We start from the raw sequence: 144,179 nt of genomic DNA, 5'->3' as shown, positions 1-144,179 counted from the left end.
TATATTGTATATTATGTATATATTGTAGCATAATATATTTGCTTGTAGTATATTATATTGTATCTTATGTATATATATTCTCTTATATATTTGCTTGTAGTATATTATATTGTATCTTATGTATATATATTCTCTTATATATTTTCTTGTAGTATATATATTGTATCTTATGTATATATTGTAGCTTATAAATATATTTTCTTGTAGTATATATATTGTATATTATGTATATATTGTAGCATAATATATTTTCTTGTAGTATATTATATTGTATCTTATGTATATATATTCTCTTATATATTTTCTTGTAGTATATATATTGTATATTATGTATATATTGTAGCATAATATATTTTCTTGTAGTATATTATATTGTATCTTATGTATATATATTCTCTTATATATTTTCTTGTAGTATATATATTGTATCTTATGTATATATTGTATCTTATAAATATATTTTCTTGTAGTATATATATTGTATATTATGTATATATTGTAGCATATAAATAATTCTAAGTATAGACAAAGAAATATTGCGAAAAGAAGCTCATGGGTAGAAGCAATAAATTTTATTACCAAAAAATGACATATCTTTCTTAGTCATCCTTCCCCCAATGGAATGAGCACAACAAGGTACTAATACCACCATTAGAAGGAAAAAAACTAAGGAAGATGTGCCAAAATACAAGTTACATATTATTCTATGTATTATCTCTAACAAATCTCATAAATCCTTCAAGGTTCGGAGGAGGTTGCGTTGGTGGTGGTGGAAAAGAAGCTTGTTCATCACCACTTCCGGGCGAAGCCGAATCCTCCGTAAGTTCCGCTATCATTTCTTCATAAGCTTCATCTATCGCCGGTTGTGCTTCTGCAATTCCAAAGTTTCTTCTTTCCGAGCGGATCCAATCTCTAAACAATACTGATTTTTCCAAGCTATCCCTCATAGACGCTCTATGATCACCTATTTGCAGTCTTGCTTGACTGAAAGCGCTCTCTGATGCAACAGTTGAAGCTTGAATTGATAAAATATCCCGAGCCATCCTTGCAAGAACAGGAAAATGTTTTTCCCTTGCCTTCCACCATTCCAAAAGATCAAAAGAGCCGTCTGGATTCTCCTTTTCAAGTCCCTGAGACAAATAAACTTGAAGCTCATTTAGATGTGAAGTTTCATCATAATTTTCACCTTGAGACCCCCTGAACTCCGTCCAAGATTTAAGAGCTTTTAAGCCCGCAACTCTTTTAGAGGATTGTGAGCTAGACGAAGTAGGGGTTGGAATAGTTGGCCTAGCATGCTCTAAGGCAAGTTGATAAGCATTATAAACTGTTTGAGCGTTAATCTTAATTGAAGCTTTTGCATCTGCAAGTGTCGCAATTTCCTCATTTGAAAGATCTAAAGCCTTATAAATATTTGAATACCAAAAATGAGGACCTCCCAATTTCATTGTAGGATTTAGCATTGCAGCAAGACCATAAATAGGAGGGATAGGAAAAAAATATTTTTTAAACTTTTGTTTCATTTCATTTATAGCAAGTTCATAAATATCCCCACCCTCACTAAATTCAACAAACAAATCAGATAGTGCTGCAATATAAACTAAACAGTTTGAAATAGTAGGATAATATTGCCCAGAAAATGCATTTGTTGCAATTTGAAAATGTTCTAAAAAATCTAAAAGAATTTTAACATTAGTCCAATCTTGAGTGGTAAGCATTTCATCATCATCTTCACCACCTACCCGAGAATTAAACGTTGCATTAATTGGGTTTCTATATTCATATGCTACTACTAAACTTTCGTACATACAATTCCATCTAGTCGGGCAAGGTTTAGGAACCTTTCTTTCTCTAAGGCCATATTCATCACATTTTTTAAAATACTCTCTAAGTCTACTTCTACGGTTTGAATAAAAAAGCCAATTAAGAGCCATTCTAACCTTTTCAATTTCTATGTTTAATATTCGCATACCATCACCGACAATTAAATGATAAATATGACAAATACATCTAACATGGAAAATATTAGTAAATGCAGGATTTAGTGTTGTTGTAAGCATGCCTATAGCACTGGTGTTACTAGAAGCATTATCCATGGAAAATATTAGTAAATGCAGGATTCATGTTCTACTTAGTAAAATGTTATAATTAATAATTAAGACAAACGGCGAAAAGAGTATTTTAGAGTTTAGACAAATACAAGAGCGTACAGAAAAATAACTTATTTTTTTATTTTATGCGGGACAAGTGAAATAAGAGCACAAATATTATCAATATATGGATTAAATTTACTAAAATGACAATAACGCCCCCATCATCTTCAAAACAAATTTATTTAATACAACACACCAACCATCCAACCACAAATAACCTCTGGATTACTAATTTATGCATGCATTACTTAATTAATCTCTACATTACTAATTTTGCATAATGCAATCTCTGCATAACTAATCCTCGCTTGTCTTGCATTTGAACCAAACGGCCCTTAACTTCACATTAGTTTATTTATTTACACTAATAAATGGATATTGGGGGAATTAGACGTCGAAACAAGCATGGAGAGTATTGAAAGCATATGTTTGAGTTGCAGTAAGAAATCCAAAGAAAAAGTTGGATATCAAATAGCAAACAGTTAACACTAGAAACAGCCCAAAGCTGCTGAGCCAGTGAAAGTGTCGACTCTATTTGTTGCGCTTCTTAGCCCGCTTGCCCTGGCCCTTCTTAGGTGGTCCCTTCCCACGACGTTTCAGCATTTCAAGCTTTCTCAATCGCTCTTGCTCTTGACGTGCCATCACAAGAGGATCATCTTTCATGATATCATGTGGGTACCATTGTGACACCTTCTCACCAATGAGCTTCTTGCGTAATACCTTGCGAGATGATCTTTGCCCGGTTGGGTTAAGCACATGACCAAATATCCTGGCCGGCCCTTGCCTCAGCTACCCCTTCAAGGGCTGTAGCAGCTAGCACATTCTTCAGTCTGCCAAAGTTCATTTCAGCAGCTCAATACTCGGATTCACTGCACAAAGAAACAGCAGACTCAACAATGGTTCAGTGAGAATTTTAATGCAATCGCAAATACATCAGACTCCGTGTTCTTAAAAGCACAGCAAAGAGACAAGGTCCCTAAGGTTTGAAGGGAAAATCGAGAAATGAAGCACATGAAAATTAAGGAATCAACACCTGGAAAGGTCATTCAAATGGCCTCTTGTCGGTGAAATCTTGCTACAACACACTGTCACCTCAGAATAACAGTGGAGCTTGGCCACGGAAGAACATATGGCATAAAAATGCACCTCTGAAAACCTCTTGGTTAGTGGGGCAAGGGAAGCCTGCCTCACCCAAAACAACCTTCATCTAAGAGGCTTTTGTTTAGCCAAAAATCTGAGTCTTTGGTCAAAGCTAAAAAGAAATTTGGGTTACTGATAATTATGAGACAAAAATAAAATACTTTTGAGAACGATGGTAAAAAAGCAAATAGATGTGTATTTCAATAAATTCTCAATAGTATTCCGTGTCCTTACAAATGATGATACTTCTTCCTTTTATAGATAATTCTAGGTAAAGGAATGAAGCCTCAGCTTTAATGATATAATCATGAGTAATAAATGACATTAAATAAGCCGTTATGCAATCATTCCTATTAAATACCAATTTTGTAACGTATCAAGTATTTAATAATGAATTTGGACTCCTTTCTGTCATCAGATCTTTGCCTTCAATGCCTTCTAATCCGTTGGCTGTAAATAATTTAAAGTGGTACGAGACTCGTATCTATACGTCGTCTCGTGCCTATTTAAATTCTTCTTCCTGTCTCCATCCGTGCCTCTTTAGTCAATTGCTGCGCTTTGACCATTTAACTAATCCACGTGTCATGCCACATCATCTTTAATATAAACTCAGTTTTTTCCCAATACAGATAGTCCCCCACTTTCCATTTTTTTATCAATTAAATAATTGGGAAGTGGATCTTCATGTAAAAGGAATTTTTGCCACAATTAATGCTCATGACAGTATTAACGTCTCAGCAGTCTTTTCCATTTAATGTTCTGCCCATGTGTCATTTTCTAATTGATTCCGCTATTCATACCCTTTTTCGAGACTTCTTCATTCTCACTATTTACGAAGTGATAGCTGCCTTTATTATAGGCTTTTTATCATTACACTTCTAAAGTTGACGGTTCCCATTTTACACATAACTTTATCTTCCTTTGTCTTCTTCACAAATCTTCAGCACATACTTCCTTCTTAACAGTGTCTTCTTCAAACCCTAACCGTAAAAAAGTTCCAATTCTAGATCAATTCCCCAACGCCCCTGTTAGACACAGAAGAGGCGGAGAAGGTAGGCTTCGAACAGGGTTAGAATCTAAGCGAGGCGGCTCCTCTGGTTCTTCTTCAAGGAGTTCTATCCCAAAAGCCCCTTCTTTTAAAAGTAGGGAAATTCTTGATTCTTCTCAAGAACCCTCAGTTGATGAAATTCAAAAACAAATTAAAAATTTAGAAAGAGCCGATACTTACCCAACAATAGTAACCGAGCTTACAATCCCCACCATAAGAATAGATTGTAACTGGAAGGATAGTCTCCGAATGTCAATTCCTTCCCCAAATCAAAGAATTTCATCTTTTAGAAGTGGGTATTCTTCTGTTTACACTTACACCTTCACTTTAGGTTTTAATAGGGCTGCTCGGTGGGCCGGGCCTGAACCAGACCGAACCGGGCCCGCGGTCCTAACGGGCCTGGTGGGCCGGTCCTGGGTGGGCCGGTCTTGGTGGGCCTCCTGAGCCCGTCACGGGCTGGTCTTCAAGGTTGAGCCCACGAGCCCGGGACCGTTTAGCCCGGGACCGGCAGGCGGGCCTGGCGGGCCCAACGGCTATTTTTTTTTTTTTTTAAAAAAAAAAAAATCTCCAACGGCCATATTTAAAATCTAGCCGTTTGGGCTGAAAATATGACCGTTTTTAAGTTTAAAAAATGGTCATTTGGCCCCCAAACTTTATTTTAACCCCAAACTTTATATAATTACACTTTTCCCCATTTCTCAACTATAAATACCCCCTCATTCTTTCATTTTTATTCACCAATTCATCAATATCTCTCAATATCTCTCAATCTCTCTCAATCTCTCTACTACAATTACTTAATTTATTGTTGAAATTTCGTGAAAAATTGTGAAGTTGTTGAATTGAAATTTTCAAGTGTTCAACGATTTTCAATTTTCAAGAAGTTGTTCGGCAATCCGGTAAACTCGTTTCAACTCTTACGTTTTTAGAATATATTTTTGTGTGGTTTAGTTTGCATAATTATAATTAATATGGCATTTACTTTGAAAAAAATGTTTGGTAAAGGAAAAGATAAAACCGGTGAGGGTGGGGATATTTATGAACTTGCTATAAATGAAATGAAACAAAAGTTTAAAAAATATTTTTTTCCTATCCCTCCTATTTATGGTCTTGCTGCAATGCTAAATCCTACAATGAAATTGGGAGGTCCTCATTTTTGGTATTCAAATATTTATAAGGCTTTAGATCTTTCAAATAAGGAAATTGCGGGCTTAAAAGCTCTTAAATCTTGGACGGAGTTCAGGGGGTCTCAAGGTGAAAATTATGATGAAACTTCACATCTAAATGAGCTTCAAGTTTATTTGTCTCAGGGACTTGAAAAGGAGAATCCAGACGGCTCTTTTGATCTTTTGGAATGGTGGAAGGCAAGGGAAAAACATTTTCCTGTTCTTGCAAGGATGGCTCGGGATATTTTATCAATTCAAGCTTCAACTGTTGCATCAGAGAGCGCTTTCAGTCAAGCAAGACTGCAAATAGGTGATCATAGAGCGTCTATGAGGGATAGCTTGGAAAAATCAGTATTGTTTAGAGATTGGATCCGCTCGGAAAGAAGAAACTTTGGAATTGCAGAAGCACAACCGGCGATAGATGAAGCTTATGAAGAAATGATAGCGGAATTTGCGGAGGATTCGGCTTCGCCCGGAAGTGGTGATGAACAAGCTTCTTTTCCACCACCACCAACGCAACCTCCTCCGAACCTTGAAGGATTTATGAGATTTGTTAGAGATAATACATAGAATAATATGTAACTTGTATTTTGGCACATCTTCCTTAGTTTTTTTCCTTCTAATGGTGGTATTAGTACCTTGTTGTGCTCATTCCATTGGGGGAAGGATGACTAAGAAAGATATGCCATTTTTTGGTAATAAAATTTATTGCTTCTACCCATGAGCTTCTTTTCGCAATATTTCTTTGTCTATACTTAGAATTATTTATAAGCTACAATATATACATAATATACAATATATATACTACAAGAAAATATATAAGAGAATATATATATACATAAGATACAATATAATATACTACAAGAAAATATATTATGCGAAAATATATACATAATATACAATATATATACTACAAGACAATATATTATGCGAATATATATACATAATATACAATATATATACTAAAAGAAAATATATTATGCGAATATATATACATAAGATACAATATATATACTACAAGAAAATATATAAGAGAATATATATACATAAGATACAATATATATACTACAAGAAATATATAAGAGAATATATATACATAAGATACAATATAATATACTACAAGAAAATATATTATGCTACAATATATACATAATATACAATATATATACTACAAGAAAATATATTATGCGAATATATATACATAAGATACAATATATATACTATAAGAAAATATATAAGAGAATATATATACATAAGATACAATATAATATACTAAAAGAAAATATATTATGAGAATATATATACATAAGATACAATATAATATACTACAAGAAAATATATTATGCTACAATATATACATAATATACAATATATATACTACAAGAAAATATATTATGCGAACATATATACATAAGATACAATATATATACTACAAGAAAATATATTATGCAAATATATATACATAAGATACAATACATATACTAAAAGAAAATATATAAGAGAATATATATACATAAGATACAATATAATATACTACAAGAAAATATATTATGCATGACAATTTAGTGTTTTACTATTGTTTTGTTATTTTCTTTTTCGTCAAGCACTTTAATAATTAGATATACATATATACTACATATATATTTTTAATATAGCCATGATACTACAAGAAATTGTCTTAAAAAAAAACAAAAAACAAAAGCCCGCTAGGCTCGCGAAGCCCACGAGCCCGGCACGTTAAGCACAGGACCATGTGGGCTTAGGCCCGTCACGGGCCGGTTCCACCCATTGAGCCCACGAAGACCGGGACCGCCAGGCCCGGGACCACGAAGCCCGGGATCGCGAGGCCCGGCCCGTTAGGCCCACTAAGGCCCGGGACAAAAAACAGCATTAGGTTTTAATCCTCCGATTGACCCAGTTATTCTCGATTTTTGTCATTTCTTTTCAATTTGTTTGGCCCAAATCGGTCCATCGGTGTGGAGAAAAGTGGCTTGTTTGAGATATTTATCCTCCAAGGCCAATGTCAATTTCACCTTTTCTCACCTCATTCATCTATATCATCCTAACTTAATACGCCATGGGGTTTTTACCTTAACTGCAAGGAGCAAAAAAGTTTTGGTAAATCCTGAGGATGACAAAGATCGTGGATGGTATATCCGTTACGTTGTTGTCCGTACGGTGGACTTGATTGGCGAAACAAATATTCCCTTCCCTGAGAAGTGGAATTTTGAACGTAGGTTTCCTTTTATTTACCGTACCTACTTTTGAGAATTTCAAAAGAAAGTTGTTTTTGACCTCGTCCCTTCTTGGTTTTTTGTAGCAACCATGGGAGATGTGGAACTTATTCCCAACTTTCGCGGTTGGGTAGACTCACTTTTGAAGATTGCTTCTAGGGAGCAGAGAACTTGGAAATCAATTTCTTCCTTACATGGCTGGAAGGTCAAAACACATGGTATCCCCCTTTTTATATGAAATTTTTTTTACATGTTAAGCACTTTTTCCTCAACTTTAATCATGTATATCCATCCTTTAATCAGGATTTGGCATTAGAGGAATGACGGCTGAAGTAGCTATGGCCATTCGCATGTCTGCGAATGCTGCTCTTAATTTGGATAAGGCTCGAGCCTTGCTGCCTAAAAGGAAAGCTACAAAGGAAAGTTCTGAAGAAGAAGAGGAGGGTACCTCCCTAATTACCAGGCCAAGGGTCAGGAGAATTATAATCATTGATGATGAAATTGAAAACACTCCTGCTCGTACCTCTACCACCGAGCCTGTTTTGATTCAATCTGACGAGGACGCCGAACCAAGAGATAATAATGAGTCAATTCAGCATCTTTTTGATAGTGGTTTCGGGAGTGGCGAGCTCGGCCCTGTTTTTGATGAAGCTCCTCTTTCCTCATTTGTTCATATTTCCTCCATTCCTCTACCAACCGTAAGTATTTCTTTACCAGTTTTGACGACTTCCATTCTTTTGCCAGTTTCTACCGCTCCTATATCCGTTCCCTTGGCTGTTTCTACCGCACCTGCTTCCGCTCCTGTGTTGGTTTCTACATCTTTTCCTTCCATTCCTTCCACTGCTCCTCTTCCCTCTGTTCATCATACAGAGACAGGTTCTAGCAGTGGAAGTATGACTATGAGAAGTGTTACTTTGGAGGTTCCTGCCAATCATAGCCTCTTGAGGAAGACCGGCAGAGCCGATGTTTGGCTCGAACCTCTAATTGGAGATATCGAGAAGAAGAAGATGGAGAGTCATAGCTGCTTAACTCTGATGAATGACGTAGTTCATTCTACTTTGAAGGTATTTTTACCAACAAGTTTTTTTAATTATCTTCAATCTCTCATTTCCATGACTTATCTCTGTAGGCTAACCTTATTGGCACGGAATTAATGGGAAGAATTTCCCTACTGGAAAGAAAAGCTCGTGAGTCTGAAAAGACTGTCCACGAGGCCGAAGAAATAGCTAGGGGAGCCCAGCTTGAAGCAACCAATTGGAAGGAGCAGTTCGAGAATGCTCAAGGGACCATAGAGGAGTTGCAAGAAGATAAAAATCTCCTGGAGCAGCAAAACCGTGGTTTAACTTCTGAACTGGCAACTGTCAAAGCCTCTTCAAGCCAATTGAAAAGAGACAAAGAGCTTTTGGAATGCTCTTTGTCAGAACAATTATCCAGGGCTAGTGAAGAAGTTAGGGAGCTGAAGGAACTTTTGTCTAGGAAGGAAGAATATGCAGGAGAGTTAGTGCAAAGTTTGACTCAAGCTCAGGCTGACTTACAGACTTCTTCTGACAAGATTCATGCCTTGAAGAGTTCTCATTCTTCTCTTGAAGCTTCCCTTGATTCCCATTTAGCTAAATATCAAATCTTAAAAAACGATCTTGCTATGTGGGAAAAGGAATATGGACTTCTAGAGGAAAATTTTAACATAGAAGTGAGTTGGGCTTTCCTGAAATCTCGTCGTGATGCTTTGACGGAAGCTGCTCAAGAAGGTTTTGACTTGCAGTCTGAACTGGCCAAAGTTGTAGATACCATCGAGAAAAGCCAACAGTCTACTGATACTCCTTCTCCTGCACTTGAAGTTCCTGGAATAGAAGAACTTTTAAATAAAGAAGTGAATACTGCAGCAATTGGGATTACAATTCCTGCTTCAGCTGAAAATGTTGCAATTCCAGCTTCAGAGGGTGAAACTTCTATGACTCAGTCTGTGGAAGTTGAAGCTTCCGTGACTCTTGTTTCCCTCATTGATCCTAACATTTCAAGCTCTGCTGAAACCGTTCCTGTTGCTGCTTCTTCAGAAGTTGCCACCGTGCTTGTGGCTGAAAGTGAAATTAATATTGCAACTTCTGATGTGCTAACCCCTTCAATTGGATGATGGTTTTATCCCTTAGTTTTTAAGGGATTTTTTGGTGAAAGTCCCCAGTTATCATAATGGGGCACTTGTATAAACTTTTATTGACTAAGTTTCTACTTAGTCTTTTTAATTATATTAAGAAGTTTTGTTAGTACTTCAATGTGTTCTATTCTTGCCTTTTCCTTACTTATTTAGGACTTATAGAATAGTTTAGCATTTTTATCCTTTGAAAATGCTTTATGATTCTTCTCATGACTTATTAACATGAGGTTTATAAAAGAGGGCCCTTTTATTTTATCGACATTTATTGAAGAAGACGTCTCAACTTCATAATGGTGTTATAATACGATGAAAGAAATAGGAATACACACGTTTTGTATGAAACAACTTTGGCAAGTTTTTTTATAAACTTTTATCAAGTGTTTGACTGTTACATGTATTACAATACATCTAAACTTTCTCGTAACTGTTTTTCTTGTAACAGATTTGTGAATAACATAAAATAAACAAGGTTTTTCTTCATAACCTGTTTCAGTACATAGTCATGACCCTATCTTTACATATTAAGAAGGGTTTTGAGAGGTGACTTTGTTTATGAGTTTGAGAGATGACTCTGTTGTTCTCATGAATGCTGAAGACTTCATAATTTTTTCTCAACACTTGACTTCTATCGTTCGATATTCGTATCTGCGTATCTGCATTTCTACACGTATCTGTGTACAATATTGTAGTCCCCCAAGTGTTTGAGCGGTGAAGTATGAAGCCTCGAGCACTTGTTTATTTCTTTTATTTTGGCCCTTTTTCCTGAAACAGAAAGATATGCGGGACCCGAAGGTGCGATTATAGATGAAGACCGCCTAACTCGTGTGTATTTCCATCAGATTAATTGTAACCCTGGGCTAGAAATTTAAGAATACTCCATTTTGCCTTGCAGGTTGTGACTCATCATTTGGCACGAGTTAGGATATTTTGCCTAGCATCTAAAATCGTTAGTAAAATACTAATAAACCAAGAGAGAAATTTTAACACGATGATACCTGACCGTAGGTACTTTCTCAAAAGTAGTATCTTTTTAAGTGGACAGCATTCCAATGTGAGGGTAAAACTTTACCATCCATTGTTTCCAACTGGTATGCTCCTTTTCCCGCAATGCCACGGGCTTTGTATGGCCCTTCCCATGTTGGACTTAGCTTTCCTGAGTTAGCAGCTTTTGCAGATTGGAACACCTTTTTAAGCACGAAGTCCCCAATTTTGAAAAATCTGAGGCGTGCTTTCCTATTGTAATATCGTTCTATTACTTGCTTTTGCGCTGCCATCCTTATCAAAGCAACTTCTCTTCTTCCTTCAAGTAAATCTAGGCTAACCCGCATCTCTTCATTATTAGATTCCTCCGTTGCCTAATCGTCTCGTGTGCTTGGCTCACCTATTTCAACTGGAATTAAGGCTTCCGTACCATAAACCATTGAAAATGGTGTTTCTCCAGTGCCTGTTTTGGTCGTTGTATGATAAGCCCATAGTACTCCAGGTAACACCTCAGGCCAATTACCTTTTGAATCTTGTAACCTCTTTTTCAAGTTATTGATAATAACTTTGTTAGTTGATTCTGCTTGTCCACTCCCCATTGGATGATATGGCGTAGACGTTATTCTTTTGATTTGCCAACTTCGAAGAAATTCTGTAACTTGAGCTCCAATGAATTGTGGTCCATTGTCACACATGATCTCCTTTGGTACTCCAAAGCGGCATATTATATTTCGCCATATGAAGTCTTTAACTTCTTTTTCTCGTACCTGTTTAAATGCCCCTGCTTCTACCCATTTAGTGAAATAATCTGTAAGTACAAGTAGAAATTTTACCTGACCTTCTGCTTGTGGAAGTGGACCTACGATATCCATTCCCCATTTCATAAAGGGCCATGGGGCTAAAACAGGATGTAGTAACTCAGCTGGTCTGTGCATATTATTGCCGTACCTTTGACATTTATCACATTTGGACACGAAACTGGTTGCCTCTTCTTCCATCTTAGGCCAATAATATCCTGTGAGAATTAACGTTCTTACCAGTGACCGTCCTCCTGCGTGATTCCCACAATGTCCTTCATGTACTTCTCTCATGACATATTCGGTTTGAGAAGGTCCGAGACACCTTGCTAGTGGTCCGCCGAACATCTTTCGATAAAGATTTCCTTGATATAAACAATATCGTGCAGCTTTTTTGTGAAGCGCGTAAGCCTTTCCTTTGTCATTAGGCACGGTTCCGTGCTGTAAAAAGGCAACAATTTCATTTCTCCAATCCCATGTTAGATGATTAAAATTTACCTTGTTTTTATCAGATTCAAGAACGGAATGAAATAGATGTATGACTGAAGCATCTGTATTGTTTGCCACGTCTGCTGCGGATACAAGGTTTGCTAAAGCATCTGCCTCTACATTCTCATCTCTTGGGATCTGCACTACTTTCCAAGTTTGGAATTGCTTTATTAACTCCCGTACCTTTGCGAGGTATTCTTGCATTCGTGACTCTATGGATGTATAAGTCCCCAGTATCTGATTAACCACGAGTTGAGAATCACTCTTGATTATAATCTGTGTTATGCCGAGTTCTCGTGCCAATTCTAAACCTGCAATTACAGCCTCATACTCTACTTCATTGTTAGTTATAGAATGACATTTTATAGCATGTCTAATAGTCTCACCCGCAAGTGGTACGAGGACTATTCCTAGGCCTGCACCTTTTACATTAGATGAACCGTCAGTGTATAAAACCCAAGTCCCCGGGTTCGCACCATTAAAAACTAGTAATTCTTTTTCTGCTTCTAAATGCATCCCCTGGCTAAAATCAGCCACGAAATCAGCTAGTACTTGAGACTTTATAGCAGTCCTGGGTTGATAAATAACTTCATACTCACTTAGTTCTATAGCTCATTTTGCTAATCTTCTTGAAAGTTCGTGTTTATGCAAAATATTTCGAAGTGGAAAAGCAGTAACTACAATAATGGGATGACATTGAAAATAAGGTCTTAACTTTCTAGATGTCATGATCAAAGCTAATGCTAATTTTTCTAGTTGTGGGTATCGTGTCTCAGCTTCCAATAAGGACTTAGTTACATAATAAATAGGAGATTGTTTACCTTGGTCCTCGCGGACTAAAACAGCACTTACTGCGACTTCAGATACGGCCAGATAAATGAGAAGTTTTTCCCCCACCTTTGGTTTTGCCAACAACGGTGGTTTTGACAAATAAGATTTCAAATTTCTAAGGGCTTATTGACAATCTTCATTCCATTCAAAATGATCTTGCTTTTTAAGTGCAGAGAAAAACTTAAAACACCTTTCTGAGGATTTGGAAATAAATCTCCCCAAAGCTGCAATTCTTCCCGTTAATCTTTGTACTTCTTTTTTATTAGTAAGGATATTCGGGATTTCTTCTATTGCTTTGATCTGAGAAGGATTCACTTCAATACCACGATTAGAAACAAGAAAACCCAAAAACTTACCTGATGCAACTCCAAATGCACATTTTTCAAGGTTGAGTTTCAAATTAAATTTTCGCAAAATTTCAAAAGTAACAGATAGATGAGAAATATGATCATGAGATTGCTGGGTTTTGACGAGCATATCGTCTATATATACCTCCATTGTTTTCCCTAAATGTTCTTGGAACATTTTGGTGACCAACCTTTGATAGGTTGCCCCAGCATTTTTGAGGCCAAAAGTCATTACTTTATAACAGTAAGTCCCCCTGTCTGTGATGAAAGAAGTTTTTTCTTCATCACCAGGATCCATTTTAATTTGATTATATCCTGAGTATGCATCTAAAAAACTTAAAAGTTCATGACATGCGGTTGCATCAATTAGTTGGTCTATATGCGGTAAGGGAAAGGAATCTTTTGGACAGACTTTATTTAAATCGGTATAATCTACACAAACACGCCACTTACCATTTTTCTTGGGTACAACCACCGTGTTAGCTAACCAAGTAGGATATTTTACCTCACGGATTGATCCGATTTTTAATAATTTTTGGACTTCATCCTGAATCACCTGGTTTTTGAAAGCACCTTGTTTCCGTTTCTTTTGCTTTATTGGTGTGAAAGAAGGGTCCTCATTGAGTTTGTGAGTCATCACATTTGGTGGTATCCCTGTCATATCAGTGTGGGACCAAGCAAAGCAGTCTAAGTTAGCTTTTAAAAATTCGATTATCATACCTCGCATGTTCGTGCTTAAATTGGCCCCGACATAAACCTTCCGTTCAGGCCATTGATCAAATAACATCACTGCCTCAAGCTCTTCAATTGTCATTTTGATGTTTTCATTTTCTTCAGGTTCTTGAATTGTGTCAGGTCTTGAATCCAAATCTGTCTTTTCCTATTCAGTTGAAGTTTGATCTTTTTTACCTTCAACTGTTTCCTGTAATTGCTACTTTTCTTTATTTTCGGCGCTCGTACTTGTTACAGCGTTGACACTTTTAGCCATCTGCCGATCCCCACGAATTTGGCAAATTCCCCATGGTGATGGGAATTTAATAACCTGATGTAGAGTTGATGGGACAACATCCATATCGTGTATCCATGGTCTCCCCATGATCATATTGTAGGCCATTTCCATATCAACTACCTAAAATTTAGTTTCCTTCACAACACCCATAGCAAAAGTTGTTAGAAATACCTCACCTTTTGTTACTACACTTGAATTGTCGAAGCCTGACAAGGTGTGCGCCTTGGGTATCATTCTGTCTTCAGCTTGCATTTCTCGTAGTACCCTTAGTAATATAATATTTACAGAACTCCCTGGATCAATCAAAACTCGTTTTACATTAGTATCATGTACAAGTAAAGATATTACCAGTGCGTCATTATGTGGAGTTGTCACTCCTTCGGTATCTGCGTCATCGAACGAAATACTTTCATTTTCAAGGACCTGCCGCACCCGTTTCCCGTGTGTAATCATTACCTTATAAACCTTGTTGGAGGCTGTGTAAGTTACGCCGTGAATATCTTCTCCCCCGCTTATGACATTCACTGTCCTCTTGGGTGAAGGAGGTTGTGGTGGCTCTTGTCTGTTTTTCATATAAGCTTGTTTTCCTTTCTCACTAAATAACTCAGTGAGGTATCCTTGCTTCAATAAATGATCCACTTCACTCTGCAGGAATCTACATTCTGAAGTTTTGTGCCCGTGATCGTTGTGAAATTCGCACCAATGATCCGGATTGCATCTACTTGGATTTGACCGCATCTCTTTTAGCCACCGTACCTTGTCTCCCATGCTTCTTAAAACAGCTACGAGCTCGGAGGTAGAGACATTAAAATTATATCCACCGAATCATGCCTTTAAACGTCTGTCATTATCTCATGATTCTTGTCTGTTCCGATCATTCCTGAACTTTGAAGAAGAGCTAGAATCCCGGTTCCTTGATTTTTGATCATATTGCTGGCTATCTTGTTTCGACCGTGGGTCCTTTCCTGCGGGTCCCATATATGGATTGTACCTGTTTTTACCTGATCTTTTTTCAGTTTCTGACCTTCGGGTACCGCCCCTTTCTTCATGATGAAGCTTAGGTACGGTATCTTCTTCGATTCGCAGCTTCGTGCTATACCTGTTGTAAACATCATTCCATGTGGTTGCAGGAAATTCTCGAAGACTTTCTTTGAGTCATCTCGTGGCTTCAGAACTTTTGTCATTTAAATTACTTGCAAAAGCTATAGCAGCCCAATTGTCAGGCACACGGGGTAGAGTCATTTTTTCACGCTGGAATCTATCAACGAAGTTTCTAAGCAACTCCGAATCCCCTTGTTTGATTTTGAAAATATCTTCCATCTTTTCTCAACCTTTTGTGCTCCCGAATATGCTTTAATAAAAGAATCTGCAAGCTCAGCAAAAGAATTAATAGAATTTTCAGATAAAAAAGAATACCAGGTTAATGCACCCTTGGTGAGTATTTCTCCAAATTTCTTGACCAATACTGATTCAATTTCTTGTTTGGTCAAGTCGTTGCCTTTTACGCCGGTTGTAAATGCAGTCACGTGGTCACATGGGTCTGTAGTACCATCATATTTCGGGATGTCAGGCATTTTGAACTTTTTCGGAATTGGAAGGGGAGCAGCACTAGGCTTCCATGGTTGTTGTGAGTATTTGTCCATGTCTACCCCATTTATTACAGGCGGAACTCCAGGGATTTGTTCAATACGCTCATTTTGTTCCTTAAGCTGTTTCTGCAAGGTTAGTACTAAATTTTGCAAATACGAATTATTTAAATTACCTGGTCCCCCTTCTTGTGGTTCACTGGGGGTTGCTCCGTTTCCAGAATTATCAAGACCAGAACGGGGGTTCTCCAATGTATTATTATTAGGAGTTGGTGTAGGTGGCGCAGCAGGCAATCGACTAACAAGTGCCTAAAGAGCTTTGCCGACCTGTGCATCAATTAGCTTTTGCAAAGCTTCAGTTGTAACTCCTTCAAAATGTTCAGATTGCTCTTGTTGATCAGCACGGGATTCAGTAACAGGAGTGCCTTCACGAGATTGACGTGGTGAATTTAGAGGAGAGGGAACCACGTTATCTTGATTTTGATGTATTTGATTCTCATGGTTTCCCAATGTGTTATTACTATTGTTGTCGGCGTTGTTGTTTGACATGGTGACGACAATAGATAAGATATAGCTTAAAAGGAAAGATTATCAGATTCCCGGTAACGGAACCAATTTGTTTAACCAAAAATCTGAGTCTTTGGTCAAAGCTAAAAAGAAATTCGGGTTACTGATAATCAGGAGACAAAAATAAAATACTTTTGAGAACGATGGTAAAAAAGCAAATAGATGTGTATTTCAATAAATTCTCAATAGTATTCTGTGTCCTTACAAATGATGATACTTCTTCCTTTTATAGATAATTCTAGGTAAAGGAATGAAGCCTCAGCTTTAATGATATAATCATGAGTAATAAATGACATTAAATAAGCCATTATGCAATCATTCCTATTAAATACCAATTTTGTAACGTGTCAAGTATTTAATAATGAATTTGGACTCCTTTCTATCATCAGATCTTTGCCTTCAATGCCTTCTAATCCGTTGGCTGTAAATAATTTAAAGTGGTACGAGACTCGTATCTATACGTCGTCTCGTGCCTATTTAAATTCTTCTTCCCATGGTTGTCTTCATCCGTGCCTCTTTAGTCAATTGCTGCACTTTGACCATTTAACTAATCCACGTGTCATGCCACATCATCTTTAATATAAACTCAGTTTTTTCCCAATATAGCTTTTAGATTTGTAGCAGATATCCTCTCAGTGAAAATCATTATTAAAAGATATGCAAATCACATATTTCTTCATTGCAAGATCACATATACAACAACAACAACAACAACCCAGTGTAATCTCACAAGTGGGGTCTAGGGAGGGTAATATGTACGCAGACCTTACCTCTACCCCGAGGGGCAGAGAGGCTGTTTCCAGGAGACCCTCGGCTCGAAGAGGCAACAAGAGACACTATATTAGTACTATCAATATACTCATAATAAAACAACATAAAATACCATAAAATCCATAATATAACATAAATACCATAAAAACAAAGTAACAGCAATATAAGAGATATAGGAAATACGAGAAAGATGTAAGGTATTAATACACAGAAGATAAAGCCCATCATCAGTAGTTGATCAATAGCATTCTAAGACTAATTCCTAACTGGCTAGTCTCACTCTAGTGCGCTATAAAAAAGACATCACAATTTTCCCTAACCTACAACCTTAATGCTCGATCTCCACAATTCCCTGTTTAGGGCCATGTCCTCAGTAACCCTAAGTCGCGCCATATCCTGCCTGATCACCTCTCCCCAATACTTCTTAGGTCTCCCTCTACCTCTCTTCGTACCCACCACCGCCAGTCGTTCATACCTTCTCACCGGTGCATCAGTGTTTCTCCTCTGAATGTGCCCGAACCATCTGAGTCTTGCTTCCCGCATCTTGTCCTCCATGGGGGCCACCCCCACCTTCTCTCGAATATCTTCATTTCTAATCTTATCCTTCCTTGTATGCCCGCACATCCACCTCAACATCCTCATCTCTGCAACTTTCATCCTCTGGATGTGTGAGATCTTCACCGGTCAACACTCAGTCCCATACAACATAGCAGGCCTAACCACTGCCCTATAAAATTTACCTTTCAGTAACAGTGGCACTTTCTTGTCACACAGGACTCCCATCGCTAACCTCCATTTCATCCACCCCACCCCTATACGGTGTGTGACATCCTCGTCGATCTCCCCGGACCCCTGAATAAACGACCCCAGGTACTTGAAACTACCCCTCTTAGGGATGACTTGAGAATCAAGCCTCACTTCCACTCCCGCTTCCGTCGGCTCTGCCCCAAATTTGCACTCAAGGTATTCCATCTTCGTCCTGCTCAACCTGAAACCTTTGGACTCAAGGGTATGTCTCCAAACCTCTAACCTCTCGCTGACGCCGCGTCGTGTCTCGTCGATTAGGACTATGTCATCAGCAAATAGCATGCACCATGGCACCTCCCCCTGAATATGATGCGTTATAGCATCCATCACCAGGGCAAATAGGAAAGGGCTGAATGCAGACCCTTGGTGCAACCCCGTAATAACCGGAAAATAATCTGAATCGCCTCCTGCTGTCCTAACCCGAGTCTTAGCTCCATCATACATGTCCTTAATCGCCCTAATGTAGGCAACCGGGACCCCTTTAGCCTCTAAGCATCTCCATAAGACCTCCCTAGGAACCCTGTCGTACGCTTTCTCTAGATCGATAAACACCATGTGGAGATCCTTCTTCTTATCCCTGTATTGTTCCACCATCCTCCTAATAAGGTGGATAGCTTCTGTGGTAGATCGCCCCGGCATGAACCCGAACTGGTTGTCTGAAATAGACACCGTCCTTCGCACTCTCATTTCTACCACTCTCTCCCAGACTTTCATGGTATGACTTAGTAATTTAATACCCCTATAGTTGTTACAGATCTGGATATCGCCTTTGTTCTTATACAACGGGACCATTGTACTCCACCTCCACTCTTCGAGCATCCTATTAGTCTTGGATATAACATTAAGCAACTTAGTAAGCCATTCCAAGCCTGCTCTACCCACACACCTCCAAAGCTCAACCGGAATTTCATCTGGTCCGGTAGCTCTGCCCCTTCTCATCTTACGCATTGCCTCCATGACCTCATCGACCTCAATGTCCCGACAATCACTTAGTACATGGGGGCTTTCGGCGTTCCTCAATTCATCTAGTACAATATCCTGATCCCCTTCCTCACTTAGAAGTTTATGAAAGTAGGTCTGTCATCTCCTCTTTATCTGGTCATCCCCAAACAAAACTTTGTCGTCCTCGTCTTTTATGCACCTCACTTGGTCCAAATCCCGAGCCGTCCTCTCTCTCACCTTAGCGAGTCGGAGTAACTTCTTCTCCCCGCCTTTGTTCCCTAGTTCCTCATACAAACGAGCAAAAGATGCCGTCTTTCATTCTGTAAAATTTATTTTTTTCTTTACTTGGCATCTTCTGGACAATGCCAAACTCCATCACAGAGCTCTTCATGCTGGAACATGGAGAGACTCAACAAAAAAGTGTTGCACAATTTGGAATACAGCTCCCCATGTTATTCGGTGGACTGTTTGGACAGAAAGGAATAGCAGAATCTTTGAAGGCCACAAGAGAAAAATTCTTAACCTTAAGTCTAGAGCTTTTCCATAACTAATTCTTCGGATCAAACTGTCTTTTGTACAGGACGCCGATGCCTTGTTAGATATAATCTAGGATCTGCACAACTCGGAACTATGTTTTATTGCACTATATTAATGTTGTTTACTCTCTAATAAAATTTCTTATTACTTGAAAAAAAAAGTTCATTACTTTAACAAGTTTCACGAGAACTTCTACCTCATCCTTAAAACCCCTGATCACCAAAGGTGTGTTTTCTCTCCCTCTTTTTCTATGGTACAGCTTTATAAAACGCTTAGCATCCATTGAAATGGATCAACAATAATAATTTCCACGAGGCCTTCTAGCTTCTTTTTCAAACTCAAGAAGGGTGATGATATCCTCAACCGTAACAGGTATGAACACCGCTGTCACCTTTGCCCGAGAATTTCCCCTACCTATTGCGCCTTCACTACTGCATGTTTAAATGAATCCATTTACTCTACGTTCGCCCAGTGAAGAAAAGAGTTTAACGAACCAATTAGCTAGTACAGTTTTCCAGCTAACAATGATATTACAACATGATCATACTATTACCTTAGGCAGAGTTTGAGAATAACTTAAAATGACAGCAATTGCAGTGAAATGTTGGCATTCTCGATGAGATGGTCCATAATTAAGTATGCCACATGAAGCGCAATTGAAACTGAGTGTGGCCTAGTAATATGAAGGCGCAACTTTTTCTTGGTTCGATAAAATTCTAGGATAGAGATGGAGCCATCAACGTAATATTATAGCACATGAGATGTCATAATCATGGGCGGACTTTGTCCTTGCCAAAAACAATCATGGGTGGGCTTTGTTTCGGACAATATTTATACTATGATATGTGTTAAAAATAAAAAAGATGTGTATGTATAAACCGTACTTGGTCTGAACAGCCTAAATTTGAGAGTTGCTCGGGTTACAACAACAACAACATACCCAGTGTAATTCCACCTAGTGAAGTCTGGGGAGGGTATTGTGTACGGAGACCTTACCCCTACCCGTCTTACGTTATATAGGCTACAGAGACGCAATAGGTGGCCGAAACATAGAATTAAAAAACTGTCCTATGGCTAATTGTCTTTGGTTCTGCTTCAAATGACCTACGAAATGCCATGTTTTGGATGGTTCTACTGGTTGGGTTCCTTTGAAGCAATCAAAATAATGGCACATTAATTTAATTCCAGGGAATATATCACAACAGGAAATACTTCTGGCTAGCACTTTCTAATAAAGATTAATCTTATTGTGGATCAAGCAATTCGGTAAACCATACAAAATCTATCACGTGTCCAGATTAATAAAAATAAAAAAGACAGCAACTTGAACACAATAACGACTTAAAAAAAACTGAATTTAACGAGAAAGTTTACAAATCACCAAGCTTATCCAAAATTGAACCACCCCCAAAAAACAATTTTGATTTCACAATAAAGTAAAAAGATCCATTTAACACTTCCCATAGACTAAAGAAAAAACCAATATAATAGTAGGATTCGAAATTTCCCAAAATCATTGGTTAACACTTGACAGTTTAGTTTAGGATAAGGGTTTGAGTTTAGAGACGAAGCAATCCGGAGCTGCAGTAGTGGCAAAGGGGCGGTAGGGGAGAAAGTGTAAAAATTACACGGGGCATCCTATTTGGTCGTCCCCATTTAACCTATACCTATTTTTGTAAAAACTTTTAACTTGTACTCACTTTTTAAATAACTTCAGCTCCCTTTCTTCTCATCCTTCTCCTCCTTCATTTTCTTCTTCTTCATCTTCTTTAAGGGCTCTCATTCTTATTCAATTTCAGAACAATATAAAATCCTACGATTTTGGCATCATTGAAATTTCCAAGTTTGTTGTTATTCCTCAATTGACTGGTTAGATGATGGTTGGTGAATGATGATAAAATTGCATTTGCTCTTTCTGTGTGATTAAATGTGTCGTTTAAAAAACTAATAGTACTACCTAAATAGCTGTTTCTTTAGAAAAAAAGAATGATGACCAATGAAGAAGTAGTTAGGTTTCCCTTATATTGATCCTAATTCATTCTATGCCGTGTGTTGCGAATAGCTAACGAGCATCTTCTTACTGCCCAGATCGCTCAGAAATGCTTAACAGCAATGGACAAAATGTTGTTGCTATATTGAACACTCTATAGCTGAAGTTTTCCTGTTACAAAGACAAAAACTTCAACTCTAGAGCTGAAGTTTTTGTGTTGTAACTGGAAACTTCAGCTCTAGTATGTAATATTAATAGGTGGTAAAAAAACTTCAGCTCTAGTATGTAATATTAATAGGTGGTAAAAAAACTTCAGCTCTAGAGCTGAAAGTTTCCCAGTTACAACACAAAAACTTCAGCTCTAGTATGTAATATTAATAGGTGGTAAAAAAACTTCAGCTCTAGAGCTGAAGTTTCCCAGTTACAACACAATTGCCTTTGCAACTTCAGCCCCGTATGCTGAAGTTATGCGAAAAAGCGGGTACGCTTGCAATTTTTTTTGCAAAGCGGACACAAGTTAAAATGTGACACACAAAACGGGTAGATGCAAATGCCCGGATTCTTAGAATCTTAATTACTACTAAATTGCCCCTTTTCTGAAATGTTGCCTCCTATGGCCTATGGGCTATAAGTTCGGCCCAAAACATACAACTACTAATCCAATAAAAATCGAAATCCCATCAAAACCAATTGAATGAATTGACCCAAATAGTCGTCCACCCAATCACTTAAATTTAAAATAGCCTGTGAAGGTATAATATATGCATAATTTATGTATTATATATATATAATTATATATAATTAATATATAAACTATATATATAACTAGTAAAGACAAAGAAAAAATATAGCGGGTTATTTGTGTAAAATCTCAAACCAATTAATTAAGGAGAAATTGACGTTGTATGACCCTCCAGATACTTTAATAGCCCACACTTTTTATCTTTGACCCGAAATAACCTTTAGGCCCAATTTATTAGCAATTTATAGCCACTGTTCCTAATGCACTTCTCTTCCCAAGACCACATTTATTCTCACATTCTTCTCTTTCTTTTATTCTATCTAATACACATATTTTTTTCCCAAGACCACTTTCTTTTTCTTTCATTTTATTAAATTAAACATAGGCATTTTTCTCATTCCATATTCTTTTTTGATCCATCTTCTACACTCAGCCACTCCACCATTGCTTCGCCAATCTTTATCTTCCTCATCGATGTTGGCTCCACCACCAAGGGTGATGATCAACAACTTCATCGACATACATAAGGAATTTTTTTTTTAGATTTTTATTTTTCCTGAATAAATATTTGCTTCTTCTTCTTATTTTTGTGTATGTGATTATTTGATCTTCGTCATTTTCTTCTTTTTTCGGGTCCAAGTGGTGTTTTATAAGTAAAGAACTTTTGAAGTGGGTATTGGTGGTGGGTTAAGATTTTAATGGCGGTTAGAAGTTACAAGTATAATTTCATATAAAAAATTTATATGTACAATTGTATATGCATTGTTATATGTATATAAATTACATTATGTATAACAATGTGCTTATAAAAACTATACATAGACTATTAGATAGTGTATAAAAATTGTATATACACTTATATATAGTATAAAATTTATATATAAAGTGTATCCTGCATTTTACAATATATCCCTAATGTATCATTAGTGTATCCTGAGCGTTTTTCATATCCGGTGTATAGACTGTTTTACAATGTATGAAAAAGGTATATTTTGCTCCACGATGTATAAAAAGTGTATATACTCCACATTTTTATACACAATTTATACACAAATGATACATATTGTGAAAATTTAGTTTTGTATAAAAATTATATATGAACCGTTAAATGTGTATAGAAGTGAATATTTACTGTTATAAAGTATATAAATATTTTATATACAGTATTTCCTGAGTTTGGCAATGTATTCTAGTGTATTTCATACGTATTGTGTCTCTTGAGTGTATACATTGTTTAGACAATCTATAAAAGTTATTTATACACTGGCCTGGCTTTATTTTTATTTTCCTCACCTGTAATCAAACTTTGAAAACCAAATTCTCAACCCCAAGCTTCCGATGCTCGAAGAATACAATTTAATTTATAGTCGAAATTATAATCTTTATTGTAATATAGAGAATGATGAATATATATGTTTAAAAAGAAAAAAGAATGTTAGAAAGTGTGTTGGATAAAGAAACAAATGAATGACTTTGGAGATTTGAGTATTGGAAGTGGGTGATGATGAAAACTTAAGGTAACAGAGAATGAAAAAGAGTTGCAATCTGAACCATTTATTTATTTTGCTTAAATTTGGTTTTTTACCAAAATTTGGATCAGCATTTGTGGTTTTAAGCCCTTTGAGTGATTCTAAAAAAGGGATTTCATGTGTTCAAACTACTCGTTGAGTTTTACTTTTTACATGTTAGCCGAGGTAAGTATATTTTCGACTATAGAGTGTTATATTAAATATTGATATTTACCTGTAAAACGGTACAGTTGAATTTATATGTAATTTATAGACAAGTGAATCGATTTTATCCCAAATAATTAAAAAAAAAATTAAACAAGAATATAAGACTCAGCGTTGAAATCGAGATAAGACAATAGCAATCTTGATTCTGGGAGCGAAGCTTTCGGAGTTAGTAGTAATAGTGTTAATAAGCAAAAAGATAAAATATTATTGAGCTCTTGAGCAAAGTATAGTATCAGCTTGTCAGAAAATTTCTCTTCGACAATTATGAGGACTATTGAGCAATTATGAAGGCCATTGAGCAATTATGAGGGCCATTTAGCATAGTATAGCAATTCTCTCTAAAAATTTCTTTCTGACAATTATGAGGGTCATTGAGCATAGTATCAGCTTGAGCAAAGTATAGTATCAGTGAATGCCATATTCTTTGTAACGGACTGTGTACTTAATGCTATAATATATTCTCCATTAAATGCTACCGGGTGGCAAACATTTATTTCGCCTTCATGAATACCACTCTCTTCGGGAACAAACAAGTTCGTTGCCTTCGGATCCGGTCAACTTTTGTCTTCGGCTCCACGTGTTGCTTTTTCATGCGAGCATTTAATATGAAAATATTTTATCCTATACAGATAGTCCCCCCTGATTTCTGGTGGCATAACCTTGTGTCACCGAGAAGTTGGTAAAGATACCTTTCTTGGTGAAAACTTCTCTGACCCCCTATACAGCATGGATGATGACAACGACCGCGGGTGGATGGAGAAGATGAAGGCTTGGACCAATGGGTCTAAAAAATTTTGGACGTCATTATGCCCGAGACCCGCACGTGGAAAGAGCTGGCCCTTAAATATGGATGGAAGGCCAAAAATCATGGTAGGTTGAACTCATCTTGTTTTTACCTTTCATAAAGAAAAGTTGGCTAAGCTTTCTCTCTCGTTGAATTCTAGTCTACCACAGGGGTCTGTTACCATCCCCGAGGAGGACGTTTTGGCTAATTCGACTGATGCGACGAGGTTGCTGCAAGAGGCTTTTACACGAATAGGTATCACCAGAACTACTTCTGGTGTAAGTGCTTCTTCTCGGAGTCCCCGGCTGGAGAACAAGGAATCAAAGAGGCGTCGTTCCTTTGCGGACGCGGGTAAAATTAAAAAAGCGAAGAGTGTCGTGCCTAAGCCAATCGTGGACCTTGCGATGACAAGAGTCGCGCTCGAGCCGGTCGTAGACATCATGGTGATTAACGATGATGGAGAAAATGCTCAACTTGTTGAGTTAGTTACTCTAACCGAGGACGACGTCCTGGTGCTCTAGGGAGTTTGATATAGTGAACGATGCTAACTCTCGCTTCTGAGTCCCAGTTGTCATTACCGGTACTGTGAGGCTGGGTACCAGCTCTTTTTCGCCTTTGGTTGGTGAGCAATCAACAACCAGCACTGCTTTTGTTGCAACTGCTTCGCAACCTACAATGCCAACAGCTTTACTATCTTCTTCGCCAACACTGCCTTCGCCACCAACAACTACTACATCATCTCCACCAGCCGCTGTCGTCCGAAAGGAAGATGTCCCTCTTCCCTAGTCCCTAGTTTATGGGAATTTCAAGCATAACTATTCTTCCCCCTCTGATGATCCTCAAAGGAGGGGCAGTGTTACCCTCTCAGTTACCGGCCCTGCAATCCAAAACCCCAAATTTGGGATCTTTTGCATCAAGGGATGGGCCTAGAGCAGGGGCCTCGTCTTGGGAGACTAAGTGGGAATCGAGGGTGGAGGGTATGTCAGTTTCCTCGGGCCCCATTCCTGCCTTACGTTTAGCGTTAGTTTTGGGCTGGGGCCGAGTGGAAGTAGTTGCACGGGAGTGGGAGTGGGGTTTTGTTTATTGATTGGGTCGTTGGGCCTGCTGTATGATTTTGGACTGGGTTTGCTTGCCTTGAAATTGTACTGTACAGTTTTTATTTGTAGAAACTTACCTGAGTTTGCGTAGAACATGTTTACCTGGATCCGTTGTGCTTGTGGTGTATGGTGTTGGTTGTTTGACGCTCCAATGTTCCTCTCTTTCACCTTTTGTTGGTTTGGTTTTTCTTCCTTGGGAAGGTAATTGTTTTCCATTCATTCTCTTCCCCTTGTTTCATAATTTTTTTTTTGAAGTCTCCGGTGCCTCTTGTGGTGTGGGTGATTGTGTTTTTCTGTAATTGCAATTTCTTGATATGTGCCCAATTCTTCCGCAGGTCGTACATAAGGTGACCTCAATTCAAGGACAAGATTATTTGGAGATTATAAGCATTATGCTATTTCAAACAAGTGATGAGTAAATTCGTGAAGGATTAAGGGAACACGAATTAAAGAAAATGAGTTTCGTTGAAGGTTATCGATTTGGGATAAAATACGGTCCAAGTTATAATACCCGATATTTATGGACTAGTGCCATACAAGGTACCATATGACCGTGATAGTGTGATGTATAAAATATATTAAAAATGAGTAGGATTTTAAGTAATTTGAGGCAATTCTTAATTATGCGGATAATTGATTAATTACCGGATAACGGGATATTACCTAATTAACTAATAAGTTGGATAAACATTAAAATTGTCCACCCCCACCCCTACCCCCACCCCACGTGGCAGCAAGACACTTATTAAGCCAATGACTCTTAGTCTATCTATTCTTTTGTCACACCCCAACCTTGGGAGGTGTGGCTGGCACCCGATGCCCGAAGGCCCGAGCGAACCAACCATGAGATATGATCTGAAATATAATAACCTGCAGGCAGAAGAGCCCAACACGACACACACACACACACACACACACACACACACACACACACACATATATATATATATATATATATATATATATATATATATATATATATATATATATATATATATATATAACAACAGTATAACAGCTATTCCAGAAGGCTGATAGGGCGATACGAAAAATATATATATACAATGACCGCTAGTCTGCAAGCCTCTAAGAGTGTAAGACAATCTCGACAGGGCGAGACAAAGCCCCCGACATGCCCAAAACCACACATATACATCTGTAATAGTACCTATGGACTCAAAGTCAGCAACTCCGAAGAAGTGGAGTGCGAAACCCAACGCTGATCCTGGGGGTCCTACTGAGGAGGCACGCCGCTCTGTCTATCCGAACCTGTGGGCATGAACACAGCGCATAAAAATGCGTCAGTACGAAATATGTACTGAATATGTAGGGCGACAAGTGTAACATGAAAAATGTAATTAACAAGAGAAGAGACAGAGACAATTTGAATTCTGAAACTAGCCTCGGTAGGAAACTAAAACTCAACATGGATATAAATGTATGCTCGTGAAACCGTCGTTCACTATCGCTACTTATAATATATCACATTATATAATAATAAATCCCTCTGTGGGGCTATAATATCCATAAGATACCCGGCCATAATAAAGGCTCGGTAGAATCGTACCCGCCCACGTGAAGCTCGGTAATCCCAACTGATCAGTGGTTACACAATATGTGTCATACCCGGTCGTCTATAGTGCGGCTCGGTAATGAAAGTAAATACATACATATACTAAATCATGAATTATATAGGTGCAATGCGAAACCAACCTTAAAAGACGTATTCTAAGAAGAGTCGAAGTGGCCTATCATCATTATTCCCCGACTATCATTGTTGTGGCTAAAAATATTTAATTTTCAACTACGAGCCAACAAGTACTAAGAACATGAGAGTTATTTATTATGAGTACCTTTGAAGTAAATGTTACTTATTCATGATTTATATGAACGTCGAAAGGAGAACGAGTAAAAAGGCTCTAGTTCTTTTTTAAACAAGGAACAAGGAAAACCGAGAATTCATATATATTCTCTGAAGTAAGCAATCTATGAGAAAGGATCAGGTCTAAGCATCTTTATAAGTTGAAGGTGAAATAACTCGAATCCGACGAAACAATTCGATAAACATTTATTCGAATTCTAGTCATGACGAAAAGTATAGCGAAAGCCCTACATACCTTGTCGATGGAGTTATATACTGTTTCCAAGACCTCAAAAGCCTTAGGAATGATTTCCTACATAATACAAACCATTCAAAATCAAATTCAAGCTCATAGCTTATATAATTCTTCATTTAGACATTTACGCGAACAACTTGTGACCATGAATTTGTAGACTCTTTTGTAGATTAATTTTCACCCAACACACCACCAAATTTTACTTTACTACATCTCCTCATCGACAGAATTCCATCCATGTCTTCACAGATCCAAACAACACAATAAAACCATATAGAACAACCCCAAAAATCAAGCCATATTAAGAGAGGTTTCTTAACAAAATCAAGAACATTTCTATAGAGGTTTCAACTATTTCTTAGGAATTCTTATGGTAGAAGTTTACAAAGATCAAAGAGGAAGTTAAATCATACCTTATGTGACCAGAATTACTCAAAATTCAAAATTTCTTCAAGGCGGAGTCTTGCTATGAAAAGTGAAACACCGAAGAATTCACGATTCCGAAGCTACCATGGTGTTCTCCATCTTGAGGATGACTAAATTGTTGTTATGATTGGCTAGATGGATGGGAGGAGTTTGAGAGGAAATCCCTAGGTGTTAGGTTCTGTTTTGGAGAGGAAAAAAACGCAGGGGTTCTGTTTTAAAAAATTGACTTAAATAAAGAAATTTTAACAAACCCGACTAGGCACACTGTTCCCGTAATAGTGTGCACTCTTGTACGAAAATGTTAATATCTCTCTACTCTGAAGTCGTATTAATGAACGGTTTGTTGCGTTGGAAACTAGACTCATAGACCTTCGATTTGGTAGGTAGAACAAACCATAACTCCCAGTATATTGAGAGAAAAGCTCATCAATATTTTATCCAAATTCCAGTAAAATTTAAACCCGTAACTTGCGCGCGATCTTTGTCGAATTTTTAATCACAACTCAAATGACTTCCAATCTTAACGTATAACTATCACATCGTTTATATATCTCATAAAAATTATCTTCCTATCGAATTAGCCCATTTACAGCATGATAACGCGGAATACACAAAGTGTAACATTCTCCCCTCCTTAAGAACATTCGTCCTCGAATGTTAACGGTTAACCTAACTTCTGAATTTTTTAAAAAAAAATTTCGCCAGAGTTTCCCCTATAAATAGGAATATCCAAAATCTGTCATCAACCCAAACATACATATCTAAGGCCACACAGGGCTACACATCAATAATAACATCAACTTGGCCTCACACGACCATTTACTTATACAATAATGATAATAAGAAGGTTAACCATAACTTAATTACCTCAACTGTCACTGGTTGATATATGTGCAACACCTGCCATATTTTTCTCAAGCATATCACCTAAAGACTCAAATAGATGAGGGTATTTGGACTTCATGTCCTCCTCGGCCTCCCATGTCATTTCCTCTACATTATTGCTCCTCCAAAGTACTTTTATTTAGGCTACCTCTTTAGTCCGTAGCTTACGGATTTGACGGTCAAGAATGGCAACAGGTATTTCTTCATATGACAAGTTCTCGGAAACTTCAATATCCTCAATAGGGCTGATGCAAGAAGGATCACCTAAGAATTTCCGAAGCATGGAAATGTGAAATACCGGATGGATTGCTTCTAATTCTGGTGGCAGGTCAAGTTTGTAGGCTACTCGCCCAATTCTTTGAACAATCTGATATGGCCCAACATATCTAGGGCTGAGTTTTCCTTTCTTACCAAATCTCATTACACCCTTCATAGGCGACACTTTCAAGAATACCCAGTCTCCCACAACAAATTCCAAGTCTCGACGTCGGTTATCTGAATATGATTTCTGTCGACTTTAAGTTGTACGCAACCTTTCCTGGATCAACTTTACCTTTTCTACAGCTTGATGTACCAATTCAGGTCCTAGCAACTTTGTCTCGCCAACATCAAATCAGCCAATAGGAAATCTGCATTTCCTCCCATATAGTGCCTCATAAGGTGTCATCTGAATACTAGCGTGATAACTATTATTGTAGGCAAACTCAATAAGTGGTAAATGATCTTCCCAACTTCCCTTGAAGTCTAAGACACAAGCTCGCAACATATCTTCGAGTGTCTGAATAGTGCGTTCGGCTTGTCCGTCGGTCTGCAGATGAAATGGTGTACTAAGGTTAACAAGAGTACCCAAACCTTCTTGAAAAGACCTCCAGAAATTAGCTGTAAATTGGGCACCTCTGTCAGATATAATAGAAAACGGAACTCCATGTAGCCGAACTATTTCCTTGATATACAGGCTCGCATAGTCTTCAGCTGAATAGGTGGTCCTAACTGGGAGAAAGTGAGCTGATTTCGTCAGCCTATCCACAATGACCCAAATAGAATTGAACTTACGGTGAGAATTGGGCAATCCTGTAATGAAATCCATATTAATCGATTCCCATTTCGAAGCTGGAATCTCAATATTTTGAAGTAGCCCTCCAGGGTTCTGGTGTTCAGATTTAACCTGCTGGCAGTTGGGACAATGAGCCACAAATGTGGCTATATCTTTCTTCATGTCGTTCCACCAGTATAGCTGACAAAGATCATGATACATTTTGGTTGAACCAGGATGAACTGAGTACCGAGACTGGTACATTTCTGTCATAATTTGCTTACGAAGCTCCCCAACATTAGGTACACATCATCGGCCTTTATATTTTAGAATTCCATTATCAGATTGCTCGAACAACTGCTTCTTCTGAAAAGGGATGCTTTCTTTAATCTTGACTAGCTCTGGATCCTCAAATTGATGCATTTCTACCTCAGCTACCAGTGATGACCCCGCAATATTTTGGACTACTACACCCTGGTCACCTGTATCATGTAGTCACACACTCAGGTTAGCCAATCGATATATCTCCTTAGTCATTTATAATTTCCCAGCTTCTACATGCTTCAAACTGCCCATGGATTTGCGACTCAATGCATCATCTACCACATTCGCTTTGCCCGGATGGTACAAAATATCCACATCATAGTCCTTCAGCAATTCAAGCCATCTCATTTGTCTCAAGTTCAAGTCTTTCTGCTTAAATATATATTGTAAACTTTTGTGATCTGTATAGATATCCACATGAACACCATAAAGATAATGACGCCATATTTTTAAGGCAAATATAATGGCTGCTAACTCAATATCATGAGTCGGATAATTGTGTTCGTGCTTCCGCAACTGCCTCGAAGCATATGCAATAACTTTTCCATGTTGCATTAGAACACATCCCAATCCAACCCTGGATGCATCACAATATACCACATAACCTTCAGATCCTTCAGGAAGTGCTAGAATAGGTGCTGATGTTAAGCGTTTCTTCAACTCATTAAAGCTCATTTCACATGCATCAGACCATTGGAACTTAACGACTTTGTGTGTCAATTTTGTCATGGGAGCAGCAATAGAAGAGAAGTTCTCAACAAATCTCCGATAATAACCAGTTAAGCCCAAGAAACTACGAACTTCTGTAGGAGTTGTGGGTCTAGGCCAGTTTTGTACTGCTTCAATTTTCTGACCATCTACCTTAATACCTTCATCGGAAATAATATGCCCAAGAAAAGCCACTGAATTCAACCAAAATTCACATTTGGAGATTTTAGCATATAATTTCTGATTTTTCAAAGTCTGCAACACCACACGCAAATGATCCTCATGTTCTGCTTCTGATCGAGAATATACCAGAATATCATCAATGAAAACAATTACAAATATATCTATAAATGTCTTGAAAACCCGATTCATTAAATCCATAAAAGTTGTTGGCGCATTAGTAAGACCAAAAGACATCACAAGAAATTCATAATGGCCATATCTAGTCCGGAAAGCCGTTTTCGGAATATCTCTCTCCTTAACTCGCAATTGGTGATAGCCGGATCGAAGGTCAATCTTTGAGAAATATTTGGCACCTTGCAACTGATCAAACAAATCATCAATTCTGGGTAAAGGGTACTTGTTCTTGATAGTCACTTTGTTGAGCTGGCGATAGTCAATACACATTCTTGCAATACAAAACTATACCATAATCAGATATGGAGTTTTATACATTAATGTGATTTCTTGAAAAATCTCTACAACTTCCTACAAAAAATTACTACAACATGACTTCTTGCAACAAAACAATTCCAACGAGAATTGTTAAAATTTTAGCAACATAAAATTTTTGCGATTCTAAGGGAATTTGGTGCAATCTTTCTCAAGAATATCATACGGATTTTTCCCTACTCCGATCTTGCCGATTATATGTTGTCGCAATTAACGTGTATTAGAGGAATTGTCAAGAGAACCAGCTCAGGTATATTAAGGTTATCCCTTCTTTCTTTTTGGCATGATCCATACGATACAAACGAAATAAGCAAATGCACAACTTCCATAAATGACTCTAATCATAGAAGTATTAGAGGTGTCTATGTTATTGAATTCCCATATGTCATATTATTCTATCATCTGTTCATGGGTCTCAGATGATATTATTCTATCATCTGTTCATGGGTCTCAGAAATACGTAAGTTGGTAAACTTCATGATATTAATCAAAGGCAAAATGTCTGATGGCGCTCCAAAAGATTTTATTGATGTACTTATCATGCATTGCATTCATTTACATGGACCCATGACCAGATGGAGTTATATACGCGTATATATGTATATTATACATATATGGGATATGGGAAAAGGTTATGGCGTTATATATGCATCACCTGATCAGCTGGTATACGTTGATGATTGTACCCACAGTAGCTGAGATGATATGATGGGATGCCCTTAGAGGCTTGATGATGTTATGAACACATGTACCTATGCACGACATGACATTTATACGTATATACACGGCATTTTACATATTAATGATTCACAGAGTTATTCAAACTTACATGTCGAGTCTTTTACTTCATGTTTCTCTCATGTCTATTATTTACTTATTTTCATTCCTTACATACTCGGTACATTATTTTGTCACGACCCGGATTTTCCACCGTCAGGATCGTGATGGTGCCTACTCTTGAAAGCTAGGCAAGCCGACAAATATAGTTTTATCACATTTATTATTAACCAGAACAAAAATAAATAATAGCTAAAGCCAAATAGAGATAAAGTGCGGGAGTGTAACAATTTAACAATTCCAAAACATGACTACCCCAATGATCTGGTGTTATCCACGAACATCTAAGAATTTCTACAAATACTGGTTTAAAGGAAAATACATATGTTTTTTTGGAATTAAATAAAACATGAACTAAAAATAGAGGGAGGGGGACTCTAGGGTCTGCGAACGCTGGCAGATCTACTTTGGGTCTCCTGTGGACTGAAGGCAGCAACCTCAAACTCTGATCAGTATGGTCCAGTACGGGATCTGCACAGAAAGTTCAAAGTGCAGTATCAGTACAACCGACCTCATATACTGGTAAGTGTCGAGCCTAACCTTGGCGAAGTAGTGACGAGGCTAGGACACGAAAAACAAGATAAACATGTGCAGTTAAACAATATACAACGGAATAACAATTATTAAAAACCGAGCAGAAATGAACGTGAAGAGGCACCATGCTATGGGGGTTCCAACACAAAGAATCACAGCAGTAAAGGAATCTAAACATCTAGAACACTTGAACCGATAACAACAAATAAACACATCAACAGAAAATGCACGGCATCACCCTTCGTGCTTTTACTCTCTGTCACAACCCATTTTCTGAACAAGCCGGGACCAGCATTCGATCACTAAACATGGTCGAGTGAACCATCTCTGCTTATCAAATCTATTATAACTCCAAACTTTATATGCAACAAGGCAATACTCTAACCAAATACTTTTGATTAATTTAAATATTTAAATAAATCAACTCCAAAACTTTATTCGTAGTAACTACTGAATTACTGCTAAGTTATTATCAAAAACATTTGAATCTTAACCCAACGACTATGTCTATGAAGCCTCTACTGATAAACTGACGCACTGCTCAGGACATGAGATTTCCTGGCCAGTTCTCTAAGTAAGCAAAGAAATAACTAAATAAAGATAACTCTAAGGAATACTCCACGAACAAAAGCGGAGCTCATCAATAACACTGGAAGAGAAGGAAGTCCTAACCAGTAGCCTGCTCGCCTGCAAAATCGGTTCCTACGTTGTACCGCAGACCAACGTAGGTTCCCAAAAGAGAAGGTCAGTACCATCCATTGTACTCAGTGAGTCTCAACAATAGAGGGCGAAACTTTAATCACATATACATTACGAGCAAAGGTTCTAAATGCAAGTAAAACATAAAGCTTATAAAAATAATTCTAAAATAGTTGCATACTAGCAGTTTATGAATATCCTAAAAGAAATTCTTTTCTTTTTCTTTCTTATAAAAAAATACTTCACTTTATACTTTGGGAGTTCCAACTATCCTGGCCTGTTTCTGTCTTAGTCACCGTGTGATCGGTACGGGTTCGATCCCAACCTGATCGAATAGGCCCAATCCACGAGGTGTCACTCGGTTTCATGGTTCTCAGCGCTCATGTATCATACCTTAGCTAAGCTAAGTAAATTCTCAGCACGAGACCCTCGGCTCGCGTGTGATACGCTCAAATTATACTTTAATTAAAAAGTGTAAGGCAGTCGGCGTCAAATATAATAACCCAGTAAGGTTGGGGTCGAATCCCACAAGGAATAGGTGTGAAAAGGTTACTCGAGTAGTGTGCTACTTGACTTAGGTCATAATTCTATTCCGTTAATTGTAACAAGAGTATGATATGATTGTGATTTGAAGAGATAACTAATTGTAACGTTGAGAATGTAAATAATTTGATTAAGGAAACCAAGGTTGTGTCCCCTTCAATGAAATGTAATGCTATCGGTGTTAATATGATATATTTCTAATGGAAGGTTCTTTAGATATGCAAATGATTTCTAAATGACTACCCAATATTTTTCAATAGTTGGGTAGTATTTCCTCTTTATGATTTTTCCAAATATAAAAAAGTTGAAATTAAGATCAATCAATTTATGCCAAATAAAACCCATTTATTCCTAAGTGATTCTATTAAACAAGGTTTAAAGCCTTGAGTCTTTGATATTTACTTCTACCAAACTCTAACTCACATTTCCAAGTAAAGAAAGAGTTTAATGGCTCTTGTTAATGTTTGCAACTACCAACAATAAATGAAGAATGAGAAATAAATATATATCAACCAACCATTATATATATATATTCAATGTTAAATACTCATCAACATAACACCCATTTAGGGTCTACAACCTTAGTATTTAAAGCTAGCTATTCATGCTAAATACAAAAAGATGAGAATATTAAATGTCATAAAGCTTACAAAGTGCAAGATTCTTCACTCCTAAAGCTTCCAAAAGAGAGAAATATTCAAATGTTGAAATGTAGCTCAAAAACCAGACAAGATGACCCCACAAAACTCCAATAAATCTATTTATAGTAGGCTAAAATTCGGGACCAATTTCGGACAAAAATACCCTTCCAGGTCAATTATGCGACCGCATTTCTGTCGCATAACAGACATGCGGTCCGCATTCTCGTCACAGCCATCACATCTTCGAAACCCTAGTTCCCAGGTATTCATCGCATTTAGGTTATGCGGTTCGCATTGTTGATTTGCGATCGCATTTGTACAACCGCATTTTCCGCCTTCAGCAACTTCTACAGGGAGTTAGCGATCCATTATACGGCCCGCAAACCTATTATGCGGTCGCATAATGGACCGCATTTCTTCCGCTTGAATTTGGACAACAGACTGTTGGGCTTTGCGATTCCTTTGAGCACTATGTGGTCCGCATGTTGGATTTGCGGTCCGCATTTTCACATTTGCAATCGATTTTGCTCTTTTCTTGTCCTTTTGCGGCTTTTTGATTTTATTTCCATGTTCTTGGGTCCTTAAACCTCATACACTGCAAAAATATTAAAATTACATAAGTATAAAAGATAATTGCATTTAAAACAAGCTAAAATCTAAGCAATTTGTATAAAATTATGCCGAAATTCTCCGGCATATCAACACCCCCAACTTAAACTCTTGCTTGTCCTCAAGCAACTAAAATGACACTATCCTATTTTAGACTCTATCTAAACAATATGAAACAATAGTGACCGTGGACGGTGTTAGTTGTCAGTATTACAAGCATGCACTTTCGCTCATTTACCCTTCCTGAACCATCGTTGTTATTTACAAAGAAACTAATCAACTTGTGAAACTTTGAGCCTCAACCAATTTGACAGAATGTCACTCTCAGCTGAGTGCACTTGCATTCGACTTCAAGAACTCAACTTCTGTCCAACCTCACAATTCATGTGCCCTCGCTAGAAAGAAAGTCCCAAACTCACAATATTTACAATGACAACAAAAGAGACGGATTCACAAAGACACTCACTCTCAAAAAGAGTTTCAAGTGTTACAACATGCCATACTATAGGCTTGCCCTTATTTTAATTCATCGTTTTATTCTAAGAACATTCGGTTGGAGATCCCATAAGGACTTTTTAAGCTTGTAATGTAGGTTTAGGGAAGGGTCGGATAAACATGTGGGTACAAGTGACTTCACCCTCCTTGACCACTACTCACATTTTTCTTTCTTATTGCTCTTTGCTTCTTTTCAAACCACCTAGCCCTCATTAGCCCCTAATTTCCCACATTGAACCACCTTAAATACCTCTTTAATTTTCTTCAAGGCTCCATATTTATATATACATACATCTTTTTTTCTTTTCTTTTTCTTCTTTTCTCTTGCATATTTTTTTTATTTTTATTTTTCTTTTTGGAACTTGAATAGTTTCATATCTTGAGGTATACTTTCCTACGCTCACTGTACAACCTTGCCAATATCCGGCTTGACACCACACCCCCAACTTAGGCTTTTAGCCTCATTCTCAATATTCAAGGAGGGACAGGTTCAAAAAAGGGAATTATTTTACAAAAATGGGAAAGGTTTGTAATGAGGTAGCCAAAAAAAAGTTAAAAGCTCAAGTAGGGTAAATAGTGATAATATATGTACAATGGGTAGCTTGAAAGGCTAACTGATTTTCCAAAATCACAAAGACTGCCTAAGGTCATTTCTCCAACCAAATTTAATTATCATTAGCATCGAAAGACCAACCGGTCAAGTTCTAGATGGCAGAAGTAAACACAAGAATTATTTATACAAAGACTCACACACATGACACACGAGCTGTTTGAATCAACATAGTTTTAGCCCTCGAGTCAACACTTGGCAACTCGAAGCTTTCATCATACTTATATGTATAACTCTAGGTAAACATAGAGTCAAAGAGCGATCTTCAAGTTCACACAGTTGATTTCCTTTTTTTTTCTTTATATTAAGGGGAGGGTATAGGCTATTTACAGGCACACATGCTTGAAACTAGACAATTACACCAAACCGATCAAAATATTTCATTCTACTACCCTGGTTCTACTATTACACCCTTGGAAAAGAACCCGACAAAGAAAAACCAAGGGGGATTCATTGCTAATTACTAAAGATGAACATACAACTATCTACTTGTTTTTTTTATATATACAAAGATAACCTATATACAAAAACCACACAACACAAGTATATACAGAAGTTTGCTTATATAACACAAAAACATGTACAACAGTTTAATTCACACAAAAAAGTTTGTACAAGGCTATCCCACCCCCATCTGAAAAGCATGCATTGTCCCCAATGCATAAGAATGTAAGACAGAGTTTAGGGTCTCCCTGTGGTGCACTAAGTGCTATGGGAGTTGGAAGCCGGCTGAAGGATGGTGGGATCACCCTCTGATGCTGAAGTTGGGACCGATAGAATCTCAGCCTGAGGAGTGACCTCCGCTGATAGAGGAGGGATCTCCAACTGGCCTGACACTGGAGTTGGGGCTTGTGAGCTGCTAGCCTCGCCTGCTGATAGCTGAGTGGTTGATGGATTGGCTTGGATGACCATGTCTGCTAACAAATATTCTATCACCTTCTGAACAGCTGCTTGTTCCTCCTCTGTAACTGTAGGGGCAACAATCTGCATACCTTTCTCCTGAGGACCCTCATCCTCCTCGGAATAGGACTCCTCATCAGTCTCTCCCTTGTTTGCCTCCTCACCTTCGGATTCTGCAGAGTGTCTGGAATCTTCCTCATAAGGGATGTCAATATGTGCAGGGGAAGCTGGAGGCTGGGAAGCCCCAACAATCTGAGGTACAGGAGCTGTCATCAAGGTGGAGAAATCAAAATCTAATCCAGTCACGGACGTGACCGCTCCCTGCTCTCCTTCCGTGTGCATGAAGGAGGATAGATCGAACTCTAGAGTTTGCATTTTATGGAGCTCAGTCTTCAGTGTGGCAACCTCATCACGGAGCTTTGGCAAGTCTCCAACCTCACCCCGCTCCATCTTTTCAATCTGTACCTCAAGCTGCTTCAAGCGATCCACATAAGATGTTTGTTGCTGTTGGAGGGCCGTCACTGAGGACTAGACAGGGGTCAATGCTTGCCTGATGAGTGTGGGGAGGTTCTTCAGAAGCTAGTCTCACTTAGCATTTGCATGTTGAGCTAAGAGACTGAGCCTCGAAACGGCTGGCAGTGGGGCAGAAGGTTGTGCAATAGTGGCCTAAGAGATGGGCTGTGGAGTGGAAGTGGAGGCCACTGTGGCCTGAGAGGTGGGCTGTGGAGTGGAAGTGGAGGCCATGCCTCATGTAAATGTTCTCCCGGTACTTGCTTGAAAAAGAAAATTTTATCCCGGAGCTCAGATTTCTTAATTTGCGGGAACCATTTAGCTAAGAATGCTCGGACAAGTTCAGGCCAAGAATGAATGAAATTTGGTGGCATATTTTGAATCCATTTCCTTGTGTCCCCAACTAGTGAGTACTTGAACACCCTCAACCTTAGGGAATCATCTGAGACGTTGTTGTACTTATGCATCACACACACACCCAAGAAGTTTCTAAGATGTTGTGTCGGATCATCATCAGTGGAATTCCTGAAAAACCCCTCCGCTTTGAGCATTAGGATTAAACTATGTTCCACTTTGAAAGTTGCAGCACCAACAACCGGAGGTACAATAGCATTTGTATCCTCGATGTACTTATCTATGTCCGCAAAAGGATTTTCTTCCATTTTTTCCTCATATTCGGCCATGTCTTCCTATCAACACCAATCAAAACAAGCAAAGTGTGATGGCATAGAATAAGACGTAAAGTAAATCACACACTAATTAGTAATTTCAAATCGTATTCTACGACAACGGCGCTAAAATTTGATATGCTTAAATTACACTTTAATTAAATAGTGTAAAGCGATCGGCGTCAAATATAATAACCCAACAAGGTTGGGGTCGAATCCCACAGGGAATAGGTGTGAAAATGTTACTCGAGTAGTGTGCTACTTGACTTAGGTCGTAATTCTATTCCATTAATTATAACAAGAGTATGATATGATTGTGATTTGAAGAAACAACTAATTGTAACGTTGAGAATGTAAATAATTTGATTAAGGAAACCAAGGTTGTGTCCCCTTCAATGAAATGTAATGCTATCGGTGTTAATATGATATATTTCTAATGGAAGGTTCTTTAGATATGCAAATGATTTCTAAATGACTACCCAATATTTTTCAATAGTTGGGTAGTATTTCCTCTTTATGATTTTTCCAAATATAAAAAAGTTGAAATTAAGATCAATCAATTTATGCCAAATAAAACCCATTTATTCCTAAGTGATTCTATTAAACAAGGTTTAAAGCCTTGAGTCTTTGATATTTACTTCTACCAAACTCTAACTCACATTTCCAAGTAAAGAAAGAGTTTAATGGCTCTTGTTAATGTTTGCAACCACCAACAATAAATGAAGAATGAGAAATAAATATATATCAACCAACCATTATATATATATATTCAATGTTAAATACCCATCAACATAACACCCATTTAGGGTCTACAACCTTAGTATTTAAAACTAGCTATTCATGCTAAATACAAAAAGATGAGAATATTAAGTGCCATAAAGCTTACAAAGTGCAAGATTCTTCACTCCTAAAGCTTCCAAAAGAGAGGAATATTCAAAGGTTGAAATGTAGCTCAAAAACCAGACAAGATGCCCCCACAAAACTCCAATAAATCTATTTATAGTAGGCTAAAATTTGGGACCAATTTCGGACAAAAATACCCTTCCAGGTCAATTATGCAACCGCATTTCTGTCTCATAATAGACATGTGGTCCGCATTCTCGTCACAGCCATCGCATCTTCGAAACCCTAGTTCCCAGGTATTCGTCACATTTAGGTTATGCGGTCCGTATTGTTGATTTGTGATCGCATTTGTCACCGTATTTTCCGCCTTCAACAACTTTTACAAGTAGTTTGCGATCCATTATGCGGCCCGCAAACCTATTATATGGTTGCATAATGGACCGCATTTCTTCTACTTGAATTTGGCCAACAAACTGTTGGGCTTTGCGATTCCTTTGAGCATTATGCGGTCCGCATGTTGGATTTGCGGTCCGCTTTTTCACATCTGCAATCGCATTTTGCTCTTTTATTGTCCTTTTGTGGCTTTTTTATTTCATTTTCATGTTCTTGGGTCCTTAAACCTCATACACTGCAAAAACATTAAAATTACATAAGTATAAAAGATAACTGCATTTAAAACAAGCTAAAAAAGATCTAAGCAATTTGTATTAAATGTGCCTAAATTCTCCGGCACATCAGCGTGCTCCCTACTTTGGCACAAGTAGTTTCAGGAAGTCAACGTCTTGGTTAGGACCCTCGGCCTGAACGGTGACCCCTTCTCAGAATAAAGGATACTCCCAAAAATCTTTTCCTTCTAAAACTTCTTCTTGTGACTTTTCAAGTCTAAATCTTTTCTGGAACATTCAATACATACTCTTACTAGTATCCTTAAATGTAAAGCTTTTTAATTGATGCACGATTGTCTATACAATTTGTATATTATGTTTATGCATATAATACCAACAAATACATGTAATGTTGTTCTTATATTATTAAGCAATGGCATTACTTGTTATATTTTGTGTTTTCCACTAGTTAAAGATAATAGAAAAGAGTGGCGATGACAGTATAGTAGTGCACTATTTGCAACTGTTTCAATTAAATGGAATTTCAGCACATGTTGTAATCTGTTATAGTATTAGTTTTAATCTCATTTGATAAGTGGACTTTCATCATCAATTCTTTGTCTTCTACTCAACTATATTATTGAGAAATACTTCTGTGATGATCTCCATTTCAAGTACATCGAATAATGGCTGATTTAGGTCATAGGTATCCAAGTTTGACATCCTAAATACTAATTTTCTAATAAACGGACCACTGCTTATTCCAAATAGTGGTATAAACTTATCTGGTTTAAAGCTCGGACTTAGATAAAATAAACATCTAAAAGTATTTCTAAAGATTCTTGCTTTTATATACATTTTCAACATGAAAATAGCATATAAAAATAATACAAAAATCTGAAAATTTATGCACATATATCATAATAAATCATCTAAACTTTTGCTAGAACAATTTTAAGTTAATAGCTACTCACTCGCTCCAATTAAGTAAATAAAAGCTCTTTTAAGCAATTCATCAAACACCTTGTATGCGTGCTTTTGTGAGTTAAACCACTTTAGAAAAGGGTTATATCAACTCACCTCAAAACTTCTCGAGCCAATACGTAGGCCCCAGTCCAATTGATACATAGGCCCCAGTCCAATTGAAACCAGTCAAACAATCGATTCTACAACAACCAGTGCATTTTAATCAATTTTAAAGTTTCACACCTAAACACGGAATTTACTGTTGATATAGAGGAAGAAGGGAATTGACTATCCAATTCTTATACTGTAGGATAGTTGAGAATATGAAATTTTACATACCTGTGTTCAAGAACTAGTTATTTGTAAGGAAACCTAGAATTTTCGTGTTGTCTACGTGAAGTAGTTCGCTGGATTTGCTGCCTCTGTTTGGTTCTGTTCGCAAGAAGGAATAGAAGATTTTCTCTAATATTTTTTTTGTACCAAGCACTTCAATCCTTTTGGGTTCCAACAGCCCTATTTCTTGTTTTATTGATTTTATTTTATTTTTATTTTTTTGGTTTGTTTTGTTTTGTTTTCTCTTAACTAATAATTAATGATACCCACCTTTAATAATTAAAAATATTAAAATTATTAATATTCCCCTAATTGTATATTCAATTATTTATAAATAAAAAAGTAACGCAAAAATCAATCACGGGGGTTTAAATTTATATAAGTATATTTTTAAGATAAAAAAAATTTAAATTATATATTTTAGCGTATCTTGAAACTTTTATAAATTTGAGGAGTGTTACACTCTCAATCCTCACCATCCAATCAGTAATAGAAACGTGCACGACATCACCCTTCGTGCTTTATCACTCTTCCTCACCATATGAATTATGTAAATGTGCACGGCATTGCCCTTCGTGCTTTATCACTCTTCCTCACCATATGCATAAATAGAAATGTGCACGGAATCACCCTTCGTGCTTTACACTCTTCCTCACCCAAACAACAGAAACAATAACAATTCAACAAGGGAATCATCAATAAAGAACATCGTTTCAACATTTACTTCACAATGAGAATCTCAACTTGAGTCAATACTCAACAATTATCCAAAATCAGGAGAACACGATAAGACTTGATTAATATGAAGAATAACTAGTTTAAGCATGGACAGTACGTATAAGGAAACACAATAGTCACAAGTGTAAGATTCATTAGCATGCTATGACCCGACAACCACGTATAAATACTCGCCACCTCACCTATACATCGTACTCAACAACTAAACAAGTATCAAATAAGGCAACAATACCTAATCTCTCAAGTCAGGGTTAGAACCAACACTTACCTAAATTCTACGGCCACAATCAAACCTCAATTACCGCTTTACCTCTCGATTCTACCTCCAATCCGCTTGTATCTAATAATAATTAAATTAATAACATCAATAAATTCTAAAGAACTCAATTCCAATGCTTAATTAGAGGTTTTCCAATATTTTTCCCAAAAAGTCAAAAATCGACCCCGGGCCCGCTTGGTCAAAACTCGAAATTCAGACCAAAACATGATTATCCATTCACCCATGAGCCCGGATATGCAATTGGTTTTGGAATCCGACCTCAATTTGAGGTCTAAATCCCCAAATTTCGAAATTCCCAAATTTCACCCAAAACACCCAATTTCCCATGAAAATCCCTAGATTTTATGATGAAATCTTGTAAAAAGATGAAGTAGATTGAAAGAAATGAGTTAGAAATTGTTTACCTAAGATTTGGGAAGAACTACTCTTTAGAAAATCGCCTCTTGAAGTTTAGGGTTTGAAACTTTGAGAAATGAGTTGAAAATCCCGTCCAAAACTCGTTTTGAACAGTTGCAATTATTGCATTTGCGATCAGGAGTTCGCAATTGCGAACCCCCCAAATGCGAACATTTCATCACAAATACGAAGAATGTCCAGGACCTACTATTATTGCAAATGCGAACTTCGCAAATGCGAAGGTCCCCTGCCAGCCTCTTTATCGCAAAAATCCAAACTTCGAAAATTTGCAGACCTGCAATGAACCAGAAAATTTCCTTAAGTCTCAAAACACTCTGTGGCCTATCCAAAACTCACCCGAGCCCTCGGGGCTCCAAACCAAACATGCACACAAGTCTGAAAACATCATACGAACTTGCTCGTACAATCAAATCGTCAAAATAACATCTTATACAACGAATTTAGCATCAAAATCAATGAAAATCTCAAGAACACTTAAAGTTTCTATTTTGACAACAGATGGTCCGAATCACGTCATATAAACTTTGTTCCTCATCAAATTTCACAGACATGACTTAAATACCATATTAAATCTGTACCCGGCTCCGAAACCAAAATACGGGCCCATATTTTATGTCTTCAGATATTATCTTTTGAAATATTAAGTCACCTCACTAATAAGTGTGAGAGAAAGTAATTAGTAAAATGATTGTGCTGATATATAAAGCAGAGAAATTCAAAAATATCCAGATTTACAAAAGGCCATTCAAAAATAGCTACAATTTCAAAAGTCATTGAAATTTAGTCACTTTTCATGTAAAGATAAATCTGAACGAAGACACTGTTCAAAATCCGAAAAATACTCCAGCATAATATGCTGGAATTCCGGTATATTATACTGGAGTTTGGAGTTCCAATATACTTTGCTAGAACTATAAGGGAACTCCAGTATATTATACTGGAGCCAGCAAAGTATACTGGTCCAACATAATATGTTGAAAGTTCATGCACAGGTGCATTGAACTCCAGTATATTATGCTGGACCGATCTCTGTTACAGTAAAATAGTGGCAATTTTTCAATGACTTGGAAAACACTAGCTATTTTGAATGACCAGTACAAAAACTGGCTAGCCCGTGCTATTTTAACTAAGGCTGCGTACAATAAACCCTTGTGGTCCGGCCCTTCCCAGGACCCTGTCCATAACGAAAGTTTAGTGCACCGGGCTGCCTTTAGGGCGTTATATGCTAGTGATTACATGCTTTCATATGAAATCATGTGCTAACAAGAATTAAAATATACAAGATCAACCCCATACCACTAGTTATTTATGTTTATTAAGCCAATAATTACCAGATGAAGATTGTTGTGAAATTTAAACAGCCATTTACAACACATTTTCCAGCTTAACTAGAAACTAAAGAAAAAGAAAAAGAAATTATATTATTGACTTAATGGTTTTAAATGTAACTAGTAGCTTTATCAAGAGGTAGCAAAGAGAGTGAGTAAATGGGCAAGTCTCTTCATGAGGAGAATAAATAACGAAATCCATAAAAATTAGGATCTTGAGCACAAGAAAAATCCATCTTTATTAATCAAACAATACAAAAGTAAATAAAATAAAACAAAACTATAATATTAAAACTAAAGAGTTGGAACGAGTTTACCGAATTGACGAACAACTTGTTGAAAATTAATTATCGTTGAAGACTTGAATACTTCAATTCACCAACTTCATAATTTTTCACACAAGTTGTAACAATAAAGTAACCAATTTTAGAAGAAAATTAGAGAGATATTGAGAGATATTGATGATTTTGTGAAGAAAAATAAAAGAATGAGGGGGTATTTATAGTTGAAAATAGGGAAAAATGTAATTATAAAAAGTTTGGGGTTAAAACAAAGTTGGGGGGAGGAGGGGATTAAATGGCTATTTTATAAATAGCCAACGGCTATTTTATAAATAGCCAACGGCTATTTTGGCAGAAATAACAACTAGATTTTAAATGGGTAACGGTCAGATTTTTTTGTGGCAATTTTTTTTTTTTGAAAATGTAGTCGTTGGGCCCGGTTAAGACCGGTTGAACCGGCCCACGTAGGACCCGATTTCGGGCCCAAACGGTCCCGATCCTAACGATCTTCGTATATGAACCGGCCCACTTGGGCCTCCAGCCCCTAGTCCCGGGCTTAAACGGGTAGGCCCATTTAGGCCCATTACCAATATGGGCTCGCGGGCCTGGGCCGGGCCCGGGCCTAACCGGCCTACTTGCCACCCTTACTTTAGGGTCTGCGAATGCCGACAGATCTACCTAGGGTCTTATGTAGACTGAAGGCAGCAACCTCGAACTCTTATCAGTATGGTCCAATATCGGGATCTGCATAGAAAGTGCAGAGTGCAGTATCAATACAACAGACCTCATATATTGGTAAGTGCCGATCCTAACCTCAACGAAGTAGTGACGAGGCTAGGACACGACAAACAAGATAAACATGAACAGTTAAACAATATACTAGCGGAATAACAAGTATTAAAAACTGAGCAGAAATGAACGGGAAGGGGCAACATGCTATGGGAGTTCCAACACAAAGAATCACAGCAGTAAAGAAATCTAAATAGCTAGAACACTTGAACCGATAACAACAAACAAACACGGCAACAGAAAATGCACGGCATCACCCTTCGTGCTTTATCACTCTTCCTCACCATATGTATAAATAGAAATGTGCACGGCATCACCCTTCGTGTTTTACACTCTTCTTCACCCAAACAGCAGAAACAATAACAATTCAACAAGGGAATCATCAATAAACAACCTCGTTTCAACATTTACTTCACAATGAAAATCTCAACTTTAGTCAGTACTCAACAATTATCCAAAACTAGGAGAACACAATAAGACTTGATTAATATGAAGAATAACTAGTTTAAGCATAGACAGTACGTATAAGGAAACACAATAGTCACAAGTGTAAGATTCATTAGCATGCTATGACCCGACAACCACGTATAAATACTCGTCACCTCACCTATACATCGTACTCAACAACTAAACAAGTATCAAATAAGGCAACAATACCTAATCTCTCAAGTCAGGGTTAGAACCAACACTTACCTAAATTCTACGGCCACAATCAAACCTCAATTACCGCTTTACCTCTCGATTCCACCTCCAATCCGCTTGTATCTAATCATAATTAACTTAATAACATCAATAAATGCTAAAGACCTCAATTCCAATGCTTAATTATAGGTTTTCCAACATTTTTCCAAAAAGTCAAAACCGACCCCGATCCCGCTTGGTCAAAACTCGAAGTTCGGACCAAAACCCGATTACCCATATACTCCCGAGTCCGAATATGCAATTGGTTTTGGAATCCGACCTCAATTTGAGGTCTAAATCCCCAAATTCAATCAAAAACACCCAATTTTCGATGAACATCCCTAGATTTTGTGATGAAATCTTGTAAAAAGATGAAGTAGATTGAAAGAAATGAGTTAGAAATTGTTTACCTATGATTTGGAGAAGAACTACTCTTTAGAAAATTGCCTCTTGAAGTTTAGGGTTTGAAACTTTGAGAAATGAGTTGAAAATCCCATCCAAAACTCGTTTTGAACAGTCGCAATTATCACATTTGCGATCAGGGGTTCGCAAATGCGAACATTTCATCGCAAATGCGAATAATGTCAAGGACCTGCTATTATCGCAAATGCGAACATTTGTTCGTATTTGCGACTTGTTCTTATCGCAAATGCGATGTTGAACTATGCAAATGCGAAGGTCCCCTGCCTAGTCTCTTTATCGCAAATGCGATGCTCGGATTTGCGGTCCAGACTTCGCAAATGTGAAGTGTGCAGACCTGTAATGAACCAGAAAATTTCCTTAAGTCTCAAAACACTCTGTGGCCTATCCAAAACTCACCCGAGCCCTCGGGGCTCCAAACCAAACATGCACACAAGTCTAAAAACATCATACGGTCTTGCTCGTGCGATCAAATCGCCAAAATAACATCTTAAACAACGAATTTAGCATCAAAATTAATGAAAATCTCAAGAACACTTAGAGTTTCTATTTTCACAAACGGGAGTCCGAATCATGTCATATAAACTCTTTTACTCACCAAATTTCACAGACATAACTTAAATACCATATTAAACCTGTATCGGGCTCCTGAACCACAATACGGGCCCACATTTTATGTCTTCGGATATTATCTTTTGAAATTTTAAGTCACCTAACTAATAAGTGCGAGGGAAAGTAATTAGTAAAATGATTGTGCTGATATATAAAGGGGAGAAATTCAAAAATAGCCAGATTTACAAGAGATCATTCAAAAATATCTGCAGTTTCAAAAGTCATCGAAATTTAGCCACTTTTTATGTAAAGATAAATCTGAACGAAAACACTGTTCAAAATCCGGAAAATACTCCAGCATAATATACAGGAACTCCAGTATATTATACTGGAGTTTGGAGTTCCAGTATACTTTGCTAGAACTATACTGGAACTCCAGTATATTATACTGGAGCCAACAAAGTATATTAGTCCAACATAATATGTTGGAAGTTCATGCACATGTGCACTGAACTCCAGTATATTATATTGAACCGATCTCTGTTGCAGCAAAATAGTGACTATTTTTCAATGACTTGGCAAACGTTAATTATTTTTGAATGACCAGTCCAAAAATTGACTAGCCCCTGCTATTTTAACTATATAAAGTCCAAGTGTATTGCATCACTAGCTCCTTTTTTTTCATCACTATCTTTAATTAAAAATGTCTAGTCCAAAGGTATTGCATCACTAGCTTTAGTTTGTTATTTTGCTACATCTTATCGTTATGATGTTTTTACGTGGACCCGAATGCTTTTTTCTGGGTTTTCATCCGAAAATCAGTACATGTATTAAGACCTCGACTAATCTAGCTTCGCGCCACATAAGGCCAATTAAAGGGGAAAGCGTCTCCTAAATGGTTTTTTTTCTAAATTACAATTCAAACCCGAAACTTCTAGTTATGGACGAATTTAAAAAATAAGTATTACTATAAAACTGAGAGGGCAAGATTCAAGATCCCAAATTTTTCTTTTTCCTTTTTAGTAAAAAGTAAGCTAGAAAACTTTATTGAGAAACAATTGGTTTGTTTTCTCATAAAATTTAACTCTAAGAACATAGGAGTTCCAATTTTTCATTCCTTTCTCCTGTAAAAGATTCTTGATTGTTAATGCTTAGTGCAATCAGCACCTCCTTTTTCAACATTTCTTTTTTCCAGTTTGGCCATGTAGGAAAATAAAAAATCTATTGACTATATTAAAGCCAAATCTATAAGATCATTAAAAAAAATAAAAAAAGATACAGAATCGGAATTGATCAACTGTGTGTTAAAGAAAGAAGGGCCAAATGAGAAAGATGGCAAAGTAAATGGAGGAAGTCACAGTCAAGCTTTGCTACCATTAAAACTTCTAAGCATTACCTCTACTGCCTTTTGCTTTTAACTGGAGTATCCATGAGCCACATGCTTCACTTTAATATGTTGCTACTAGTGGGAAGCCCGGTGCACTAAGCTTCCGCTATGTCCGGGGTCCAGGGAAGGGCCGGACCACAAGGGTCTATTGTATGCAGCCTGACCCTGCATTTCTGCGGGAGGCTGTTTCCACGGCTCGAACCTCCGACCTTCTGGTCTATGTTGCTACTAATATTTGAGTTATTTAAGACTATCATAAAGACAGGTTTGCGAACTTTCACCTCTGTATTGACTTGTAAAGAACCACTGTCACGTATTTGGACAGAAACCGGTTAGTTGAACCAAGTGCTACCACAGAAGGAGTACTACTTCCTTTCTGCATGTAGAGATGGTTAAGCACCACGTGCTGAGGCCTTGAAAGCGGCGGTGGAATTTCCATGTGAGATGAAGGGACATTAAGCAAAGTCATCTGTAGATGGGGTGGCACCACAGGCGGCTCCTTTGCGTAGTCCTCAGCTCCAAGGTGCAAGTTATTGTAGCTGGAATCTGGGGATTGAGGAGGTTCAAAACCAGAAATGCTTTCAATGTCTTCTGGAACGTAATCCTGCACTTGCATCAGCAAAGACAACGTTTGTCAAGTTATAGCACGCCAAAGCAAAAGAGTAACTAATTGCACTAAATTAAGCGCTTTAACACATTTCTCCTCTGAGAGAGAGAGAGAGAGAGAGAAAAGCATATGATGTAATCATCTCGATTGTATTGATTATGCTGCGATGTAATTTTGGTGATCCCCCAGACGGGCAAAGCCACTGGCCTGTTCCATTAAGCTTAAGAGAGAAAAGAAAAGATATTACATAACAGCTGTGCTTTTGATGAGCCAACAATCTGCAAGTCCACTTAAGATTTCTGCTACTATCTTATGGTATATATATTCTTTTCTTCTTCTCTTTTGTATTTTTATTTCAAGGTAGGTGATTATGCATTAAGTAGGATAGTGGAGCCTTGGAAGAGTTTGTCCAACCAAGCTTTCAGGACAGGGGCAGAGCTAGCCTTCAACTTACGGGTTCGGCATAACCCAGTAGCTTTGGCCCAGACCCTGTATTTGTGTTAAGAAATACACTTAGTATGTACAAATGATTTATCCAGAACCTACTAAGCTGTATTTTCTAGAATCTAGACCGCATATACTCAAAATTTTGGCTTTGCCTCTGTTCTGGAGAGCGTGGAGGAAGATGTAACAAACTATACCAGATTACTACATGCTTTTTTTTTTAATTTTAGAAAATATCAGATTACTACATAGTTAGCTAGTTATGCCCATCAAACAAGTCTAACTTTCATCAGTGTGTGGTCTTCACCCCATCGGCATACCCAATGGTGAAGGGATCAGAAACTGATGAACTCAGTTTAGAACTATCAATACATCAAATGATGAGAATAGCCAGTAAAGGCAGCTACGCAAGTTGAGTAAGACTTCTATGATTCATTCGAGCAAGCTTTGGCTAATACTAATTAGAGAACAACTCGTGTCATCAAACAAAGTCGGGCCAATCATGCTTGTACGTTTTCTTTTTTCTTTTTGATATGGTAAACCCCAAACCCCGCCCCTCAAAACCCCTCCTACCCAGGAGTGAAAAATGGAACTCACTTTTGCTCCCTTGTACTCAAAACCAACCTAAGGTTGGGTGAACCACACGACAAAGGCGGGATAGCCTAGTGAAAAGAGCCCTCCACCTCCAACCATGAGGCTGCCACTGTCCCCTGAAGAGGGAAGTTCGCAGCGCTGGTGTTTACCATATAAAAAAAGGTTGGAGCGGATCAAGCTTGTCTTGCTACATATTTTGCCGTATTACTCCACAAGCGGTTTTCACCTAAGTGCTAGAATGCGCTTTTATTCACATCAATATCCACTAGAAATAAAAGTAAGTTATGGACATCAAAATGAAAAAGAAAATCACAGAATAGTGGAAGTAACAAAATCTAAAGAACTCAAAAACAGCCAAAATAATCTTCATTGCAAAGTGGGATATCGGGGTTACATAGGATAAGTAAAGCATTTACAAGCCCATAATTAACAGCAGCACAATAACATGTGAAAAGCTGATCTTTATCTGCTAAACCTATAAAAATAATAAACAAATTAATTAAACATATCAGGCTTATAGCTGAAAAGATGCATGATTTGGTGGACGACAATGATCAAATAATAGAAAAATATCTATAAGGCCATTTGCTTGCAGGCAACCAGTATGATGAACCGTGAACCAATACTGAATAGAGAAGAAACAGAGAAGAAAAGAAGGATCTAGTGTGGGAAATCATCAGTAACACCTAAAATTCCCTGAAAATAACCCCCACGGTCAGGCTGAGTAAGGCACTAAAGAAGCGACAAATTTCACCAAAGGAAAGTTCATCTCTTCACTCTGAATCTGAAAAACATGGATATCATTTTTAGATTTTTTTGTTTTAAGATTGAACATGGATATCAACACTTTAGCTTTTCCCATCCAAAAGACTACCCCGACACAGACAAAAAAAGAAGGTATTCTAGTATTATGCAAAAGGATTCTTAAACAGGTTCTCTGCAAAATTGAGAAAAAATCCAAAATCATTTTTAAAAAAATGAAATTAGAAATTATAGAAGGATATCGAGGATATCAAAAAAATAAAAAAGGCCTATTAAATCATTAAAATTTATCTTTTCACATTCCCTCTTCAGCTTTTTTATTTTTTTCCAGCCATGGAGGCAAGGCGAGGGGGTTTCTCTTTTAGAAATTTCTCAGATCAATTTTGACCGAGTAAATGAATTAACAACCCCCTTTAAGCAACATGATGATGCATACAAAATAGCATCCGCATAGATTAAATATGTCCAGAGATGTTGCACATGTTCCCATCAGGATTATAAATTAGGGATACTTTTATTTAACCGAAATTGTAGTAAATACAGTGGGTGGGTGTAATTCAAAAAAACCATAATGAACTCTACTTGTCTATGATTTTCTTTGAGAGAAAAAAAGACATATACAGACATTTGCTTTGTGATCTCTCACCGTACTTTCTATTGCACAGACATGAACAAACTGAGTTGAGCTTCTTTTTTCTTTTGACAAGGTAAAGTATTCTACTGATGATTAGTACCAAGAATGTCCTTTAACAAACTAAGTTGAGCTTAAATGGAGAAACATGGTGAGTGAGGATTCGCATAGCCAACTCCAACTTGTTTAGGACTGAGGCAAATTTATTGTTTGTTGTAGTAGACATGAACAAACTAGAAAATTGTGAAAAATTGTGTCACAGCTAAGGTTCTTTTTTTTTTTTTTTTTTTGTGTGTGTGTGTGGTTGATGCTAAGATATAGTGAGATTCAGCATAGATTTGACCTAGACTATAGAGACACATGAAATCTTTTTCCATATCATTTCTGAACACCAAATCTTTTTGACAGCCCAAAACCACTGGCATAAGTGCAACTCATGAGAAGCTTTGGATCTATGAAGAAGAGCCATACGCAATTTCAGAAACCTCTTAATTCGAATTATCTACACCTGTATATAAGGATGAGCCATAAAGACAACTCCTTCAGAAGTGTCAGTCTCAGTGTCATAATGTGAGTTCTCATCAAGTTTGAAGTCAAATTCACATTTGAGATGCGAGTTCAATAAGCAGACACTACTTACTACAAGTAGGCTCAGCTCACGAATGCATCACAAATCACTATTTTATGAGAAACTGCCAATCACATAAAAATGAGTATTCCTCCGTGTCATTACACACAACACAGTTCGACTTGGTGCAGTTAATTTGACTAATATTTTTTTTAAGAAATTCCCCAGGGCTATGGTGCACAGTTCGAAACTCAGTGGATAATGAGCCCTCCCCTCTACCCTTCTCAATCCCAGTTGGATCAAATTATTGCTTTGCAGCAAGGTTCTGACATGCACCTAACTCACACATCACGTGTTGTGGTCTTACCGCTAGACCAAAGCCTAGGGGACTACTAACAAAATTTCCAATAACAAAATTCAGGAACATCTTCAAATCAATCCAAAGGGAGCATGGATGTGACATATATTTAATCAGTTCCTATTGGATCTTTAGTTTCCAAATATGAAAATGCACGGGAAAAAAATATTATTGATTAATATTCTATGTTACAATGAGCCCTATTTATATGTATACATAACACATAACCTACTCCTACTATATAAGGGACGAGGACTAATTACATATATTCACATAACTATTCTACCATTCCCCCTCAAGCTGATGCATATAAATCATATGTACCGAGCTTGTTACATATGTAGTTAATACGAGGACCAGTGAGGAATCTGGTGAAAATATCTGCAAGCTGATCATTCGACTTCACAAATTTTGTAGCAATATCTCCCGAGAGTATCTTTTTCTCTAACAAAGTGACAGTCAATCTCATGTGTTTAGTTCTCTCATGGAACACTAGATTTGACGCAATGTGAAAAGCAGCTTGATTATCACACACAAGTCTCATCTGACTAATCTCGCCAAATTTCAACTCCTTGAGCAACTGTTTGATCCAAATTAGCTCACATGTCGCCATAGCCATTGCTCGATATTCTGCTTCTGCACTAGACCGGGCAACCACATTCTGTTTCTTGCTCTTCCAAGATACCAAATTTCCTCCTACTAAGACACAATATCCAGAAATAGAACGTCTATCAGAAGGTGATCCTGCCCAATCAGCATCTGAGTATCCAACGATCTGCTCATGGCCTCAATCCTCAAACAATAAACTTTTGCCTGTAGCTGATTTTATATACCGAAAAATGCGGACAACTGCATCCCAATGACTGACTCATAACACTCATAGGAAAGGAAATGTCAGGTCTAGTCACTTTGAGGTAATTTAATTTACCAACCAACCGCTTATATCTTGCAGGATCGCTAAGAGGCTCCCCCTGCTCTGGCAGAAGTTTAGAATTCGGATCCATCAGAGTGTTAACAGGTCTACAACCTATCATTCATGTCTCCTCAAGAATATCTAAGGCATACTTCCATTGTGAGATCACAATACCTGAGCTAGACTGAACGACCTTAATATACAGAAAATACTTTAATCTGCCCAGATCCTTAGTCAAGTGCTGAAAGAGATATTGCTTCAACTTACTAATACCATCCTGATAATTGCCGGTAATAACAATATCGTAAACATAAGCGACCAGATAAATACAGAGATTTGAAGCAGAATACCGATAAAACACAGAGTGATCAGCTTCACTACGAGTCATGCCAAACTTCTGAATAACTATGCTGAACTTACCAAACCAGGCTCGAGGAGCTTGCTTTAGACCATAGAGAGACCGGCGCAACCGACATACAAGACCACTAGTCTCCTTCTGAGCAACAAAACCAGGTGGTTGCTCCATATAAACCTCATCCTCAAGGTTACCGTGAAGAAAAGCATTCTTAATGTCCAACTGATAGAGAAGCCAATGGCAAACAACAGCCATGAATAGAAAAAGGCGGACTGATGCTATTTTAGCCATGGGAGAGAAAGTATCACTGTAATCGAGTCCAAATATCTGGGTATACCCTTTGGCAACAAGACGAGCCTTAAGTCGATCCACCTAGTCATCTGGACCAACTTTGACTGTATACACCCAACGACAACCAACAGTCGATTTACCCGAAGGAAGAGGAACAGGCTCCCAAGTACCACTTGTATGTAAAGCAGACATCTCGTCAATCATAGCTTGTCGCCACCCGGGATGAGACAGTGCTTCACCTGTAGACTTAGGGATGGAAACAGAGGACAAAGATGATACAAATGCACAATGGGATGATGACAGACAATGGTAACTTAAACCAATATAATGGGGATTAGGATTAAGTGTGGAACGTATACCTTTTCGTAGTGCAATCGGTTGACTAAGAGGAGACAAGTCCGCAGTATTAGCAGGGTCAGATGCAGGACGTGAATCAGCTGGGCCTGATGCTGGGCGCGGACGACGATGATAAGTCAGGAGTGGTGGAGCTGCAGAAGGTTGAACTGGACTAGGTGGTGGCACTGGAGCTATAGTCGGTGGCACTGGACTAGGTGGTGGCATTGGAGCTATAGGTGGTGGAGCTGCAACGGGAGCTGTAGGTGGTGGAGCTGTAACTGGAGCTATGGAGGAAGATGAATGGGAGATAGTGACTGAATCTCCAAAATACGGAACTGGTAGCACCTCAAAAATATCTAAGTGACTACCTGGACCTGTGAAGTATGATTGGGTTTCAAAGAAGGTAACATCAGCAGACATAAGATACCACTGGAGGTCAGGACAATAGCATCGATATCCCTTTTGCGTTCTCGAGTAACCTAGAAATACGCATTTAAGAGCACGAGGAGCTAATTTATCTTTTCCTGGAGTAAGGTTATGAACAAAACACGTGTTGTCAAAGACACGGGGTGGAAAAGAGAACAAAGGTAAGTAGGGAAAGAGGACAGAGAATGGAACTTGATTCTGGATAGCTGAAGATGGCATACGATTAATACGATAGCAAGATGTAAGAACTGCATCCCTCCAAAAAAGCAACGGAACATGAAATTGTATGAGTAGGGTACGAGCAGTTTCAATAAGATATCTATTCTTTCGTTCAGCTACCCCATTTTGTTGGGACGTGTGCGGACAACATGTTTGATGAATAATTCCATGAGAGCTCATAAACTGCTGAAATGGGGAAGACAAATACTCTAGGGTATTATCACTACGAAATGTGCGAATAGAAACCTCAAATTGATTTTGAATTTCAGCGTGGAAGGTCTGGAAAATAGAAAACAACTCAGATCGATTTTTCATCAAAAATATCCAAGCGCACCTGGAATAATCATCAATGAAATTGACAAAGTAGCGGAATCCCAAGGTAGAACTGACCCGACTAGGACCCCAAACATCTGAATGGACTAAAGTAAAAGGTGACTGCTCGATTATCAAGACGCCGAGGGAAATGGGAGCGAGTATGCTTACCGAGCTGACATGACTCACACTCTAGAGTGGACAAATGAGACAAGTCAGGTACCATTTTCTGAAGTTTTGACGAACTGGGATGTCCCAACCGTTTATGTAATACATCTGGTGAATCAGTAACAAGACAAGTTGTTGAAGGAAGACAAGATGTGAGTCCATGTGATTTTGCAAGGATAAGGTAATAAAGTCCATCTGATTCATGTCTGGTACCAATGATACACCCCGTACTGCGTTCCTGTATAAAAACAAGGTCATCACGAAATAAAACAGCACATTTAAGTGATTTGGCTAAGCGACTAACGGCTATGAGATTAAAAGGACTACCGGGAACATAAAGAACTGAATCTAAAGGTAAGGAAGGAAGTTGACTTGCTTGGCCTATTGCAGTTGCCATGGTTTGAGACCCATTGGCCACTGTGACTGTTGAAAGAGATTGGAAATATGAAATACTAGTAAAAAGAAATTTGTTACCTGAAATATGATGAGATGCACCTGAATCAATGACCCAAGAGTCGGAAGAAGAAGATGATTGAGAGACACAAGTCACGCTATTACCTGTTTGAGCTACAGAAGGTATCTGCTTACGTGCTTTATACTGAAGGAACTCGATATAATCTGATAAAGACACCAATATGAACATTCAAAGTATAGGATCCAACAGTATTTGACCCAAAAACATCAGAACTGAGTGACATTATAATGAACTTAAGAGAGATCAAAGCCAAATATCTGATGAAGATTACCAATAGTGATGAGATACCCTCAAATCAAGTAATTAGAAATTGGAACCAAACTATTATAATGATCGGACACTGTTGTACTTCTCAGATCTTCGTCGGAAGCAAATTGAAGTCAACGAAACGGTGGAAATTAAATGACTGAGGACAGAATCAACAGGCGACCTTTGTATGTGAACAAGGTGGCGGGAAAGTGAGAAGAACAGTGATAGACCACTGCTCTCGCCGGAAAAACCATTGCTCTTGCCGGAAAACATTTTTCCGGTAACTGAGAAACCACAAAATCTCGAAGGGTCAAGTCGGAAAAGGCAGGCGACCAGCCCAGAAGAAAAATCAGATTTGAAAAATGCCAGAAAACGACCTCACGCGCCGGCGCGTGAGGTGACACTCTCGCCGGAACACTAACTGTCGAAGGCGCGTGACGGCGCGTGTGACGTTATCTGCCGGAGATCTTCACTGGGGTTTGGTCGCCGGTGATAGGAGAACCTTGTGGTGGTGTTAGAATTTGCACAAACCCCACTGAAACTCTAGATTGACGTAAGCAGCTGCTTAAGTCTCCGGAAAATTGCACGGTGATGACTGATTTCTTCCCAGATGTCGTTGGAATGACGCACAACGATAATTATCTCACCAATGCTCTGATACCATGTGAGAATGCATGGGAGAAAAATATTATTGATTAATATTCTATGTTACAATGAGCCCTATTTATATGTATACATAACACATAACCTACTCCTATTACATAAAGGACTAGGACTAATTACATATATTCACATAACTATTCTAACATAAGAAACAGTACAACACAAAACTAGACTTAGAAATCAATGAAATCCTGAAGATGTAGTAACAGCGATGACAACAAGATGACAAATATACCTTCACGTCTAAAAGGTTGTAAGCGTTCCCTGCTTCGTCCTGAATACATGGCAAGTCAGGGGAACACCGCCACTGTCCATCAACTATAAACCTATATTGGTAAACCCCTGAAGGAAGCACCTTCAAAATGGTGAAATCTTTCCCTGATTTTTGCAGAGGCATCCTGGAACAAGAGTTTGAAATTTTAACGTTAACTTGCAACCTCGAAGTCTATGTAGAGATAACGGATGAGAAAATTGTGCTTTGAGGTAGAACGTGGATGAGAAAATTAAACTTCTAACCTTGACTTCCAATTATCCCATGAACCCTCCACAGCAACTTCTTTGCAGTCATGTGTCCAAGATATCAGGGTTGGAACTCCTTGCTCGTCGGTTTCTTCATACTCAGAAGCGGTTTGCAGCCATGAAATGCTTGGGCCGTGCCCCTCATCGGGTCTCTGTAGAGGAACCACTGGCATCTGGGGCAAACATTTGAAAACAAAAAATGTCTATCATATAAATTATCTTTTTTGGAGGAAGGTTACGAGTAGATCATACAATTTATCTCTTATAATAAGATAAATCAGACTAAGAACATGATGAACCTTAATTATACACTAGTAATCTTGTAGAAATCAATAAAACATGAGAGATATAGATTCCACGCTAGCTGATAACAGAAATCAACATTAGTCAATATACAACACTTTATAGTGATAACCTTTATTGTTTTCAACATCTATTGTATTGAAATAGCTCCAGTCTAAGTCTACTTGATTCCTCAAACTTCAAGCAATTAGATGTACAAAGACTAACACAACAACTGACTATGCCGCAATTCTAAACTAGTTTCAGCCAATTAAACAGAAAAAGAAAAAAAGATTACTTTACACCTACATAAGCAACAACAACTACTATGCCTCAATCCTAATAGAAAAAAGATTTCTCTACACCTACATGCAATTAGATAGAAAAATAATAAAACTTTACACCTAAACAAGAAAAAAACAGCTACGCCGCGACCCAAAATAGTTTTAACCAATTAAACAGAAATATATTTGAAATTTACACCTACATAAGCAACAACTAATATGCCTCAAATCCTAATTAGTTGAAGTGGGCTACATGAATCCACAATAAGCATTCCACTTCATATAAACTCTTTCATTCCAATACTAAAAACATGAGAATACTAAGATAAAAAGAAAACTAAAAAGACTACCCCTCCGCACCCGAGAGTGTGGCTAGTAGTCAATAAAATGCATGAAGAATCATGAGGTCTCATGGTCAAATCCCATCAGAGGCAAAAATATATGGGATGATTTATTCTCATCTACCTAAGCCTCATGGGCAGAGTTACTCGATACATTGCTAATGAAAGGTTGTAGGTACCCGGTGAAATAGTCGAGGTACGTGCAAGCCATCCGGGACACCACTGTTATAAAAAATGACTATCCCTCCACCCCACATTTCCAAGAAAGGGAAACAAATGACTAGCCCTCTACCTAAGAGTGTGGCCTAGTGTTCAATAAAGTTCAAGGAGAATCATGAGATCTCAGGCTCAAATCCCATCGAAGGCAAGAAAGTGCGAGATTATTTCTTCTAATCTGCCTAAGCCTAGTGGGTAGAGTTACCCATTACATTGCTAACGGAAGATTGTAGGTACCCGGTGAAATAACCGAGGTGCACTCATGCAGTAGCAGAGCCAGGTTTGTCAAAAATTTTAAAAAGTAAATACACCAAGAAGTCAAGGGATTCATCAAATAGTATATATACATAAAAGAAATTACTGCCTTCAGGTTGTCCCGAATACCAACATTATCAGGAAAAAAAATGACTACCCCTCCACCAAAGGTAATAAAAATTAACAAACTGACCTCAGGTCGAAACATCAAAGGTGAAGCAGAAGCCCTAGGACTGGACGGTGGAGATTGGCCCATGAACTCTCCATCAACCTGCTGAACGGCCATGATTTCTTGGGCCCCACCAGAATCAACCCCATCAACCTCCTCAACCCCAGATGGGATAATATTGCCTCCACCTTCTTCTAAATCTTCTCTTCCATTAACATTCCCCATTTATTCTAGTATTTTTAACCACAGAAACAGAAAGAAATAACCCACTTTGAATCTACAACAAAAGAGATTCTTTATACCATTATATTTGATTTATTCAAAGAATATTGTACTGTGTGAATTAATTATATATGGAGGATCTAAAGACAAAGGGTGCTTAGATTAGATGAAATTGTAGGATTTGATTGGCTTTTGTTTTTGTGTATGATTATGGAATTAGATTAGATTAAGTGCAGATGAGTGAAGTGAGGAACACAAAAGAAAGCCTGAAAAAGGAAAGGCTGAGGTTAAAGATGATATTTAGGTGTACCAGTTGGAACTAATTACTTATGGTTCAATGGATTGAGTGAAATAATCATTGTGTTAATTTATCTTTTGAGTCGTATATAATTAATTAATCTTGATATAATTTAATACATCAAACAATAATATTACGTGTTTGTTTGAAAAAGGAAAAACGGCCAAATATATCACTCTTTTTTAGGATATTGTCTACATTTAACATTCGTTATAAGATAAATTTGGTCTAATAATATAACGGAGGTTAAATATATATAATATTCGAAAATAAAGGGGTAAATTTGAATCTTTTTCCTTGAAAAAAGTTCAAAATTTTCAAAGATTTTTTATTAGAAAAATATATTTTTATGATACTTTAAAAAAAAATAAGAATATTTTTATGCTCACACAAATTTTCAATAAGATTCCAATTATCCAAACTTGTTTGTGGCTAATTTTGTATCAAGCCTCGTTTTCTCCAATATAACTAATTAAAGGTGAATATTTTATACGTGTAGATGCGGATCTACAATATAAACTATGAGTTCTGCTTAACTCGGATTGGTATGTGTTATATTTTATTAAATATATAAAATATTCAATTTTGAATTTAATAATTAGCACCTGAGGTCATTATCCTAAAATTTCGAACTCATAAGATTAGTTCCTAAATTCGTCTTCATATGTGTGGACTGTGGTGTTTTAACACTAAGGTATTGTTTGGTAGAATGTATTAGGAAAAATAATATATGCAATAACTTTAGTACTATTAACCCTTATTTGGTAGTATTTTTCAACTTATATATAACTTATACATGCATAATTATACACCATGTTCAATATTATTCTTATACATAGCAAAATGTGAATTAACTTTACCATGATTTTTAAAACATGAATAAATATATATAAAGATAGAACTCACCTTTCAAAACCATTTTCAAATGCATTCAAAGAATGTAGAAAGTATTTTTGTAAATGAATAATTTATATTAAAATAAGCAATGCATGTTATTTTTAATGCATCAAATCAAACAGTTGATAAAGATAATTCTAGCATAACAAATCTCAGTATTACGAATATACCTTATTTAATACTATTCTTAAAATGATCACAATATTAATTATATAAAATAGAATCTTAAAAAGGGCAGATTTATTATAATGTATTTTGTCTCCATTAAAATATTAGGTTAAAAGAAGAGTTACAAAAATATCAAATAAAGGACGTAAGTGTAATATCCAAAATTACAAGAGAGGTCAGTGTGATGGAGCGAAACGCGAGAAGAGTTTTATGAAATTATCCGTAAATTCTATTAAATACGTGGAATACAAAATTTCGAACTTATGCTCTGTTGCACGTGTCTATTTGGAAAAGTCGTTTTCCTAGCAGAAACACAATGAGCAAAAGTGTCCACCATTGCCCACATAACTTATTATGGTATTCGTTTCAAAATCAATTTAGTGCCTACTCATACTCTGAGCTTAATCACTTGTACATTCTATATGATTCAATTATTTTTATATCCAATCTATTTATGTATGGATTAGATAATATAAAAAAAAAATGGTCTCCAATGTGCACATAGAAATGTGGTTTCTATTTGCAATTTATTTTCAACTCTAATACAATGTTCCCATTCTAAAATATGTCATTTTAGGTAGAAGCACTAAATAATACAACGTATAGGTCTATACAAATGTTTTTTTCCCCGATAATGTTGATGTCTCGGTCAACTTAAAATCACTTCGATTATTTCACTGAGTATTTGTTACTTCTCCTCAATACAAGTATCGAGTAACCTGGACCAACAAAGCTTAGGCAATAGGCTATACACAAATGCTTAGTGGTTCAATCTCTAATTTTGCATCTTAAATATATTTTTAGTTTGATTAGATTTTATTCTACTTCATTTCTTTTCCTTTTTGTATCTCCAGAACTTTATAGTGGTTTGAACGAAATACACCAAGTTTAGATATCTCTGTGTGACACTTCAATAGGTAGAAGAGAGTTCCAAAGACCAAGCAAAAAAGGCAGCCTGATGCACAAAGTATCTTGCGTTTATATAGGGTCTGGGGAAGGCCGCACCCCAGGAGGTGTGATGTAGGCAGCCTACCTGATGCAAGCATCAGTGCATGATTCCATGGCTCGAACCCCGCGGAGACAACTTTACCGTCGTTCCAAGGCTCCCCCAAACACCAATCAAACAAACATAAATACACAAATAATTCTTGTACACTTAATGCTTGTCTTCACATTAAATAAAAAATAAAAAATAAAAATGGCAGCTAGGTGCACTAAGCTCCCGCTATGCGCGGGGTCCGAGGAAAGGATAGAACCACAAGGATCTATTGTACGCAGACTTACCCTGCATTTCTGTAAGAGGTTGTTTCCACGACTCGAACCCGTCACATCCTGTCACATTGCAGCAACTTTACCAATTACGCCAAGGCTCTTCTTGCATTCAAAAATATAAATCTGAAAGCCAATACTTCCATCACAGAACACTTTGGATCGCATTGCTCTCATGTCATTACATCATAATATAAAATAATTGAACCTTTATAAACTTCATTGAAGTCACGGTGAATCAAACATCCTATCCATATTTCTTCCTTTTCCCCCTCTGGGAGAGGGAAGAACCAATTTTTTAGCTTCCTCTAACAGGGGTCGTCGCGACTATTTGTTCTAACATTGCCATTCATGTACAAATAGGTATTCTTCTGAGAAAAACTGGTCACTGTAGGAACTGAGGAGAATCCAGTATACCTGCCCTCCATCTTTGCCGAGCATATGTCAGAAATGTACCTTAGAAGCTCATGTCCATGGACAAACGGCTGAGCTGCATATTGTTCAAATGGCATCCACTGCAAGTAGAAAAACATCAAAAAGGATAGAGAAAAACATGAGCGTGGAGCTGGGAACTGCTAATTTAATGCAGTTTTACTTTGCCATCTACAAGTTTGCACGTAATTTTCTATAAGTTAGATGGATCCAAGTTAATTTTCTCACTGCATGTCAATTAAAGCTCATGTCAACTGTTTCTACTTGATTACTTTGTCCGAAATCAAACCAACAAGAGTCCAGCTAAAAACACTTCAAAAAAGAATGCAAGATTTGCCCAGATGAGGAAAAAGATGTTTGTTAAAGGGAAAACAGAAAATGGTAGTGTCTCAACTATAGGGGTAAGATTTGCGTACACACTACCCTCCCCAGACCCCACATGTGGGAATATAGAAATATACTGGGTCAGTTGTTATATTAGGACGTCCTAGTTCTGATACCTGGGCTGCCTCTATTTCTGCATCCTGCTTGTGGATATCAAAGGAGAGAGGTTGTAGCATGCAAACAAAGAATAGATCCGACTTGTCAAAGAATGACTTGTGGCTTTGCCTGCAATTTAATAAATCATCTTTCAAACACAAATTAAGCATCTTAGTATGAAATGCAGAAACTGCAACAGACCGAACATGTAAGGGACAACAAAAGGTTTCATATCATGTAAAAAGAAGATGACTGAAGCATTTACTAACGTCGTGATCTACTCAATGACTATGTTGTTGGCATTCCACAATCAGAAGGGAACAAGAGCATAACCACCGCGATTTTACATACATAGTATCAAGAATGTAACACACACTTAAGACATAAGAGTAACTTAAACAAATTTAAGCAAAAGACAACCTGAATGCCAGTATTTCTATAAACTTTGCATTAACCTGCATCAATATACCAAGTGAGGGTTGTTACTAAATCCTGAAATAAGCTAGCATATGGAATAGCTAGTTTTTATTTAAAAACAAGAAATTTCATCAGTATACTTGCTCACCCCTGTCTCTTCTTTTACTTCCCTGACAGCTGCATCACATATATCTTCACCCTGCGGATAAAAAGTCAACACAACTGCAGATATTCTTGCAGCGGATAGTTTTGCTTCTTTTTTTTTAACCCTCCATTTAAATTAATTTGAGTTTCTTATATGGCATCGATTTTAACATTCAAACATACCTCATCAACAACTCCTGTAGGAAACTTCCACACACCGGTTCCACGAAATCGTCCACTCTTTTCTTGGACAACTAGCACCTAGCATTTGAAAGAAATTATTACTGCAAGTACTCAAATAATTTACTAAGTACAGAAATAAATGTAAGCCGAACACTATCAGATTGATGTACATGGAGAAAGAAGAAACCTTTTCCGATTTTTGAAAAAGAAAAAAAAAAGAAGCTATAGTGTGCAACAGCGAGGAGATGGGTAAGGTGGTCCATAACAAAGAAAATTGACAGATAACATCCAACCAAGTAATGGTGTCAAGGTATAAAAACATGAGGTGCCATACACACAACAAGATATCTTCTTGCAACCCACACTGAATTCGCCCTCTGGCCAAGGTCAAAAAATCATTAATCAGTATGTAAAGGGAATTATTTCAGTGATGTTATATATTCGATTTCACTAGATAACTACTGTTAGTTTGATTTATAGTCCATGAACATAACCTTGAGCTATACAAGTTTTAACTCATTCATTCACGTCTAGGAAGAAAAGACAAGTTTTCTGACTGAATTTATTGGCAGAGAACACCGATAGGCACTAGGGAGCAGCTAGGATAAGGATTCTGCAACACTGACCCATTCTTCTCACTTACATCCCTTTGCAAATTATGCAAAAAACTCGTAAAACTAATTCAACCTCCATATAGAGCTTATTATGTTATCTTTACTTATTTATTTATTAATTAATATTTATCTCGGATAAGCAATTTTCCTTGATACCAAAAGGTAAGGAGTACCCCTATAGAAGGATATACAAAGCAGATAAAGCCTGTATAAAAGACAGGGGCGCAAGTTCCATTCCCTATTGCAGCATAGTTTCTATTTTTTGGCTTCTTCTTTAGATTTTGTCACCCCTTTGTATAGATTCTGGCTCCGCCACTTATAAAAGAGACTCTCCAGAAAAAGTTTACCCAATTACTATCCTAGTAAAGATATACCGTGAACTCCACAGAATTTCTTTTTATAAAAATGGATATGGAATATAGATTTTTTCATTTCTCCAGAAGCTCCGATTCATTTTCCTTCAATCTATCCATATTACTGCATGAGGTGCAAATGCAGGTTTTTCCCTTTTAATCTCAATTCTCTTATTTTGCAGCAGGAAAGCAGATGCTTCACTGTTTTGGAAATCACCAGAAAGGCTTCAAGATTTGGTGCTAGAGGCACAGTGGATAAGTTTCACTGGCAGGCTTGCGCAAAATCATTATTTACATGCTGCCTTCTATACAGAAGAACTCGCTTCTTTTGGGGTTGTAAACAGACTCGGAAGGAGAGTCCCTTCTGCTTCTCTTGAGAAATAATCTCTACAAGAAATTGACTTGAACTTGCCTCGAGGATAACCCATCTCTCAGTCTCGTAAGTCCCTGGTTCTATCAGTTAAACTCCCCAAACACAGAATGTGCTCTTTTTCTGGCAACCTCGACTACAGAACATCAGTTTGCGGAACTGGAGTAAGGTTGCTGAAATCTCACCTTACCACCTTACGAGGACCCTCATTACACATCCTCATACCCAGAGTAGCATCTTCCCATCTTCCCACATGTACCTAATTTCCCTTCAAAATCGCCCACCTGCGAGTCTGTGATCATGTACCTAATTTTCCCCTTTATAAAGTAATTTTGGCCAATTAATTCTATAACATCCATGATACTCACGTTGGACACAAATCTCGACCAATCATGAACATATTGCAGACTTGCCAAATAACAATGAAACCGTCTTCTTTTTCAAAAGAAGCCATCTAACTTACTTTGATCTGAATCTGGACTATGATTTCTGTAGATCAGACCTTATTGTTACTTGTTTTTTTGTTCTCTAACAACAACCAAAAAAAAAAAAAAAAAAAATCCAGTGAGATTCCCACAAATGGGGTAAGGGGAGGGTAGTGTGTAGGCAGACCTTACTCCTACCCTGGGGCAGAGAAGTTGTTTCCGATAGACCCTCAGGTAAAGACAAAATGAAAAGAATCAGTGGCAATAAGTGGTAACAACAACAACAAGGTATTAAGAAAACTAAAGCAAAAGAAAATCTTCAGTCGACTGTCATTTGTGCTCTTTTTTTTATGAATAGTAACATTGTCTATGTATCCAATTAATGAAATAAACACATACAATCATGTACTTTTGAGGTGCATAATGAACAAAAATGGCTCATCAATCTAATCCCCACTAAAGTTGGAAGACCCTCCATGTTGAAGCAGCTTGTAGTTGTTCTTTCCTTAATGTATTATAATGATTGGTCTCTTTTCTAGCTTTTCCAACAAAACTGAGTTTATATACATGACCATTAGGCAGAATGAGTAACACCAAAATATACCTCATTCCTTTCATTGATGACAAAAGCACCAATACCCACTCTATGTGTCGCATTTGCCGGAATAGTGTTAGCAGTTCCAGGGAGCCAATTCACAAGCATCAAGTATTTTGGTTCTGCGTGGTGGTAATAAAATCCTTCCTGCAAAGAAATAGGATAATTGTATCAGAAATTGAGATGGGGCGAATATAATTTAATCATCAAGAAGAACGACAAACTTACCTTAACAGCAGGTTCAACAAGCGTTACAAGCTCAATAGGTAACTTGATCCAAACACCTCTTTTACCCTGCAAGCATGTCCACCTATTATCAAGGATGGAATTTGAATCAAAATTTAATGCATAGAAATTCAGAAGTCCAATCTAAAGGTAATCATCACCCTGCAAACTTACAACTGTTCTTTTTTTTCCAATAGTATCCATATAAGCATTTCAACACAATAAGTGTTTTCAAAAGACAGGTAAATTTAATAGACTCACACTTCCCCAGAGTTTAGCTATGGAGCCCTGAATTTGGTCATGTCAAGTGACAGTGTGACACAACATTTATTCAATCACCACTTCCTACTTCTAGCACATGAATGAGCTGGTGTTCAGCAGATTGTATACTAGACGTTACGCAACATTTTCCAAAGGATGAAGTCGCAACATGCACAATAGACAAGATAACAAAATCAACATTGAAATCAGCTCAGCGTGACATTCAATTAATAGCCACATGGTAACACACACAGTCTTCTTCTTTTCCTTCTACTTCTTACTCCATACGAACAGGACGTATTGCTAACAACCCAGCACGTAATGTACCCCCTGGGTACCTCTTAAACCTCTAAATTTGTGATAACTAAGGTGTGCCGGAGCAACTAAAAAAACAAATAAACGTGTATGAAAGGAAGTTTTTTTTTTTCTTTTTTGGCAGTCTCAGAGGACAAACTTAGCAGGATAAAAAGGAAAAAATAAATCATCTACAGTATTATATGTTATGATAAAAGAACCTTTTTCCAACTTTATTGTTACTTTAGGGTGAGGAGACACCATTCAAAACCCTGGACCTTACAATGAAGTAGGACAGACAACAAAAGAATTTTTCTTTTTTCAAAAGAGTGGTATTTGGACCATCTTGCGCACCTTAACTATTCCACAGGATAACTGCAACCTCCCACCGACACAGGCTCCGAATAACTCTGCCCACCAAGATTTACGGAAGAAATAGTATTTTTTGCCTCAGGATTTGAACCGAAAAAAAGAATCTTTTCTCAACTTATTCACGACTAAAGGGAATCCTACAACATTAACTTTATGATCAAGAACTTGAGTGAAATTTGAAAATAGAATCTGAATAGTAACACCAAAAACAAATATCCTTGCTCAGGTTCAAATCCCAGAGGAGTCAAAAGATTTCTTCCTACCCAAGCCTCGAAGTGCGTATGAGGTGGCCCGAACACCACCGATCATAAAAATAAATAACCAAAAACAAAATATACATATTAGAAATACCTGTTGTCTCCAATGAGAAAGTGAGGCTCTAAGCAAAGAACCAAAGACAGAAGGGTCCAAGGGCTCATTAGTCATTTCCACTGTCACCCCACCATGGTCATCCTCTTTTGCATCTAATATTCTGTCCACTTGTTCCATTTCCTTCTCCCTTGCCATTGCTGGAGTTACAGAGCAACTCACAGAGGACCTTGTGTGTAGGTAAATACTACACCTAATCTTGGTCAATTTGCCTAAAAATAAATTGGTTAGGCTCGTTCAAAACTTAAAAAAACACAAAAGGGTCAATTAAAGAAATAAAAATAGAACCTAATCTTGGACAATTTGCCTAAAATATTCACAATAAATGGTTACACTTGCAAAAAGCTAACAATTTTTGTCTGATACCCACTGTACTCAACAGTTTGCGCACATCCTTGCTAATTTCACCTCCCACCCGCACAAATACCGAATAATAATTTAAAAAAAAACTGATAAAATAGAGCCTAATCTTGGACAATTTGGCTAAAATATTCACAATAATTGGTTACACTTATATAAAGCTGACAATTTTTATTTTTGATGACCGGTGTCGAGGACAGACCTCGACTAATTTTACTGCACGCCTGTTACCTCCTACCACGTCAAGTACCAGGTAGTAATTTAGAAAAAATGATAAAATAGAGCCTAATCTTGGACAATTTAGCTAAAATAATGACAATAATTGGTTGAATTTACACAAGATAAAAAATTTCAGAAATGGTATATTCATCAATATAGAAAAATAGAACAAGGGTAACCTTGATTTTTGCAGAAACTGATGACTTTTGTCGGATAATTAGAGAAGAAGTGACGTTTTGAGCTAAAAAATGAAGTTCTTGAGGAGGTGACATAGGAAAGAAAAGGGGTGCGACACAAAAATTTGATTATCATTTAAACAGATTATATGGGGAAATATATTTAAAAGAATAATTGAAGAATGAGGATTTGCAATTCCGGAAAATTAGTAACGTGGAGACAGAAGGAGAGAGCCTGTGATTGTCTTTGAACTTGATTGAAGGAAGGAGTCAAAAAAAGGAATTTATAAAAATAATCGTGGAATAGTAGTGTACCAAACTCTTAAGTCTTCACACGTCAAGTGTTCAAATGAACCACACTTTTTTTCTATTTATAAATTATTATCTGCCGTATTTTTTAAAAATAAATTGTTTCAAATTATTTATTGTTTAAGAAATTCAAGATAAAAATAATTATTTTTCCCTATTTTACCCTTAATAGTAGTAATTGTCTTTGAAGACTACTCCTCAATTATGCAGTAAATATTTAATGAAGAGATTTCATCCTAAGATGTAAATAAGGGTAAAATAGTCAAAAACTCCTCTTAATTAATATTTTCTTAAGCAGGTAAAAGAAAAAGAAAATTTACGGAGTCAGTAATTAACTTCGTAATTTCACCCATTTTCCTAGCTATTGGTATTTGGAAGGCTATTTTTTATTTAATTACATTATGTTATAAATATATTATATTATGGATGTTCATTTAGTACTCCATTGTAAATAAGCTTCATGAAGAAGTTTATCCATATGGGACACCGCCGTAAATATGTTTATCTATTTAGTACTCTATTGGAAATAAGCTTCCTGAAGAAGCTTATCACTTCGGTACCTGGTTATGGATAAATATTAACACAGGTAGAAGATTATTCATACCGGGTATAATAAGCTTTTCTTTTCGATACTCTATTATGGATAAATATTATCCCCGGTAGAAGATTATACATACCGGGTACAATGAGCTTATCCTTTCTGTACTCCGTTATGGATAATCATTACCCCTAGTAGAAGATTATCTATACTGGGTACAATGAGCTTATCCATTCAGTACTCCGTTATGAATAAACATTGCTCTCAGTAGAAGATTATTCATATCTGGTATAATAGCAGCTTGCAGTAGCAGCTTACACAGCAGCTTCCTTTCTTCTATAAATAGAATAGATTTCAGCTCATTATGAACATCAGTTTGAATTCAAATAATATATCAGTTTCTCTCTATACTTGTCTTTACTTTACAGTCTTTATTTTATAATACGTTATCAGCCCGAGACTTTGCCATCTCGAGCAAATATTTTGAAAGTATCTGAGGTAAGAACTTTCTTTTCCTAAATAATGTCAAATCTTTCTAAACTTGAATTTGTAGCCCTGGATATATCGGGCAAAAGCTACATGTCTTGGGTGCTTGATGCTGAAATTCATCTTGATGCGATGGGTCTGGCAAACACCATCAAAGATAAAAATCAGGCATCAAACCAAGACCGTGCCAAAGCAATGATATTCCTACGCCATCACCTTGATGAGGGCCTGAAAATGGAATATCTTACTGTTAAAGATCCAGTCATACTGTGGAATAATTTGAAAGATAGATATGACCACCTGAAGATGGTCGTTCTTCCATAGGCACGATATGATTGGACTTATCTAAGGCTACAAGATTTTAAATCTATCAGTGAGTATAATTCTGCTATGTTCAGAATTATTTCTTAATTGAAATTATATGGTGATAATATTACTGATCATGATATGTTGGAGAAAACTTTCACCATTTTTTATGCCTAATATGCTCCTGCAGCAGCAATATCGAGAGATAGGATTTAAAAAGTATTCTGAACTTATCTCACATTTTCTTATAGCCGAGCAACATAATGGGCTATTAATGAAAAACCATGAAAGCCTACCTACTGGTTCTTGTCCATTCCCTGAAATGAATGAGACGAACTTCCACTAAGCTAAACGTGGAAGAGGTCGTGCCCCAGTCTCGGTCATGGCCGTGGTCGGGGAAGAAACCCCAATCATGATAATAATAATGCACCAAAGAAGCCTCCTCACCACCAGCAGTGGAAAAGAAAGGAACAAAAGCATAAAGCGGTACAAGCACCAAATGCAGAAAATGCATGTTATAGATGTGGAGGAAAAGGGCACTCACGTACCTGTCGTACGCCAAATCACCTGGTTGAGCTTTATCAAGTCTCCCTGAAGAAGACAGAGAAAAATGCTGAAGCAAATTTTGTTTCTGAAGATAATTTAGACTTCATACATTTGGATGTAGCTAATTACTTTGCACTCCCAGAAGGAGAAACAAGCCATGTAATCGGTAGTGAATCTGTAGAAATGTAAATATTTTAATTTTTGTTGTTTGTAATAGATAGTATGGTTATGTAATTGTTGTACATAAATAAAAGTTATGCTTTGATAATGATGTTTACTATAATATATTTTATTTATGTCATTTTGAAGAATATGGATAATCCTCAAATTATGTTTGGATCAAAGACAAATCATGAAGATATTTGTGTTATTGATAGTGGAACAACTCATGTCATATTCAAGGATCAGAAATACTTTTCTTATTTGCATAAGGAAAAAGCAAATGTTTCAACAATTTCTGGTAATATAAATTTGATTGAAGACTCCGGAAGAGCCATTATATTTCTGTCTAAAGGAACAAAACTTATTATAGACAATGCATTGTTCTCCTCCAAGTCTCGAAGAAACTTGTTGAGTTTTATAGATATCCGCCGAAATAAGTATCATGTTGAGACAATAGATGAAATGAACAGGGAATATCTTTGTATTACAAAGAATGTTTCTGGCCGTAGAAAAGTTATCAACTTTATCTTCTGCTTATACTATTCAAAAATTAGTACAGTTGAAGCACACTCTATCATAAACCAGAAGTTTACGAATTCAAATACTTTTGTGTTTTGGCATGGCCGTTTGGGCCATCCTGGATCAACAATGATAAGACAAATTACTGAAAATTCGAGTGGACATCCATTGAAGAACCTGAAGATTCTTACAAATGATGAATTTTCTTGTGATGCTTGTTATCAAGGCAAAATGATCATTAGACTATCACCAATGAAGGTTGGCATTGAATCCCCTACCTTTTTAGAGCGTATACATGGGGATATATGTGGACCTATTCATCCACCAAGTGGGTTGTTTAGATATTTTATGGTCCTAATATATGCATCTTCAAGATGGTCTCATGTGTGTCTACTATCATCTCGTAACCTGGCGTTTGCAACGCTATTAGCCCAAATAATTCGATTAAGGGCACAATTCCCAAATTATCCTATAAAGGCTATTCACCTTGATAATGCTGGAGAATTCTTATCTCAAGCTTTTGATGATTATTGTCTATCAGTTGGGATAAAAGTTAAACATTCTGTAGCTTATGTTCATACTCAAAATGGCCTTGCAGAGTCATTTATTAAACGCCTGCAATTTATAGCAAGACCACTACTTATGAAAATAACATTGGTCACTACTGTTCGGGGTCATGCTATCTTGTATGCAGCATCACTTATCCGTCTCAGACCAACACATTATAATAAATATTCTCCGTCACAATTAGTTTTTGGTTATGAACCAAATATTGCCCATCTACGAATTTTCGGATGTGCTGTATATGTGCCAGTAACACCACCACAGCACAGTAAGATAGGACCACATAGAATGATAGGAATATATGTTGGATTTGAATCACCCTCTTTCGCTATCTTAAACCATTAACAGGAGATGTATTTACTGCTCGATTTGCAGATTGTCGGTTTGATAAAATAAATTTCCTATAATTAGGGGAGAGAAAAAGGAAATCAAAAGAGAAATTATGTGAAAAGTTTCATCATTATCTCAATTTGATCCCCGTACCCCTATATGTAATCAGAAGGTCCAGAAGATCATCCATTTATAGAATATAGCAAATCAAATGCCAGATGCATTTACTGATTTGAAAAGGATAACTAAGTCACATATCCCAGCAGAGAATGTGCCTATCCGAATTGATGTCCCAGTAGGACCATCTACTAGCATGAGAGTTAGTGAACCTAAAGCATGCCTGAAGCGTGGTAGGCCTTTGGGTTCTAAGGATCGTAATCCTCGAAAAAGAAAATCGACAAAATGATCAAAACGATACTATGAAGGGATCTCCTGAAGAGACCCAAGATCTGATTAGTTCTGAGATTCCTGAAGAAATCAATGGACCCGAAGCTCATGTGAGTGAAGAATTTTTAATAAGTTCGACCGGTGATGAGATTAATTTAATTCGATCTAAAATAGTGGTAGATAATATTTTTGCATATAATGTTACTCTTAATATTATGCAAGATAGTGAGGATCTTGAACCTCGATCTGTCGAAGAATGTCGACAAAGATCTGATTGGCCAAAATGGCAAGGTGCAATTCAATCGGAATTAAAGTCACTTGCTAAAAGAGAGGTCTTTGGACCAGTAGTCCAAACACCTGCTGGTATAAAACCAGTTGGTCATAAATGAATTTTTGTGCGAAAAAAGAATGATAAAAATGAAGTTGAGAGATACAAAGCTCGCCTTGTTGCACAAGGATTCTCACAACAACCTGGAGTCGATTTTGATGAAACATATTCACCTGTTATGGATGTCATAACATTTCGATATCTCATCAGTTTAGCACTGCATGAAAAGCTTGAAATACATCTAATGGATGTAGTTACAGCTTATCTGTACGGTTCACTTGATAATGAAATTTATATGAAAATCACTGAAGGATTTAAAATGCCTTAAGCAAATTCAAAATCTGAGGAAATTTATTCAATTAGATTACAAAGATCTTTGTACGATTTAAAGCAATCAGGGCGCATGTGGTATAATCGCCTTAGTGAATATTTGCTGAAAGAAGGTTACATAAATGATGTTATTTGTCCATGTATTTTTATAAAGAAAATGGCATCAGAATTTGTTATACTTGTTGTTTATGTTGATGACATAAATCTTGTTGGAACTCCAGAAGAGCTCCAAAAGACAATTGAATATCTTAAGAAAGAATTTGAGATGAAAGATCTTGGAAAGACAAAACTTTGTCTTGGTCTGCAAATTGAACATTTAGCAGACGGGATCTTTGTCCATCAATTTGCCTATGCAGAAAGGATCTTAAAACGCTTTTACATGGACAAAGCGCACCCATTGAGTACACCAATGGTTGTTCGATCACTTGAAGTGAATAAGGATTTGTTTCGACATCCAGAAGAGGACGAGGAACTCCTTGGTCCCGAAGTACCTTATCTCAGTGCAATTGGTGCACTAATGTATTTTGCTAATGCTACAAGGCCTGACATAGCATTTTCTGTTAATTTACTAGTAAGATATAATTCTTCTCCTACACGGAGACATTGGAACGAGATTAAGCATATATTGCGATATTTAAAGAGAACTCTTGATATGGGTTTGTTTTATGCTAACAAAGATAGTGCAGATCTTGTTGGTTATGCAGATGCAAGTTATTTATCTGATCCTCATAAAGCTCGATCACAAACCGGGTACGTATTTACATATGGAGGTACTGTCATATCATGGCGCTCCACAAAGCAATCTATTGTTGCTACTTCTTCAAATCACGCTGAGATAATAGCTATTCAAGAAGCAAGTAGGGAATGCATATGGTTGAGATCAATCATTCATTTTATTCGAGAAAAATGTGGTTTGGAATGTGAGAAAAGACCCATAATTTTATACGAAGACAATACTGCATGCATAGCCCAATTGAAGGGAGGATTTATAAAAGGAGATATAACGAAGTACATTTCACCAAAATTATTCTACACACACGATCTTCAGAAAAGTGTTGACATTGATGTGCAACAAATCCGTTCAAGTGATAATCCAGCAGATTTATTCACTAAATCTTTGTCAACTTCAACTTTTGAGAAGATGGTATACAAGATTAGAATGCGGAGACTCAAATATTTAAAATAAGGTTTTCATCAGGGGGAGTAAAATACGCGATGCACTTTTTTTTTTCCTTACTAAGGTTTTTTCCTATGAGGTTTTCCTTATAAGGTTTTTAATGAGGCACATAGCAATGCGTATTACTAAATATGTGTACTCTTTTTCCTTCACTAGGATTTTTTCCCTTATGGTTTTTCCTAGTAAGGTTTTAATGAAGCACATTATCTTTTAATGAACATCTAAGGGGGAGTGTTATAAATATATTATATTATGGATGTTCATTTAGTACTCCATTGTAAATAAGCTTCCTGAAGAAGCTTATCACTTCAATACCCGATTATGGATAAACATTATCCCCGGTAGAAGATTATCCATAACGGGTATAATAAACTTATCCTTTCGATACTCCGTTATGGATAAATATTATCCCCGGTAGAAGATTATCCATACCGGGTACAATGAGCTTATCCTTTCAGTACTCCGTTATGGATAATCATTACCCCTAGTAAAAGATTTTCTATACTCGGTACAATGAGCTTATCCATTCAGTACTCCGTAATGGATAAACATTGCTCTCAGTAGAAGATTATTCATATCTGGTATAATAGCAACTTACACAATAGCTTGTAGTAGCAGCTTACACAGCAGCTTGCAGTAGCAGCTTGCAGTAGCAGCTTATACAACAACTTCCTTTCTTCTATAAATAAAAGAGATTTCAGTTCATTAAGTACCTCAATTTGAATTCAAATAATATATCAGTTTCTCTCTATACTTGTCTTTACTTTAGAGTCTTTATTTTATAATACATTAACGGTTCTTGTAATAAGCTTTTCCCATATTAATATTTTGAAAACGTCGATAATTTGTGAGTAGAACTGAAGTTGAAATACGTCTTTGAATCACAATATTAACTCGATTTTTCTGAAATTTACTTTCAAATTTTGTTCTCAATTTTACATATAAACGTCAAACACCCTAGCTAAACTCTCTTTATGTAAAAGTGAAATTTGTGAATAAAAAATATACAGTGGTCAATGGACAAATTTATTTAAACAAAAAAGGGAAGAGTTATCAATTACGAGTAAAAAAATTTCAATAAACTTTGTAATTATTGGTCTGACTTGAGGGAGTAAAACGATCGCCTCAATCTTATAAAAAGGATTCAAAAATTTGTGTTGTTTACCTCACAATATTTTACTTATGATTAATATTTGATTATTAGTCCATTGTAATTGTTTTGATATAAAAATATCAAAAACATATTATGTTTAACTATTTTATCGGAGACCAACTACTTTCCAATTTTCACCAAGACAGTATAGATAAATCTACCCATAAAAACTTAGACAGTGAATATACACAATTATTTAACAGTTTAATCGCTAATTTTGCATCTAAATGTGGATTTACTTTTGTTAGATTTGATTTTACTTCATTACTTTTTCTTTTATCTCTAGAATTTTATAGTAGTTTCAAGAAGTTAACTTCAAGTTTAAATAGTCGTATAATAGAACTCTTAAATTTTTCATCATCAAACAGTAAAGTCAGCTGCCATGACTAAAAGGCCACGGGTTCGAGCCGTGAAAACAGCCTCTTGTAGAAATGCAAGGTAAGACTGTGTACAATGAGACACTTGTGGTCCAGCCCTTTCCCGGACCCCGCGCATAGCGGGAGCTTAGTGCACCAGGCTGCCCTTTTATATGGAGTATGTGATACTTTCATAAGTAGAAGAGAGTTCAAAAGGCCAATTAAAGAAACTTAAACACAAATAGTTCTTGTACAGTTGATGCATTGTCAATTTCACATACAAAATATCACATTGGCCTGCTATTAGTACATCATAGTAGAAAGAGAACTGCACCACTATAAGCTTCATTGAAACCACAGTACTCAAATTCCTATCCAATTTTCTTCCTTTTTCTCCCTTAGGGAGGGAGGAGAACCAACTTTTTTGGCTTCCTCTCACATTAGGGGTCGTCGCCAGAGGCAGAGCTAGGGTGGGGGAAGGGGGTTCGCCTCTTCGCCGAAAAATTATACTGTATATATAAGGTCAAACTTATCTTTTATGCATAAATAGCAGATGTTGAATCCCTTGCCATGTTCGTGTGTTTACTCTTAAATATTCCGAATCCCCTTGATAAAATTCTGGCTTCGTCACTGGTCGTCGCAACCAGTTGTTGACCTTGTTATTCATGTACAAGTAGGTCTTCTTCTGAGAAAAACTGGTCACTTTAGGAACTGATGAGAATCCAGTATACCTGCCCTCTATCTTCGCCGAGCATATGTTAGAAATGTACTTGAGAAGCTCATGGCTTTGGACAAATGGCTGAGCTGCACATGTTCAACTATTCCATTTGGAACCTACTATATCCTACCAACAAATACTTATTTGGCTTCGATAGATGGAAGAAGTCACCTAATATTTTTTGTCTATACTGGAACTCGAGCCCCAGTCTCTTATGGTTTCACCCTCTTAATGACCGCTAGACCACACCCTTAAATGCTGGTTGGCTTTTGGACAATATTTGAATTAAGCTTGAAAAAATAGTATTTCAAATTGAAGTTGAAAAAGAGGATTTGGATGTTCAGTTGTGGTGGAACATGAATTTCACTTGGAAAGAGTTGAAGTTTTGAGAGTTGAAACCATTATTTCACTTGAAATACTCCTTAAACCAGCTTTTCAAACTTCAAATCCTGTATTTCAAGTTCAAATTGAAATAATGGACCTTACTGCAAAGCAAACACTTATTTGATTTTTTTCCCATATATTCCGAATACTATATATGGACAAACGGTCTCACTAGTTCACTAAGTTGCGCACACTTTTCACTTGTGGTGTCGCACCCGTGTCGACACGATACTGACACTAGTATGGGTTTGACCACGACATGACATCGACATTAGGTACTTCAGCCATATTAGAGATTAGATTTGGCCTTTTGATTTTTCAAGACAAAAGCTATTGTAGATTTCTAGATGGCTACCTACAACTTCATAAAAAATTGAGTTTTACTGCACTCTACAAGCTACATATAATTTTTTCACATAATTTCTCATAATTTAGGTATATTTCTATAGCTCTATTTTTAGATACAGCCGAGTCCCTAGATCCGTAATTCTGAATCTTGGAATTAAATCATGAAGGATCCGACCCCTAGATTCCACCCGTGTTGGATACCCGCACCCGAGTCCAAGCAACTTAGCTGGTCCATCTTCACTAAGCTTATGTCGACCGCTTCTACTTGATTATTTTGTTCGACAGCAAAACCACATGAATCCAGCTAAAACAACTTTAAAGTGAATGCAAGATTGAGGAAAAATGCTGTTTGTTAAGGTTGCTGGAACTTCTAACAAACTGGGAGGGAAAGGGTGAGCAAAACTTTTTTTTTAACAGCATTTTGACAAAGAAAGTCCTAGTTCTAAACAACAAATATTTTGAGTTTTGACAACCGTGTACCTGGGCAGCGACTATCTCCGCGTCCTGCTTCTGGATATCAAAGGAGAGAGGCTTTAGCATGCAGACAAACATTAAATCTGACTTGTCAAAAAATGACTTATGTGCTGCGGAAGCCAAATGTATATAGTGTGAATAAGTCACAACTACTATACCAAAAAATTATGACAGCCACCAAATAATAAATAAGACAATAAAGCAACAATAAAAGGAACAACAGAATTTACAAGGCTCGGCTAATTTTGCCTACTCCTCGGACACAACCAATATTTTATTCCACTCCAGAAATACAAGTGAAATAATACTAAAGAGAGAAGATACAAATGTATTAAGAAGATAAGAAGGCAAATGAGAGGTGTGTTTAAATCCTGAACATTAGGCCTCCTTTTATAGGAAAAAATTCCCACCAAGTTTACTACCGATGTGGGATATTGTCATATTCAACAAATCTCTACCTTGGCAAAATTCCACATCTTCAATTCTCTCTCAATAACAAATTTTGGTTGTGTCTTCATCTTCAATCTTCAGTGTTCAACAATGTTGATCAAATCCAAACAATGTTGAAACTTGACCGCAGTCACCACTTTTGTCAGCATATCAGCAGGGTTCTCCGTAGTATGAATTTTCTTCACTGTGACTCCATCTTCTTCTATAATTTCTTGTACGAAATGATACCGAACATCAATGTGTTTCGTCCTTGCATGATAAACTTGGTTCTTCGCCAATTGAATAGCACTTTGATTATCACAAAAGATTGTGATACTTTTTTGTTCAACACCAAGCTCCTTTAGCAATCCCTGAAGCCAAATTGCTTCCTTCACAGCCTCTGTAATAGCCATATATTCTGCCTCTGTTGTAGACAAAGCAACTGTTGACTGTAAAGTAGACTTCCAACTAACTGGTGCCTTTGCAAAAGTAAACACATAACCAGTAGTTGATCTTCGTTTGTCCAGATCACCCGCAAAATCTGAGTCACAATATCCAACTACAGACTGATTGTCTTCCTGCTCAAAAACTAACCCAACATCTACAGTATTGTGAATATACCGTAGAATCCACTTCACAGCTTGCCAATGCTCCTTTCCTGGATTATGCATATATCTGCTAATAACTCCAACAGCTTGTGAAATGTCAAGTCTCGTACAGACCATTGCATACATCAAGCTACCAACAACATTTGCATATGGTACCCTTGACATATACTCATGTTCAGCTTCATCATTTGGCGACATAGTAGTACTTAGCTTAAAATGGGGAGCAAGTGGAGTACTAACTGGCTTAGTCTTTTCATCTATGCCAAAACGTTGTAGTACTCTTTTCAAATATTCTTTCTAAGATAAACAGAGTTTCTTTGAACGTCTATCTCTTATTATCTCCATGCCAAGAATTTTCTTTGCCTCACCCAGATCCTTCATCTCAAACTCCTTCTTCAGTTGAATCTTCAACTTATCAATTTCTTCCGAATTCTTGGAAGCTATCAACATATCATCAACATATAAGAGAAGATATACAAAAGAACCATCTTTAAGCTTGCACAAATACACACAATGATCGTATTTGCTCCTCTTGTACCCTTGCCGCAACATAAACTCGTCAAATCGCTTGTACCATTGTCTAGAAAATTGTTTCAATCCATACAACGATTTTTCAAGTTTGCACACCATATTTTCTTTTCCAGCAATTTTGAATCCTTCTGGCTGAGTCATGTAGATTTCCTCTTCCAAGTTTTCATGTAAAAATGCAGTTTTTACATCCATCTGAACTAGTTCCAAATTCAATTGTGCTTCCAAAACCAACATAATTCTAATGGAGGAATGTTTTATAACTGGAGAAAACACTTCATTGTAATCAATTCCCTCCTTTTGAGCATATCCTTTGGCCACCAATCTTGCTTTGTAGCGAACATCTACTTGGTTAGGAAATCCTTCCTTCTTTGCAAATACCCATTTGCACCCAATTGCTTTCTTTCCCTTCAGATTGGTCAATCTCCATGTATGATTCTGATGAAGGGACTGTATTTCATAATTCATGGCAATCCTCCACTTATCTTCTTCGGAACTTTGGACGGCGTCTTTATAAGTGGTAGGAACATCATCAGCTACAATTGAGGTTGCACAAGCAACCGTCTCTATGAGACGAACAAGTTTCGTTATTGTTCTTTTTGGCCTGCTGGTTGCTATTGATTCAAGTTGTTGTTGAGGTTCCTGAGTTGGAATCTCCTCTACTAGCTCTCCTTCCAGAGGGTAATATTCATTTGTTTCCTCATCTGCTTCTTGTGTAGGAAAAATAAATTTTCCCTCAAACTCCACCTGCCTAGAAGCACCTTCATTTTATTTGGTATCTTCTGTTACCTTATTACCATAGCAGATTCATCAAAAGGTAACATCCCTGCTGAATATTACTTTCTTTGTCATAGGACACCATAAGCGATATCCTTTGACTCCAGAAGTAATTCCCATAAAAATAGCCTTCTTTGCCCTTGGATCCAATTTTGACTCTGTCACATGATAATATGCAGTTGAGCCAAACACGTGCAAAGAGTCATAATCTACAGCAGGCTTTCCGTACCATTTTTCAAATGGTGTCTTGCCATCAACAGCAGAAGATGGTAAGCGATTAATGAGGTGGCATGCATATGTAACTGCCTCAGCCCAAAATTCTTTGCCCAAGCCAGCATTGGACAACATACACCGTACCTTCTCCAGCAAGGTCCGGTTCATACGTTCTGCCACTCCATTCTGTTGTGGTGTATGTCTGACAGTGAAGTGTCGGACGATGCCATCATTTTCACAGACCTTATTGAAATGATCATTTTTGTATTCACCTCCATTGTCTGTGCAAATACACTTGATCCTCTTGCCTGTTTGATTCTCCACCATCGTCTTCCATTTGAGAAAAATTCCCAACACTTCATCTTTGCTCTTCATTGTATACACCCACACTCTTCGGGAAAAATCATCAACAAAGGTTACAAAATAGTGTTTCCCACTCAATGAAGGTGTTTTGGAAGGACCCCAAATATCAGAGTGTACATAATCCAAAATGCCTTTAGTATTATGGATCGCTGTACCAAATTTAACCCTTGTCTGTTTCCCTTTGATACAATGCTCACAAAACTCCAAGTTGCAAGTCTTTACTCTTTTAACAATCCTTGATCTGATAGAGTTTTCAAGGATTTTCCTCCAGCATGTCCCAAGCGCATGTGCTATAGCTTGGTTGCTTCTGCCTCTTTGTCGTCACTGGATGTCACTGTCGCTGTCCCAATAACTGTACTGCCACGATAGCGGTACATATTATTATTCTTCCGATTAGCCTTCATTACCACTAGTGCACCGGAGCATACTTTCATCACTCCATTTTCTGCAATGATTTTGAACCCTTTTGATTCTAGGGCTCCCACAGAGATGAGATTCTTCTTCAAGTCCGGTACATATCGAACATCTGTTAATGTTCTGATCATTCTATCATGGTTCCTTAATCGTATTGAACCAATTCCATATGAGGTAAGAGGGTTGTTGTCCGCTGTGTGGATGACTCCATATTTTCCTTCTTGAAAATCCATGAACCAATCCATGTTGGGACACATATGATAGCTACAAGCCGAGTTCATCAACCATATGTCTGATGATGTTGATGACTCTGTTGTAACTAATGAGAAGTCTGAATCATCACAATCAGCTACATTTGAATCCATAATGGCCTTTCCATTGTTATGTTTGGCCTTATTCTTCAACTTCGGACAGTCTTTCTTCCAGTGCCCCTTTTCTCGACAAAAGGCACATTCATCTTTGCTGGGTCTGGATCTTGACTTGGATCTTCCCTTCTTTGTCCTCGTTTGATTTTTAGGACGACCCCTCACAAATAGTGCTTCTCCTTCTCCACCCTTCTGTTTTTCTCGCTTTCTTTGTTCATTGATGTACAAAGCCGAACAAACTTCTCTGAGAGAAACTTCGTCATTTCCATGAAGTAGAGTAGTTTCAAGGTGCTCGTACTCATCAGGAAGTGACGCCAACAACATCAAGGCCAAATCACCATCATCAAAAGTTGTATCCATATTTTGCAAATCTGTGACCAACTTATTGAAACTGGTGATATGTTCATTCATCGTGGTACCAGGAACATAGGTGAAGTGAAACAGTCTCTTCTTCATGTACAATTTATTTTGACTGTTTTTCTTTAAAAAATTATCCTCCAGTGCTTTCCATAATTTACTTGCAGAAGTTTCCTTTGTGTATGGATATTTCTGCTCTCTAGCAAGGTAGGATCGAATGGTACCGCAAGCAACACAGTTGAGAATCTTCCAATTTTCTTCTCCAATAACATCTGGTTTCTTTTCTTCAATGGCCATATCTAGCCCTTGTTGAAAAAGGACATCTAGAACCTCGCCTTGCCACATCCCAAAATGTCCGGACCCGTCAAATATTTCTACCGCAAATTTCGCATTTGACACAATTCTTGTCATAAGCGAAGATGTCAATGATGACGTATTGTTGACACTTGATATAGACACAATTCAAGATTATTTAATAGCTGACGACACAATTCAAGATTATTTCCTTTCTGGTGTGGAAGGTCAGACTAAGCTGCAACCACAGAGCATACTCAGACAGAACCTTGACTCAGTTACCAAGATAAATCTTTTCTGATGTGGAAGATCAGACTATGCTGCAACCACAGAGCATACTTAGACAGTACCTTGACTCTGATACCAATTATGCGGAAGTCAAATGTATATAGTGTGAATAAGTCACAACTACTATACCAAAAAATTATGACAGCCACCAAATAATAAATAAGACAATAAAACAACAATAAAAGGAATAGCAGAATTTACGAGGTTCGGCTAATTTTGCCTACTCCTCGGACACAACCAATATTTTATTCCATTCCAAAAATACAAGTGAAATAATACTAAAGAGAGAAGATACAAATATCTTAAGAAGATAAGAAGGCAAATGAGAGGTGTGTTTAAATCATAAACATTAGGCCTCCTTTTATAGGAAAATTTTTTCACCAAGTTTACTTCCCAACCGATGTGGAATATTGTCATATTCAATATTATGGCTCTGTCTGCAATTTATTAAAGTCATCTTTAGTACACAAACTATCTTACAGTGTGAAATGCAATAAGGTAAACAGAACAAACATTGTGTGGAGACATCAAAGGTTTCATATTCATATGTAAAAGACATTAAAAATATAACAGAAACTTAAACAACTTTTATGTGAAAGACAACCTGAATGCCAGTATTTCAACCAACTTTGCATTAACCTGTATCAGTACAAATCTAGTGACTGTTGGTACTAAATACAGAATCAAACTTAAAAAATGGAATAACTAATTTTATTTAAAAACAAGAAAGGAAAGAAATCGGAATTCTTACTCACCCCCGTCTCTTCTTTTACTTCTCGGACAGCTGCATCACATATATCCTCACCCTGTGGATGAAAACTCAACATGACTGATAATATTCGTGCAGCAGAAAGTTTTGTTTAATTTTTATATTTCCTCTATTCACTTAATTTAACTCTCTCTACAGCATAGAAGTTATCATTCAGATATACCTCATCAAGTACTACTGTAGGAAACTTCCACATACCGGTTCCATGGAACCGTCCACTCTTTTCTTGGACAACTAGCGCCTAAGATTTTTCAAGAGAATTATTAATGTAAGTGCTTCAATAACTAATATGTACTGTAATATTTTTAAAAATTTATTGAATACGTACAAATTATTAATTAAGAATCCAATGAGTTAAACGGATTAGAATTCTGAATTCATAAGATTTAAATTCTGGCTCCGCCTCTGATTGATATAGATCAAACGTCGTCCATTTGCTGATCTTTATCAGGGAATCAGCCTCCTCCATATTGCTGTTTTTTTCTCCCACGAACTCCAGAACCATTTTCACGCCAGAGGCTTTGTTAAACACCTTCACGTATTACGGAAGCCAAATGTATATAGTGTGAATGAGTCACAACTACTATATCAAAAATTATGGCAGTTACTAAATAATAAATAAGACAATAATACAACAATAAAAGGAGGTTCGGCCAATTTTGCCTACTTCCTCATACACAATCAATATTTTATTCCACTCCAAAAATACATGTGAAATAATACTAAAGAGAGAAGATACAAATGCCTTAAGAAGATAAGAAGACAAATAAGAGGTGTGTTTAAATCCTAAAAATTAGGCCTTCTTTTATAGGGTGAAGTACCAATTTTTGGTACTTCACCGATGTGGGACTTGGCACTCAACAAATCTCTACCTTGGCAAAATTCCACATCTTCAATTCTCTCTCAATAACAAATTTTGGTTGTGTCTTCATCTTCATTCTTCAGTGTTCAACAATGTTGATCAAATCCAAATAATGTTGAAACTTGACCGCAGTCACCACCTTTGTCAGCATATCAGCAGGATTTTTCATAGTATGAATTTTCTTCACCGTGACTCCACCTTCTTCTATGATTTCTCGTACGAAATGATACCGAACATCAATGTGTTTCGTCCTTACATAATAAACTTGGTTCTTTGCTAATTGAATAGCACTTTGACTATCACAAAAAGTTGTGATACTTTTTTGTTCAACACCAAGCTCTTTTAGCAACCCTTGAAGCCAAATTGCCTCCTTCACAGCCTCTGTAATAGCCATGTACTCTGCCTCTGTTGTAGACAAAGCAACTATTGACAGCAAAGTAGACTTCCAACTAACTGGTGCCTTTGCAAAAGTAAACACATAACCACTAGTTGATCTTCGTTTGTCTAGATCACCCGCAAAATCTGAGTCACAATATCCAACTACAGATTGATTGTTTTCCTGTTCAAAAACTAACCCAACATCTACAGTATTATGAATATACCGTAGAATTCACTTCACAGCTTGTCAATGCTCCTTTCCTAGATTATGCATATATCTGCCAATAACTCCAATAACTTGTGAAATGTAAGGTCTCGTACAGACCATTGCATACATCAAGCTACCAATAGCATTTGCGTATGGTACCCTTGACATATACTCATGTTCAGCTTCATCTTTTGGCGACATAGTAGTACTTAGCTTAAAATGGGGAACAAGTGGAGTATTAACTGGCTTAGTCTTTTCATCTATGCCAAAACGTTGTAGTACTCTTTTCAAATATTCTTTCTGAGTTAAACAGAGTTTCTTTGAATGTCTATCTCTTATTATCTCTATGCCAAGAATTTCCTTTGCCTCACCCAGATCCTTCATCTCGAACTCCTTCTTCAGTTGAATCTTCAACTTATCAATTTATTCCGAATTCTAGGAAGCTATCAACATATCATCAACATATATGAGAAGATATACAAAGGAACTATCTTCAAGCTTGCGCAAATACACACAATGATCGTATTTGCTTCTCTTGTACCCTTGCCGCAACATGAACTTGTCAAATCGCTTGTACCATTGTCTAGAAGATTGTTTCAATCCGTACAATGATTTTTCAAGTTTGCATACCATATTTTCGTTTCCAGCAACTTTGAATCCTTCTGGATGAGTCATGTAGATTTCCTCCTCCAAGTTTCCATGTAAAAACGCAGTTTTTACATCCATCTGAACTAGTTCCAAATCCAACTGTGCTACCAAAGCCAACTTAATTCTAATTGAGGAATGTTTTACAACTGGAGAAAACACTTCATTGTAATCAATTCCCTCCTTTTGAGCATATCATTTGGCCACCAATCTTTCTTTGTAGCGAACATCTTTTTGGTTAGGAAATCCTTCTTTCTTTGCAAATACCCATTTGCACCCAATTGCTTTCTTTCCCTTCGGGAGATTGGCCAATCTCCATGTATGATTCTGATGAAGGGATTGTATTTCATGATTCATGGCAATCCTCCACTTATCTTCTTCTGAACTTTGGACTGCGTTTTTATAAGTGGTAGGAACATCATCAGCTACAATTGAGGCGGCACAAGCAACCGTCTCTAAAAGACGAACAGGTTTTGTTATTGTCCTTTTTGGCCTGCTAGTTGCTATTGATTCAAGTTGTTGTTGAGGTTCCTGAGTTGGAATATCCCTCTCTACTGGCTCTTCTTCCAGAGGATAATCTTCATTTCTTTCCTCCTCTACTTCTTGTCACACCTCCTTTTTACGCCCGCACCGCCGCAAAGGGGCGCGAAGGGAGTTTTTCCAATTAATGGACAATCGAAACGGGATTTATTATTTAATTCAGAGTCGCCACTTGGGAGATTTATGGTGTCCCAAGTCACCGGTTGAATCCCGAATCGAGGAGAAGAATGACTCTGTTTAACAGTCTACGAACCAGAAATCCGGATAAGGAATTCTGTTAACCCGGGAGAAGGTGTTAGGCATTACCGAGTTCCGTGGTTCTAGCACGGTCGCTCAACTGTCATATTCGGCTTAATTATCTGATTTTATACAATTATGAATCTATGTGCAAATTTTAATTTTTAACCACTTTTATCATTATCATTATTATATAACAGAGATTTGCAACGTTGTGAAAACGTATCTCGAACCACGTCACATCAATGTACCTGTGGTTATCGACACATTTCGACTCCGTTGAGATTTGGATTTGGGTCACATAAATGTGTACCCGGGTTTAAGAAGATGACATTATTAAATACGCGCCTAAAGACTAACGCGTTGTTATTTTGAGAAAAGCCGTAAAGTTCGCTATGCGGCGTGTCTTGAAATCTAAGCATTTGAATAACTGTCCGTTGAGGGCCCTGCAGTTTGTGTATTCTTGTTTGTCGAGGCTCGTCTCATTCATTATTTAAAGGGCAAGCCTAAAGTAATCTATAGTGTTCTACTTAGTTTGTTTCTAAAATAAAAGGAAGAGTCCTAGTTAATTTTATGGTTTTAAGAGCATTTATAATTGGGTCATGAACACCACCCGTTCGAAATCAAAACCTATGTACGCAGACGGGCATGGCTATTTACCAATCTCGGCCCAGGTCTAAACGAAATGTAGTATTAAAAACAGGACCTGGGCCATCTCATTCAAGTGCAGAGGCCCAGTCCGCCTAAATACGGGCTATCGATCTCTTTTCGACAAAACACATCACTCTTCCGGTTTTAAAACGAACTACACACTTAAATAAAACTTACTTAAGTTGTTCTACGCATATTCCACAATTTGCCACGCAGAAATGTGAAACAATTATATCTAGTTAAGTATGTTACTACAAGTTTTTTAGAAGAGCAGTGGTTAGAAAGAGGAAATTTAGATGTCTATTCCTAATCCTAAACTCAAACCATTAATGTTACAATCAAATTGTTGTATTGATTAAATAGTCTATTAGGCTGGCTTCTAACGGACATGCATTCGAAATACACTACCTAATAATCAAACTGAAACAAACCAAATATTACTGACTACAGCTATACATTCGAAAGAGACAAGAGCAGATACATGATATAATGGTGTTCAAAAATTCACAGATTAAACCATTACAAGAACTGTCCAGATATACATCCCGCAGGCATTTGCATGATATTAATGAGTGAGATATCCTAATATACAAGTAAATAGCATAGCTAGATCAAACTTAAAGCTCCAGATCTTCATGTATATTCATACATATGTTTTCAGCTTACAAATAACCAGGGTTACAGCTGTGTACCTGGCAATGGCAATAATATGAGAAAAGAAAGAAGCCAGCAATCGTAATAACTCGAACAGCAACATCAGTAATCAATGCCCAGTAATATAGAACAAAGAACAAGCCCAAGTGATAAACCAGAAATCCAGAAGCGCTTAAAACCCAACAGAATTATCAGAACTGACTCAAAACCAGCCTGAGTAAACCCCAAAATCCTAGAAAACCAACCAGAAAACCTCTGAAACTCTCACAGTCAAGAATCAAGCTAGAAACATGCAACTCATCAACTAGAATTCTAATCTGACTTTAGGAGCACTAATACAACAGTAGGTTTTCTCAATCTTTTCAAAGTCAGGAGGTGTGTGTCTATCTTTTGACTTTTCAATTTGTTTTTTACTCTAAACCCTTACTGCCTAAGGGTTCTCTCTTCAGATTTTTCCAAGTTCTCTCTCTCTTCCTCTCTTTTTTCTCTTTCTTTTTCAGATTCTCTTTCAGGTCTTAAACCCTTCCCCCCTCCTTATCAGATTTTTGCCCATGATATTCCCTTACAACCCATTATCATGTGTCTTGTGCCCAAAGGTATGGGTAGCTTACACTATTCAACTCATCCCCCATGCTTTATGTTTTGTTCCCCACTATTACCAAATAATTCATTAGTTTAATGGTGTTTTAATACTTAGTGGACAGAACACTCAAACTACCCATTTCCTCTTGTTTTCAATTCCCAAATTACCCTCGTAAAGTCCCTGAAATTGCAACTATAACCAATTCTCCTAAGTTCTGAATGCAACCTTTCAACTAATAACCTATTCAAACCTACCCATTGACTAAACTGAATCCAACCAACTATATTGGGGAACCAATCATATTTAGCTCAGCAACAGATGGACTGAAATCAACTAGACGAGCATATACCCTAATCAGATTTGGAATGCAAAAGTAAGAAACATCCAGTAGGGCTTCAAGGGTATTGACAGATTCAGGCTAACAAATGACCAATAAATTCAGTTCAATGAACCGAATATACCCATAGGCTCAGTTCTAAGTTCAAATATACCCACGAGCCCATTTTAACACAACATTTAGAACACAAACGAGGCAGGAGGGGAAACAGACAAGAATGAACCAAAAATCAGACTATTATCATGTTAATCTAACATTCAAGCATACCAGACTAATCGACGACACTTATTCAATCGATTACACAAATATAACACATAACAATCGACAATAAACTGAAGCAATGATAAAATGGGACCAAAAGGTCTGATGGAGAAAGATAAAAGCAATCGGCAACAATTGAAAAACCAATAAAGCTACACTAAATAAAGTAAACAGAATAACCAAACCCAAAAACGGAACAAACAAGAAAAGGGAAAATACCTCAAGAACTCGAAAACATGGACAACCCTGACCTGGACCTTGACTCGGACCATTTTTGAGGTTGAACGGACCTTAATCGAGTGTTCTCAACTGAGAACACTTCGACTAAAGTCGATTAGACCCCAAATCATCCTTTAATTTGTACAGATTTCAACCTTTTGGTATTTTAGGGTTCTTGGGGGTTCGATTTGGGATTCGTCCAGCTCCGACTTGATTCAAATAGGACTAACATGGGATTTGGGTTGAGGGGGGGTCAGGTGGTCAGAAAGTGTAAGTTGGAGGCGTTTGGGTGAACTAGGGTTAGGGGTCAGTTCTTCGATCTAAGATTCGAAGAGTTCCGTATAGATTCGAAGCAAACGGAACATGGATTCATGGAGAGGATGGCTGGAAGGTTCAGGGGTGTTATTTGGGTGGCCATTGGTGACTGAACGCCGCCGTGGATGATTTCCAGTGGGCGGTCAGCGGCAGAACGAGGTTTGGTCTCTGAAGACCCTTTGAATAGGGGGTTCTAAGGGGACGAGGTGCGGTCTTAGGGTTATATATTGGGGGAAAGGTTTGATCAGGCCATTAGATCAATTAAGATCAACGTCTTGGATCAATTCACTTAATGGAATGGCGTCGTTTGGACATTCTTAAGACCGGGTTGGTTTTCTGGGCAACGGGTCGGGTTTGGTTCTTGGATAACGGGTATTGATCTGTGACCTTTGGATGTGGTTTGGTTGAATGGCTGAGATTTTTGCCATTGAAACAACGTAGTTTGGTTCCTATACTACGTCGTTTCACCATCCTGTGAGAGGAGCTGCCTGGACCGGGTTTGGGACATGCCATTGGGCCAAGGATTTGAGCCCAATCCGATTTTCCTTCCTAGTTTTTCTTCTTTTCAATCATTTTGCTTTCTAAATTACTTTCTAAAATTATAAACCAAATTAACTTATTAAAAATACTAATTATCTTCTAATAACATTTATCACCTATAATTAAATGCCAATTAACAATAAAATCACACAATTCAACATTAAATGCTAAAAATGCAAAGTACATTATTATTTTTTATGATTTTCATTTTCGTAAAACAAATCACTGATTAATTAATCCTAAATTGTAAATGCAAATGTAACATATATATTTTTGCATTTTTCAATAGTAAAATAGAATAAACATGCACAGACAAAATACAAATAGATCGCAAGCAATACACACAACTAGTTTATGTTGAAATTTTGTGGGAGTAGCTCTTGTAGGGCAAAAATCACGTGCTCATAGCTGCCCCTCTTTGTCCGAAAACACGAAGAGTTTTCGTGCAAAGATAAAGTGAGCGGAGACGAGCGATTTTTGCCCGTTCGGCTACTCCATGTGAAGCATTTTTTAAAGATTTGGCCGAACCTCTACTTCAAAGGTTTCCTACATATCCCTGGCTAAAAGGGAATCAGGTCAATGTAGTTCGGGAAATTTTGGTAGTTGGGACTACCCGGGAGCTGTAGATCTACTATTACTATTGTTGCTGATGTTGTCGCTACTTACTGACCTCCTTGTTACACCTTGATAAAAATAAAGAAGTTATACTAAGCTATGGTCTACGAATTACAAAGATTTATTCTCAAACTTGGTCATGTGACTGTTGTTGCCTTGTTGCTTTGTTGTCTTGTGTTTTCTCTAATGTTTCTTTGCTTCTGACTTGACTCGTATCCTCCCTTGACTGCCGATCTCGATCTGCTTATTTCCTTCTTGTGAGCTCCGCATTACTTTTCCATCGAATCTTGAACTGCCTTCCTCTGCTGGGGATTTTTGTTGTTTCTCGCTGGGGATTTTGGTTGTATTCCTCTGCTTTACTGACTTCAAACTTCAATGTATTCCTCTGTTATATGGGCGGGCTCCCAACTTCAAAACTTGAAATGTAAATACTGAAATGTATTCCTCTGTTATATGGGCGGGCTCCTAACTTCAAAACTTGAAATGTAAAGACTGAAATGTATTCCTCTGTTATATGGGCGGGCTCCCAACTTCAAAACTTGAAATGTAAAGACTGAAATGTATTCCTCTGTTATATGGGCGGGCTCCCAACTTCAAAAAAACTCCATTCCTTTCCTCAGGCGGGCTCCCAACTTCAAAACTTGAAATGTAAAGACTGAAATGTATTCCTCTGTTATATGGGCGGGCTCCCAACTTCAAAACTTGAAATGTAAAGACTGAAATGTATTCCTCTATTATATGGGCAGGTTCCCAACTTCAAAACTTGAAAATAAAATGCCATTCCTTTCTTCAGGCGGGCTCCTGACCTCAATAACAACTTCGAAAAATAAAACGTCATTCATTTCTTCAGGCGGGCTCCTGACCTCAACAACAACTTCGAAAAATAAAGCGCCATTCCTTTCTTCAGGCGGGCTTCTGACCTCAACAACAACTTCGAAAAATAAATCGCCATTCCTTTCTTCAGGCGGGCTCCTGACCTCAACAACAACTTCGAAAATAAAAACGCCATTCCTTTCTTCAGGCGGGCTCTTGACCTCAACAACAACTTCGAAAAATAAATCGCCATTCCTTTCTTCAGGCGGGCTCCTGACCATCAACAACAACTTCGAAAAATAAATCGACATTCCTTTCTTCAGGCGGGCAACTGACTTCAACAACAACTTCAAAAAATAAATCGCCATTCCTTTCTTCAGGCGGGCTCCTGACCTCAACAACAACTTCGAAAATAAATCGTCATTCCTTTCTTCAGGCGGGCTCCTGACTTCAATAACAACTTCGAAAAATAAATCGCCATTCCTTTCTTCAGGCGGGCTCCTAACCTTGACAACAACTTCGAAAATAAAGCGTCATTCCTTTCTTCAGGCGGGCTCCTGACCTCCTGAACCATTTTTTCCTTCTAACTTGAATTATCTTTCTTCAAAATTACTTCCCTCAAAACTTGTACTGTCTTCTCTACGAACTGTTGGGAATAACATTTTTTCAAAAATATGTTATCTTACTCCTTCAAAGACTACTTCCCTTAAGACTGATGTTTCATTCTTCTGCAAACTATTTCCTTTTGCAAAACTGGTCTTCCTCTTCTTTTTTTTTTCTTTTTTTTTCTTTTTTTTTTATTTTTCTTCTTCCTCCAAAGACTACCTCCCTTAAAACTCATATTATCTTCCTCCTGACATTGCTTTCTTTAAAATTTGCTTTGCCTTCTCCCGAAAACTGCTGGGGATACCACTTTTCGCCAAACTTGTGTTAGACTTCCCGAAAATATTCGAAATGAACGAAAATTCTCTGCCCCAGTTTGACAATCTTTCTTGTGGCGCATCTTTCCGTCATCAGTAACATTCCCTGTCCCTGCTTCAAATCAAAGAAAATTTGGTCAGTTTAAAATGTGGTGGTTGGTTGTGATACTCCTGCTGGGGATGCTATCAACCATTTTCCCATCTATGCGTTGTCTGACCATCTTGAAGCTTGGCTGATACCTTCCGACCTTCTTGACGATTCCTTATTCACAAACCTCTTAACCATTTTCCCAGTCTCCTTATCTGACCTCATGTATTTTCATGACAACTGATTTCACTTGAAGATCTTGCATGTTCATTGATTAACCACTCCCTCCATCGTCTGTGTTACTGAAATACCTTTTTCCGGTGCAGATCCAATATCTTCTTTTGCGGTACTGTCCGTGAACTGGCATTTCCCCAACCTTTGAGTCTCCTATGAATTTCCCAATTATGTCCATTGTTTTCCGCGTTGTTCTTTCTTGATTTTCCACTGGCCTTGGCCTTATAACCCTCAATTTCTACTGGGGATATCCTTCTTGACACTGGTCCATCCTTTTGTCAATCTCATCATCGAATATACCCTCGGTTCAATCCCCCTGGCCCTCTTTTTGTTGCACTGTCCCTGAATTGATATGGACCAATCTTGGGTATTTTGCGCAAACCTCAAAGCACGTTGACTATTACCAGCTCATTGCGCTTGTTCTTTCCTGACTTATACCACTTTGATGTACTAGTCAGATCTCGTCTTGCATAATTGGAAAGCTGATGGCAAATTTTGAAATCATTTCTCGCTTGTTCTGACCAAAGAGACTCAAGAAGAGGAAATGACAAAGGTAAAAGGAACAGAGTAAAAGGCAAAAGAAAGAGATGACTCCTAACAAGAAAACTACAAAGTAAAACCTATCAGATGTGGATACCAACTCTATTGGCCATGACATGCATACGTGGCCTATCCTTCGTCGTTAATCGCCTTTCACAATCTTCGTCTGGTGCTTTCCTGTATGATTCTCAATCTTTATTCGACTTGTAATGCCGAAGGGTTTTCACTATCAAGCCTCTCTCATTTGGTTTTTCTCTCAACTTATAGCCGCCTCAAGGTGCCCGTGAAGGTTTTCACTGATAAGACTCTCTCATTTTATTACTTTTCTGTCGGGGATCAGAGTGTTATTCTCGACTTCCATTTGCATGACTTGGCATCTTTCGAAGACTGGTCAAAAGGTCTTTCTTGGGACTGTAATGTGGGGTTTTGGATAGGGCTAGAAAGAAAGGGTATTAGCGGATCAAAACGAATCAATTTGGGTTCAAAATTTACAACCTTCGGAACCAGATTTCTTTACATCAAACACAACTTCTGCCCCAGTTTCTTGCTTGGGGATTTTTGATTTTTTGTTACACTATGACCGACCCGTGAAACGCCTACGTATCCTCTTTGAGGAATCAGGTCAAACGTAGTTCCCAATTCCTTTTTTTGTTTTCCTTTCTACTTATTCATTATTTTCCTTTCTTTTTCTTTTTCTTTCTCTTTTGCTCATTTCTCCTTTCTCTTTTGTTGTTTTGTTGTTTCTGTTGTTTTCTTTTCCTTTCTTTTTCTTTTTCTTTTCTTTATCTTCCATGCTTGGTTCTATAATCTTTGCTACTGATTCCGAACAAGGGGTATGAAAGAAAACCAATAAGGCTCAAAGGGTTAACGAAGGTTAAAGTGTTTAGATAGCATAACAAAATGCCTTCGTCATTCCAATCTTCAAAACATGCCAAGCACAAATAACACAATTAAACATTCGCCACATCTTCTGATTGTGCCGGACTTGATAACCATATCCACACATTCGCCTTTTCATTTGTCATTTTTAAAGCACCGTTGGGCAATACTCTCACTTTTGTTACCATGAACGGCCTCCTTGTCAATATGGCTAACTTGCTTTTATGGTTTTTCTTTATGTTTTACTTGTCCTAGTTTTACGTAGCTCGGACTTCGAATGACCTCAAGCTATTCTATATTTCCCTTAAGTGTCCTGATCATCTCCCAATGGCTTTATAATTAACTCTTTAAGATTGGGCCCAAACTGTGCGCGCATGTCATGTCACTAGAATCGGCGTTGAACAAAGACAAAACAAAAGGATAAAAGAACTAAACAAAGAAGATGACTGGAGGTAACAAAAGATCGGAACTTGCATTTAGACAAACGGTGAAACGGTTCGTATAACGAAACAAGCAAAACAACTGGGTTACAACCTTGGAACAAACCTAAAACAATCCTAGACAACACTAAACAAACCACTAACAAAATGGAAGGATAAGAGGGTTTGACACAAGACAATGTCCGGATTACAACCCTGCAAATAACCCGGACAACAGAAATGATAACAAAATGAACCACCAAAACTCCTCCCTGACTAACCAAGAAAGGAGCGTCTTTCCAATTTCCAAGCTCGGCATCTTAGTCACTGCATTCTGCATCAAGACCACTGTCTGCTTCCACATCTTCAACTTTAGTCAATATCCTAAGAGGGTTCACATGCTTTTTATTACTGTCGTCGATCGTAATTACTCCTTCGTGAATCATTCTTTCTATTTCCCTTTTTAACGAATGACAACTCTCAATGCTATGCCCTGGGACATTGGAATGGTATGTGCATTGTGTAGTAGGATCAAAGTTTCTTGCATGTGGATCTGGAGTATATCCGGGGAGCGGCTCAATCAGGCCAACATACTTTAGTCTTTCAAACAGACTTGCATAAGATTCTCCGATAGGGGTGAGAGCCTTTCCTCGTTTCAGCAACCTCTCATTCCTAAATGCCTGATTTGGCCTAAAACCTGATCCAGGGGGTTTCTGGTGTGCTCGTGGATAGGCTTTTCGAGGAGCTGGGTACTTGGAAAGTGAAGCATGTCTTTGGGAGTCCCGTGGAGAGAAGTAGCATCGGGGAGGGGAGTAGCGTTGAGAAAACATAGTTGGACGACGAGTGATGGAGCTACTCGGGTGGTTGGGAAAACTGTCATAAGTGGGTAGATATGGAGAGTATGGAGGGTCGTCCATTATTGTGTTAGGTGTTTGGGTAAGGATAGAGTTCAGGAAGCTAGGCGGTGGTGGGGGTGGTGCTTTCCCAGTCATCCATGCCCGATACATGTCTGCCATATACTGTTTCAACATTTTTACCTCTTCTACCAACCCGTAGTCCTATTCAACCAGCTACTTTTCGGGCATTGGTACCAACCCACTCAGTTCTGTTGCTCTCTGTCATTGTCTTTTGCCTTTGTGTTGCAGGGAAGCGTTACTTTAGTACCACAACCAACCACCTTTCTGATTATTGAAAGAGGACAAAATGGAAGCAACCTGTTAGCGTTAGGGTTTTCAACAGATAAGAAAACACATATTGAGGATGCAATGCAACTAGGCAATTAACCCTTTCTATCATGCATTTGCTTCAGTTACGTGCGTCATTCTGACTTCTTGTAATTGTGCTCCCTTTTTCTTTTTTTTCTTTTTTTCCTTTTTTCCTTTCTTTTTTTTTCTCTATTTTTTCTTTTTAATGGTGGTCGAATCTTATGTGGATTGCCTACGTATCATGTCCCAACATGAATCAGACCGGGCATAGTTCTGCCACAAGTGCGAAAAATAAAGACACTATTTTTGGATTTTCCAACCTTTACTAGCAAAACGTTTTATTACAAGGCAAAACTTTTTTGAAAGAAAATTGACAGACTTGATACAGACTACAGACTTTATGCCAAAAAGGGAAATACAAACTCTGACGGACAACAGACTCTGAAGACAAGGAGAATACATACTCAAACTATGAATGTCCCAGAGTTTTTAATTTTGGGCGCCCGCGGGGCGTCGTTCCGCCTCGTCGTGGGTTTTGGTGCAAGGCCTCTCTGTAGATCTTTTAAATTTTCCATGATTTGGTGGACGTGAATCCTTATTGAAACAAGGAAGGTGGTACGGGACGTATCCTCACAAGCTAGGCACTCTATGGTTATGTAGTGCCCGATATCGTCGATCCTTCCCTTGATTCTGTCCCTTTCCATAAGCAATCGCTCTGTTTGTTGATTCCGCATCCCCAACACTTGAGCGTTGTAAAAGAGTTGATCCTAAAACTCATTCATATGTTTCTCCATTCAGGCCATCAGATCATAGCAACGCTTCCTATCTGTTCTGGCATCTCGGGCTTGTATAAAGATCCACTTTTTTAGAGTGGATATTGTTTTTCTCAATATAGCGATGTCCCTTTCGTAGTCCCTCTTTATTTGCCGCGTATGTTTTGCTCGCACTTTATGTACCCCTTGAAGAAATCTACCTCGGCTTTACAAGTTGTGTGGGCTCGGTATATCTTGGATACCATCATGGGGCAAGCGTGCTTTTATTGCTGGTAGTCAGGGTTTTGACGACTCCTGCCACCTTTTAAATCAATATTTTTGTCTTCCCGGGAAAATACCACAATGCCCAAGAATGCTTACCATGAAGGCGAACCGCCTATGTTCATCCCATTTTGTCCGATTTCCTTTGCTGCAAACCCCGCTTTTTGGATCGTTGAACCCTCCTATATGCCCATGAACTGCAGAGTAGAACAACATTATCCGACTCAGTGTACGAGACTCCCTTGCTTATCTTCAGTAGATCCATGAACTGGTGCGTATCGACGGCTCTTGGAGCAATCAGATATTTGTGCCTTAGCCCCTCAGTAATGTCCATATAACCTGCTACCTCTTTTAAGGTTGGGGTGAGTTTAAAATCTGAGAAGGGGAATACATTGTGGGCCGTGTTCCAAAAAATGTAACCAAAGCCTTTATGATATCCCCCTAGGATTAATCTTCAGCGACCTAGTGAGGCCTCCCAGGTATGGCTTGACCGTGTCGCGCCCTGATTCGCCCAAGTCATCCCACCATATGTGCAACTTCCGAAGGGATCTTGTTTACTATTGTTACGTGTAAATTCTGACTTGTGCTCATTCTGCACATTTATTAGACTCAAAATAAAATTAACCCGATTTCGCAAATACGGCCTTTCAGCACTTCAAAAACGAAGATTTTAAGGCTGCGTTGGCTCACTGGTAAAAAAAAAACCCCGACCAAAGGTGGCTATTTAAGCAAAATTGGCCTTCCGTCGTCCCTTTTGGGGATATTCGGCTATTTTTGACAAAAACAGCATCACCCGATTTATTTATGTTGACAATTAAAATTTGACATTTTTGGCTATTTTCGCAAAAGGGGAGGTTGGACCCGACGAGGGTTGCCTACGTATCTCACATCCGGTGAGAATCAAACCGGCGTAGTTCGGGCCGATAAAACAAACTTGTTTTGAAAACAAGACTCTTTTTTATTGGCAAATAAAACTATTTTTCATAAACAAAACCTTTTTTTTTCTTTTCTTTTTTCATTTTCTCAAAAATTCGGCAGAGTTTCGACACTATTTGGACACTAATTTTCAAAACAGGCGATCTAACTCTTTTTAACCCTCGTACATCTATCTTTCTTTCCTCAAAATATTCAAAAGCCGATCAGCATGCAAGTCCGAATCAAATAAATGCACAAGTAGAAGCAAGTAAGATGCATCAGGATAGTCATTTTCATTTTTGGTACACCTGTCCTAGACAGACCCAACCCTTGTGTTGAGCCTCCAAAGTCAAATGCACGTGATGCAAACAAACGTTCCTACTAGGGATCTGGCATGAAGCTGAGTTATTCTAGGTTCATAACCTGGGTATTTGTTCTAGACTGTGCACCCGAGCGGACAACTCGAGTCGAGGAGGAGGCTACGTACCCGGAACCAAAAGGCCATCCGACTTAGTAACTTATCTGGCCTCTTTATTATTTCAGGTATTGACACTAGCAGAATAGGGAGTCTCGACCAGCAAGCTCATCCCCGAAGGTAAGAAGAGAAGGGTTTCAGTACAGTTTATATACAGTTCAGATAATATCAAAGTAGTAAAAGCTGCATTTAGCACATTAGGCCCAAACATGTAACAAAATCAGATAAAGCCAAATATAACAATTTATCTAAGCTCAAATTCTGAACCCTGAACCAGATATTCTGGGTTCCCCAGCAGAGTCGCCAGAGTTGTTACACCTCCTTTTTACGCTCGCGCTGCCGTAAAGGGGCGCAGAGGGAGTTTTTCCAATTAAAGGACAATCGAAACGGGATTTATCATTTAATTTAGAGTCGCCACTTGGGAGATTTATGGTGTCCCAAGTCACCGGTTGAATCCCGAATCGAGGAGAAGAATGACTCTGTTTAACGGTCTACAAACGAGAAATCCGGATAAGGAATTCTGTTAACCCGGGAGAAGGTGTTAGGCATTCCCGAGTTCCGTGGTTCTAGTACGATCGCTCAACTATCATATTTGGCTTAATTATCTGATTTTATACAGTAATGAACCTATGTGCAAATTTTAATTTTTAACCGCTTTTATCATTATCATTATTATTTAACAGAGATTTGCAACGTTGTGAAAACGTATCTCGAACCACGTCACATCAATGTACCCGTGGTTATCGGCACATTTCGACTACGTTGAGATTTGGATTTGGGTCACATAAATGTGCACCCGGGTTTAAGAAGATAACATTATTAAATACGCGCCTAAAGACTAACGCATTATTATTTTGAGAAAAGTCGTAAAGTTCGCTATGCGGCCTGTCTTGAAATCTAAGCATTTGACATAACTGTCCGTTGAAGGCCCCGCAGTTTGTGTATTCTTGTTTGTCGAGGCTCGTCTCAATCATTATTTAAAGGGCAAGCCTAAAGTAATCTATAGTGTTCTACTTAGTTTGTTTCTAAAATAAAAGGAAGAGTCCTAGTTAATTAAACAGTAGGTTTTCTCAATCTTTTCAAAGTCAGGAGGTGTGTGTCTATCTTTTTGACTTTTCTATTTGTTTTTGACTCTAAACCCTTACTGCCTAAGGGTTCTCTCTTCAGATTTTTCTGAGTTTTCTCTCTCTTCCTCTCTTTTTTCTCTTTCTTTTTCAGATTCTCTTTCAGGTCTTAAACCTTTCCCCCCTCCTTATCAGATTTTTGCCCATGATATTCCCTTACAGCCCATTATCATGTGTCTTGTGCCCAAAGGTATGGGCCGCTTACACTATTCAACTCATCCCCCATGCTTTTATGTTTTATTCCCCACTATTACCAAACAATTCATTAGTTTAATGGTGTTTTAATATTTAGTGGACAAAAAACTCTAACTACCCATTTTCTCCTGTTTTCAATTCCCAAATAACCCTCCTAAAGTCCCTGAAATTGCAGCTATAACCAATTCTCCTAAGTTCTGAATGCAACCTTTCAACTATAACCTATTCAAACCTACCCATTGACTAAACTGAATCCAACCAACTATATTGGGGAACCAATCATATTTAGCTCAGCAACAGATGGACTGAAATCAACTAGACGAGCATATACCCTAATCAGATTTGGAATGCAAAAGTAAGAAACATCCAGTAGGGCTTCAAGGGTATTGACAGATTCAGGATAACAAATGACCAATAAATTTAGTTCAATGAACCGAATATACCCACAGGCTCAGTTCTAAGTTCAAATATACCCACAAGCCCATTTTAACACAACATTTAGAACACAAACGAGGCAGGAGGGGAAACAGACAAGAATGAACCAAAAATCAGACTATTATCATGCTAATCTAACATTCAAGTATACCAGACTAATCGACGACACTTATTCAATCAATTACACAAATATAACACATAACAATCGACAATAAACTGAAGCAATGATAAAATGGGACCAAAAAGGTCTGATGGAGAATGATAGAATCAATCGACAACAATTGAAAAACCAATAAAGCTACACTAAACAAAGTAAACAGAATAACCAAACCCAAAAACGGAACAAACAAGAAAAGGGAAAATACCTCAAGAACTCGGAAACATGGACGACCCTGACTTGGACCTTGACTCGGACCATTTTTTGAGGTCGAACGGACCTTAATCGAGTGTTCTCAACTGAGAACACTTCGACTAAAGTTGATTAGACCCCAAATCATCCTTTAATTTGGACAGATTTCAACCTTTTGGTCTTTTAGGGTTCTTGGGGGTTCGATTTGGGATTCGTCCAGCTCCGGCTTAATTCGAGCAGGACTAACATGGGATTTGGGTTGGGGGGAGGGGCAGGTGGTCAGAAGGTGTAAGTTGGAGGAGTTTGGGTGAACTAGGGTTAGGGGTCAGTTCTTCGATCTAAGATTCGAAGAGTTCCGTTGAGATTCGAAACAAACGGAACATGGATTCGTGGAAAGGATGGTTGGAAGGTTCAGGGGTGTTATTTGGGTGGCCATTGGTGACTGACCACCGCCGTGGGCGATTTCCGGCGGGCGGTCAGCGGTGGAACGAGATTTGGTCTCTAAAGACCCTTTGAATAGGGGGGTTATAAGGGGGCGGGGTGCGGTCTTAGGGTTATATACTGGGGGAAAGGTTTGATCCAGGCCGTTAGATCGATTAAGATCAACGTCTTGGATCAATTCACTTAATGGAACAGTGTCGTTTGGACATTCTTAAGACCGGGTTGGTTTTCTGGGCAATGGGTCGGGTTTGGTTCTTGGATAACGGGTATTGATCTGTGACCGTTGGATGTGGTTTGGTTGAATGGCTTAGATTTTTGCCATTGAAATGATGTAGTTTAGTATGTAGTTTAGTTCCTATACTACGTCCTTTCACCATCCTGTGAGAGGAGCTGCCTGGACCGGATTGGGACATGCCATTGGGCCAAGGATTTGAGCCCAATCCGATTTTCCTTCCTAGTTTTTGTTCTTTTCAATCATTTTGCTTTCTAAATTACTTTCTAAAATTATAAACCAAGTTAACTTATTAAAAATACTAATTATCATCTAATAACATTTATCACCTATAATTAAATGCCAATTAACAATAAAATCATACAATTCAACATTAAATGCTAAAAATGCAAAGTACATTATTATTTTTATGATTTTTATTTTCGTAAAACAAATCACTGATTAATTAATCCTAAATTGTAAATGCAAATGTAACACATATATTTTTGCATTTTTCAATAGTAAAATAGAATAAACATGCATAGACAAAATACAAATAGATCGCAAGCAATACACACAACTAGTTTATGTAAAAATTTTGTGGGAGTAGCTCTTGTAGGGTAAAAATCACGTGCTCACACTTCTTGTGTAGGAAAAATAAATTTTCCCTCAAACTCCCCCTTCTTAGAAGCACCCTCATTTTGTTTGGTATCTTCTGTTACCTTATTTACCATAACAGATTCATCAAAGGTAACATCCATGCTGAATATTGTTTTCTTTGTCATAGGACACCATAAGCGGTATCCTTTGACTCCAGAAGTAATCCCCATAAAAATAGCCTTCTCTTCCCTTGGATCCAATTTTGACTCTGTCACATAATAATATGCAATTGAGCCAAATACGTGCAAAGAGTCATAATCTACAGCAGACTTTTCATACCATTTTTCAAATGGTGTCTTGCCATCAATAGCAGCAGATGGTAGACGATTAATGAGGTGACATGCATATGTAACTACCTCAACCCAAAATTCTTTGCCCAAGCCAACATTGGACAACATACACCATACCTTCTCCAGCAAGGTCCAGTTCATACGTTCTGCCACTCCATTCTGTTGTGGTGTACGTCTAACAGTGAAGTGTCAGACGTGCCATCATTTTCACAGGCCTTATTAAAATGATTATTTTTTTATTCACCTCCATTGTCTGTGCGAATACACTTGATCCTCCTACCTGTTTGATTCTCCACCATCATTTTACATTTGAGAAAAATTCCCAACACTTCATCTTTGCTCTTTATTGTATACACCCTCACTCTTCGGGAAAAATCATCAACAAAGGTTACAAAATAGTGCTTCCCACCCAATGAAGGTGTTTTGGAAGGACCCCAAACATCAGAGTGTACATAATCCAAAATGCCTTTAGTATTATGGATCGCTATACCAAATTTAACCCTTGTCTGTTTCCCTTTGACACAATGCTCGCAAAACTTCAAATTGCAAGCCTTTACTCCTTTTAACAATCCTTGATCTGATAAAGATTTCAAGGATTTTCCTCCAGCATGTCCCAAGCGCATGTGCCATAGCCTGGTTGCTTCTGCCTCTTTTTCGTCACTGGATGTTACTGTCGTTGTCCCAATAACTGTACTACCGCGATTATCGGTACATGTTATTGTTCTTCCGATTGGCCTTCATTACCACTAGTGCACCGGAGCATACTCTCATCACTCTATTTTCTGTAATGATTTTGAACCCTTTTGATTCTAGGGCTCCCACAGAGATGAGATTTTTCTTCAAATCCGGTACATATCGAACATCTATTAATGTTCTGATCATTCCATCATGGTTCCTTAATCGTATTGAACCAATGCCATATGAGGTAAGAGGGCTGCTATCCGCTGTGTGGACGACTCCATATTCTCCTTCTTGAAAATCCACGAACCAGTCCATGTTGGGACACATATAATAGCTACAGGCCGAGTCAATCAACCATATGTCTGATAATGTTGATGACTCTGTTGTAACTAATGAGAAGTCTGAATCATTACCATCAACTACATTTGAATCTATAATGGCCTTTCCATTGTTATGTTTTGCCTTATTCTTTAACTTCGGACAGTCTTTCTTCCAGTGCCCCTTTTCTCGACAAAAGGCATATTCATCTTTGCTGGGTCTAGATCTTGACTTGGATCTTCCTTTCTTTATCCTCATTTGATTTTGAGGACGACCCCTCACAACCAGTGCTTCTCCTTCTCCGCCCTTCTGTTTTTCTCCCTTTCTTTGTTCATAGTTGTACAAAGTCGAACAAACTTCTCTGAGAGAAATTTCGTCATTCCCATGGAGTAGAGTAGTTTCAAGGTACTCGTACTCATTAGGAAGTGACCCCAACAACATCAAGACCAAGTCACCATCATCAAAAGTTGCATCCATATTTTGCAAATATGTGACCAACTTATTAAAACTGGTGATATGTTCATTCATCATGGTACCAGGAACATAGGTGAAGCGAAACAGTCTCTACTTCATGTACAATTTATTTTGACTATTTTTCTTCAAAAATTTATCCTCCAGTGCTTTTCATAATTTACTTGCAGAAGTTTCCTTTGTGTATGGATATTTCTGCTCTCTAGCAAGGTAGGATCAAATGGTATCGCAAGCAACACGATTGATAATTGTCCAATCTTCTTCTCCAATAACATCTGGTCTCTTTTCTTCAATATCAAGATCTAGCTTTGTTGAAAAAGGAAATCTAGAACCTCGACTTGCCACATCCTAAAATGTCCTGACCCGTCAAAAATTTCTACCGCAAATTTTGCATTTGACACAATTCTTGTCATAAGAGAAGATGCCAATGATGACGTATTGTTGACACTTGATGTAGATTCTTCTTATTTATTGTCTCCCATCTTTGACACAAATATTATTTAATAGCTGACGATACAAATCAAGATTATTTCCTTTATGGTGTGGAAGATCAGACTAAGCTGCAACCACAGAGCATACTCAGACAGAACCTTGACTCAGTTACCAAGATAAATCTTTTCTGATGTGGAAGATCAGACTATGCTGCAACCATAGAGCATACTTAGACAGTACCTTGGCTTTGATACCAATTGTTGCGGAAGCCAAATGTATATAGTGTGAATGAGTCACAACTACTATACCAAAAATTATGGCAGCCACTAAATAATAAATAAGATAATAATACAACAATAAAAGGAACAACAGAATTTACGAGGTTCGGTCAATTTTGCCTACTTCCTCGGACATAACCAATATTTTATTTTACTCCAAAAATACAAGTGAAATAATACTAAAGAGAGAAGATACAAATGTCTTAAGAAGATAAGAAGGCAAATAAGAGGTGTGTTTAAATTCTAAACATTAGACCTTCTTTTATAGGACGAAGTACCAACCAAAATTGGTACTTCACCGATGTGGGACTTTGGCACTCAACATTACGTACCTACCTCTAAACTATTTTCCCTTTTATGACGTTCTTCTGCCCAAATAATTCCATAACATTGTCCATGATAACTCTAACGTTGGATAGAAATCTTGATCGAACATGAACATCTTGTAAACTTGCCAAATAACAATGACACTATGCTAAACTTTCCTGCTGCAGGTCACCTAATAGTCAATGCCCAAGAAAATAAGCCATGTCTTCCTTTTTGTTTCCTAAATAAGTAGAAAAGAAGCCGTGTAACTTCTTTGATCTGATTCTGGACTATGATTTGTTGATTTTATGTTATCCCATTTTCTTGTCCACTACAAGAAGGAAAACCATCAAGAGAAAGAAAATATTTTGTTGATCATCATTTGTGCTCTCTTTTTAAAGTAGTACTATTATCTAATAAATTCATTAAATAAACACATATAATTATGTACTTTGAGGTGCATAATGATGACCAAGATGGTTAATCAATCTCATCCCCACAAAGTTAATAAAGAACTGCATTTCATTATGCCCTCCGTGAATAAGAAGCTTGTAGTTGTTCTTTTGTTACTGTATTATAATGATTGGTCTCTTTTCCAGCTTTTCTACAAAACTGAGTGCTTATATACATGACCATTAGACAGAATAAGTAGCACCAAAAAATACCTCATTCATTTCATTCAAGACAAAAGCACCAATTCCAACTCTATGCATCGCATTTGCTGGAATAATGTTAGTAGTTGTAGGGAGCCAATTCACAAGCATCAACTATTTTGGTTCTGTGTTGTTAGATAATGAACGTAGACATACTCTGAATGTATACATAATCTTATGTAAGATACATAGCTAGCATAATTATAGGGATTCACAGTAGATTTATAGGATTTCCTTTTTAATTCTTTCTATAGTTAAGGCTCTATGTACTTGTATACATACTTGTTATTTCTTGAATACAACACAAGAGAGATTTCTCTATTGTCTCTATACTTTACATGGTATCAGAGTAGGTCTACTGCTCGCTGGAGTTGAGTTGAATCTGCTGTCGAAAATTCCTTGGCCGGAAGCTAATCTGAGGTCTTTTTGACATTTTCAATTGACTTGTGTTGGTTCTCTGATCATAGAACCATATTTTGGCAAAGAACAGCCTCAGACCAGATCTTATTCTCACTTTGTTTGGTCAGGTTTGAGTTTGGTTTATTGGTTATTCGATTTCTTTAATTCTGTGGTATTTTTCTTGGAGGGTGCCTGTGTGAGAAGCTTGCATCTTTAATTTTGACTCACTGTGGTGATTGATTAGTGATTTGATATTGTCTGTTGGATCCTTCCTTATCAGAAACTTTGTTGGTCTCTAATTTTGTTTGAGTTGGGGACAAATTCGTTGGTTCTCTGATTTGGTTGAATGGATTATTAAAGTTGAACCCTGTTTAATAGATTGTTGATTTCGTATCTACCAGGATCTGTTTGAGTATCTTTTAGCTTCAGGGACCTCTGTTAGTTTAATCAGTTTGTTATTGAAAGAAAAAAAAATGATGGTAAAGAATAATAATGCAACAACTCCTAGTCCAACAATCTTGGTTTCGGATGAGTTTCTAAAATTCCTTCAATATCATAAATCAGTTAAGGAATCTTCTTCAGTTACTGCCTTTGCTGGGTCAGATAAAACATGTCTTATCACCTCTTCCAATAAATGGGTGATCGATTCTGGTGCTACAAATCACATGACAGGTAATCCAAATATTTTTTCTAGCTTTCGCTCACATAAAGCACCCTTTCCGGTTACTATAGCGGATGGATCAACTTGTAGCAGTGTTGGATCTGGGACTGTTAAACCAACTTCCTCTATTACCCTGCCATCCGTATTAAGTCTACCAAACTTGGCCTTTAACTTGATTTCTGTTAGTAAAATTACCAAAGACCTTAATTGTTGTGTTGCATTCTTTCCCAATCATTGTTTGTTTTTAGATCTTAAGACGATGCAGGTTATTGGTAAAGGATATATATCTGGTGATCTCTACATTCTTGATGAATGGGAGCCACGGTCTGTTGCATGCTCTAGTATCGTGTCTCCTTTTGAAGCACATTGTCGACTTGGACATCCCTCTTTGGCTTTGTTAAAGAAGCTCTGTCCTCAGTTTCAGAATATTTCATCATTGGATTGTGAGTCATGTCGATTTGCAAAACACCATCGCATCTCGTTAAGTTCAAGGGTTAATACGCGAGCTGAGTCGGCTTTTGAGTTGGTCCATTCTGATGTTTGGGGACCATGTCCGGTTGTTTCTAAAACTAGGCATAAGTATTTTGTCACTTTTATAGATGATTTTTCTCGAATGACTTGGATTTACTTTATGAAGAGCCGCTCTAAAGTGTTTACTCATTTTTCTGCCTTTTGTGCTGAAGTCAAAACTCAATTCAATGCTTCAGTACGTACTCTAAGGAGTGATAACGCTAAAGAAAGAATACATGTCAGAGTTATTTCAGTCCTACATGAGACAAAATGGTATATTACATCAGTCTTCATGTGTTGATACACCCTCTCAAAATGGAGTTGCTGAGAGGAAGAATCGCCATCTACTTGAGACAGCTCGAGCACTTTTGTTCCAAATGAAGGTTCCTAAACAGTTCTGGGCTGATGCGGTTTCTACGACTTGTTTTCTGATTAATCGCATGTCATCTAGTGTACTCGATGGTAATGTGCCTTATAGTGTTCTTTTTCTGAATAAGTCATTATTTTTTGTGGAAACTAAGGTGTTTGGAAGCACATGTTATGTTCGAGATGTTCGACCATCTCTTACCAAGTTGGATCCCAAGGCTATGAAGTGTGTTTTCCTGGGGTATTCTCGCCTTCAGAAAGGGTATCGATGTTATACTACTGAGCTTGGCAAATATTTAGTGTCAACTGATGTGGTATTTTCAGAGACTACACCATTATTTTATGCACCTCCCATTTCTACAAGCCAGGGGGAGGAAGATGAGTGGCTACTATATCAAGTTACCTGTACTTTGACAGAACAATCAGATGATACTCTTCGATCTCTCAGTTCTTCTATTGAGCACCAATCGACTATTATGCCTTCAGTACCTGCTCCAACAAGACCTCCAATTGTTCAAGTTTATTCGCGGAGGCGAGAGACAAATGATACATGTCCCGCACCAGTTCCTGCATCATTTGATTTTTCTTTGCCTGATACTCCAGATAACCTTGATCTTCCTATTGCTCTTCGCAAATATACACGTACTTGCAAATCGACATATTTTATTGCTAACTTTGTTTCCTATGACCGCTTATCCTCTACGTCTAGATCTATGATTGCTTCTCTAGACTCCATCTCCGTACCCAAAACAGTGAAGGAGGCTTTGAATCATCCTAGATGGTCTGATGCAATGCTTAAGGAAATACATGCTTTAGAGGACAACCACACATGGGATTTGGTAGATTTACCAAAGGGAAAAAAACCAGTGGGATGCAAGTGGGTCGTTACAGTTAAAGTTAATCTAGATGGTTCTGTGGCAAGACTTAAGGCCAGACTTGTGGCGAAAGGGTATGCTCAGACTTATGGGGTGGATTATTCTGACACCTTCTCCCCGGTTGCCAAACTCACTTATGTCCGCATATTTATTTCTCTAGCTGCGTCTGAGAATTGGCATTTACATCAATTGGATAGCAAGAATGCGTTCCTTCATGGTGATCTTCAGGAGGAAGTGTATATGGAGCAATCACCCAGTTTTGTTGCTCATGGGGAGTATGGAAAAGTCTGTCATTTGAAGAAGTCCTTGTATGGCTTGAAGTAGAGTCCGTGAGCTTGGTTTGGCAAGTTCAGTGAGGTAGTTCAGGAGTTTGGGTTGAAAATGAGTAAGTGCGATCACTCAGTCTTCTATCAGAAATCAGTAGCTGGCACTATTCTCCTCGTTGTATATGTTGATGATATTGTTATCACAGGAAGTGACTATGCTGGGATTTCTTCCCTCAAGTCTTTTCTACATACTAGGTTTCATACAAAGGACTTGGGCCAGTTGAAATACTTTTTGGGAGTAGAAGTAAATAGAAGTAAGAAGGGAATTCTTTTGTCTCAGAGAAAGTACATTCTTGACTTGCTTGCAGAAACTGGAAAGTTGGCAGCTAAACCTTGCAGTACTCCAATGGTTCCTAATGTGCATCTTATGAAAGATGATGGTGATCCTTTTGACGATCCAGAGAGATACAAGAGGTTAGTTGGGAAATTAAACTACCTTACTATGACTCGTCCAGATATTTCTTTTACGCTAAGTGTTGTTAGCCAGTTCATGTCTGCACCAACGGTCAAACATTGGGCAGATTTGGAACAGATTTTGTGTTACTTGAAAAGAGCTCCTGGACTTGGCATATTATAAAGAAATCACAATCATACTCGTATTGAGTGTTTTGCAGATGCTGACTGGGCTGGATCAAAAAATTGATAGAAGATCTACTACAGGTTATTGTGTCTTTGTTAGAGGAAACTTGGTATCATGGAGGAGTAAGAAGCAAAGTGTTGTATCTCGATCTAGTGCAGAATCCGAGTATAGAGCTATGTCACAGTCTACATGTGAGATTATGTGGATACATCATCGGTTGACTGAAATTGGGTTAGAGCATCCAATACCAACAAAACTCTGGTATGACAATCAAGTTGCCCTCTATATTGTGTCAAATCCGGTGTATCATGAAAGAACTAAGCATATTGAGGTTGACTGCCATTTTATTCGTGAGAAGATTCAGGAGAACTTGATCTCCACTGGCTACATGGAGACAGGAGAGCAATCGGCTGATTTGTTCACAAAGGCGTTGAATGGAATTCGAGTTGATTACCTTTGTAACAAGCTGGGCATGATCAATATCTATGCTCCAGCTTGACAGGGAGTGTTAGATAATGAACGTAGACATAATCTGAATGTAGACATAATCTTATGTAATATACATAGCTAGCATAATTATAGGGATTTGCAGCAGATTTATAGGATTTCCTTTTTGATTCTTTCCATAGTTAAGGCTCTATGTACTTTGTATATATACTTGTTATTTCTTGAATACAACACAAGAGAGATTTCTCTATTGTCTCTATACTTTACATGCGTAATGGTAATAAAATCCTTCCTGCAAAGTAACAGGATAATTGTATCAGATATTGAGATGGGACCAATATAACTTAAGCAAGAAACTTACCTTAACAGCAGGTTCAACAAGCGTTACAAGCTCAATAGGTAACTTGATCCAAACACCTTTTTTACCCTGCAAGTATGTCCACTTATTATCAAGGATGAAATTTGAATCAAGTTTTAAAGCATAGAAATTCAGAAGTCCGATCTACAGGTAAACATCTCAAAGAATGAACCTGCAAACTTACAACTATTTTTTTTTCCAACAATATCCATATAAGCCTGGCAATACAATCATCCATTTCAATGCCCCCTCACCCACAACTTAGATTTCGAAGCCCTGAATTTGTCCATGTCAAGTGACAGCGTAACAGAACATATTTCAATTTCAAACAACAGTTCCTACTTCTAGCACACGAATGAGCTGGTGTTCAACAGATTGTATAATAGACGTCACACAACATTTTTCAAGGATGAAATCGCAATTTGCACAATAGACAACATCATAAGGTATAAGATGAAAATCAGAATCAGCTCTGTGTGACGTTCAATTTATAGTCTCACGGTAGCACACACAGTCTTCTACTTCTTACTCCATATTCCCCCTCCACTCACCCACCCACTACCTGTGGTACTCTTAAATGTCTATGCAATTCCGCATTTCAACCATGGCCATTGGTCAAGCTGCATAACTATCTTAAATGTGTGATAACTACGATGTCCAGAGCAACAAACAAAAGACTAAGATATTTTTCTGATCAAGTAAGCTTTCATCTTATGGCATCCAAAGGGCACAAAATCTTTACACGGTCTGACTCTTATGCAAACGAGAAAGAGTCAACAACATCCAAAAGTTGTGACACATTAGTTACATCCAAAAACCTATCCAAGCTATGCAAGTACAAAAAACACATGGCTTTTAGGGCTGGAACTGATTGAAGCATCTACTATTTCTTTCACACCACCACCATCAACAACAAAAGAAAAATAGTATAGTCCCACAAGTTGCGTCTAGAGAGGATAGCGTGTACGCACTCCTTACCCCTACTTTGAAGATAGAAAGGTTGTTTTCGATGGACCCTCGGCTCAAGGACTTCTTTCGCACCAGATTGTCCAAAACAAAGAAAACAAATAAACATGTGTATGAAAGAAAACAAATAAACATCAAACGTGTGTATAAAAGGAACTTTCTTTTGCAGTCTCATAGGACAAACCTAGCAGGATTTGCAAAAGAGGAGGCAACTCAATAGCATTCCCCCACCCTTGAGGAAAAAAAGAAAAAAAGAGATCATCTCCATTATTATATGTTACAATAAAAGAACCTTTTATTAACTTTGTTATTACTTTTGGGTGAGAGACATCATTCAAAACCCTGCAACCCTTACAATGAATTAGTAGCCCCCCCTCACCCACACAAAAAAAGAATCTCTTCTTTTAACTTTATGATCAAGAATTTCAGTGAAATTTGAAAATAGAATATGAACAGTAATATAAAACAATATATCCCAGGTCAAGATCGAAAATAGAATCTGTAGAGTAATCGAACAATATCTCAGCTCAGGTTCAAAGTCAAAAAATAGTAGTTGATTTCTTCTAATCTGCCCAAACATTGGCGGGCAGAGTTATCCAGTAGTAGGCGCTCAGCAAAATAGTTGAACTTAAACTAGCCTGGACAACATTGTCATTAAAAAAGTTAACCAAAAACAACAACAACAACAACAATAACCCAATATAATATCATAAATGGAGTCTGGGGAGACTAGTGTGTACGCAGACCTTACCCCTACCCTGGGGTAAAGTGGCTACTTCCGATAGACCCTCGGCTCAAGAAGATAAAAAGAAATACTAATAGAACAGTAACAATAATGGAAGCCAGAAAGATAGTACCAGCAACCTAAGAACCAGAAAAATAGATGGAAAAAACAATACTAATAACCACTAACAATAACAGGATAGTAGGAAACTGGAGCAGAAAAATAGTATGAAAACAAACATATACTATTAGCCGTCTAAGATAGACACTATCAGACAATTAGTAAGACCTATTGTCTCCAATAAGAAAGTGAGGCTCTAAGTAAGGAACCAAAGACAGAAGGGTCCAACGAGATTATGATATTATATCTATGATTTTGTCTTAATCTCTGCTATAGCTATAGATTAATTATCTTACAGTTGGTATGAGAGTCACCATAATCAGGGATTAAGATCAATGAATTAATCTTGAGTTTCCTAGTACATAGTCTGATATCGGTTTTCAGACACGGTGGAAAAAGTTATTCATTAGACAACTGCTCCACCTTGATTATTAAAAGAAAAAAAAGATCTTGTACATTCTGATCTTTTCAACAATGGCAGAAATAATAACTGTGCAAAGCATGAGTTAATGCACCGGTTCCTTTTATTGAAAATCTGTTATAAAAAAGAAGACTTAAATCGTTGTTTTTTGGTTTGTGGATTACGGCGGCGGCGGGTCATTTGAGTTTTCCGCTAGCGATTGGCTCGTGTTAGATGTATTTTTTTGAATCAGTTTATGCTTTTTTTCTTTTTACTGATCATGCCTTCTTAGTTAGTTTATTTTAATAAATAAATATAATCCACACACACAACTTGGAAATTAAGTGGTGTGGCAGTATTGGGAAACTAGTTTTCTAGGAAGCAGTGAACCTTTATGTTCAAAGAGCTAATGGACGTTGTTGGTTTGGTGTCAAATTTGTCTAATTAGTTTAATACTTAACGTAATTACAATATTGAGCTTCTAGCGATATCATTATTACTTTAGTCAGAGATGGATTCAAATTAATATAAGAAGTAAACTGAAAGGTTTAACTTGTATGGGTGTTTCATCGCATGTATTAACATGTATAACTAAGAAACTATGATTAATAAATAGTGTCACCAAAGTGGTCTATTTATTTGGAGTCACTGAAAAGTTCTTAATATTATATACATGTGAGATAATTTAATACATGGATTGAGAGTTATGATTAATAGACAGTTTCCACCAAAGTGGTCTGCTTATTTGAGTCATTGAAATATTCTCAATCCACCATGTCTAAATTGTCCTTTACTAGTGTACATTAGTATTGGAGGTTTACCTTTTGATACTAGTAACGCTAAATTAATACTAAGGATAAGTTGTTGTAACAAGAGGTTTTGTGTCTCTTACCTAAAGGAAGGACACAATGTATGCCTTGTACTCTTGGATAATAAAGGGGAGGTTTTGTATCTCTTGCCTAAAGGGAAGGATGCAATGAATACCTTGGACTCCTTATTTTTTAAAAGGGGAGACAATTGCATCTTCTACCCAAATGAGGGGTGTAATGGATGTCTTTGACTCTTTTGATTTATATATTCCCGCCCATAGTTTTATCTAATTTTGTGTTGTTTGCTTATACAACTGTTAACAACATGACTACTCAGTTGAATTCCATTGAAACTCTAACTAGTAACAACTACAAGAAGTGGAAACAGGATGTTGAAATAGTGTTAGACGTGATGGACCTGGACTTTGCATTGATATGAACAGAAACCCGCTGAACCCACAACTACTAGCACTGCTTATGAAATGGATAATATGAGAAATGGATGACGGCTAACAAATTGAGTCTTATGATCATGAAAAGATGTATTTCTGATCACATAAAAGGTGCAATTAAGGATAATGGGAATGCAAAAGATTTCTTGAGTGCCATTGGACAGAAATTCCTAGGATCTGATAAAGCTGAGATAGGTAGCCTGATTGATTCCCTATCTACCATAAAGTATGACCTTGTAGGTAGTGTCTATGATCATATTATGAAATTGGTTAACATTGCTACCAAATTGAACAATTTAGGTGTAACCATTACCAATGATTTTCTTGTTCACCAATCTCTAAAGTCCCTTCCTGAGCAGTTTAACCAACTTAAGACAACCTATAATGCACAAAAACATAAGTGGAGTGTTGATGAGCTTATTACTGTTTGTGTGGTAGAGGAAGGGAGGATCCAAAAGGAGAAAGTTGAGGGTGTAGTGAACTTTGTTAGTTCGCCTAGATCAGCTGATTATCCCTCTTATAAAAGAAAATGTGGACCCAAATTTCACAAAAGGAAACATGGTCATTCTCATCATCCAGATGGTAATAGTGGTCATACTAATAAGCCTGGTATTAACCAAGGCCAGTCTCATAATTTTCTTGGTCTTCAAGCTGTAATTAAGAAAGAAATCAAGTGTTGAGATTGTAAACAAGTAGGTCATAAGAAAGTTGGTTGTCCACTGAAAAAGAAATTAGGTAATCTTTTGACTTTTGTCTGCTTTGAAACTAGTCTTGTTCATGTTCCTTTAAATTCCTGGTGGTTGGATAGTGGTGCAACTGTTCATGTAACCAACGATTTGCAGGACCTAGTAAGCAGACGAAAGCCAAAAGAGGATGAAGCCAGTGTTGTTGTGGGCAATGGACTCAAAGCAAAAGTAGAGTTTATAGGGACATCTATTTTACCTTTTAAAAATAATTCTAGTATTCTTTAGAAAATACTATTTTTGTACCGTCTATGAGACAAAAATTAGTTTCGGTTTCCCTTTTAGACAAAGCTGGTTATTCATTTCAACAAGAAATGGTATTATTAAAATTTTCTATGATTCACATGTTGTTGATGATGCTTTTTTAAGTGATGGTCTATATCGCTTGAATGTATTGAATGAATCTTTTTCTGCAATGCATGTTGAAAATATTGCCCACAAAAGGTCTGCTATGAGTAAAACGTCTTACATATTATGACATAGGCATCTTGGTCATATTTCTAAAGAAAGAATTGAACGATTGGTAAAGGAAAATATTTTACCTGCTCTTGATCTAAAAGATTTTGAAACTTGTATGGATTGTGTTGAGGGTAAAATGTCCAAAGTTAAGAGAAAGGGTTCCACTAGGAGCCCTGAACTCTTAGAAATAATTCATACTGATATTAGTGGACCTTATGCACATACTTTGACCAATTAGTAGACCTTATGTACCTACTTTGACCAATCATAAGTATTTTATTACTTTTATTGATGACTTTTCAAGGTACTGCTATATATATCTTTTAAAAGAAAAATCTGAAGCACTTGATAAGTTTAAAATTTACAAGACTGAAGTTGAAAAATAGCTTGGGAAGTCCATTAAGATAGTGAGGTCTGACCGTGGTAGTAAGTACTATGGAAAATATGATGAGTCTGGTCAATATATGGTGTCTTTTGCTTTTATTTTTGCAAGAATATGGGATAGTAGCATAATATATCATGCCAGGTACTCCTGAGCAGAATGATGTGGCTGAAAGACAAATCGTACTCTCATGGAAATGGTGAGAAGTATGATGTCAAGGACTAGCCTACCTGAGTCTCTTTGGGGTGAAGCCTTAAAACCAGCTAGCTATATCTTGAATAGAGTTCCTATAAAATCTGTCTTGAAAACTCCCTTTGAACTATGGACAACCTGAAAACCTAGCTTGAACCATTTTCACATTTGGGGATGTCCAGCTGAAGTTCGTATTTATTCACCCACAGAAAAGAAAATTGATCCTAAAACTACCAGTTGTTTCTTTATAGGCTATCCTAATCACTCTAAAGGTTTTAAGTTTTTCTGTCTCGGGCGTGGCACTAGAATCGTTGAGTCTATTAATGCAAAATTTCTTGAGCATGATGTTTGTGATTGTGATTGTTCATGTGGTAAGAAAATTGTATTGAAAGAGAAGAAAGTCATTGTCCTTGTTCCTGCTATACATGAAAAGGTGGTAAACCAACCTATTCATGAGGGGGAGAATCAAGGGAACAACGACGTAGATCCCATAGTTTCTGAACAAAATGTACACAATGAACCACTCCGCAGGTCATAAAGAGAAAGAAGATCTGTCATCTCTGATGATTTTATCGTGTATGTGACTGAAAATCTTAGTGATACTGGAGAGCTGACTGATCCTTTATCATATGCTCAAGCTATTTCCTCTCCATTTGTTGATAAATGGCGTGAGGCAATGAAAGATGAAATGCGCTCCATGGAACACAATGGAGTGTGGGAGTTAGTTGAACTACCTGAAGGTTTTAGACCTATTGGTTGCAAATGAGTGTTTAAAACTAAAAGATACTCTAAGGGAAACATAGACCGTTATAAAGCAAGGTTGGTTGCTAAGGGTTACACCCAGAAAAAAGGTATTGATTATAAAGAAACATTTTCTCCTGTTTCATCCAAGGATGCATTTAGAATTGTGATGGCTCTTGTGGCTTATTTTGATTTAGAATTGCACCAGATGGATGTTAAAACTGCTTTCCTGAATGGTAGTCTACTTGAAGAAGTTTACATGGTTCAACCTGAAGGGTTTAAAGAAGCTGGTAAAGAACATCTAGTGTGCAAACTTAACAAATCCATATATGGGCTTAAACAATCCTCCAGGCAGTGGCACTTGAAATTTGATGAAATTATTACATAATTTGGATTTGTGGAGAATAAGCTTGATGAATGTGTTTATCTTAAAATAGCTAATGGTAATTTCATTATCATGGTTCTCTATGTTGATGACATTCTTCTTGCCATAAATGATTTGGGCTTGTTGAATGAGACCAAACAATTTTTGTCTAGGTCTTTTGATATGAAAAATCTTGGTGAAGCCTCTTTTGTTCTTGGGATAGAAATTAAAAGAGATAGGTCACATGGTTTATTGGGTTTATCACAACGTTCCTATATTGAGAGTGTTCTTAAAACTTTCAATATGCAAGACTGTAGACCTGGTGTTGCACCTATTGTAAAAGGGGATAAACTTAGTAAAGATCAATGTCCAAAAAATGAAGTTGAAATGAGAACAATGAAAGATGTGCCATATGCAAGTGTTGTTGGTTGTTTTATGTACATACAGGTTTGTACAAGGCTTGATATTGCATTTGTTGTTAACATATTGGTAAGATTTTCTTCTAATCCTGGGTGGGCACATTGGGTGTCTGCAAAGAAAGTGATGAGATATCTACAACGCACCAAAGATTTCATGCTTGTGTACAAAAAAGTTGATGAACTGGATCTTCTAGTATATTCAGATTCTGATTTTGTAGGTTGTCAAGACACTATGAAATAAGCTTCTGGGTATATTTTTATGTTGGGTGGAGGTGTTATTTCTTGGAAAAGTGAGAAACAAAGCATCACTACTACATCTACAATGGAAGTTGAGTTTATTGCTTGTTTTGAGACTGCTTCACATGCTGTCTGCATGAAGAATTTTCTTACTAAATTACAAATTGTAGATTTTATATCTAAGCCGGTGACTATTTTCTGTGACAGCAGTGCAACTGTGTTCTTCTCCAAGAATAACAAGAGAACAAGAGGCTCTAAGCATGTTAACCTTAAGTTTCTTAAGGTTAGAGACATGATAAAAGAAGGTGATATATGTATTGAGCATATTAGCACAAAATCTATGTTGACTGATCCTTTGACTAAAGGTCTTAAGCCTGTAGTGTTTAATGAACATACTAAAAATATGGGTATTTTAGAGTCTTTTGATATGCTTTAGTCAGTGGGAGTTACTTTGTAATTGCTGACTGAGGTATTGCCTTTAATAAATTCTATTTCTATGCAAGCTTGTGTTATTTGATATCTCTTATGCTTATGACTAACATGATAATTTATTTATTTTTATTTCCAATTGGACATTGCATAAACTCATAATATCTTTAAGTCTTGTGACTTGTTGCCTTGATTATCCCGGGTAAGGCACAAGGAAATCCTCTTGAGGTGATATGATTTTGTGTCACTTGTAGGCTCTTGAGGTGATATGGTTATAATATCACTTGGAGGATTATTTCTTTCTAAGAGGTGTGAATCTATTCACCTTGATTAGAAAGATAAAATGCTTAGCACACATGTTTGATCCATGTTGATGGAAATTCTAGCATATGTGGTCATAGATAGAATTCATACCTTAAAATGGTGCGATGCCTGCTACGATTCATTGTTAGTCTTTTCTATTGAGACTGAATGGATTGTTATATGGGTCATTCTATCCTTGGCTATGTGAGTAGTGTGGCCAACATAGAGTCTAAAATCTTTTTTCAAAATGATTTTCTTAAAAACTCAAATATTTAAAATTGTTTCTTGTCCTAAAATAATGTTGGCGTCCAAGTGGGAGAATGTTAGAATTTGGACTTACGTTAATTGGTTAGCCTGAAGTGGTCCAAGTGGTAGATAAATAAAAGGCCTAATATTAAATATCATGTGTGTGGATAAGTGAAGCCCAATAACTATTGAAATGCGATGGGTAGACACTCTTTATAAATAGAGGCCAACACCCCCCTTTCCCTAGCTATTAGAAAACTCTAGCGTATTCTGCCTCTTGAATACGTGGTAACAGTAGACGTCCCATCAGTCAAGTTCTCCGGACTATGAGAGCGTGTAGCTAGTGGATTGTGGAAGTTGGTCTCAGGCTTAATCGCTGTTTGTTGTCGTTGTTGAATCCATGGAGTTTAACGGTACGCTTCCTTAGACTCTAACTCAAGATTATGATATTATATTTGTATGATTGTGTCTTAATATCTGCTATGGCTATAGATTAATTATCTTACACATTGTATGTAAGTAAAATGGTCTTTTAAAGAAGCCTAAAATAATGAGAATAATTAGTTAAACTTAGACAAGATTTAAAATGTAACAAAAATGGTGTTTACAATATAGGAAAATAGAACTAAGGGTCACCTTCATTTTTGCAGATACTGAGTGTTGCATTACGGCTGGAGAAGAAGTGGCGTTTTTAGCTAAAAAATGAAGATCTTGAGGAGGTGGCATAGGAAAGAAAGAGTGCGACACAAAAATTTGGTTAAATATAATTTGAAGGATTGCATATAAGTGTTCATAACACGCACCGGAAGACAATAATAATCCTAGACAGATCTTTTAGTGTTTAAAATTTATTTACATGTCAATAGATCGGATCTAAGACGTACCTGGTGAAGAAAGTCTCGTTTCAAATTCTTCGATAGTGCGAAGACTCTATGCGTATACACACCGAGACCGATCCTTACTATCAATTCTTTGATCAACGAAACCCGCGAACAAATTGAACGAAAAATATTGTGTTGAAATTTTTCTCAAAAATCTCAACTCAATGTTAGAAGAACAAGAAATAATTTCTTGTAATTGTATTTTCTCTCTTGGCTTTGTATTGCACTCTCACTTTCACACAGTAAATTTTCTTCTCAAGAAAAATAATGCGATAAATTTTTTCATCACCCTTTTACATAGCATCTACCTACAAATTATTTTCCTATCTAGTTGAGGTAATGATTTACTTAGAGTAAAAATTTATTCAAAAAATAAACTTTAATTGAATCTTATGGAAAATTGGAAAATTACGTAACGTGACTGCCGAATCCATTCCTCCAACTCAAAGTTGGATTCTTGTCCATCCAACTTAACGTTGGATTCAACTTATACGTCACTTTACAATTCCAAATCAAACATTATAAAAGTTTTCCAATGGAAAATATATATCCCATTCCTAATGGAATTCACGTGCATGCCGTAGTCCTTTTAGGACTTTCATCTCCAATTCAAAATTGGTAAGGAAATTGATGTTTATATATAACCTTTATATAAATTAACACTATTTTATATTATATATATCACATATATATTTCAACCAAGAGATATAATTTAATTTTCTATTCTAAATAGAAAATTTTAATTTGTTCATAATATTAATCATACCCTCTGTGCTAGCAAAGAATATAATAATATTTCATTTGGACTAATAATTAAATTTATTTGACTAATTAAATTCCTTATTTAATTATCAAATAATAAGTTAATTAATCATTTAGCAAAGATCAGAACACCCCTTAGTGTGCGACCTCATAGATTCCATACTAAACCGGTAATAAATTGATCACATCAATATACTAATCAAGGGTGGCGTCTAGCAACACTCCTTAACGACCGGATAACATGAAATATACAATTTACTCTCAAGAACTAGTAGAAAAATAATGTAGTAATTCCTTCAGTCCTTATAGCTCTGGATCACCCTAGGATATGGTTCAACTGTCAAATCCTAATAGGCGACCAACTATGTGTTCATGTCAAATGTAATCGACCATTGAATAATCTAAGAAACTCTTTTCTTCTTTCATTCAATTGCCCTGACCAAGGTCTTAATTTGACCGTTTATAATTCATGACAACATGGAGCTTAAACTCATTACCAAGAGTTGACAGATTCCATATTGATCAATCACTAATTCTACAAGTATTCAATCGTACCCAATATCCTTTCAACTATCGCCCTAGGGCCATAGGTGTCTAGTATTAAAGCACAACAAATAACTTGTTAATTACTATGATGATCTTAGGTCAAAGGAAACTCTTACATCACATTCTTTAAGAGAATATCCTATTGATAGTTTATGGTAATTCTAACCATTAGGAATTATCTAATGAGTCGGTTCAATGATCATATCTCTATATGCATGATCTATCTATGTGATTCAGTTAATGGGATCAACTAATCTTTATCCCATAAAGACAATCACATAAATGTTGATCTAACCGGATTAGTAATGTTCAAATTAATAATCCTACGATCAAGAACAAATTTAGATTAAATTGTAAGAGACTTTGCTCTTATTATCATGATCTCTATCACGATGACAAATCTCAAAATTTAATCAAGGACCTTATCAAATTAATCAAACAATTAATAATAACTATGATAAAAGAGTGCCATATTTTTATATCAAATAACGTTTACAAAAATATGTTCAAATCATCAAATATGAGTTTGGATCTAGGCATATCTACTATATCCCTAACATAATTAACCTTAAAAATTGATAAATAAATAAAATTACATCTCACTTAATCATGATTATATAATTAAGTGTTAAAAATGTATATACAAAACATATTTATATATTTACAACGTATAAGCGGGAATTTCTTTATTCTCAAGCTAAGTGAAATCTTTTAACAAATGGAGTATATGATTTGTATAGTAAGTAGTGACCAATTAAAAATTTATTTTAAAGAAATAATTTATATTTTTATTAATTTGTTATATGTATTAAGTGCGAGTAATATTTTTTTTTTTTTTTTTGCAAATGAAGTTTTTAATTGCTGATCTGGCTTGACCGAAGTATCAGTTCTGTCATATATTTTGTTGTTTATCTCACAAAAATATAAATATATTTACTATTTGTTAAGTGCATGATAATTTTTTTTGGATCTAACAACATCGAAAATGATATTGTGTTGTTTAGATAAACATAATCAATATATTTTATCAATCGAATAAACTAGTATATCATAGTTTTTGCTTAGATTATACGTATAATAACTCTTACGCAATCTTGACATATCAGCAAATCTATTTTATATTAAAAAGGCGACAAATCATCATGTAAATTACTTATTAAATTGGTGAAATGCTCTGCAAATATAACCAATTAATCTGCCAAGTTTTAGATAGCAAGGAATTACTCCCTCCGGTCTAAAATAAGTGATTTTTAGCTGTTTTCACACAAATTAAGAAATTCACCTTTTAACATTAATTAGCAATAAAACTGACCATATTAACCTTTACTATCTCTTCACATAAATATTCCTAACACATACTCCAACACTATTTACTCAAAGCGCAATGTAGGAAAAAAATAATTAATTCATTCTTAAAATCTGGAAAAATCACTTATCTTGGACCAAAAAAAAGACCAAAAAATCACTTATTTTGGACCGGAGGGAGTAATACTAAGAAATGTGAAATTTTTTGGAATATTTTTCTTTTTATTTTGAGTTGTGTAGATCGACTTTTCACTTCAATTCTTCCCTACACTCCGGAAATGGAGGCCTAATTTCGAGAGTCCAAACTCAGAACTTCAATTGTACTACCATCATCAGCATAGTCACCAAAGTAAGCAGATAATAGAGCCTAGTGATGACGAGTTTGAATATTACTTTTTCATTTCTTATTTTCTATGCTAAATAAATCCTTCATTTGTATTTACATATCCTATCAAAATAACATGATACTGTAACATGAACGTATATGTTTCTATTTATGTAATATACCTTTAAATATGTTTAGTTTGCTTTTGTTTTCAAAAGATATTTTATATATAAGAGTTATTTTGATTATGATTATTTTAATCGTTTTAATCCTTATATCATCAATTTGAACATTCTTATCATATTCTGTCTAACATAAATTAAGTAGTATATTCCTATATAATAATCAAGTAATGCTAAATTTTATGCTAGTACTTGTCACACCTCCTTTTTCCGCACCCGAGGGGGCACAAGGGAGTTTTTTCCAATTAAAGGACAATCGAAACGGGATTTGCTTATTTATTTCAGAGTCGCCACTTGGGAGATTTAGGGTGTCCCAAGTCACCAATTTTAATCCCGAATCGAGGAAAAGAATGACTCCATATTACAGTCTGCGTACCAGAAATCCGGATAAGGAATTCTGTTAACCCAGGAGAAGGTGTTAGGCATTCCCGAGTTCCGTGGTTCTAGCACGGTCGCTCAACTGTTATATTCGGCTTATTTATCTGATTTTTAATACAATTATGAACCATGTGCAAATTTTATCTTTTACCGCTTTATTATCATTATTTTTAGGAATGTGAACATCGCTTAAAACATATCTTTGGACTGTGTCACATGAAATGCACCCACAATCCGAAACATATTTTATTTGATGTTTTAGGATTTGGATTTGGGTCGCATGAAATGCACACCCGAGTTTAAGAAAGTAATTTAATTAAACACGAGCTTAAAGAGACTATCGCGTTATTATTTTGCGGAGGCCGTGAAATTCGCTAAACGACCCTCCTGAATTCTAAGTAATTTTAAACAAGTATTTACTGAGGGCCCCGCAATTTGTGTTTTTATTCGGCGAGGCTCATCTCATTCTTATTTTTAAAAGGAATTTGCAACGTCATGGACATGCATCTCGGGCCACGTCACAATCAATGTGCCCGTGACTAGAGACATATTTCGACTCCGTTGAGATTTGGATTTGGGTCACATAAATGTGCACCCGAGTTTAGGGAGATAACATTATTAAAGGCGCGCCTAAAGCAACTAGCGCATTATTATTTTTGGGTAGGGCCGTGAAATTTGCTAAACGACCCATCCCGGAATCTAAGTATTTAATACATATATTTTGTGAGGGCCCCGCAATTTGTCCCTTTTATTTGGCGAGGCTCGTCTCATTTTATTTTTTATTATTATTATTTATTTTATTTTTTTATATTTTAAAGGGATGCCATTTTTACGCTTTTAACCATACTAAACCTTACGGCTTCTTTACAACTAAAATCCCATAACTTGTCAAAAAATTAATAAACTGAGTTTAGCGAATGAGTGTTTCGGGAGTAGTAACAACAAGTACTAATGTTAATTTTGTCCGAACGAACTAAGCAAAGGACCACGAACAAATTAACGTCTAACTCGTGTCATAGAACAACTAGCCTAACTTAATTAAATGACATCAAATAAACAAGAATAACATAACATGAAAATGAACCAAAGTGCAGACAATGAAACATAGGCAGAAAATTTCCATACCAATTTTTATATTGCATCTCAAACATTCAACATAAAGTTTATTTATCTAATACATCGAGGTTTACTGACCTTTGCACCTCGACAAACTCAGAACGACAAACACGATTCCGACGGAACTCAAGCCGGACCTCACTCGACGAGGAATAATGATGAAAACCCCGGAACAAACTCGACGAACCAGACCTCGACTCAACTTTTGGACTTTGGGCTGGAACTCTACTTCAACTCGACCTCACTGACGGACTGTTTGGTCGACGACTGTGGGATCAACGGGCAGTGTTTAATGGCCGGAGGCGTCGCTGGACATGGGGATGACGAACAACAGTGGTCGTCGGAACTGGGCAGCAGGTTATGGAGGTCGACGGACTGGAGGAGTGGTCGTGGTGTTTGGGTGCGACAGTAGGGGTGGTGGTCGACGATGGCGGAGATGGTAACGACGATGGTGGTCGTTCGGAGGAGTTTGGGTGAGGCTAGAGCTGAGGTTGACGACGAGCAATGGCGGGTGCGTGGGGGTGCGACTGGTTTCAGTCGGTGTTTGGCCGTGGGGGTGGTGGTTATGGCGTTCGTTTGGGTGGTGGTTATGGACGGAGGGAAGCTGGGGGAAGGTGACGAGGTGGTTTTCTAGGCGAACGAGCAGGTGGAGTTGGTGGTTTAACAGGCGGAGACGGAGCTGGGGAAGGTGACGGGGGAAGTCGGGAATGGAGGGTTTTTTTACAGTATCGTTTGGGTGTGTTCGTTGGTGGTGTCGGACGGTGGTGATGAGGGAGTTGGTCGGGATGGAGTGGTCGTTTGGTGGTGGTGCTTGGTCGACGCAGGCGAGGCGGAGAGGGGTCAGCTTGGCCGGGATGGGGTGGTGGTGTCCGGTAGGGTTTTCTCTTCTTCTTCTTTGTGAAGAAGAAGATGAACAGTGAGCAAAATTTTTTTTTCCGTTTTTTCCTTTTTTCTGACCAAAAGTCAAAAAATTCAAAAGTCCCCCTCTTTCAAAGTTTTGTCCGTGTATTTGTATAGTCTCTGCCCAGAAAAATGAGCCCCACGCGTGGTGGGGTTCGAGGCTTATGTTCCCCACGCGCGGTGGGGTTCCCCATGTGTCCTGGACACGGTTTATTATGGGCTAGGTCCGAAATTAGGCCTAAAACCGGGTAGTTTGAACCCGAATATTATTCTTTTGCCCGGACCCGAGAAATAGGAACACGTTGCTTAACTAGTCCTATGTAAGCAAAATAACTACCAAAAATAAGACTAGTATTTAAACAAAACTATATCTTTTTTAAATATTTTTCAAGATTTAAAATAGCTACAAAATATTAATAAAACTATTTTTTTAATTTTCGTTTTTAATATAAAGATAAAATATAAAGTAATATTTTTATATTTTTCCAAAATTAAAATGACTATAGAATATTAATAAAACTATTTTTTGTAATTTTCGTTTTTTTAATAAAGACAAAAATATGAAGTAATATTTTTTGTATTTTTCAAAATTATAATGACTGCAAACATTAATAGAACTATATATATTTTTTTGTAATTTTCGAATTTATATAAAGTACCAAAATAAAGTACAATTTTTGTATTTTTCAAGTTTATGAGAGATACATAAACTAAAATTTATATATATATTTTTTGAAATTTTTCTTTTTGCAACGAAATAAAGTGAAAATAGTTAAAATAGCTATACTAGACCCAATTTCACATGTTCGTGCTAAAAATGTGAAAATTCTCGGGGAGGGTCAAAAATCACGTGCTTACAGCTGCCCCTCTTTGACTGGAAACACGAAGAGTTTTCCGGCAAAGAACGACTAGACGTATTTTTGACCCGACCATTACTTGGACGGACTACACTTAAGGAAAGGGAGGGAATGTGACCGAGCCCTGGTATCTGAGCTGCCTACATATCCTTGGTTATACAGGAATCAGGCCATGTGTAGTTCGGATATGAGAGAGATAGTGAAGTGTACTGAGGTGAAGAGCCGATCGAGGTGCCGTTCCGTTGAGGTTCCGGTCCGCGGTCCTGTCATTACAACAAAAATGAAAACTGAAAAAGACTAACTAAGCCTATCAGCTACTAGTTACAAGGATTCCTATCTCTTAAGTCTTCTGAAACTTGGTCTTGAGTCTTGAATGGTGCTTCATACAGACTTTGGATCTGAACCTTGATACTTGCTAGTTGTAGGTGCTAGTTCTTGAGCAGACCACATTTGTTCTCCACTTCTGTAATTTGGGTTCTTTTCTTTTTTCTTTTTTTCTCTTTTTTTCTTTTCTTCTTGTTTTTGTGACTAGCTTTTGTTGACCCTCTCAGACTGTTGACTCGCATTCTTGGGGCGAGCTTCTAACTTGGATTGAATGCTGGGGATTTCTGTTGTAATCCTTCTGCTTTCCGGTCACTGCTTGATCTTGAAAAAATGTTTCTCCGTTCTACAGGCGGACTCCTGACTTCTTCTATCTTCGACACGCAACAATCTCCGTTCTACAGGCGGGTCCCTGACAATCAAAACAAACAAGACAAACAAAATTTCCTAACCCAGTTTGTACTGGGAAGATTTGTGAGTTGTTAGCAAAATCGTAGCCCACTGATTTTACTGGTGCAGTGCTGAGAGTGAACTAAACACTAGATTAGGATGTATTCCCTTGTTATGCAGGTGGGAGCCTAACTTCAATGCTTGAAATATAAGGACTGAAATGTATTCCTCTCGTTATACAGGTGGGCGCCTGGCTTTAGGAAAATGACTCTTTTTTTTTCAAAATGTTTTTTTTTAGCATCTTAGGAGAAATATTCATCGGACTAAGATTTTGATCCTAGGAGAAGGTTCGTCAGACTAGGTCTCTATCTTAGGAGAAAAATTCGTCAGACTAAGATTTTGATCCTAGGAGAAGGTTCATCAGACTAGGTCATTTTTTGTTTGTTATCTTAGGAGAAAGATTCATCAGACTAAGATTTTGATCCTAGGAGAAGGTTCGTCAGACTAGGTCTCTATCTTAGGAGAAAAATTCGTCAGACTAAGATTTTGATCCTAGGAGAAGGTTCATCAGACTAGGTTTTTCTTTTTGGTATCTTAGGAGAAAGATTCATCAGACTAAGATTTTGATCATAGGAGAAGGTTCGTCAGACTAGGTCTCTATCTTAGGAGAAAAATTCGTCAGACTAAGATTTTGATCCTAGGAGAAGGTTCATCAGACTAGGTCATTTTTGTTTTTTGGTTATATTAGGAGAAAGATTCATCAGACTAAGATTTTGATTTTTTTTTTTTTTTTTAAATTTTTTTTTTATCTTTAACAACCACTTAGGAGGAAATGCGTCTCCTACGGGTGAAACTAAAACTTAAACTTAGGAGGAAATGTGTCTCCTATGGGTAAAATAAAATTAGGAGGAAATGCGTCTCCTATGGGTAAAACATAACTTAGGAAGTGCGTCTCCTATCGGTGAAACTTTTTTAGGAAGTGCGTCTCCTATTGGTGAAACTTGCTTAGGAAGTGCGTCTCCTATTGGTGAAACTTGCTTAGGAAGTGCGTCTCCTATTGGTGAAATTATTTTTTTAGGAAGTGCGTCTCCTATTGGGTGAAATCAACTTAGGAAGTGCGTCTCCTATGGGTACACTGAACTTAGGAAGTGCGTCTCCTATTGTAAAACTGAACTTTAGGAAGTGCGTCTCCTATTGGGTAAAACTAAAACAAACTTAGGAGGAAATGCATCTCCTATGGGTAAAGACGTGGAATGTATACCTCTGTTATCTGGGTGGGCTCCCAACTTCAATACTTGGAACGTAAAGACTGAATGTATGCCTCTGTTATCTGGGCGGGCTCCCAATTTCAACACTTGAAAAGTAAAGACTGAATTTATGCCTCTGTTATCTGGGCGGGCTCCCAATTTCAACACTTGAAAAGTAAAGACTGAATTTATGATCCTATTTGAGGGCGGATGAACCCGACATATCCTATTTGAGGGCGGATGAACCCAACATATCCTATTTGAGGGCGGATGAACCCAACATATCCTATTTGAGGGCGGATGAACCCAACATATCCTATTTGAGGGCGGATGAACCCGACATATCCTATTTGAGGGCGGATGAACCCAACATATCCTATTTGAGGGCGGATGAACCCGACAGATCCTATTTGAGGGCGGATGAACCCAACATATCCTATTTGAGGGCGGATGAACCCAACATATCCTATTTGAGGGCGGATGAACCCGACATATCCTATTTGAGGGCGGATGAACCCGACAGATCCTATTTGAGGGCGGATGAACCCGACAGATCCTATTTGAGGGCGGATGAACCCAACAGATCCTATTTGAGGGCGGATGAACCCAACATATCCTATTTGAGGGCGGATGAACCCAACAGATCCTATTTGAGGGCGGATGAACCCGACATATCCTATTTGAGGGCGGATGAACCCAACAGATCCTATTTGAGGGCGGATGAACCCAACATATCCTTAAGACTTGAAAATGTCTTATCTGAAAAACTTGGTGGGGATTATTTACTTACCTGTTGGGGGGTAAAATGTTATCAGCTGGGGGTACCTGACTTCCAGAAAATTTTCTAAAATGGAAGGAAAATTTTCTGCCCCAGTTTGATAATATCCCTTGTGGCATGCGTTTCTGCATCAATGCCATTTCCTTTACCTGTTTCAAACAAGATTTGTTAGTTTAAAACATGGTGGTTGGTTGTGATACTCCTACTGGGAGGGCTTTCCCTTTCTCCTTCCTTGCTCTGCGCTCCACAACTTGTTGGGGATGATATTCATTTGCTGGGTACAATCCCTTTCTGATGGGGATATCCCTCTTCTTTTGTAGCATAGCTCGGAAACTGGCATTTTCCCGACCTTTTAGTCTAGTATGGATTTCGCCCAATCATGCTCACTGCTCTCCTTGCTCTGTTCATGGGCCTTGGCCTTTGAGGTTTATAACCTTGGTTTTGGCAAGGATATCTCTCTTGACGCTCGTCAATCCTTCTGTAAATTCCCTTTGCTGGGGATATCTTTTTTTGACACTGGCCTCGCGCTTGTTCCTTGCTGACTATACCATTCGGATATACTAGTCAGATCTCATCTTGGAAAGCTGATGGCATATTTTGAAGTCATTTCATACTTGTTCTGACCGGACAGACTCTATTGGGGAAATTTTCTATGAAAGGAGAAAGATAAAAGAAACAAAATAAAAGACAAAGGAAACGAATGACTCTTTTACAAAAGAAACTATAAATAAAAATCTATCAAACGCAGATACCGACTCTAATGGCCATGACATGCGTATGTGGCCTATCCTCTGCCGTCAATCATCTTTTAAGATCTTCAATTGGCGATTCCCCCTCTGATTCTCAATCTTATTCGACTTGTAGTGCCCGAAGGGTTTTCACTATCAAGTCTCTCTCATTTTTGGGTTCTTCTCTCAGCTTTCATCGCCTTATGGTGCTTGTGAAGGTTTTCACCAATAAGACTCTCTCGTTTTATATCTCTCTCCAGCTGGGGGGATTTGGAGTGTTGCCGGTATGACTCTTTCTGTTGGAGATTAGAGTCCTTTCTGCTGTGGAACAGAATGTTATGTTCGCCGGTAAGACTCTTCATTTGTCCGACTTGGCATTTTTTAAAGACTGATCAGAAGGTCTTTCTTTGGACCGTAACGTGGGTTTTGGATAGGGCTAGAAAAAAAAGGTATTAAAGGCTCAAAAATGTATTAATTTTGGGTTATTAATTACAACCTTCGGAATTAGATTTATTTACAACAAACGCAACTTTTGCCCCAGTTTCTTGCTTGGGGATATTTTAATTGATTTTTTTTCATTTTTCAAAACTATGACCGAGCCGTGAAGCGCCTACGTATCCTCTTTGAGGAATCAGGTCAAACGTAGTTCCCAATTCCTCTTTTTCATTTGATTCTTTTTTCTTTGTTATCAATTTTCTTTTCTTTTCTTTTCTTTTTTTTTCGTTGTTGTTTTCTTTCTTTCTCTTTTTTTTTTCGTTGTTACTGATTCCAAACGAGGGGTATGAAAGAAAAATAAATAAGGCTCAAAAGGGGTAACGAAGGATAAAGTGTTTAGGTAGCAGAACAAATGCCTTCGTCATTTCAGTCTTCAAAACATGCCAAGTGCAAACAACACACTTTAAATTTGTAGTCTCTTCTGATGGTGCTGGACTTGACAATTATGTTAAATATATGTTTGTTCATTTGTCACTTCTAAAGCACCGTTGGGCGACACTCTCATTCTCATTATTATGAACGACCCTCATGCCAATTTAGGCGAATCTTTCTTTAACGGCTTTCTTTGTGTTCAACTTGCCCCAGTTCCACATGACTCGAGCTCTGAATAATCTCAACCGTCCTTATTTCCTTTAAATGGTCTGAATCGCCTTTCCAGGGTTTTATGATTAACTTTTAAGATTAGGCCCAAACTGGGTGCGCATGTCATGTCCCTAGAATCGGCATTGAACAAAAATGGTAAAAAGGGCTAAACAAAAGATGACTGGAAATAATAAAAGACCGGACTTTGTATTAGACTACCGGTGAAATGGTTTAAATAACAAAACAAACAAAACAATCCAGAACAAAATCCTAAAAACAAACTGGATAAGACAACATCCGACTCATAACCCTAATAATCCGAACAACAGAAATGACAACAAAATGAGCCACCACAAGCTTCTCTCTTGCTGACCAAGGAACAAAACGTCCTCCCACTTTATCAAAATTGGCATTTTAGCCACTGAGCTTTGCATCAATATTACCAGCTTCAACCTCATCAACCTCCGTAGGCAAGTTCTCGAGGAGGTTCGAGTGCTCCATGTCACTGTTATTAATCGCAACCCGCCCTTCTCGGATCATTTTCTCTACTTCCTTTCTCCAGCTATGACAGCTCTCAATGTTGTGCCCTACGACATTGGAGTGGTAGGCGCATCGTGCTGCCGGATCAAAGCTCCTTGCAAGCGGATTTATAGTACATGCGGGGAGTGGCTCAATCGAACCAGCATGCCTTAGCCTTTCAAACAGACTAGCATAAGATACCCCGATGGGGGTGAGAGCCTTTCCTCGTTTCAGCAACCTCTTCATTCTTGCATGTTGACAGGGCCGGAAACCTGACCCAGGTGGCTTTTGGTAGGCTTGTGTAGGTGGGTAGGCATTTTGTGGAGCCAGGTGCCTGGAAAGTGAAGTATGGCGGGGAAAGAATTGGTGTTGGGGAGCGGAGAAGCATTGAGGAGTGATGGAGCTACTCGGGTAGCTGGGAAAGCTGCCATAAGCGGGTTGGGATGGAGAGTATGGGGGATCTTCCATTATGGTGTTGGGTGCTTGGGAAATGACCGAGCTCAAGAGACTTGGCGGTGGAGGGGGTGGTGCTTTTCCCGTTATCCATGCCTGATACATGTCTGCCACATGCTGTCTCAGCAGTCTCACTTCTTCTACCAACCCGCTGTTTCGTTCGATCAATTGTTGTCGGTCATCAGCACCGACCCACTCGGTCTTGCGGTTCTGAGCCATTGTCCTTTGATTTTGCTTTGCAAGGAGGGGTTACCACAACCAACCACTTTTCTATATATGAACACAGCAAAGGGAAGCCATCACGTTAGTGTTAGAGCATTGGACAGACAATCATATATCAAAAATGTACCCAAGCAGTTAGGCAATTGTGCCCCCTGAAAATCTTCCACACTCTCTTTTATTTATTTATTATTATATATTTATTTTATTTTCTTTTTATTTTATTTTATTATTTTTTCATTTTAGTGGTGGTCGAATCTTATGGAGATTGCCTACGTATCATGTCCCCGCATGAATCAGACCTTGCGTAGTTCGGACCAATAAAAGATAAACAATATTAAACACCCATTTTTTGGAATTTCCAACTTTCAAATTAAAACAGACTTGATTGCAAAAACAGACTTTTGACAAGAGACAACAAACGAACCCGAAAATCAAAATAATTCGCATACTCTAATCAACAATTACAAACTCAAAAACGAACGGCTAGTTCCTTTCCCCGTTTGCCAAATGCAACCGGACGGTTATTTTTTGCAAATGTGGCCCCTTCCAAATTTCATATAAATTTTGAGGCCGGGGAGGATTATTTTATGACACTTTACGAATTTGTCCATTCTTTTACGAAAATAACCTTTCGACAACTGAAAGATACTCTAAGGCTATTTCGGCAAGAACGGTTTAAGACGCGGCCGAAGCTGGCTCGGCTTATTATGACAAAAGACGGTATTCACATGACCGCTGACCCTTTGATTTTTTTTCTTTTCAAACTACAATAAAAGACTTGGCGTTGTAAACACGACCCTTCAGCGTCTCGGGGACGAAGCCTTTTTTAAGGCTGTGTGGGTCCATATCTCAAAATGACCCAAAGGTGGCTGTTTATGCCAAGTCAGCCTTCCGGCGTCCCTTTCGGGAACATTCGGCTATTTATGACAAAACAACATCACCTGACTTATTTATAACTCTTTTTCCTCGTTTTTCAAATTAGAAAAGTCAATATTGCAAACACGGCCTTTCAACGTCTCGGGGACGAAGATTTTTAGGCTGTGGGGGTCAAATGGACCAAGTCTTAAAAATGAACCAAAAGTGGTTGTTTATGCAAAGTCAGCCCTCCGGCGTCCCTTTCGGGAACATTCGGCTATGTCTTGATAAAACAGCGTCACCCGACTTCTTTATGAAATTTGACATATATATTTTTGCTATTTTTTGTAAAAGGGGAAGTTGGACATCATCCGACTTATTTACGAAAAAATCTTGACATGTTTTTTTTATTTGTTATTATTATTTGTTTTTGGCTTTTTAGCAAAAAAAGGGGGGGTTGGACCCGATGAGGGTTGCCTACGTATCTCACATCCGGTGAGAATCAAACCCGCGTAGTTCGGGCGAATAAACTATTTTTGAGAGGACCCTTTTCCATTTTCTATTTTTTTTTGTTTTTATTATTTTTCCCACAACAATCAAATAGAATATTATTTTTCATTCATAACAACAAACAAATTAACGAAAAACATAAAACATTCCTTCTTTTTTTTTTTTTTTTGAGAAGGTGGGGTTGGACCCGATGAGGGTTGCCTACGTATCTCACATCCGGTGAGAATCAAACCCGCGTAGTTCGGGCAAAAGAACTACTTTAAAAGAAGAAAGGAAACATTTTTTTTATTGATTTTCTTTTTAAAAGAAACACTTCTAAGATATATTTTTTTGAATTTTCATTTGCTCTTTTTTTCTTTATTCTAGAGAAGAAGAAGAAAATATTTTTCGGAATTTTGCTTTTAATAAAAGAAATGCTTCTCAAAATGTTTTTTTTTGAATTTTGAATTTTCTTTTCAATTTCGAAAAAAGAATCAAAATATTTTCGGATTTGTTTTTCTATTTTATCTTTTTGAATTTTGAACTTTCTTTTGAATTTTTTTTTTGGATTATATATATACTTATTTTTGGAACAAATAATAAAATCACATTCAACGCCGGACTCTTTTTATTTTTATTTCTGGCATTTTCATAGACAAACAAAATAAAATAAAATAAAACATTTTTTTTTAAAAAAAACAAACTCTTTTTCATTTTCATTTAATGGCAAAACAAACTATTTTCTTTAATATTTTAAAAAAACCAGACAGAACAATGATGATTTTTTTTTATTTTTCCTTTGCTTTTAATATAACAAACTAACAAGACATTTTTTCATTTTCAAAATTTTGGCAGAGTTTCGACTCTACTCGGACTTCTATGCTGTTATTTTCTCCTTTTTCACGATTTTCTTATATGTGGAAAATGATGACAACATACAAAATCTTTTTGAATTTTCATGCTTTGTTTTTATTTGTATTTTATTTTTTATATTTGTTATTTCTTTCAAAAATGTGGCATGGGAGACATAACGATTTCCAAGACTTCTTGGATTCCGCAAATGCTCCCCATGCGCTTTTCCCAACATATGAAGCGTGGGGGACATATGGGAATTCCAAGACTTCTTGGATTCCACAAATGTTCCCCATGTGCTTTCCCAAAAAGCAAGCGTGGGGGACATAGGGAATTCCAAGGCTTCTTGGATTCTACAAATGTTCCCCATGCTTTGGTTAAAATAACATCATGCTGGAAATGACCAAATGACCCATACGCCCTTGACTAAATACAACATGTAGTACATAGGATGCCGAAAGATTGTCTATTATTTTCAGGTTGCTTGTCCTAGACGGACCCAACCCCTATGTTGAGTCCCCTAAGTCAAATGCACATGATGCAAATAAACGTTCCTACTAGGGATCCGGCATGTGGCTTTGTTGTACTAGGTTCAAAAACCTGGGTCGGTGTTCTAGACAGTGTACCCGAGCGGACAACTCGAGCTGAGGAAGGAGCTCCTTTCCGGGAACCAAAAGGCCAGCCGGCTTAGAAACTTTCCGAGCCTCTTTTATTTAGGGTATGACACTAACAGAATAGGGAGTCTCAACCAGTAAGCACATCCCCGGAGGTAAGAAGAGAAGGGTTTCGGCACAGTTTATATACAGTTCAAATAATATCAAAGCGGTAAAAGCAGCATTTAGCACATTAGGCTCAAAACATGTAATAATCAGATAATAAATAAAGCCAAATAATAACAATTATTCTAAGCTCGAATTCTTAACCCTGAACCAGTGGTTCTGGGTTATATAACCTCCCCAGCAGAGTCGCCAGAGCTGTCACACCTCCTTTTTCCGCACCCGAGGGGGTACAAGGGAGTTTTTTCCAATTAAAGGACAATCGAAACGGGATTTGCTTATTTATTTCAGAGTCGCCACTTGGGAGATTTAGGGTGTCCCAAGTCACCAATTTTAATCCCGAATCGAGGAAAAGAATGACTCCATATTACAGTCTGCGTACCAGAAATCCGGATAAGGAATTCTGTTAACCCAGGAGAAGGTGTTAGGCATTCCCGAGTTCCGTGGTTCTAGCACGGTCGCTCAACTGTTATATTCGGCTTATTTATCTGATTTTTAATACAATTATGAACCATGTGCAAATTTTATCTTTTACCGCTTTATTATCATTATTTTTAGGAATGTGAACATCGCTTAAAACATATCTTTGGACTGTGTCACATGAAATGCACCCACAATCCGAAACATATTTTATTTGATGTTTTAGGATTTGGATTTGGGTCGCATGAAATGCACACCCGAGTTTAAGAAAGTAATTTAATTAAACACGCGCTTAAAGAGACTATCGCGTTATTATTTTGCGGAGGCCGTGAAATTCGCTAAACGACCCTCCTGAATTCTAAGTAATTTTAAACAAGTATTTACTGAGGGCCCCGCAATTTGTGTTTTTATTCGGCGAGGCTCATCTCATTCTTATTTTTAAAAGGAATTTGCAACGTCATGGACATGCATCTTGGGCCACGTCACAATCAATGTGCCCGTGACTAGAGACATACTTCGACTCCGTTGAGATTTGGATTTGGGTCACATAAATGTGCACCCAAGTTTAGGGAGATAACATTATTAAAGGCGCGCCTAAAGCAACTAGCGCATTATTATTTTTGGGTAGGGCCGTGAAATTTGCTAAACGACCCATCCCGGAATCTAAGTATTTAATACATATATTTTGTGAGGGCCCCGCAATTTGTCCCTTTTATTTGGCGAGGCTCGTCTCATTTTATTTTTTATTATTATTATTTATTATTTTTTTTATATTTTAAAGGGATGCCATTTTTACGCTTTTAACCATACTAAACCTTACGGCTTCTTTACAACTAAAATCCCATAACTTGTCAAAAAATTAATAAACTGAGTTTAGCGAATGAGTGTTTCGGGAGTAGTAACAACAAGTACTAATGTTAATTTTGTCCGAACGAACTAAGCAAAGGACCACGAACAAATTAACGTCTAACTCGTGTCATAGAACAACTAGCCTAACTTAATTAAATGACATCAAATAAACAAGAATAACATAACATGAAAATGAACCAAAGTGCAGACAATGAAACATAGGCAGAAAATTTCCATACCAATTTTTATATTGCATCTCAAACATTCAACGTAAAGTTTATTTATCTAATACATCGAGGTTTACTGACCTTTGCACCTCGACAAACTCAGAACGACAAACACGATTCCGACGGAACTCAAGCCAGACCTCACTCGACGAGGAATAATGATGAAAACCCCGGAACAAACTCGACGAACCGGACCTCGACTCAACTTTTGGACTTTGGGCTGGAACTCGACTTCAACTCGACCTCACTGACGGACTGTTTGGTCGACGACTGTGGGATCAACGGGCAGTGTTTAATGGCCGGAGGCGTCGCTGGACATGGGGACGACGAACAGCAGTGGTCGTCGGAACTCGGCAGCAGGTTATGGAGGTCGACGGACTGGAGGAGTGGTCGTGGTGTTTGGGTGCGACAGTAGGGGTGGTGGTCGACAATGGCAGAGATGGTAACGACGATGGTGGTCGTTCGGAGGAGTTTGGGTGAGGCTAGAGCTGAGGTTGACGACGAGCAATGGCGGGTGCGTGGGGGTGCGACTGGTTTCAGTCGGTGTTTGGCCGTGGGGGTGGTGGTTATGGCGTTCGTTTGGGTGGTGGTTATGGACGGAGGGAAGCTGGGGGAAGGTGACGAGGTGGTTTTCTAGGCGAACGAGCAGGTGGAGTTGGTGGTTTAACAGGCGGAGACGGAGCTGGGGAAGGTGACGGGGGAAGTCGGGAATGGAGGTTTTTTTTACAGTATCGTTTGGGTGTGTTCGTTGGTGGTGTCGGACGGTGGTGATGGGGAGTTGGTCGGGACGGAGTGGTCGTTTGGTGGTGGTGCTTGGTCGACGCAGGCGAGGCGGAGAGGGGTCAGCTTGGCCGGGACGGGGTGGTGGTGTCCGGTAGGGTTTTCTCTTCTTCTTCTTTGTGAAGAAGAAGATGAACAATGAGCAAAATTTTTTTTTCCGTTTTTTCCTTTTTTCTGACCAAAAGTCCAAAAGTCCTAAAGTCCTCCCTTTCAAAGTTTTGTCCGTGTATTTGTATAGTCTCTGCCCAGAAAAATGAGCCCCACGCGTGGTGGGGTTCGAGGCTTATGTTCCCCACGCGCGGTGGGGTTCCCCATGTGTCCTGGACACGGTTTATTATGGGCTAGGTCCGAAATTAGGCCTAAACCGGGTAGTTTGAACCCGAATATTATTCTTTTGCCCGGACCCGAGAAATAGGAACACGTTGCTTAACTAGTCCTATGTAAGCAAAATAACTACCAAAAATAAGACTAGTATTTAAACAAAACTATATCCTTTTAAATATTTTTTCAAGATTTAAAATAGCTACAAAATATTAATGAAACTATTTTTTGTAATTTTCGTTTTTTATCTAAAGATAAAATATAAAGTAATATTTTTGTATTTTTCCAAAATTAAAATGACTATAGAATATTAATAAAACTATTTTTTGTAATTTTCGTTTTTTTAATAAAGACAAAAATATGAAGTAATATTTTTTGTATTTTTCAAAATTATAATGACTGCAAACATTAATAGAACTATATATATTTTTTTGTAATTTTCGAATTTATATAAAGTACCAAAATAAAGTACAATTTTTTGTATTTTTCAAGTTTATGAGAGATACATAAACTAAAATTTATATATATATTTTTTGAAATTTTTCTTTTTGCAACGAAATAAAGTGAAAATAGTTAAAATAGCTATACTAGACCCAATTTCACATGTTCGTGCTAAAAATGTGAAAATTCTCGGGGAGGGTCAAAAATCACGTGCTTACAATACTAAGGGTCGTTTGATGGTATGCATTAGATAAAATAATGCATGCATTAGTTTTGTACCTTGTTTGGTACACTTTTCGAAACTATGTATTAGTTATGCAAGTATTAGTTATACAACCTATTTGGTATTATCCTATGCATAACTAAGGCATAGAAAATCATGGTATTAGTCATGCAATGAGGTTTAATGCATGCATTAACTTAGTTAAAGACAAATTATCTTTTAAAATTTATGTTTGATTAAAATAAACTATAATATTAATGCAAGTTTAACATAATCCAAATAGTGAGAAATAAAATTATCTCTCCTGTAAATAAATAGATATAGCATATTTCCTTTTTTAAATAAATATTCAGTTCTATATTGAGTGGTGGACTGGTTTTGAGGGCATTTTTGTAAACAAATAATTCTTTTAGAAATTGTATAGTGCTTTAATACATCAAATCAAATAATGGATAAGAAATATATCAGTATAACTAATGCCAGTATAACTAATACAAGCATAGTCAATACCATAATTACTAATACTCTCTATTCCGCGTTATGTTATGCATCCTACCAAACAACTCAAAAGAAAAGATAACCAAATAAGTACTACTGTATTGCTAATAGTAAATTTTATGCCAATATTATATTTGAAACTAGTAAATTTGTCCGCGCTCCGCGCGATCATGAAAATAATTTCAATAAAATCATTGTTTAATACATGTGTATGATGTAAATAATCTGATACTAAAATTATTAAACTCTAATAAGTATAGACTTTTCTGAATAATGAATGATATATATTTATTTTGGTATAATTTTTCTCTCTGTACACAAATGTTATTTGGATGAGAAAAGCAATTTTAGGAATGCACATGCCTCTTCTCACTTTTTATAATTCTCAATGTTTCATCCCTAAGAAAAATCCAACAGTATAACATAAAATCAGACCATATTATTTGTGACATGTCAACATGCTTTCACTGGATACAAGAAGCAAAGAAGAATCCCAGTAATTACTTATCTACACAATTGCATCATCGTTTTATTTATTTTTTTGGTTTTTCCACCGCAGAGAAATGCAAAAGAAATTATAGAATTACTTATGTCAAACTGATAAGTTAGTTACTTGCGATTTTCCTTCAAATCTTCTGTGGAGAGGATCTACAATATGAATTGATAGAAGGCTTTTACCAGAGCAAATTCCACAATAGAATCACTTGGTTTCACATGCAAGGCAAGTTGTGACCGCATTGGAGTGTCTAGTGCAACAAAAAAAAGACAGTTGTTTGCAGGAAAGCAATGACTCATCCTCCAATTCAGCAACACAAATATTAATAAGGATTGTATTTGAGTTTGGATGATAAATGTAGTGTCGGTTATAAAAGGCATTTAAGGTGATTATCGTTTTAATTTCCATACAATTAATTGGTGAACTTTTTTTCAGTTATTAGATTAGATTAATTAACTAAATGAATTCATTACAGAAAATAGATTAATAGATTTCTTGGTTTTAGAGAGTGTAGTGTCACATCACCTTTTTTGTTCACAACTTTATATTTACTAGTTTTATGATACGCGCGTTGCGCGTGCACCCTATATTAATAGGTACTAATTTTGTTGAAAATTACATAAATATTATTAAAGAATATGATGCAATCATAAAATAAAAATTATAAGTAAAAATATAATTTCTAAAGATGATGAATATTGATCCTATAACAATCTCTTGTGTCTTTTTTTGTCAAGAGTATTGCTTTGTTATGAAATCATAAACTCATAATTATTGGTTATGTTTATTGCTTAGCTGCTACACGGAATTGTATGCTTCAGTTGTGATTCATTGTGAAGGCAATTAGAGGAATATTGTACTCTTAAATTTCTAATAATTTTTTGGTAATAAATTATAATTATGTTACATAGTTTATACTTGAACATCGCGAGTGAATTTTTGGCTAACATTATGATAGAAATCAAATTCATGCCCTTTTTAAACAGTAGTAGAATAATACTTTAAGACTTAAAAATTATATTGACTTGTTTGGATTATAAACATAGAAGCATGTACAATATAAATATTAGAACATTTACATTACAGTTATGCTAATAAACTACATAGGGAATAACTTTTAATATAAATAAAGGGTAAAGTGACATAAAAAGTAAAAAATTACCTAACATATGCTTGAAGTTTGGGTTATGAACACCCAAAAAATATCGGCTCAGTGAGAAAAAGAAGAATCAATTGAACGAGCTTTTAAAGGGCCCTTCAATAGAAAACAAAGTTATGCCCTAAAAGAATTCCTTTTTTAACTTAAACCTATATTTAGATAGTTCAAGTAAAAAAAAATATTTTATACATGGTAAACTTTTAATTGCTCTAAAGTTTTAATTACTACGATTTCATATCTAGTCCAAATAAAGAAAACTTTAATAACTAAAATTTTAATTAATTTTTATGTCCTAAATATTAGAAAAATAATTAATGACTATTTTTTCTTTAGTAATTTAATTTATTATAAAAATTATTATTAATATTCATTTTTTACTTCTCAAATAAAGATATTTTATTTTGAAATCTGTTAGACTTTTTTGTCTTGTATTGTAGATCAATGAATTTATAAAATATTTTTAATTTAAGGTACTGTTAAAAATAAAAGAAATAGATATTAGAGCTCTTAAAAGGAGGCATACACTCCTTTTTAACACAACATTTCAGGTTTCTAACCTATAACTCAACAATAATATAGATAAATTCTTGCGTTTAGTTATTTACCCATTCAATCTAAAGTAAATTTTAATTGATTTTAAAATTTCAAATATTAATATTTCTTGGTTTTAATAAGGAAAGAGTTAATAACGAAAACTTTAGTTGATTTCAAATTCCTATATATTATGAAAATAACTAAATAACTATTTTTCAGTAATTTTTTAAGGTAAAACGGATGAACGATATTTCGCCAAAGGATTTCGTGCTTTTGATATATTTTTAAAAGATAAAAATTATAATTTATTTTTCAATATTTGTGTTTGTAGAATTATTAGTGTTTTTGACTCTTAGCAACTACTTTTCTCTCTTATATTCTTAAATGTTTTCTTATTTAGTTATTGTATTTATTGAGGGTAGTTTTTAAATATTATACTAAAAGGTTGACAAATGGAAAAAATATTGTTTTAGTAGAAAAGTAGTTTTAACTATAACATGGAAATGTATTAGGCTTAAAATTGAAAGCATTCTTCATAGATCAACATTCATATGTTCAAGTGTTTTAAATTGAGGCCATTTGATCGTTTATTCGTGAAACTGGTTGCATTTATTTATAGTTTTGTTACATACTCTAAAGGAAAACAAATTCTATAATATAAATATAAACTGGTTTTTAAATTTTATAAATTAGGACTTTTTACACAACTAAATAAGGAAAGATTTATAAGTAAACCATACATTAATTTTCATGTCCTAAATATTAGGAAAATGACTAAAATGATGATCTTGTACAATATAAATTTTATTTTTAAAAGGTAAAAAAGACGAACGACATTTTACTAAAGACATTCCTACTTTTAATATAATATAGATAGATAGATATATAGCTGACGTCAAATGGTTCTAGAAGTCAAATCATACGTCTCAATAATTATTTAAAGATCACCAGTTGTACAATATTCCCCCTGTCACCGTCCACACTAAATCACCAAAAACCTTTATATACTTTCACTCTCCTCCATGTATATAAAGAAGCAGAATCTCATTAGCGCCTCTTTTAACACTCCACTTCACTTCCCACTCCAACAGCTTTCACACTCTTCACTCAGAAAAACCCTACTTTACTTTTTCCTATGAACAATATAATCATAATATAATTCATAATTAGACAATAATTTGAAAATTTGGCGTTAATGGAGGTTTCTAAGCAGAAAGAGAGTCCATTTGAGGTTTTATCGATTGCGGAGGTTTCAGCTTCTTCATCAGACACTTCGCTTTGTAAATCAGAACCGGTTTTTGCTCGGTTCGGGTCGCGTTCTGGAGTTCAGGAGCTCCGATTTTGTCTGGAGCCTGAATCAAGTGCCGACATTGCGTTCAATCTTCGAGCTTCACAGGCATGTATTTAAATTTACATCTTATTTTCGTGTGTAAACTGAAATTCGCGTGTTATGAGATAGTAAAAAATTATGATTAATTTGGTATTATTTTGGTTTTCATGTTTTATGCATTTTTTTTACTAATCAAATGTGAATTTAGTTTTTAGTTACATAGTTGGACTCGCTGTGCTATAAATAGTTGAAGTTGTTTTTATATTAAATTTATATTTGTTCTTAAGTCCACACTTATGTATTTGTAATGGATACAGGAGTACTTGGTAAGTACTTACTCGCACCCAGTGTTTACACCAATCCAAGCAATTTAACTTTATTAGTTAAAAATTAAATTTTTACTACTCTCAACCCATATTCTTTTAGTTACATGTGAGAGTGCCTGCATTTTTTGTTAGTTTCTTCGGGCTATCATTAGTGGCGGAGGCAGGAGTTTCATCAATGGAGTTAAAAAAGTGTGCTCTTTTATGTTTAGGGCATTCAACAATTAATATATACACATATAAAAAAGAATATTTACCTATATACGGAGCATAATTTTCCGGCCAAGGGGATTCATTTGAACCTCTTTTAGTATAGTGGCGGAGAGCCACTGGCTATCATATCATGTAACATTTTCTCTCATGTTCTCTAGCAACAAAAGAGAATGACATGTGATTACATGATCTGTGATTGGCTTAGCAGAAAATTGAACAAATGGAGGAGAAGACAGAAAAGATGATATTTTTACTGATTTTCCTCAGGAACTTGTCTGCTGCCTGCGCTTGAATAGGGGCATTATCTTACTTTTGGTTCTGCTTTTGTATTTCCAGTTATTCAAGCTAGGACCTGCAGAGTCTCTGTGCATATCTGAAGCTTCTGAAGCCAATAAGGAGGTACCTGTTGATAGCATACAATATTGATGTTTGGACAGACTAGTTGTCTTCAAGCTGCTACTAATCTAGAATGCTTTTAAGTCCTGTTCACACGAGGAGGATTTCTGGAGATATTATACCATTTATGGATATGACAATTGTCATTGTTGAATGCTGCATATGTATTTTTAGAGATACCTGTTCGCACTAATTTCTTGGTTGATTGGCATAAATATTAGCTAGCATGATTGGAGTCGTATTAGTAGTCGTCCGCTAAAGGTTTACCGGCTTCATGCTCCTTTAAGTCCAACTCTGCGTATAGTTGAAAACATGAAACAGCGCACACTTGTGTCAATCATAATATTGATGTCAATCTTAATTTTGAAAACGAGTGTCAGTATGTAAATACTCCCTCCGTTTCATATTAAATGAGGTTGTTTGACTCGGCACGGAGTTTAAGAAAAAGAAGAAGACTTTAGAAACTTGTGGTTTTAAAAGTTTAAGGGGTAAAAAGTTTGTGGGGCCATGACATTTGTGTGGCTATAAAAGCTTCTCATTAAGGGTAAATGGGTAAAATGAAAGAGTTTAAAGTTGAATTATTTCCAAATTTAGAAATGTGTCATTTGTTTTGGAACAAACTAAAAAGGAAAATACCTCATTTAATATGAAACAGAGGGAGTATATGTGTACATTTTACTGTTATAACTTCAACTTGTCTTGTTATGGAGAAAGTTAAAGGTGCAACTCATTTATATTTTCATTGGAGTTACAATTGTGTAGTTTGTTGCCGTCATATTAATGTCCTGTGGCATTGACTTTGGTCTTTTGAATCAGAAAGCCTATTCCAGGGGAATCTCCATTCAGTTTAAAAACGAGGAGGAAAGTAGGGCCTTCCATTGTGCATTTGAGCAATGGAAGACAGAAGTGGTTGTTCAAGGTCTGTTTTGACATGTCTGATATTACTCTTAAAAGTTAATCGGTACATCTTGTGGAGTACAGTCACACTCTTTTCATTATTTGCTCTAATAGCTCTTGATTATGTCTGAGATGCTAGTAATGACTCTCTCTCTCTCTGTCTCTCTCTCTGTTTGTGTCTTTTTTTTGGGTGGTTAAAGTACTATCTGCTACTTGATGCAGTTTCGGTTCTTGATAAATGTGGAGTAAGATAGATATATATTGAGTACTTCAAGGATAGTTAGTGAGTGTGCTTTAGAAGGAGATTTTTTTCTAATTACCTTATCCATTTCTATGTGATAAGCTTTAATTGCATTCTTATTTTCTGTATGATAAGCTTTGACTGTGGATACTAAGTTGTGAACATTTGACCAACTTACTATTGAGGTGTTATTTAAAAAAGCAATGTTTGACCAACTTACTGTTGAACTGTTGTTGAAAGAACTTATGCTTTAACTGCTCTTCATTTATAACTGCAGTTCATCTTTTCTGTTGCTTTTTATTTTTCCCAGAAGAAAATAAGTTATTGTAATTTCTTTTACACTACACGAGGTCACTTGTTAGCAGAATGAAGATTTTATTGAGATTTATTTTTGAGATATTATTGAGAATTTAGATGTATTGAATGAATTAGATAGACTATTAGTCACTCTTTTGACATTTTATCAGAGGCATTATAATCCATTTAATTTGTTAGCATTAGTGTTATCATCATTGTCTATTATCCACACGATCTTAGTATTGGTAGTCCACCCATTGTTGATATTTTCTTGAATTTGGGTGTCACTTTCCTTTAATTTGTCCTACTCGAGGAAATTAGTTTGAGTCATAACTTTTACCCGAAAAAGTTAAATGGTGGGTCTGTTTAGCTTAATAGGAAGTTAAGGAATCTGCATATACATAGTCTTTTACATGTGATCAATGTTTATCCTTTCTTAGTTTTGAAATATACAAAACAGTAACGCCTTACTGATAAAGAAAGCAATACATTTCTTGTCAAAAACTTAGAATGTAGTGTGTTAGTTGCCCATTTTGGTGCATGAGTGAGCTTCTACATTGCTGCATCTAAGAACATATATTTTTTTATTTTTTGTCTGGATGTTTCAGCTACTCTGTGGAGCTAAATACTGCGCGATGAGTCTTAAGATATTGAACTCATGATTCATTCCGCGAGCAGCACTAGGCCTGGAATTCTGAATCTAAACTTGATAAACAATGCTGCCACGAATAATTGTACCTTATCCAGAAAAGGAGAATAATAATAATTGTAACTTCTGCAAGTCTTTCTTTCAGGGTCTCCTCTGCCAAATGGAGTAGTATCAACTTCGAAAAGTAAATTTGATGACAAAATAGAGGCATCTTCTGCTAAAATGTATTTTCATTACTACGGGCAACTATTGCATCAGCAAAATATGTTGCAGGATTTTGTAAGGACAGGTAATGTTCTGAACTTTGGTCTTTTCTGTGCCATGACCTGGGGCTATTTAAGCCTGTTTGGCCATGGTGTTTTGTGTTTCAAGTGAAATATCAATTGATATTCAAATAAAATGTTGAATTAGTATCTGAAGGTGTTAGTCAAGTATAGTTTATCAAATCTTAACTTTCACAAACTGTTTTCCAAGTGAAGTTCATGTCAAAGCACCAACTTCAACATGCACAAACTTCTTTTAACTTCACCTGAAAAATATTCTTCTTTCAGCTTCAGCTCAAATATTACCCAAATGCGTACTTATTTCTCACCGAGGCTCGTCTAGTTTCATGAGAGGCTTACACACTCCCTTTTCCCTGGAATGTTTTGCAAACTGTTGCCCTTTTGCATGAAGGAGCTCAACATTCTAAATCCAATAATGGGAAGGTTGACATGGTAAATATGAAACTTGCAGGAACCTATTACGCTGCTGTAATTGAGAACCGTGCTGACTTTCTTGGTCGTGTGGTGGTTGATGTTGGAGCTGGTAGTGGTATTTTGTCATTATTTGCAGCTCAGGTTATCTTTTTGTACCAATTAGGTTTATGTGGTT

The 144,179-nt window shown here is 37.1% G+C and overlaps 3 protein-coding genes and 1 pseudogene across 8 annotated transcripts in view; 1 reads left to right on the top strand and 3 right to left on the bottom strand.

Annotated features, from left to right (window-relative positions):
* Window positions 1-48,554: 48,554 nt before the first annotated feature.
* On the bottom strand, window positions 48,555-59,727 carry LOC107809658 (SNF1-related protein kinase regulatory subunit beta-2). 2 transcript variants are annotated; one of them, XM_016634309.2, is made up of 4 exons: window positions 59,196-59,727; window positions 57,622-57,797; window positions 57,341-57,503; window positions 48,555-49,338 (listed from the first exon to the last, which is right to left on the bottom strand). In XM_016634309.2, exons 1-4 carry the CDS (start codon window positions 59,394-59,396, stop codon window positions 49,012-49,014), a joined length of 867 nt encoding a protein of 288 aa, XP_016489795.1. In that variant the 5' UTR covers window positions 59,397-59,727; the 3' UTR covers window positions 48,555-49,011. The 2 variants fall into 2 exon arrangements, with proteins under 2 accessions (XP_016489795.1, XP_075081733.1); XM_075225632.1 differs by lacking the exon at window positions 59,196-59,727 and adding an exon at window positions 58,711-59,046.
* A 2,163-nt stretch (window positions 59,728-61,890) lies between these two features.
* On the bottom strand, window positions 61,891-68,653 carry LOC107809657 (nudix hydrolase 2). 5 transcript variants are annotated; one of them, XM_075225628.1, is made up of 9 exons: window positions 68,318-68,653; window positions 67,542-67,771; window positions 66,267-66,332; window positions 66,048-66,185; window positions 63,682-63,759; window positions 63,503-63,553; window positions 63,358-63,392; window positions 62,958-63,066; window positions 61,891-62,540 (listed from the first exon to the last, which is right to left on the bottom strand). In XM_075225628.1, the coding sequence occupies exons 1-9, from the start codon at window positions 68,448-68,450 to the stop codon at window positions 62,334-62,336; spliced, it is 1,047 nt and encodes a 348-aa protein (XP_075081729.1). In that variant the 5' UTR covers window positions 68,451-68,653; the 3' UTR covers window positions 61,891-62,333. The 5 variants fall into 5 exon arrangements, 4 of the variants coding, with proteins under 4 accessions (XP_075081729.1, XP_075081730.1, XP_075081731.1 ...); XM_075225629.1 differs by lacking the exon at window positions 68,318-68,653 and adding an exon at window positions 67,930-68,051; XM_075225630.1 differs by lacking the exon at window positions 68,318-68,653 and adding an exon at window positions 67,848-67,870.
* Window positions 68,654-82,953: 14,300 nt separating this feature from the next.
* On the bottom strand, window positions 82,954-112,300 carry LOC142166094 (nudix hydrolase 2-like; annotated as a pseudogene).
* Window positions 112,301-139,989: 27,689 nt separating this feature from the next.
* The window catches only part of LOC107786682 (putative histone-arginine methyltransferase 1.3), a 10,363-nt gene continuing 6,173 nt past the window's right edge, over window positions 139,990-144,179 (top strand). The window contains exons 1-5 of the mRNA XM_016608201.2: window positions 139,990-140,356; window positions 141,163-141,225; window positions 142,039-142,141; window positions 143,452-143,595; window positions 144,042-144,145. Coding sequence (XP_016463687.1) covers window positions 140,156-140,356; window positions 141,163-141,225; window positions 142,039-142,141; window positions 143,452-143,595; window positions 144,042-144,145 — 615 coding nt within the window. The 5' untranslated portion in view covers window positions 139,990-140,155. The remainder of the gene's footprint in view (window positions 140,357-141,162; window positions 141,226-142,038; window positions 142,142-143,451; window positions 143,596-144,041; window positions 144,146-144,179) is intronic.

This window comes from Nicotiana tabacum, chromosome 11 (assembly GCF_000715075.1).
Source record: "Nicotiana tabacum cultivar K326 chromosome 11, ASM71507v2, whole genome shotgun sequence".
NCBI lineage: Eukaryota > Viridiplantae > Streptophyta > Magnoliopsida > Solanales > Solanaceae > Nicotiana > Nicotiana tabacum.
This window is presented reverse-complemented; position numbering and strand designations above follow the sequence as displayed.

Bases quoted from the DNA above. Each gene is read 5' to 3' on its own strand.
- LOC107809657 (XM_075225628.1), bottom strand. From the start codon at position 68,450: ATGATAATCAAATTTTTGTGTCGCACCCCTTTTCTTTCCTATGTCACC. The intron at 66,186-66,266 runs GTAAGTTTGTCG...ATTTCTTTGCAG, and splicing joins TTGTTGAACCTGCTGTTAAG to GAAGGATTTTATTACCACCA. The intron at 63,554-63,681 runs GTATGTTTGAAT...TTTTATCCGCAG, and splicing joins CTACAGGAGTTGTTGATGAG to GGTGAAGATATATGTGATGC.
- LOC107809658 (XM_016634309.2), bottom strand. From the start codon at position 59,396: ATGGGGAATGTTAATGGAAGAGAAGATTTAGAAGAAGGTGGAGGCAAT. The intron at 57,504-57,621 runs GTTAGAAGTTTA...CTCTTGTTCCAG, and splicing joins TGGGATAATTGGAAGTCAAG to GATGCCTCTGCAAAAATCAG. The intron at 49,339-57,340 runs GTATATTTGTCA...ATGCAAGTGCAG, and splicing joins ACAACCTTTTAGACGTGAAG to GATTACGTTCCAGAAGACAT.